General features: G+C 45.6%; 6 protein-coding genes, 1 non-coding gene and 1 pseudogene across 9 annotated transcripts; 3 read left to right on the forward strand and 5 right to left on the reverse strand.

Annotated features, from left to right (window-relative positions):
• Positions 1 to 5,693: 5,693 nt before the first annotated feature.
• On the reverse strand, positions 5,694 to 31,925 carry PGLYRP4 (peptidoglycan recognition protein 4). The gene is made up of 8 exons (XM_021923888.2): positions 29,580 to 31,925; positions 27,745 to 27,834; positions 26,809 to 27,022; positions 24,737 to 24,855; positions 23,276 to 23,428; positions 22,045 to 22,243; positions 18,829 to 18,947; positions 5,694 to 12,369 (listed from the first exon to the last, which is right to left on the reverse strand). Exons 1-8 carry the CDS (start codon positions 29,878 to 29,880, stop codon positions 12,191 to 12,193), a joined length of 1,374 nt encoding a protein of 457 aa, XP_021779580.2. The 5' UTR covers positions 29,881 to 31,925; the 3' UTR covers positions 5,694 to 12,190.
• On the forward strand, positions 13,038 to 13,144 carry LOC116271992. The gene has a single exon (XR_004180728.1). It is a non-coding gene; the product is annotated as a U6 spliceosomal RNA (small nuclear RNA).
• A 7,543-nt stretch (positions 31,926 to 39,468) lies between the features above and the next one.
• S100A9 (S100 calcium binding protein A9) lies at positions 39,469 to 42,732 on the forward strand. Its single transcript, XM_003892657.4, has 3 exons — positions 39,469 to 39,604; positions 39,992 to 40,156; positions 42,373 to 42,732. Exons 2-3 carry the CDS (start codon positions 40,007 to 40,009, stop codon positions 42,565 to 42,567), a joined length of 345 nt encoding a protein of 114 aa, XP_003892706.2. The 5' UTR covers positions 39,469 to 39,604; positions 39,992 to 40,006; the 3' UTR covers positions 42,568 to 42,732.
• Positions 42,733 to 55,103: 12,371 nt separating this feature from the next.
• S100A12 (S100 calcium binding protein A12) lies at positions 55,104 to 55,997 on the reverse strand. The gene is given in 3 exon segments (XM_017947223.3): positions 55,104 to 55,364; positions 55,852 to 55,936; positions 55,938 to 55,997. Coding segments are annotated over 3 exon segments (276 nt in total). The 5' UTR covers positions 55,988 to 55,997; the 3' UTR covers positions 55,104 to 55,223.
• Positions 55,998 to 60,841: 4,844 nt separating this feature from the next.
• LOC108581581 lies at positions 60,842 to 66,944 on the reverse strand (annotated as a pseudogene).
• Positions 66,945 to 70,497: 3,553 nt separating this feature from the next.
• Positions 70,498 to 71,552, reverse strand: S100A8 (S100 calcium binding protein A8). Its single transcript, XM_021923902.1, is given in 3 exon segments — positions 70,498 to 70,709; positions 70,860 to 71,039; positions 71,505 to 71,552. Coding segments are annotated over 3 exon segments (354 nt in total). The 5' UTR covers positions 71,538 to 71,552; the 3' UTR covers positions 70,498 to 70,568.
• Positions 71,553 to 76,905: 5,353 nt separating this feature from the next.
• On the reverse strand, positions 76,906 to 99,384 carry LOC101002876 (protein S100-A15A). 3 transcript variants are annotated; one of them, XM_009181738.3, is made up of 4 exons: positions 98,859 to 99,384; positions 82,983 to 83,138; positions 79,693 to 79,922; positions 76,906 to 77,218 (listed from the first exon to the last, which is right to left on the reverse strand). In XM_009181738.3, the coding sequence occupies exons 2-4, from the start codon at positions 83,134 to 83,136 to the stop codon at positions 77,081 to 77,083; spliced, it is 522 nt and encodes a 173-aa protein (XP_009180002.1). In that variant the 5' UTR covers positions 83,137 to 83,138; positions 98,859 to 99,384; the 3' UTR covers positions 76,906 to 77,080. The 3 variants fall into 3 exon arrangements, with proteins under 3 accessions (XP_009180002.1, XP_009179996.1, XP_003892708.1); XM_009181732.3 differs by having other exon boundaries at positions 76,906 to 77,257; positions 98,859 to 99,343; XM_003892659.4 differs by lacking the exon at positions 82,983 to 83,138 and having other exon boundaries at positions 76,906 to 77,257; positions 98,859 to 99,331.
• On the forward strand, positions 88,663 to 99,571 carry LOC101003205. Its single transcript, XM_021923895.2, has 3 exons — positions 88,663 to 89,300; positions 94,416 to 94,573; positions 95,488 to 99,571. The coding sequence occupies exons 1-3, from the start codon at positions 88,871 to 88,873 to the stop codon at positions 95,650 to 95,652; spliced, it is 753 nt and encodes a 250-aa protein (XP_021779587.2). The 5' UTR covers positions 88,663 to 88,870; the 3' UTR covers positions 95,653 to 99,571.
• The last annotated feature ends 4,818 nt before the right edge of the window (positions 99,572 to 104,389 follow it).

Genomic DNA, 104,389 nt, shown 5'->3' on the forward strand with positions numbered 1-104,389 from the left:
CATCATCCTGATACCAACACCTGGTAGAGACATAACAAAAAAGAGAATTTTAGACCAATCTCCCTGATGAACATCGAAGCAAAAATCCTCAAGAAAATACTGGCAAACCAAATCCAGCAGCACATCAAAAAGCTTATCCACCATGATCAAGTGGGTTACATCCCTGGGATGCAAGGCTGGTTCACCATACGCAAATCAGTAAACGTAATCCAGCATATAAACAGAACCAAAGACAAAAACCACATGATTATCTCAATAGATGCAGAAAAGGCCTTTGAAAAAATTCAACAGCCCTTCATGCCAAAAACTCTCAATAAATTCGGTATTGATGGAACATATCTCAAAATAATAAGAGCTATTTATGACAAACCCACAGCCAATATCATACTGAATGGACAAAAACTGGAAGCATTTCCTTTGAAAACTGGCACAAGACAGGGATGCCCTCTCTCACCACTCCTATTCAACATAGTGTTGGAAGTTCTGTCTAGGGCAATCAGGCAAGAGAAAGAAACAAAGGGTATTCAGTTAGGAAAAGAAGAAGTCTAATTGTCCCTGTTTGCAGATGACATGATTGTATATTTAGAAAACCCCATTGTCTCAGCCCAAAATCTCCCTAAGCTGATAAGCAACTTCAACAAAGTCTCAGGATACAAAATCAATGTGCAAAAATGACAAGCATTCCTACACACCAATAACAGACAGAGAGCCAAATCATGAGAGAACTCCCATTCACAATTGCTTCAAAGAGAATAAAATACCTAGGAATACAACTTACAAGGGATGTGAAGGACCTCTTCAAGGAGAACTACAAACCACTGCTCAACGAAATAAGAGGACACAAACAAATGGAAGAACATTCCATGTTCATGGATGGGAAGAATCAATATCATGACAATGGCCATGCTGCCCAAGATAATTTATAGACTCAATGCCATCCCCATCAAGCTACCAATGACTTTCTTCACAGAATTGGAAAAGTTCATATAGAACCAAAAAAGAACCCACATTGCCAAGACAATCCTAAGCAAAAAGGACAAAGCTGGAGGCATCATGCTACCTGACTTAAAACTATACCACAAGGCTACAGTAACCAAAACAGCATGGTACTGGTACCAAAACGGAGATATAGACCAATGGAACAGAACAGAGACCTCCAAAATAATACCACTCATCTACAAACCATCTGATCTTTGACAAACCTGACAAAAACCAGAAATGGGGAAAGGATTCCCTATTTAAGAAATGGTGCTGGAAAAAGTGACTAGCCATATGTAGAAAGCTGAAACTGGATCCTGTCCTTACACCTTATATGAAAATTAATTCAAGATTGATTAGAGACTTAAATGTTACACCTAAAACCATAAAAACCCTAGAAGAAAACCTAGACAATACCATTCAGGACATAGGCATGAGCAAGGACTTCATGACTAAAACACCAAAAGCAATGGCGACAAAAGCCAAAAAAGACAAATGGTATCTAATTAAACTAAAGAGCTTCTGCACAGCAAAAGAAACTATCATCAGAGTGAACAGGCAACCTACAGAATGGGAGAAAATTTTTGCAATCTACCCATCTGACAAAAGGCTAATATCTAGAATCAACAAAGAACTGAAACAAATTTACAAGAAAAAATCAAACCACCACATCAAAAAGTGGGTGAAGGATATGAACAGACACTTCTCAAAAGAAGACATTTATGCAGCCAACAAACACCTGAAAAAATCCTCATCATCACTGGCCATCAGAGAAATGCAAATCAAAACCACAATGAGATACCATCTCACACCAGTTAGAATGGCAATCATTAAAAAATCAGGAAACAACAGGTGCTGGAGAGGATGTGGAGAAATAGGAACACTTTTACACTGTTGGTGGGAGTGTAAACTAGTTCAACCATTTTGGAAGACAGTGTGGCAATTCTTCAAGAATCTAGAACTAGAAATACCATTTGACCCTGCCATCCCATTACTGGGTATATACCCAAAGGATTATAAATCATGCTGCTATAAAGACATGCACACGTATGTTTATTGTGGCACTATTCACAATAGCAAAGACTTGGAACCAACCCAAATGTCCATCAATGATAGACTGGATTAAGAAAATGTGGCCCATATACACCATGGAATACTATGCAGCCATAAAAAAGGATGAGTCCCTGTCCTTTGCAGGGACATGGATGAAGCTGGAAACCATCATTCTGAGCAAACTATCGCAAGGACAGAAAACCAAACACCGCGTGTTCTCACTCATAGGTGAGAATTAAACAATGAGAACACTTGGACACAGGGTGGGGAACATCACACATCGGGGCCTGTCATGGGTTGGGGATAGGCGAGAGGGATAGCATTAAAAGATATACCTAATGTAAATGACGAGTTAATGGGTGCAGCACCAACATACATTTGATACATATGTAAGAAACCCGCACATTGTGCATCGCAGGCACTCTGTGAAATTTAAAACAGGTCACCACTAATTAATTAAATGTACCAAAGATTAATTTGAGATTTTCTGTTCTATTTTACAATTCTTCCCTTTTCTTTTTTTGATGGAGTCTTGTTGCCCAGGATGGAAAGTGCAGTGGCACGTATCTCAGCTCACTGCAACCTCCACCTCCCAAGGTTCCTGTTTAAGCACTGTGTCAGTCTTCTTCCGGAGCAACTGGGACTACAGTTGCATGCCACCACACCTGGCTAATTTTTTTGTATTTTTAGTAGAGATGGAGTTTCACCGTGTTAGCCAGGATGGTCTTAATCTGTTGACCTCGTGATCTGCCCGCCTCAGCCACCCAAAGTGCTGGGATTACAGGCATGAGCAACTGCGCCCAGCCTATTTCATTAATTTCATCTACCTTCATTATTTCCTTTCTTCCACTATCTTAGGTTGATAGTGATACTTATTTTCTAACTTCTTGTGATAAAATTTTATCTCATTAGTTTTAGTTTCCTCTTTTCCAATGTTTGTGTTGAAGGTTATAGTTTCCTATAAGTACTGCTATAGCTGCATCCCACACATTTTGTGTGGAGTATTTTTATTATTTGATTCAAATATCTTCTTATTTCCATTTTAATTTCTTCTTTGACCCATGAATTCTCCATCCTTTACACGGTCAATTCTTGTATGTCCAAAAGTCATTGCTCACAATTAATTTGATAATTTACTTTATGTATATCTCCCTGGCAGACTTTAAACTTCAGAGGGCTGTGAGTCTTTAATTAACTTTTTATCCATGGTATTATCACCTTTCCTAGCAAGGCACATTATAAAAATATTTTGAAAGAATGACAGAATATATAAATAAAGTCTTCATGTAAATAATCAGCCCAAAAGCTAAAGGCTGTCTCGACTGGATAAGGCCAGGAGAAGGCAGTATAGACTCTTTGGTGACCTTAGAGTTCACATTCCCATCATTAGGAATTTCCCAAGTCTCCCAACTGCTTCAGCTTTTCTCTTAACTGTATATCAAAACCATTATTCTGCACACAACTGTCAGGGGTTTACTCTATGTGAAGTTCATCGTCATCCAAAAATAAATGACACAATAATTAGTTTACTTTCGAAGAGTTAATGATAGGATAGTGTGGGTCACAGGCTCAAACACCAGTAATTTTTTTGACAGCGAGGTCAAATATGGTAACCCGTGTGCTTTCTGTAAAGAGATATCTAAGAAAAGGAATTCTAAGGAAGAATGCAGAAGCCAGGAATGAGTTATTAAGGTGGGAATTGAGGCTATTTAATGGGCTATTAAGTCATAACCCTTTGATTTCATGCTTGGATTCAGCAAGGAGTAAAATGGTGAGAATGGTGAAAATCTTAGAAATATAAGAGACTGGAAATATAAAAGAAATCTCCAGGATTCTCAGTTTGGGAGGGGATATAGTTATGAGTGATGCTGAGCTTGAGCTCTGTGACTAGGAACCTCTGAGATGAAGTCAATGGGGAGCATTTAGAGTTAAGAAGGTTGAAGGAACAAAGATAATTTGTGTTCTTCTTATCAACGCTGAAGCAGCCTGGAGACCAGAGGCATAATCAGGTCTTGGTCTGGATTGAGCCCAGAGGGCAGGGCCATGATCTGAAAATACCTTTGGGCTGTGACCTTGTAATGCACAAGAGACACCAAGGGAGTGGATAGACAGAGAATGTATTAGAAAGTGTCAGCAACTGTGCAGATAATAGTGCCAGATAATAGTATGGTTGCAGAAAGTATTTTGGAAAGGCCGGGCGCGGTGGCTCAAGCCTGTAATCCCAGCACTTTGGGAGGCCGAGACGGGCGGATCACGAGGTCAGGAGATCGAGACCATCCTGGCTAACATGGTGAAACCCCGTCTCTACTAAAAAATACAAAAAACTAGCCGGGCGCGGTGGCGGGCGCTTGTAGTCCCAGCTACTCGGGAAGGCTGAGGCAGGAGAATGGCGTAAACCCGGGAGGCGGAGCTTGCAGTGAGCTGAGATCCGGCCACTGCACTCCAGCCTGGGCGGCAGAGCGAGACTCCGTCTCAAAAAAAAAAAAAAGAAAAGAAAAAAAAAGAAAGTATTTTGGAAGATGACTTGGAATAAAGGGAGGGGATGAAGAGGCAGTGGGTTGGAATATATTCTTGCTGGCTAGGCTCAAAGTTTACCTCTGAGAGTCTGTAATTCTTCCCCAGACCTCAGATCGCTATGTGAGGGGTCAGTGTGCATGGACAGAATAGGGACTTTTTTGCTGGTGGGGCCGCCCAGAAACCTGGATTCAGAAGAGCACCCTGGAGTCTTGTGGCTCATTATAATACAGCAACTGAAAACTCCAGTGGATTCTAGAAATGGTCTAGACTCCTTATTTTAAAGAAAAAAATACTAATGTCCAGAGAGGGAAAGACTTTCTCAAGACCACAGAGGAAGTCAGGCAAAAAAAAGAGCCAAATCTAGAACTCAGCTCTGGTGCCCATGGTCTAGTGGGCACTTTCAGCCAGGACTTTGAAACTTCAGAGCTAAAAGAAGAAAACCTGGGACAATAATTATTTGTGTCTGAAGTGACAATGCCCTATCACCCCCTGGTGACTGACAAAAGCCCACTGATTACTATCTAGAAGGAGTGAAGTTCCCAGAGGCACATCAGGATGTGGAGACGGAAAGAGGCATTGGCTCCCTCACTGTCCTGGGAATGGGAGACAGTGCTGTTTCACTGTACGTATATAAACCTCTGTTTTGCATTGTTTCATTTTGTGTTCAAATAACCCATTTGAAGAAACTTCAATGACTCCCACCCAGTGAGTAAAACACCACACCAAAAACAGTGAGGACAGTTGCCTTATTTCATGCACTAGCAGAGTCGCCTCCTTATTGATAAATAAGACACCTGAAAGAAGAAATTTACCTACTGCGTCCCCTCATTCTTAACTGCGAGCCTTGGTTACAGTGAGAAGTAATTGGGGGTGAGAGCTCCTATATATCAGGCTAAAGGTCAGAGCCTTGAGCCCCTCAGCCCTGCAGAGGTTGGAATAATCATCTGCCTGCTACGTACATTAAGTGGGATTCTTCAGTGACGACTACCCTCTGGGGGGCCTGCAGTGAATGAGGGCTCTTGGCGTCAGTCCACCTGCCCCTGCCAAACTTATCCCAGTCCTGCTTCCTTCTCCTCTCCTCCCCTTATTTTATTTTCCACCTGAACCAGATATATTATATATGGCACATATAATGTATAATAATATACAATATGTGATTATATGAAATTACATGTAATATTATATATACTTATGAATTATATATAATATTTATCATGTGATTATATATCATCACAGCCAGTGACTCTGAGCAAAATTACAGGGCAAAGGTAAACAGATCCAGTGTTTATTCATTTGTTCCTCCACCCATTCATCCCTTTATTATTCAACATGTATTTATTCAGCATAAACTATGGGCCAGGCACTGCCCAGCACTGTGCTAAGCATTGAGGGTAGAACCACAAATAACAGCCTGGCCTCAAGGAGACTGTAATCTAGGGAAGACACAGAGACATGCAAAGTGGTAAAGCAGGGTGCTGGGCAGTCTGATTTAATAGAAGGACGTGCACAGTGTCAAGGTAACTCTGAGGGTCTTCCGTTGATAATGCAGGTTCAGGGTTCAGGCAGGTGAACAGGAGGCCATCAGAAGTGAAATCTTCTCAGAGAGGGAAAAATTTGAAATGGACTCCGGAAATTCAACCTTTTAATGAGCTACCTTGTGCCTGGTGCTTAGAATAAAGAGACAAACAAGACAAGGCCACCAACCTCAAGGAGCTCACTGCCAAAAAAAGGAAGCTAGCCCTGTACACTAACAGCCCTACAGAGCAAAGGTTACAACCCAACTGCTTGAAGATACATTTTATTGGGCCTGCATATTATTTTTAATTTTATGTTTCAATTAAATCAGTGTTCTTTTAAAATCTGGAGATTTAAAATTAAAAATTGAGATGTATTGATACCTTACTCAGTTTGGGTGCCTCAACAAAATATCATAGACTTGGTGACTTAAACAACATTTATTTCTGACAGTTCTGGAAACTGGAAGTCCAAGATCAGGGTGTCTGTATGGTCACGTTCTGGTGAAGGCCCTTTTCCTAGCTTGCAGTTGGCTGCCTTCTCACCACTTGTTCACACGGTCTTTACTTGGGGGAGGGTGTGTGTATTTGTGTGTGTATGTGTGTGTGTGTGTGTGTGTAGACCTCCTGGTGTCTCATGAAGGCACTGATCCCATCATGAAGGTCTTACCCTCATGACCTCATCTAATCCTAATTACCTCCCAAGGGCCCATCTCCAAGTGTCATCACTTTGGGAGTAAGAGCTTCAACATATGAACTGAGGGGGACAGAGTCAGTCTACAGCAACTGGAATATCAGGAGATCCGAAAACACAGCCCACAATCCAGAAATTAAGAACACTCATTCGTTGATTCATACAACAAATATTTATTGAGCTAACAGTATGCTTCAGTGGTCCTCCCATCATGTTAGGAATTGGGAATACAGTGGAGAGCAAAAGACAAGTCAGCCACCACCCAGCAGTGTTCTTTCCATATGCCCCCTCAAAACATAATGCTGAGGCAGACACACACGGTTCAATAACTGGCTGGTGTCTGACATTAATTGAAGGGCCTTACAGGTCATGAAATGCCAGAAACTTCACACTTGAAATGTGAACTAGTGCCCCATATATTTTTTTTACTCAAACAGATAAAGGAAAAATTAAGGACAGAGTTAAAGGAATCACTTACCTAAGTGAAAAAAGAAGGATTGAATAAACCATACGGGCTGACTGAAAATGTTGGACAATTGTGGCAATATGTATACACACACACACACAAATTTCAGCCATTATTTCCTCCCTCTATAGCATTATAAAACAAAATGGGCTACATGGTAGTACTTCTCATTTTGTCATTATGTTTGTGACTGATAAATGAAAGGAAAGGTGTGCGCTTCATGAAGTGGGTGGCCCTGGAGGAGGTCACTGGTGAAATCACACAAGCTATGATGAAATCACCAGAACCTATGATAAAGGAAAGCTGACAGTGAACCCAGAGTCAGGGGCCTGGTTCAAAGCCAGCTTGTACTCTGTCTGCCAGGTTAATTCTTGGGCACCTCTTGGTGCCTTCATCTGCAAACAGACATTATAGTATCTACTTTACGGGGGTTTTATGATGGTTAGGTGGGGCAATTATGCAGAAGTACCTGGCACACGGCATCTAACAAGTGTGGTCTGAATTCCCTACGGGAAGAATGTTGATGAAGGATACAATAAGGCAGAGAAGACATGCTGCTCGTATTTTCAGATGACCCAAAAGCGCTGAGTGCACAGTGAGCTCAAAGCAGATGACAAAATTGAGATTTTGAAATATTTAATGGCTGAAAAACTATGATGCCACTAAATCAGGACAAACTACACTCTTTTAAACACTGGGTATGATTAGGCACATTGGTTGAAATGTGGATTTATATAACTTCTTTATAGAAAACATGGTCGTTTTTCCCATCTGCCAAATCAAGGAAGGTGATCAGAAGAATATAGATATCAAAATAGATCATGCAGTCTTACGCCTTATAATTATTACAACTATCAATTGAGAACTATATCATTCACAAAGCATTTTCATATGTATCACCATATATAATTAGTGTAATAAGAGAAATAATGGCTCCACTCAGCTCCGCCTGAGTCTGGAAACCCTTGGAGTATTGTGTTCACTTCTGGTCACAGCATTTAAGAAGGAATTTGAAATCCAAAAAAGCTTGCCATGGTATAATTCCCAAAAGATATGAGGTCAGATATACCTAGATGCAAGCCCATCTTGGAACTGACACCCATAAGTTATATGACATTAGACAAACTTATTAACCTCTCTGAACCTGTTTCCTCAGCTATCAAGCAGAAATGACAATACCTAGTCCACAAAATTGTTATGAAGATTCATGAATCCCCATAGACTCTGTGCACACAGAAAAGACTCAGTAAAAATTGCCACCTCACATAGGCTACATGTTGACTCTGTGGGTCTGCTCTAATAGGGTTCAATCCTGGATATGTTTCCTTTTGACTCTTCCATCCTCTCACTCCCAACTCCCTACCCTGCAGCCAACACCAATTCCCATGATAAACATGTGGGATCTTAGGAGGGTCAGATCCCATCAAGCCTATACCACTCTGGATCAGCTATTAAAACAATGTCAGATATTAAGGACTATATTCCCTGGAGTCTTGGGATTCTACATTCATCCAACTTAGCTTATGTTTAGTTAGCAACTACTACATGCAGCAGCTAGATAAACGGTGGTGAAAAGACAAGCGTGTTTCCTAAGTCCACAGACCTTTCATCAGCTGGGAGCTGTGTGTGTGATGTTAACAGTCGTTAATGCCTAGGTTTTTTATTAGGGCTTGCAAGGTGATGATATTCCATTTCTACTATTACTTTTTCATTTATTTGTTAGAGTACATCTATTAGGAGAAGTTCTCTATTATTTGGTTATTCAACTGTATTCTTTGTATAGGAAAGGAAGAATAGGTACTTTTCTCTTTCCCTTTTTTTACAAGTTTTAAAGTAAAAAAGTAGATTCAGTGGATGTCCTAGAAGTGACAATTCGGGGGGTTTTTTTGTTATTATTATGAATGTGTTGATTTAAACTTAACAAGCTCAGACACATTGCAATTATTGTTGCTATTGATGCTCACATTGTCATTAGCCGTTAGACACTGGAATTTTCCCTTTAGACAGTAGAAATTTCCCAAGTCCTTTCGACCCAATATGAGAAATATTTAATAGCTTCATTGTTATCTGATATGATAAAATGTTTTAACTTATATGTTTCCCATCCCAGACCTGAAATCAGCCATTTCTCTAAGAACTGTTGATTTCTTTTACTGGGAAGTGGTATTTTAAGATCACAACTTGGGTGCTAGGGATACTTATTGCTACCATATTGATCAGGTTTCTGGGCCCTTTCAGTGAGCAAAGGTAAAGTTATTTAAGATGAAACACCTCATATGTTCATAAATGAGTTCACTCTGTTATTTTTTAATTCACATCCAGGGACACAGTGCATCACTTAACCTCTGCTGTATTCATCTGTATCTCCTTGTCCCACACTGAGAATCCTACTTCAAAAACACTGGGGATGATGGAATTAGTCACATAATTACTCATTTGTTTGATTCAACATCTCATACTAAACTTTCTTCTAATAACAATATTAATATTAGAACTACAATATGATTACTAAAATGGTTTTAAAAATTAACTTGCAGATGCTCTCCTTATTCTCTCCCCAGTTTTTTACAGTTCTACCTTATACTACACTGTCAGAGTTCATAACCATTACATGCAATACTATTTTTCTAATAACCTTCATTTGGTCTTAATTTTACAAGTAAATATATATTAAATGCTTACCACCAGTCATAATGCCAGTGTCTCTCCAGTTATTTTGGTCATTTTTAAAGACATTCTCTTGTAGGTTCTTACAAAGAGTCTCATGAGAATAATATTCACAGAATTCTTCCATGTTTATGAGAGTTTATTTGTGACCTTTATACATAAAAGTCATTTTAGTTGAACATAATCCTCGGATCACATTTTTTCTTATTTTTAAAACATTTTATTATATTTTCTCCTAGTCCAAAATGTTGTTGTCAATAAGTCTGATGATATTTTTCTCTCTTGTTAGTAATTTGTTTTTGTTTTTTTTCCTGAATGCCCAAAGGATATTTTCCACTAAAGAGACTAAGTTCTTAAAAATCCATTAGTTCAGCTAGACCTTATGTTTGCATCCATCATTTTGAGTGCATCTTTTCTGGTATGAAGTGTGCCCTTTAAAAACAAAATTTCAAAATTTTTTATTTCAGGAGGTGTTTCTAGCATAGTAGTTTTGAATATTTGTTCTGTTCCTTTACTTCAATTTTCTTCTTTAGGGACTCCAGTTACACGTGTCTTGTATCTTCTTTGCCTATGCTTTACATTTATCACTTTCTCTCTAATTCTTTTAATCTTACTTTTTAATTTATCTTTTATTTTAGAATTTTCCTTCCTTTTATCTTATTTTTCTTTAAAGGCATTATCCATTATGTGCATCCACTTTTAACATTTTTTAACTGGTTATTTCTGAAATGGATATTTCCTTTATTTCTTATTCTCTTCTAAGCCCCATTACCTTGTTTCTGAGTTTTTATAGTTTCCATTAATTGTTCTTTCATATCTTGTATTATTTTCCTAATTATTTTAGCTCAGTTTGAAATTGCAGTTTATAGTTTTCACCCATAAGCATGTCTTTATGTAATGCTTTTATTTTCTTGATTCTGCTCCTGATTCTATTTTTATCTTAAAATAACTTTATGTGGGTTTGAACCTCAAGTATTTTCTGTTGTTTATTGTCTGTATTAGCTTTCCTCAACTTTAAAGAAGATGTATGGTGTTGAAGAGCTTTTTTAATTCAATCACTCTGGAACACCTTCTTCTATTATTTTTTTCAAGTAAATGTTCAACATTATGATGGCTTATATTCAGAGAGCTTCTTGCTCCACTGCCTTTCCACACTTTCATGTGAGCTTCTTTTCTATTTTTATTTTTTTTATGTCTTATGCCTGGACTGAATTAGATTCTGTTTCCAGCAGTTCTCCCCTGTACTTTGTTCTAGAAGGGAATTTTATCTGGCTAGTTTTGAGAGGCAGAAGACCCAGACCGTTCCAGTTCCCGCAGATCTTACTGCAGAATCCTTTGTGTTTACACACCATTGGGGTGTGCAAAAAGGCCTCTTGATTTTAGATGCTAAGCTGTCAAAAATTTGGGGTAAAATTATCTTGGTTATTTTAGGTTCTTATGTCCACCAGACACTCTGTTGTTTCTCTTTGCTTCCTCTTACACAGATGCTGGTACCATATAGATCTTATGGCTCTTGGACTGGGAGGGAACAGAAATGCAGAAAATGCTGGTGGTATGGGGGCACTGTCCAGAAAGTTCTCCTCCAAATAGGGGATAATGTAGTGAATTGGCAAGGTGAACATGAATTTGGATCTCTTCATTCATTTATTCATCCACTTATCTAATAAATATCAGTAGAACATATTAAATTTCAGACACTGCTGAGAAACAGAGGACATATAGATGAATAAAACACAGTTCTTCTCCCAGAGAAACTCACAACCAAGTAGCAAGGATATAAATAATGACAGCCCTTAAATAAGGGCTGCATCCAAATATATACAAGTTTATGTGTAAGAAAGAAGAGTGGTCACACTGACCTGAGTTATGGGTGAGGGGTGATGGGTGGGAGGTGGCGGCTGCCAGGCAGACACCAGGGGAAGGCTCACCTGGCAGGGGGGCATAGAGAGAGAGAGAGAGAGAAGGGGAGAGAGAGAGAGAAAGAGAGAGAGAGAGAGAAACGAAACAAGAACTGGTTCATTGTCTCACCTGGCTGAGGAGTTGGGTTTCCAGGGGAGAGGAAGGTAAGGAGAGAAGAAGTCTGGACTCAGAGTCAGAGGACTGTGAATGTCCAGCTATGAGGTTTGTAGGCCCTTGGAGGATGTTGGCAGGAGAGGGCATGATCATCCCAACCTCAAAAAGGAAGCCCAGGATGGGCTGGCAGGGGAGGAGGACACAAGGTGTTGAGCCAAGGTGGATGGTGAGGACAAGAGATACCTGACAGGGGAGGGAGAGCAGTCTCAGAAGGACCTGGGGCTTCTCTCAGTGTTTGAAATGAGGCCAGGTGCTGATGATGTTGTACAAAGCCTGCCCAGGAGACAAGGTTTGGGCCACATCACTGTGGCCCACCAGCAGGTAGTTGGGAGTCAGGTACCCCTTGACCGTGGCACACTGGATCAGGTCTTGGGCTGCCTCTAGTGCTGCAGCATTGGGTGGTGTACCTGCAAAACACAGCAGCCCATTGTCCACAGGATTACAGGGCACCCTGCAAGATAGAACATATTCCCAGAACCCACCCTCATCACAAAGCTAATATATTCCACTGTCGACAGCCTCCCTAGAGACAGGCAAAAAACAAGGTCAAGATTTCTTAGTGCCAAAGTTTTCCTGAATCAAAAGAGCCAAGCCTGGGATAATATATTCTTCTGGGGATATACAAAGCTTTTATCCACTACAAAAGTTTAGCCTGGTAGTTCTTTATAAGGATGCAATTTAGCCCCCCAGAGGACATTTGGCAATGTCATGAGATATTTTTGGTTGTGAAAACTGGGATGCAGGGGAATGCTAGTTGGTAGAAGCCAAGGATACTGCTAAACATCCTAGGACAGGACAGCCCCCTACAACAATGAATTATCTGAGCCAAAATGTCACTTGTACTGAGGATGAGAAACTTGATTTAATCACACATGTGCTCCCTGTACCCTTTCATGTCTAACTCAATGCTCAGCCCAGTATCAAGTCACAGTCCTGATTCACCCCATCCCCTGACCCAATGCCCGTTTTAGTATGGGCCATGTCACTGAATCAGCTCCAGTGACATGGCCTCATCTTTTCAGAGGTTCAGTAAAAGATCTTTGAGTCTAAACAAACCGATTAAAAGCTTTGAGTTGTTCTCACTTTGGTAGGACATACATTAAAACTGAAATGATATAGAGAAGATTAGTGTGGCCCCTGAGGTAGGATGGCATGCAAATTCGTGAAGCATTCCATATTTTTAAGGATAAATAAAGTGTTTCCTAAACAAGAAAATGCTAAGGGAATTTGTCACCACTAGGCTGATCCTATAAGAAATGCTCAAAGAAGTTCTACACATGGAAACTAAAGGACAATACACACTATCATAAAAACATATGAAAGTATAAAACTCACAGGACTTATAAAGCAATTACTCAATCCAGACTGCAAAGCAACTGGATAGCCATTAACATTATGACAGGAATAAATCCTCACATATCAATATTAACCTTAAACATAAATGAACTAAATGCTTCACTTAAAAAATATAGGCTGACAGAATGAATAAAAACACAAAATCCAACCATATGCTGCTTACAAGAAACCCCCTAACTGGTAAAGACATTTACAGACTCAAAATCAAGGGTGGAGAAAGATATTCCATTTAAATGGAAACCAAAAAGGAACAGGAGTTGCTACACTATATCAAGTAAAACAGACTTTAAGTCAAAACAGTTAAAAAAAAAAAAAAAGATAAGGAAGTTCATTATGTAATGATACAAGGGTCAATTCAATAAGAAGATATAACAGTCCTAAATATATATGCACCCAACACAAGAGCACCCACATTCATAAAACAAATACTGCTAGACCTAAGAAAAGAGATAAATGGTGATATAATAGTAGTAGGGAACTTCAACACCCCCCCGACAGCACTAGACAGATCATCAAGGCAGAAAATCAACAAAGAAACTCTAGACTTAAATTGGACTCTATGCCAAACAGACCTAGCAGACATTTACAGAACTTTCTAGTCAACAATGGCAGAATATATATTCTTCTCTTCTGCACATGGAACATTCTCAAAAACAGACCATATACTAGGCCACAAAGCAAGCCTCAATAAATTTTTTAAAAATTAAAATCATATCAAGTATCTTGTTGGACTACAGTGGAAGAAAACTAGAAATCAATACCAATTAACTCTCAAAACTATACAAATACATGGAAATTAAACAACCTGCTCCTGAATGGTCATTGGGTAAATGATAAAATTAAGGCCAAAGTTAAAGATTTTTTTGAAATGAATGAAAATAGAGACACAACATACCAAAACCTCTGGGATACAACAAAAAACAGTGATAAGATGGAATGTTATAGCATCAAATGCCTCTGTCAGAAAGATAGAAAAGTCTCAAATTAACAACCTAATGTCACATCCCAAAAAACTAGAAAAGCAAGAACAAACAAAACCCAAAACTAGCAAAAGAAATAACAAAAAACAGCAGAACTAAATGGTATTGAGACCAAAAAAGAAATAGAAAGGATCAATGAAACAAAAAGTTGGTTATTTGAAAAGATAAACAGAACTCACAGACCACTAGCTAGATTAACCAAGAAAAAAAGAGATAAGATTAGAATACCCACAATCAGAAATGATAAAGGTCACATTACAGTTGATATCACAGAAATAACAAAAGATTGTCAGAGATTACTATGAGCATCTCCATGCACACAAACTAAAAAACCTAGAGGAAATGGATAAATTCCTGGAAGCATACAACATCTCAAGACTGAACCAGGAAGAAATAGAAATCATGAATAGACCAATAACAAATAATTCAATTAAATCAGTAATTTAAAAAAGAATCTCTCAACAACAAAAAGCCCAGGACCAGATGGATTCACAGCCGAATTCTACCAGATGTAAAAGGAAGAATACCAACCCTACAAAAACTGTTCCCAAAAACTGAGGAGGAGGGAATCCTCCCCAACTCATCTACAAAGCCACTCTGATACCAGCGCCAGGTAAGGACACAATAACAACCAAAACTACAGGCCAATATCCCTGATGGATATCGATGCAAAAGTTCACAACAAAAAATTAGCAAACTAAATCCAACAACACATCAAAAAGTTAATTCCCACAATCAAGTGGGCTTTATTCCTGGGAAGCAGAGATGGTTCAACATATGCAAATAAATAAATGTGATTCACCACATAAGCAGAATTAAAACAAAAATATATAATAGTTTTGATGCAGAAAAAGCATTCAATTAAATCCAACATTACTTCATGATAAAAACTCTCAACAAACTAGGCATCAAAAGAACATACCTCAGAATAATAAATCTATATATGACAAAATCACAATCAACATCATACTGAATGGTAAAAAGTTAAAAACATTCCCCCTAAGAACTGAAAAAAGACAAGGATGCCCGTTTTCACCACTCGTATTCAACATAGTATTGAATAAAACAATCACGCAAGAGAGAGAAATAAAAGGCACCCAAATTGGAAAAGAGGAAGTCAAAACATCTCAGTTCACTGATGATATAATCTTACACCTACAATACCCTCAAGGCTCCTCCGAAAGACTCCTATATTTAATAAATGGTTTCAGTAGTTTCAAGATACAAAATCAATGTACAAAAATCAGTAGCATTTCTATACACCAATAACAATCAAGCTAAGAACCAAATCAAGAACTCAATTCCATATACAATAGCTACATATAGACAGATATAGATAGATAGATACACCTATAGAGATACACACCTATATGTGTTATATATAGGTGTGTATATGTATGTATATATGTATATGTTTGTATGTATATATATGTATTCCTAGTGTATATATGTATTCCTAGTGTATGTATATATGTATATACACATACACATATGTATTCATATATGTATACACACACACACACACACACATATACTAGGAATGCATTTAACCAAGGAGGTGAAAGAGCTCTACAAGAAGAATTACAAAACACTGATGAAAAAAAATTGTAGGCTGGGTGCAGTGGCTCACGCCTGTAATCCCAGCACTTTGGGAGGCCAAGACGGGCGGATCACGAGGTCAGGAGATTAAGACCATCCTGGCTAACACAGTGAAACCCCGTCTCCACTAAAAAATACAAAAAAAATTAGCTGGGCGTGGTGGCGGGTGCCTGTAGTCCCAGCTACTCAGGAGGCTGAGGCGGGAGCATGGTGTAAACCTTGGAGACGGAGCTTGCAGTGAGCTGAGATTGTACCACTGCACTCCAGCCTGGGCAACAGAGTAAGAGTCCATCTCAAAAAGAAAAAATTGTAAATGGCACAAACAAATGAAAAGACATCCCATGCTCATGGATTTCAAGGATCAATGTCATTAAAATGACCATACTGCCCAAAGCAATCTACAGATTCAGCACAGTTCCTATCAAATTACAAACATCATTTTTCACAGAATTTAGAAAAACTATTCTATAATTCATATGGAACTAAGAAAGAACCCAAATAGCCAAAGCAATTCTAAGTAAAAAGAATAAAGCTGGAGGTATCATATTACCTGACTTCAAATTATACTACAAGACTATAGTAACCAATTAGCATGGTACTGGTATAAAAACAGATACATAGATCAAAGGAACAGAATAGAGAACCCAGAAATAAAGCCACATAGCTACTCAACTGATCTTTGACAAAGTTGACAAAAATATACACCAGGGAAAGGACACCCTATTGAATAAATGGTGCTGAGAAAACTGGATAGTCACATGCAGAAGAATGAAACTAGACCCACATATCTCACTGTATACAAACATTAACTCAAGATGGATTAAGGACTTAAATGTAAGATCCCAAACTATAAAAATCTTAGAAGAAAACCTAGGAAAAAACTCCTATGGAAATTGGCCTAGGCAACGCATTTATGACTAAGTCCTCAAAAGCAAATGCAACAAAAACAAAAAAAAAAGACAAACGGGACACAATTAAACTGAAACTTTTCTTCACAGCAAAAGAAATAATCAACAGAGTAAACAGACAACCTACAGAATGGAAGAAAATGTTGGCAACCTATCCATCTGACAAAGAGCTAATATCCGGAATCTACAAGGAACTCAAACAACTTAGGGGAAAAAATCCCTCATTAAAAAGTGAGCAAAGGACATGGACAGACATTTTTCAAAAGAAGACATGCTAGCAGCCAAAAACCATGAAAAAATACTCAACATTACTAATCATCAGAGAAATGCAAATTAAAATCACAATGAGAAACCATCTTACACCAGTCTGATTGACAGAGATTGAGACCATCCTGGCTAACACGGTGAAACCCCATCTCCACTAAAAAATACAAAAAAATTAGCTGGGCATGGTGGCGTGCACCTGTAGTCCTAGCTACTCGGGAGGCTGAAGCAGGACAATTGCTTGAACCCAGGAGGTGGAGGTTGCAGTGAGCTGCCGAAATCACGCCACTGCACTCCAGCCTGGCCACAGAGCAAGATTCTGTCTTGATAAATAAATAAATAAATCAGTCAAAAAATAACAGATGTTGCTAAGGATGCCGAGAAAAGGGAATGCTTACACACTACTGATGAGAATGTAAATTAGTACAACCTCTATGGAGATTTATCAAAGAGCTAAAAATAAAATAGCCATTTGATTCAGCAATCCAAATAGTGAGTATCACCCCAAAGAAAAAGAAATCATTATATCAAAAAGACATTTGCACTCATATGTTTATCTCAACACTATTCATAATAGCAAAGGCATTGAATCAACTTCAATGTCTGTCAATGGATGAATGAATAAAGAAAATGTGGGGTGTGTTTGTGTGTGTGTGTGCGCGTGTGTGTGTACACCGTGGAATACTATTCAGCCATTAAAAAATGAAATCATGGTGCGATGGCTCACTTTGGGAGGCCGAGATGGACAGATCACGAGGTCAGGAGTTCAAGACCAATCTGGCCAACATGATGAAAGCCTGTCTTTACTAAAAATACAAAAATTAGCCAGATGTGGTGGCATATGACTGTAGTCCTAGCTACTTGGGAGACTGAGGCTGAAGAATCGCTTGAACCCAAGAGGCAGAGGTTGCATTGAGCCAAAACTGCACATTGCATTCCAGCCTGGGCGACAGAGCAAGACTCCATCTCAAAAAAAAAAGAAAAATGAAATCATGTCTTTTACAGCAACATGAGCGGAAATAGAGGCCATATTCCTAAGTGAAATGACTCAAAAACAGAAAATGAAAAACTACATATTCTCACTTATAAGTGAAAGCTAAACAATGGGTACACATTGGCGCACAGAGTACAATAATAGACATCAGAGACTTCAAAAGGTGGGAAGATGAGAGCAGGATTAGGGACAAGATGTTATTTAATGGGTACCATGTACACTACTCAGGTGATGAGTACACTGAAAGCCCAGACTTCACCACTGTGTAATAGATCCATGTAGCACAATATATCCATGTAGCCCCTAAATCTATAAAAATGAAAAAGAAAAGTGAAATAGAGCTCTGAGCCATGACAATTCTCAGTGTGAACTCTCAGTGCAAAGACTGGGGCTTACTGTGGCTTTGGCATATAAGGCAAAGTGTCTCTACATTGTTGTCATGGTAACCAAGAGAGGCTGCATCTGCTGACCAAGATGAGCTAAAAATAAGCACAAAGATCTTTTCTCGTTGCTTTGCATGTTCCTTACATACTGGAAGAAAGAGACATTTGGCTGGGTGCAAAGGAGGGTAGATGTAGGGTAAGCATTATGTCTGGGGATCACCTCTGGTCACACTCAGCTGAGTCAAATGTTGGATTGGAAGCTGGGTCAATCAAGCATATGCAGACACTAAAATGATGCTTGAGACTGAGACTTTGTCTTCCATGTCAGATGCTCTCTTTCAAATACTATGCAATGACCCTACTGCCCAAAGCATCCACTTACCTGTGAAGGTACCCATGAAGGTAATGCCCAGGGCAATGTCTTCGTAGCCAGGAGTGGAGGAGCCTTGGACATTCCAGCCCACGCCTTCATAAATGGCGCCATCCTGGCCCACCAGGAAGCTAGAGGACCACAAGGGGAGATGGAGACCAGCATGAAACTCTGGAATTGCTTCTCTCTTTCATGTATTAATGTATTCATGCCTTAACTGCTTCAGACTTTGATTATCTATTGGATTCTAAGCACTGGGTTACAGAAACAAGACAGAGTCCTTGCCAGTGGAGTGCTGGTAAACTAGCCCAGGGGGAAGGAGGGAGGCAGAGTAAGGAGAGGGAATCCCAGTTTACAGCATATACTGATTTCTGTGGTGTAAACCTCTCACTATAGCAGATTTCAGGTGATCAACAATTTAACAACAACCAGCTCTCAAAATTCCAGAATCTCTAACAATCAGCTCTCATGAGCTGGCATGAGTCCCCTCGACTCCAGCACACCACTGCAGTCCCCAAGTAGCTCACAGTCAATAAAGAAAAAAGAGAATGACAGCTTTCAATCCCTACGCCTTTTCTCCTTTGACCAAGAAAACAGTTTCCCCCAAGGTGACCCAGGATCTCCTTACCATTAAGTACAACTTAACTTCCCCAATCCTTCCTGACTTGATCTCTCTGTAAGTTTGACTCTGCCACCCCTCTTGACTTCTCCAAACATTCTCTTCCCTTAGCTTCCATCACACCACATTCTCTTGGCTTTCTTCTCCAGTTGCTCTCCCTCAACACCTCATCTTCCTGCACCCTTTCCTTAAATGTGGGGTTCCTCAGGATGCTATCCTAAGCCCTCTTCTCCCCTTACTCGACACAGGACTAACCCATCCACTTCCTTGGCTTCAGTTGCCATCCATGAAAGTCCACATGTTCACAACTGGACCCATCTTCTTCCTCACCTGTTCCCCTTTCTGGGATCCCCATCTTGGTGAAAAGCATGGTCACACACCCACTGGCCCCAGCCAGGAATACAGGCATCAGCCCACCCACTTCATCCACTCATTAACTCAGGCTTGACAATGATGTCTCCCAACTACACTCCCTGATCTGCCCTGCGCCCTGGTCACTAACCATTAACCTCCACTGACCTCTGAAATTCCTCCACTTCTCTCTGTGACCTCTGCTACCATCACAGGGATGTCACCACTTAGTCCTGCCTGGATTGCTGCACAGTCCTCAGATCTCACTGCCTCCAGTTCCACCCTTTCCCATCCAATCTATTCCTAAAGGGTAGCCAGACTAGTCTTTCTAAAATACAAATCTTACTGTGTCAAAACCCTGTTTTCAGTCCCTCAGCACTGAGTGCACACACCCCAACTTAATTTACAAGAGCCTTCTGACATGGGCCCTGTCTGCCTCCCCAGCATCAGCTCTCCCACACCCCTCTTTGACATCTGTATTTATCCTGATGAACTTCTCTCAGCTGCCTAAAGGCACCTTTCTCAGGCTGGAATTCAGTCCTTTCCACGGAGCCCTTTCCCTCTTCCTGAATCACTCTTCCTGCTTCCTCCTCCCACTCACCTGTGAGGCCCCAGCTAATCTGATGCTCCCACAGAGATTGCTTCCTTCACTCCGATTTTCCTGGCATCCTAAGCCTCCCATCTACCCTTCATGTGTCCCCTATCATAATGTTAAACCTACCCTACTAGAACTTATTTGTTTGAATTATTTTTTTTCCTCACTAAAGCATTGGCTCCATTCAGGCAAGAACCATATCTGTGAGGCACATCCAATGGCACCCCCAGAGGACAGCCTTGTGCCACGCCGAGTACACATTCAATTACATGTTCTGTGAATTGTAATCTATGAGGCAGGGAGTGTGTCATCCCGACCACAGAGCACCTCAAGGAAAGAAAATGACACTGTCATAATGCTATAATAGAAGAGGATACAATACAAGGTCCAAGTCAAGGGACAGGCAACTACCCTCTGAGACCTGAATGGAAAAAGGGAAAGGACCTCCCCTCAGCCTCCATCACTTTCCAGTTTAGGCTTTCCAAATTTACAGTCAATTTTCAACTATCCACTCTCATTAAAGACAGCTACGCTGCAAGTAATCCTGTACGGCGGGACCTAGCAAAGCACTTGGTAGTTTCTGATACGTCATAGATGTTAGAGGGAAAGTTTTCTCCTGTCTTGAAAAGGGTGTTACTAAAATGGGGACAGAGAACAGGGAGGCCAGAGAGGGGAAAGACAGTCAGCCCAGAATCATGTACCAAGCGATGGTAAATTCATCACTAAGCCATAAATGGCCCTAGAGTTAAGGGCTCCTTCTATGAGTGTGCATGAATATGTCAAATGGGCTAGCAGTAGCCTTTCCTGAGATTTAAAATTCAGTGTGATTGTTCCTGATGGGATATTACATGGGGTCTAACCCCGGATGTCTTATCTGCAAGCTCTGAAAGCATCCTTCAAGAAATTTCTGCTTGTTTTGTGGATTATTTGTTTTGTGGACTATTTGTTTTGTGTGTTTGTGTGGCAGTTTTTAAAATCAGTACTTTTTAATGGAAACATCTTGATCAGAAATGTATCACAGGATTTTGAGACCCTTTAAGATAATGTTTAATGGGGAAAAAAAAGAAATGTTTACTCTTGCACTTAGGTTGGTGTGTTCCTTATTAAAGAATCACAGACTTTAGCACTACAGAAATCAGAAGATAGTATCTGGTCTCTCCCCTGCCTTCAGACAGGAAGGATATTCTTCCCAAGGAGGTTGGTGGTTTCTAGAAACAGAGAAGTAGCACGAGTCTACCCTGAGGAGGAACCGCTTCAGGCTGTGGCAAAGTGAGCAGCAGAGCCCCAGCCTCTGAGTAGCAGGCGGTGGTTACACAAACAAAGCACAATCTTTCAATTATCTTTTCTACAAGTACCACAGTCTTGCATGCGTACTGCTTCCTCCCGTGACTTTTTGGCAGAGTTTTAGCATCCATCATGCCAGTTTACTACCTTTAGTAGGTACACATCTTGAGAACATGTTTGGGTAAATGACTACCCCCTTGGCTATCTCCTAAGTAAGACCCACGCAGGGCCGTGTGATGAATCCATTTGGTTATCCATACAGTGCCTCTCCTATGGTGACTACCCAGTAAATAAATATTAGTTCCCTTTCCTCTTCCTTTCAAAGGTTCAGTTTCTGCCCCCAAGGGAAGAGAAACCCACAGTACCCAGACCCACTTACTTATATCCAATGTCGCACGACTTGAGCCTGTCTATGTAGAAAGACTGGATGTCCCGGACCAGCAAGCGGCACTCATCGGAAATGTTGCAGGTCCTCCCGGCAGTGTGGATAATGATGCCATACTTCGCTGGGAGGGTCATCCTGGGACAGTGGGTCTCCCTGGCCCCCCACGCAGACCGTGGGACAATGCTGGGGCAAGCTGAGGTAGGGCGAGAAACCACAGATGGTTCATCTTCCCCATCCATGCCAGCCACTTCTCCACTGTAGGCTGACATAATGCTCAGGACCCTCAACTTCTCAAACCCTTCTGGGTCTCCCACCCTGACCCAAACAGTGGGACTTGAGAGCAGAGAGTGTCCCACAGTGGGACATGGACATTTTATTCTAAGAATATGTCTTTGAGTCATTTGTAATCCATGAAACTCTCTGTCAGTGTAAGCGATCATTTATATTGACAGATGGCACCAAAGATCAAATTTACTCAAGGCTTTAACATAATAGAGATGAATCTTCTTTCAATCTTGATTAAGCTCAAGAAAAGGCTGAAAGTGCTTATTAAATTTACTGGTTTTGATGTTGCTGCTTGTCAAACCCAAAATAGTATCCAGCTTTTATTATCTGAATTATGTTAAGCTCTTTCTTTAAAGTCTGTGTAAGCGGTGGTCTAAGTTTTCTGCAGCACTTCAGTCTATTAGTGTTGTTTTAGTTTTGTATTCAGAAATGTGTGTCAGTGTGTGTGTGTTCATGTGTAAACATATCAATGTATAAATATGTGTATAAATACATCCAGTCCCTTTCCATTGTTTCCTCCCTTGCACTTTTCTCCATATAACATACCAAATATGTCACTTATTTATTTGCTTTTTGTCTTTCTCTGCCCTCTAGACTGAAACTTCACGAGGCCAGGGACTTTTGCTTTTCATTCTTTCATATGTTTTCAGAGTCTAGAAGCTGTTCAGTAAATGCTTGTTGAGTGACGGAAGAAAGGAGTATGCATATATGACACCAGGGATAATGCTATGGCTCTTTCATATGAGGAATCTGGGGGATAAAGAGATGGCCTGGAGGTTTCTTCTCAAGATTTGCCAGCCCCAAGAGTTCAAAGAGTTGGGTGGCCTGTTGCCTACCAGAAGGAATCTAATGAGCCCTACTGAAAAGGTCACTCCCAATGGTGTTTGCAAGTTAGTTGGGGTGAACCCAGCGGCAGGCCCAGTAGGGTTGAAGGTCTTACCTTTCTTCAGGCTCGCCTTCTGTCGAGGGGCCAGGCAGTTCTCACCTTTCACAAGAAGTGGCTGAACATAGTTGGATGACAGGTGGCCCTTCTGGACAGCATAGGAGATTAGGTTTTCCATGGCTGACAGGGCAGCAGGGCTGGGACTGTGGCCTGGAAGAGAGAAATCTGTGGGAAACCTCCGCCCAGCCTGAGTATTATCAGGGGATCTCTTCAGGGAGGAGGAGATGTTCTGCCAGCCCCTGCACAGCTGATGGAGAGGAAGAAAAGGGAACAGGTTATGCTCCCAGTTGGAGAGGCTAAGAATTAAGGATATGCCTGGAAAGATCTCTCAGAGATTCAAAATGAAGTCATTTTCCATCCCAAATACCTGCCAAACTTCACCCCCTCTCTCCATGAAAGAGCTCAGAAGCAGCACCAAGCTCAGCAGCACCCGCCAGGCCAGGCCAGGTTTCTCATCAGAAGGGGACCCCTCCAGGTATGTGCCAGACTCTTTGCCTACAATAACTCATTTAATCCTCAGCACAAACCTCTGAAAGATGCTGTTATTAACTGCATGATTTGTGAAGAGGAACTTGAGGCTCCAAGAAGTAACATGCTCAAGATCCCAAGTTAGCAACAAATGGAAATGAGTAGTCATGAAAACAAAAGCAAAAACAAGATAAACACAGAGTCCTCTGGAAGGCTGGGGAAACCACCCAGGAGCTGGAGATAAGAGATACGGACCATGTTCTGATTCCTCTCCTTCTAGCTGTGCCACTTGGAGTCATCGATCTCTCTGAATCCCAGGCTGCACCTCTGCACAACAGAGGTTATTAAATCTACCTGGACTATCTCAAAGGGTACTGGGAGAGGAAAATGAGAAACTAGGTATGCAAGATCTCTGTTAACAGCAAAGGGTGCACAAATTCAAAGGAATGGTCCTGGAGTACATATGTTAGGATGCATGTGGCAAGGGGCCTTGGAGCAATAGCCCAGAAAGAAGTGAAAGAGAGTCAGAGATTAGGGGACTCAGAGTTGGGTTTTTTTAGAAATATATAGAAAATCTAGTAGTGAAAGATGAAAGGAAGAGGTGCCTGGCAGGAACTTGGAAAGCATGGCCCACAGTCACAGAATGGTCAGAGCTCAAGAGGAAGATGTGATAGTCATTGACGTAGAGGAGAGAGCTGAAGCCCAGATAAGCTTGCAGAGAGACGACTGGTTAGCCATCGAGATGGCTAGAGGAAGAGGAGCCTGTTTACAGGGGTTGAGAAGGACGCCAGGCTAGTAGGAAGAGACCCTTCACAACATCATTTCCTGGAAATCGAGGAAGAAGAGAATTCCAAGAGAGAGTGGGTCTTCAGAGAAGTATGAGAAGGATAAGAAGACAGCAGAGTAGCAGACAGCTACTTCCCATGAAGTGGCTCCTGAGAAAAAGGATTAGAGAGTTCTTTGGAGAAGGTCAGCTGTGATAACTGTTACCTTTCTGAGTGCCGAAGAAGGCAAAGCCCAGGGAGATGTTATTGTAGCCTTGGGTGTGCACTCCTTGGATGTTCCAGCCAACACCTTCATAGACCCTGCCATCATCCCCAACCAGGAAGCTATGGAGCAAGATAATACTGTTTTCATGGCTGGCACTGTAGGACATTCCTCAGAGGGGAAACCACTTACCCAGGCTCAAAATGGAGAAGGGCTGAAGTCATGTTCACTAAAAGGAATTTGCACAAACTCTTCCCAGACACTGGAAAGAACAAGTCATTTATACTAGTCCTCAGAATTCAGAAGGAACCACTCTCACACTCCCTGCCTCCTTCCCTTTTCAGAGACTGCAGTTTTATCATTCTACATGCTCAGAAGAAGAGGTCCTAGAGGTTCCACATTAACTAACACTGACCTGACCACACAATGGAAGGGTCTTCTGTCTTCCACACTTCCTTAAACGTGGCTCTCCTACCTCCTCCAAAGTGTGTGCTGTCTGTGTGATCCATGCAGAGCTGTTCATTCGATTTCTCCCTGTCAAGTAACTGTCCTACATAGACTTCCCAAGAAGTAGCTCCTGAGACAAGGACAAGGATGCAGCCACTTTATTTGCAAAGGGACCTGACAGAGCAGGAGCACCATCATCTCGGACAAACACCACCACTTTAAGTTCCAGCTCCCTTTCTAGCCTCATGTATTTCAAGGAAATCACTTCTCTTCTAACAACAAGCAGCCAGAAAGAGCAGACAGTAAAACACAGATAAGACAGCTCAGGCACAGAGGGAGGTGGGGGAAAGTCTCTTGGGTAACTGCCAAACTTCACCCTCATACAACTGGCCCCAATAAAACAGTGGGCCTTAATAAGCACGTTCCTTTCCCTTCAGATGCACTAAGATATGGAAGCTAAAAGCAGACTGGGGGGCAGTGGGAGTATGCCTGCAGCTGAAGAAGGATGTATGGGAACAGACACACAACTCTCCCTCCCAGATAAGCACAACAAAGACACAGAAGCAGTCCAAGCCTCTGATAAACTCTCCCACCCTGAATCCTTAAAAACTCTTAGTCTGTAAGAGAGTGGGCTCTGACCTAACTTGGCCAGAAGCCTCTCTCAGTTTCGTTTGCTCTGAAATAAACCTGCCCTTGACTGTCAAGCCACCTTTCATGTTTCTTTCATCTGTCTTCAATTCTTGCAGGATCCCAGAAGCCAGGGTGAGGAGAGTGAGACAGAAGGAAGAAAGCCAGCAAAGTGTGTGAAATTGGGCTGACTCACAAGGGCCACCCGCAGCTCCACCCCACCCTTTGGCCTTCCCAGGAGCTGTGTACATGTGCTTTAGAACTGCCTCTCAGAAGTGCTAGGGTTGAGGAAGCTACACACCAATCACTGTCCCCCACGAAGGCATTTACTCCCTTTTGTCGTCAGGGGCTGGGGGAAGGTCTGAAGCAGGAAAGCAGAGAGATGTGTTGGACACTTGAGGCAGGAAGCCATCACCACACTCAGGAACTGTCCACAGCTAGTCAAAGTCAGAGGTGAGCCAGAAGCATGTGGTATGGACACCAGTAGGAACTACTAGAGAGATCATTACAGCAACTGATGGACAGTTGCCTCACTGAGACCGGAGCCCTTGCGTGTGGTGTGGAGGAACACACCAGGGATGAAGAGAGCCAGTTTAGGCTCCATGAGTCCACAGATGTGTGACCTCAAATTAATCAGCCTCCCTCCCTTGGGCCCCTCTCCCAGGGCAAAGAGATGGTGACACCTGCCTACCAGTCGGGGGAGCTAAAGCCCTCATGTATGTAATCTGTGGTGTGCTGTGTAAGCCAGGGTTGGGGGAGGGTAGAGAATACAGTTATTACTTAACCTTCCTTGCTTCCTTCTGGGAGCTCTCAGAGACAGGCACCTCACAGAAAAATCCAAAGGATTGGGAGTTTCCTGAGGGTTTTAAATATTTTATTCATTATAAAACATATAGGACCACAACCCAGAAAATGAGGAAAAGGGATGAGAAGGGACAGGAGAAGCATCCCAGGGAAGCAACACTGACCATTTGCCTTGGGACCCAGACCCAGCCTCTTACTTGTAGGCCACGTCACACCCGCTGTTGTTGTGGACATGATGGGCCTGCAGTTCCCGCAGTCTCTGGCTGCAGACTCTCTGGTCGTGACACTCCAGTCCAGGGACATGGTGTATAACAAGGACATTCACTGGCGTGGTCAACTGAATACTGCAGCCAACAGCTTCTGCCCCCCATGCCTTGCGAGAGACCGGGGTGGAGACATCTGTGGGGAGGCCTTGGGGACGTCACTCAGCGCACCTGCCCCATCACTACCACATTAGCGGGCCAAGCTGAACATGCAGGCATGGGCTGTGTTGGCCCCATGGTAGTGGAAGAGCCTGAGAAGGAAGCCTTCAACAGGCAGGTACACCTGCCCTGCTCACCTCTGCAACCCCATCTCTCCAACACTCACCCCCAACACAGACTCTGCACCCAGCCAGGGAGCCTAGTGCTTTGCTTCCCCATCCCAGAATGTCCCCTACTCAGCTCCTGCCCTGCTGTGTTCCAGGCCCTGCACTTCAGGAAGCATCACTTGCTTATCCCTGGGGAAAGCCCTGAACAGCCTGGCTTAGTGTCACCTCAGCATTCATTGTGTGCTCTCTGATCATTTCGTCTGTTCCCTGAGGAGACTGCATCTTCTCCCCTCAGCAGGGGCTGTGTCTCCCCATCAGTCTGAGGACTCCCTGAGAGCAAGATTTGAGTCTCCCTCCACAGGGGGTCCCTGTCTGAAGAGGCTGTTTCCCCCCTTCCTGGTTTTCTAGCCCTCCAGCACCAGCCTTCCATTCCACAGACCTAGGGCAATTAATGCAGGTGGTTTACTGGTACTGCTCTCTGCACCTCAACCCCATTTGCCGCCTCCCCAGTCGCATGTGGCTCTGCAGACCTCAGAAACATTTCCGATCACATGAAAAACCCCAGCTGGTCCCCAAACCCCCTTACTATCCAGATCCAGTTTACCTTTTTCAGTGAACTGGGAGATGTTCTCAAATGGGTCCTGAAGCCCCTCTGATACCTGTTTAGCTTGTGTTTTGTTCCAGGAGGAATCACCTGCAAAGGAATATCCCATTTTGCATCAGAGAGCACCAATACCAGCCATGGTGGTGGCACCAGCTCTGAACAGAAACAGCCATCCCCTCTCCACTGCCCCTCTGCCTCCTCAAATCCCAGAGCCCCCTCTAAGAAATCCCTCTGGGCTGACCAGAGGGCCACCTCTAATAGAGCAAGTGGCATAGTTTCTTCCCACGCCAACTCTGGGCAATCCCGTGGGATAGGCAGGGAGTTGGAAATGTTATCGTTTTCTCATGAGCTGTATCTACACACACAATTGGCAAAAAAAAAAAAAAATGTATTCAGACACTTCAAAACCACAAAGTCCTCTCCTGTGTGCGTTATTTTACCGAAGCAATGGGGAAGCGTGTGTGGAGAACGGGTTAGAATTACCTGCATGGGTCAGACCAGTTTCCCCAGGATTGATTTTAGGGACATGTGCTGTGCCCATTCTCCTGTCTGAAGGCCCATGGGGGATGGGCAGGGTGTGTTGATTGAGACCCTTACCGGCAAGGAGCTTTCTCTTATTGACAAGCACAAACCCAAGCCATGGGTTGAACTCTGATTAACGTCATAATAATACAAATGCAATCCTTGCTCCTGCTTATCTTCTTTTACTGCCCACGTATTGCCATATCTTCAGGTGCATTATCTCATTTAATCCTCACAGTGAGTTTAGGAAGTCATAACTTTCTCAATTTTCAGGTGGGAAAATAAAGCATTATAGAGCTGAATCGCTCGTTTAAAGTCATTCCTAGAGGCAGAGCAAGGACTTGAATCCAGGTCTATAGGCTCCAAGTTCTGTGCTCTACCTACGATCTATTCTTTTGCCTTAAGAGACAGTAGGTTTTTATTTTGGTGGGGAGGTTGTTTTGTTTTGTTTTTTGTTTGTTTGTTTGAGACCGAGTCTCACTCTGTCACCAGACTGGAGTGCAGTGGCGCAACCTTGGCTCACTAAAACCTCTGCCTCCTAGGTTCAAGCGATTCTCTCATGCCTCCCTCCTGAGTAGCTGGGACTACAGGTGTGCACCACCATGCCCAGCTAATTTTTGTATTTGTAGTAGAGATGGGGTTTCACCATGTTGGCCAGGATGGTTTCGATCTCTTGACCTCATTATCCATCCACCTCGGCCTCCCAAAGTGCAGGGATTACAGGCATGAGCCACCATGCCTAGCCAAGAGAGAATAGGTTTGTTTTGTTGTTATTGTTGTTGTTGTTTGTTTGTTTGCTTTTGTTTTTGAGACAAGTTCTCGCTCTGTCACCCAGGCTGGAGTGCAGTGGCACAATCTCTGCTCACTACAACCTCCACCTCCCGGCTTCAAGCAATTCTCCCACCTCAGTCTCCCCACCGAATAGCTGGGACTAGAGGCACATGCCACCACACCCAGCTAATTTTTGTATTTTTAGTAGAGACGAGGTTTCACCATGTTGGCTAGGATGGTCTCAATCTCTTGACCTCGTGATCCACCCGCCTCGGCCTCCCAAAGTGCTGGGATTACAAGCGTGAGCCACCACCCCTGGCCAAGAGAGAGTAGGTGTTTGTTTGTTTGTTTGTTTGTTTGTTTGTTTTTGAGACAAGTTCTTGCTCTGCCACCCAGGCTGGAGTGCAGTGGCGGGATCTCGGCTCAATGCAGCCTTGAACTCCTCAGGCTCAGATGGAGAGTAGGTATTTTTTAAATTCCTACTACGAGACTTTAGGATCACCCTTCTTGGTTGCTCTTTGGCCCAGGGAAAGAAAACTTACCCCAGGCCTGGAGACCCAGAGCAGAGAAGACAAGAAGCCACGGCAGCATCCCCACGTGGTCCCAGGACACCAACCCGGAGAGTGTGGATGGCAGCCTGAGACAGATGTTGACAGTTGTTAACAAGACCATGCTCAATCTGCAGAGTGTCCCCCACTCTGACTGCAGGGGGTGCCGTCCGCCTCCTCTACCATCCTGTGGCCTCCTGAGGGCCAGCACCTGGCTCAGGCTTCTCAGGGCCCCCAGCACATAGCAGGTGCTCAGCATCCCTGTCCTATTATTACCCCAGCAACTGAATTTCATCACGTGCCCACTGTGTGCAAGGCCTGTGTACACACTTGCACATGCAGTCTTATTTAATTAGTCCTCACCCTAATCCTGTCATGTAAGACTGTTAACCCCCATTTTTATAGACAAAGGAAGTAAGATCCAAGAATGGTACAACCGAGAAATCCAGACTCATGGATGGGTCTGATGCAGAGAATCCCTTCCCCGCTGGGAATATGTCGGGTGAGGGAGATATAGGAGTAGCAGGGGTTCCTAGTTCTAGGGCAGAGGAAATCCAACCCTTAACACCCTTTCTGGTGGATTCCAGTCCCTTTGCTGGAAGAGGGCTTCTAAAGAAGAAACACACACTCAACTCACAGATACCTGTGGGTCCTGTGCTGTTCCAGCCCAGTAGGTCAGGGTGCAGTCGGTTAGCCCCTCACTGTCCAGCAGCTCCTTCCCTTCCAGACTTGGCCTCCAGGCCCTGCCCTCCTTCACCAGCTGGTGCCTTCTCCTCCAGCCTTAACTCTCTCTGGCCCTAGAGGGCACTCCCTCCCTGGGAATGGAGCAATCGGGCTCCAGCTTCCCAGAGAGAAGAAGAGAGCCCAGGATCCCTAACTAAAGATGGAAGAGAAGGGGAAGACAGAGGGCCAAGGCTCTGAGCCAGCTCCTTTCACAGCACCTGGAGAAATGCAAGTGGGACCAGACTCAGGCTGAGAGCACCTGGGGACCCGCCCTGTGAATAAGCTCAGGTAGCTCCTCCCTGGGAAAGGGCAAGATTGCCCAACACTCCGGAGAGCTCTTGCTCAGCCCCAGCCTGGGAAAACGTGCAGGGCCTGATGGCTGTGTCTGCAATACCTAGAAACTTCCTGCCTGTGAAGATCTGCTCCGGGAGTCTGAAGACTGTGGATTGCCAGGGTCATGAGTAGGGTCAGGATGGACAGAGAGAAACTGGGAGGTACAATCTCAGGAAACAGCTCATGATGCCTAATTCCACCCCAATAGCCTACATGTCTGCCCATCATCCTCCCACCTGCCACTCCCCACCGTCGGCATCAAGCTGCCACCCACCACAGAAAGCCTCCCACAAACCAAGAATCTCCAGCTCCTCGCCATGTTCCAGTTGTCACCTAATCTCATTCCGCATTCTGCAACCTGAACTTCCAGGCCTTGAATATTCACAGAGGAAACTCTGCATGACACTTTCCAAGAACACAGTAGGGTTCAGTCTTCACGGGGACCTGCAGAGCCTCTCATGGGGCAGCCTCCCTAGACACTGAGGAAGTGCCCTGAATCCAGAACAGTTGCTCTCAGTGAGCTGCAGTCTCACTCTCAGCCCCAGCTCCCCAGGAGCGCTCTCTGGATGGGGCCCCTTGCATGCACCAGGTCTACCTGGCATTCACCCCAGTCATGCACCCAGACCCAGGCTGGAGCTGTGTGATGAGCAGGGGCTGCTAAGCTCTGTCCTGGGGCAAGGATTAATGTGAGGCAGAGCCAGAGACAGAGATGAAGGAGACCAAGAACTGGAGCCTGGCACCAGCACTGTAGGGACCCTGGCGATTTCCCCAGCCTGGCAGCATGCTGTTTCTCCATGCCTTTAGCTGGCTGCCCATCCTAACCAAGTAGAACAACTCTCAAAATGAGAAGGTTTCTGGGCTTGCATCCAGGGCACCAAGGACTTGAGGAGACTCGGTTCCCCTTTTTGGAGGGGTTTGGGGAGGGGAAGCCCAAGGAGAGGTTGGGTGGTGGCTGCCTAAGGGGACCACCAGATTCTCTGCCCCATCCAGAGACCAAGAGATTCTTGAGGACTAACAGACTGAAGGCTGTCCGGGACGAGGGCATCACGAGGGAGGAAGAGAGCAGTGTGGGTCATCCCTCTCTGATTCCGTGAACTCAGAATCCCAAGAGGACCTCCTAAGTCCTGAATTATCCGGCCCCCAGCCCCATCTCACTCCACACTGCCAGAGCAGGCTCCCAGTGCTCTCTGCCCTACCTACCACCATCTCAGGACCCTTCCCAAGTGCCCAGCCTCACTCCCCACCTGCGGCCAGAGGCTCCACTTCATCCTGGCATCTTTGGAAAGGCTCAAATGACTGAGTCAGGACAAGTGGAGTCCTGCGATCTCTCCATTCGCCAGATTATGAACAAAGAAGGTTTGGTGCTATCGTTGTCCTCGGTTGGGTTTTCTCGGTCGGTCATGGTCAGGGCTCGTGGTCGTCTTGTCGAAATAAAGTATTGGATCGAGAGAGGGAGGGAGGGAGGGAGGGAGGGAGGGAGGGAGGGAGGAGAAGAAAGGAAGGAAGGAAGAAAAGACAAACAGGACACACCGCACAAAAGATTAATCAAAGAGAAAAATGGAAAGGAAAAACAAATACACACCACAAGCTAAATAATGCATATCTTCAAAATTACCAGGCAGTGGTTCTCGAAGAGAGTGGCCAGGGGCTGGGGACCAAAAGGCAGGGGTCCATGAGATCAAAACAATTCAGAACAATATTCCGAACTGCCACCGGAACTGAGGGAGGGAGGGAGGGAGGGAGGGAGGGAGGGAGGGAAAGAAAGAAAGGAAGGAAGGAAGAAAGAAAGAAAGAAAGACTTAAACAGGACACACTTTTAAAAGGTGTCAAAAGAAGAAATGGAAAGGAAAAGCAAGCCTGCACACCCACCTGCTTCAAATAATGCATATCTTCAAGTACCTAAGGCAGTGGTTCTCGAAGAGTGGCCCAGGGGAAGCTGGGGGACCCCAAGGCCCCTTGGGGGGTCCATGAGATCAAAACTAATTCCAGAACAATATTCCCCGAACTGCCCACCACAGGAAACTGCCCACAAACCAAGACTCCCGGCTCCTCACTTTCCTCGCTGTGCTGATATTTGCACTGATGACACAAAAACAGTAGTCGATAAAACCATTGGAGACATGAACCTATGTGTGGCGTCAAACTGCACTAGCAGTCCTCGTATTGCTCACAATGTATTCTTTCAAGAAAAGGAGCCTCGCTTAGGAATGTTCTTGATAAAGCAGTGAGAATTATTCATTTTATTAAACCTCAACACTGATTCTCTCAAGGAAAAGCATTTGTGTGCTAGAGTTGTGAATTGAACCAGCCACTTTTTCATGAACGCCATGAACAAATAACATAGAACAAATGATGGCCAAACTAAGGATACTTATATTCGGGTATGGGGCATATATTTTCCTAAAAATTAACAAAGTGAGCCTTTCACTTCCAGGAAAACAACTAGAAATTGTTAGCATAATAAAATTGGAACTTTCAGGCAAAAATATGAACTTTGGGAAATTTGTGTCTGCCACCATGACTTTGACAGCTTCCCAATACTTGAAGACTACTGATGAGATCAGTGGTGATATTAACAAATGTGGTGGGGTTTTTTTGCTTTTTTTGTTTTGTTTTGTTTTGTTTTGTTTTTGAGATGGAATCTATCTCTGTCGCCCAGACTGAAGTGCAGTGGCATGATCTCTGGTCACTGCAACCTCTGCCTCCCGGGTTCAAGTGATTCTCCTGCCTCAGCCTCCCAAGTACCTGGGACTACAGGCATGTGCCACCACACATGATTAATTTTTTGTATTTTTAGTAGAGACGGGGTTTCATAGTGTTGGCCAGGATGGTCTCGATCTCCTGACCTCGTGATCTGCCTGCCTCAGCCTCCCAAAGTGCTGGGATTATAGGTGTGAGCCACTGCACCTGGCCAAATGTGGTTATTTATATGTGTGTGTGATACATATAAATATGTATATATATTGAGTAATAAATGATGTCAACATTTAGAAGATGTACATAACTCAGTTAACCAATATTTTCCAAATGATCAATATATGAAGTCACAAAGTGACAAAGTTTGGATAAAAGATCCATTAAATTTTAAGATGGACCAGTTGATTCTAATGTAACAGAGAACAAAGAATTCATTGATATGGTTTCAGACTCTACGTTGCAACTAACCTTTGAGAAACCACCACTTGTTGGGTTTTGATGTAATACAAGAGAAGAATATCCACAATTATATATTTAAAGGCTATTAATGTATTCATCCCCTTTGCAACTACTTATCTGTGAGAGATTGGATTTTCTTCAACTCTTCGACCAAAGCAACATATAGCAATACCTTGTATGCAGAAGTAGATGTGATAATCCAGCTGTCTTCTTTGAAGCCATGCAGTAAATATGTCTGCAAAAATGTAAAAAATAAACACTCTTCTCACTAGCTTTTGATATATATATATATAAAAAATTATTTTTAATCGTTTAAAAATGTGGTAATATGTAATGTGTTTATTAATGGTACTTTAAGTGAGTTAATAAATCATTTTAAACTTTTTAAACTTTTAATGTAAGTAAATATTGATACATATAATCCACAAAAGCTCTTTGGGATACTCAATAACTTCTATGCGTACATATAAAAGGATCCAGAGAGCAAAAAGATTGAAAACCTGGGGCCAAGGGAATCCCACAGCCTGTCCTGATGCAGATAGACCACAAGGTGGCAGCATGCGTCCTCTGATAACTCCAGAGCCCCCTTTACTCACTAGGAGTCTCTGAGCAACCTCTTTTCTCCATCACTCCCCACCACTTCCTTTCTTACCTTCATGCTTCTGTGTTGCACGTCTTTTTTTCTTTTTTTTTTTTTTTTCTAACTAGCTTTATCCACCAACGCCTTCATAATTACAGGAAATAGCAATCTCCTAAGCATAAGTTCTGGCCAAACCAAGCCAGTCATTCATTTTATTCTGCAAACATTTATCAGGTGTCACTCATATGCAAAGCTTATCATCCAGGAATGAGTACATTGAGAACACTGTTCTCAAGTAGTTAATAATCTGATGAGGGAGACAGATCCAAAGGCCAGTGATTATAATACCTGCTGAGTGTGAAAACCCTTTATTCTTTACAAAGGGCTGTGGACTTCAAAGGGAGTCCTGAGAGCAGAGGATGCCAAAAGTCAGATGCTGAGATACTCACCAAAAATGTCTGCAGGGACATAGTGAGGGAGAAAGCCAGGTTCCCAGGAGATTGGGGAGGAGAAAGGATTGGAGCAACAGAAGCCAGGGGACAAAAGGGAATGCCAGCTTTCTCAATTTTGAAAGTAGTTTGTCTGAGAAATTAGGAGAATGATGAGCAGAGACACCCAAGGTGGAGACAGGGGGAGGGGTCCAGACTTGGGGAAGCTTAGGTTGAATGTCTAGGAAGCCAGATCACTGGAAGGTCTTCACTGTGGATGCTGGAGCGGCCCAGCATGGAGGCAGGGAGTGGGGCTGCGGTCAGCAGGGGGCCTCAGAGAACTCAGGATGGCCAGTCAATGGAGGCCACAAGGATGCCAGGGGTGGTCAAAGCTTGGTGTAGACTGAACCCAAATGTGGTAGGAAAATGGTCTGAAGCTACCTGTGGATAGCTTCTCTAAGTCATCCTAATGTACTAGAGTCTAGAATGAGCATTGGGGAAATGGGGGGTGTCAGGGGGCTTGTGGTTAGGAGACCCATATCCAGAGATCTCCAAGGAAGAGCACCTGGGACTCCCAGCAAGGAGGAAGAGAGGGAGCGGAGGAATAGGCAGCAGGCTGGGCACAGCCTGAGTGGGGCTGGGCCTCAGGCATCAGAGTCCCTGTGAGGACAGGGACCTGACTTCACCTGCAGGTGGAGCAATTAAGCCAGGAGACAGTGCCCAGGGGCCACGAGGCTAGTGGTAGTCATGGAGCCCACCAAGAGTCCATCGAAACTTGGAATCTGTGCTAGAAATGACCAAGGGTCAGCTGTCCCAATCTCCTCATGTAATGGATAAGAAAATGAAGGCCCGAACATGGAAATCACTTCAAAAGACCACCAGCAAGTCTGGGAAAGCTAGCACTAAAACCCAGCTCAGTCCCTCAGTCTGGTCCCACTGTGTGCCTGCTCTAACACCCCCATTACAACACAGGAGGGGCAAAGCTCCCCAAAAAGCCACAGTGGGGGCTGCAGAGAAGGGAAAGACAGACCCACAGTGGGTCCCAGGCATCTGGGAAAGAACACAACGATTTGATGGTAGCTACAGGAGCCTCTGCCTGCCTGTTTGTTTGCTTGCTTGTTTGTTTGTTTGTTTGTTTGTTTGAGATGGAGTCTCCCCCTGTCACCCAGGTCAGAGTGCAATGGCACAATCTCAGCTCACTGCAACCTCTGCCTCCCAGGTTCAAGCGGTTCTCCTGCCTCAGCCTCCCAAGTAGCTGGGACTACAGGTGTGCACCACCACACCAGGCAAATTTTTTTATTTTTAGTAAAGATGGGGGTTTCACCGTGTTGGCCAGGCTGGTCTTGAACTCCTGACCTTGTGATCCACCCACCTCACGCTCCCAAAGTCCTGGGATTACAGGCATGAGCCACCACGCCCGGCCACTTATTTGTTTTTTAACCCAAAAAGCCAAGCCCTTTTCTCCCAGTGAAAACCTGGAGTCATTGTACGGAGCCAGGAAAATTGGCCCACCCACTTCATGCCGTAGCAGAAGGCTCTGAATTTCCCTGGAAAATCAGTACCCAGAGGGGAAGACCCCCATCCCACCATCCCTCAATCCAACCTCTGGCCTCGGCTGGCAGCGAGGAGGCCGGTGGGGGGTCGAGCACCTACTGATCATGCCAGGAATTGTCTGCTCCTGTCAGAACCGGAATGGGTCGGCCCTGGTCTCACCTGCGCCTGGGCTAGCCTGGAACCTGGGGGCCTGCGGTGGCCTTCTTAGATGGGAGCCCACTGTCAGCATCGGATCCCCCAAGTGCAGACTCCCGTCTGTTTTGAAACCCTGACTGGCTGCTCACTCCCACCCACTGCTGAGCCTTCTCTCCCCCACTCCCAATTTTACTTTCATTCTGAGTCAGCACTAAATGACCACAGTCAGTGGCTCTGCAGAAAGTCACAGAACAGAGGGCGACAGGCCAGTGTTTATGCCACATTCACTCACTTCATCATTGATTCGTGCACTCCTGCATTTATTCAACCAACAAGCGTTCATCCAGTGCCTACTGAGCCAGCCCTTGCCCGGTGTTAAGACTTCAGAGGTGAGCACGCAGCATCTCTGCCTAGAGGAGCCACAGTGGTGTGGAGGAGTCAGAAAGTCGACCTGACAGTTGAGAGCTCCATGGCAAAGCAGAGGTGCCTGCCGCACACCATCGCTCAGGGTTTGATTAACACACACCCTGCTGCATTGTCATGCTTTTTTTGTTTTTATTTTAAATTAATGGACAAATTATATTAAACAGGAATTTTCACATAAAGATTCACATGTATTGAGTCCTCAGGAGGTACAAGAACATCTGGTCTACTTTCCCATGTGACAGCCCTGGCCTGAGACTGGCTGTCCCTTCAAGTTAGGAACGTTCTCATTCCCCACAGTCGCCACCACTGTCCAGTGTCCCCAGCCCTGAGGCCCCATATTAGTGGCCACAAGTTACCCTACTGCTGATGTTGATGTTCTCTTGCCCCGCCAGCTTCACCTTGGGTCTGGTTCCTGCAAGGCTGAGTTGGAGATCCTTGGTCCAGGGTGAGAAGTGCTTTGACAGAGGCAGCAGAGGGCGCCATGGGAGCACACAGGAAGGGCGCCTGGGGCACGTGCAGGGACTACAGAACAGGCTGCATGGGCACACAGGGTGGGCTGCTGGCTGCTGGCTGGGCTTCCTCCGTTAGCTTAAACAATGGAAAGTGGACTTGGATAGGAACTCTACCTCATGCATTCCTGAGCTGTTCTGCACCATTCATTCATTCATAGACGACTCATATATTCGAGCACTCATTCATTTATTTATTAAATGCTTGCTGTGTGCTTAGCACTGTGCCAAGCCCTGTCCTTAGCTACCAAGAGTTTAAAATGTGATTGGAAGACAGGATATAAGACCATGTCTCCCGTGTGTCGCGACTCACTCATCAAGTTCTCCTGGCGTCTAGCATTCGTGTATGGCACTCAGTAGGTGCTCAACAAATATTTGTTGCATAAATGAAGGAAAAGATTATTAGTAACAATACCTTTTATTTACTGAGCTCTTCCCAACTTTCCATGTATTGTCGCAATCCTCAAGATAAGTCCTGTTATTATCCTATTTTATTGATAAGAAAAGTAAGGCACAGAGAAGTTAAGTAAATTGCCTAAGGTCACACAGACAGCCTGAAGTCTTAACCACTACTCCATGTGCATCTCAGCAGTGCAAGGCAGGCCATGCTCAGGGCCAATGCTTAGCACACACAGAGATTGCCTCAGGATTTCAGAGGACAGAGCAGTCAGGAGGGGCTGGAGCAATAAAGGAAGGCTTCATGGAGACAGAACAAAAGGACCAGCACAGGTAGAAGAGAACCATCTTTCCTGATAGAGAGAGCGGGCAGCAAGCAAGAGGGAGTCCCAGGGTGGATCCTCCACACTGGCTTCCAGGGGTGAGGGACAGGGTGCCAGCAAGGACATCAGCAAGGATCAATCAGCAAATCCGAGGTTGTCCCTCGTGCCAAGCCCTGGGCTGTGTGTGCGTAGGAGAACATGAACCTGAATGAGAACCTACCTTTGAGGATCTACAGTCAATTGTCGGACAGAAGCAAAATATGTAAATAATTTTACTCCAGGAAGGCAAGTGTTGAGAGCCAGAAGTGGTATGAAAATCATTGTCAGGAGGACAGAAACTGTTTCCAAATGGGAAGCACAGAGCAGTCTCCTTGGAAGAGAGTGCATTAGAACTGAGCCGTGAGGGTGGGCAGGATATCACTGTGGAGTAGGGGAAGGGCGCTCCTGAAGTGGCAAAGTGGGAGGTGGGCCCTGTGTTCCCACAGTGGGCAGGGAAGTAGTGAAAGCAAATCTGGCCAGACAGGCAGGGCCATTCCGAGAGGGCTTTGTGTGCAGGGCTAATAAGTCAAGCTTTCTCCATAGGCAATGGGGAGCTACTGGAGGTTTGTAGCAGGGGAAGGACCTGTCTTGCCCACCAGGAGGCTCCGTAAAAACAGTTGTCTCCCAAGTTATAAGTTCCTGGAACCCTTGCTGGGAGCAGGATTTAGAAAAATGATGCTGAGAGACGCTAGAAACATATTCGCCCTGCAGCTCTCTCACTCAGACTCCAAGAGGGAGGTATCATCGGAATCACCCTTAACCGGGAACCAGAGTAGCTGGGTCCACTTCCTGCCAAGTCAGCAACCAGCTATGTGACCTTGCTCAGGTCCATCTCTGGGTGTCAGTTTCTTCATCTACAATGCAAGAGAGTTGCTCACCTCCAAGAACCTGTCTAACCCCAACTCCCACCCTATGAATCTAAGAATCCCACACCAACCCTTCGCCATCCTAAGTATCACAGAGCCAGACAAGCATGGGGGAGGGCTCAGTCCATCCTTGTTGGACTAAAAGGAAGGGGCAGACTGTCCACAGGGGGTGACCGAGGGGGTCAGGCCCCCAAAGGTCCTCAGCCTACTTCAACCTCAAAGGGGACGGGGGGCTGAGTGGTGCCAGAGGAGCAGCAGGCTCACTCGGGGAGAGGAGGGGCTTAGAATAGAAGGGAAATGAACTAAACAACCAGTTTCCTCCCAAACCAGTTTCAGGCCAGGGCTGGGAATTTCACAAAAAAGCAAAAGGCGCTCTGTGAACATTTCCTGCTCCGCCCCAGCCCCCTTCCTGGCAGCATTACCACACTGCTCACCTGTGAGGCAATCTTCCGGAGACAGGGCCAAAGGGCCAAGTGCCCCAGCCAGGAGCTGCCTATAAATGCCGAGCCTGCACAGCTCTGGCAAACGCTCTGTGTGGCTCCTCGGCTTTGGTAAGTGAGCTGCCAGCTTCCCCAGGCAGAAGCCTGCCTGCCAATTCCTTCTTTCCTTCCCTGACCCAACTTCCTTCCAAATCCTCCTCCTGGAAGCCCTCCTTGGTTGGTCCTGCCCAGTTTAAAACTTCTTTCACATTTTCTTAGGTCGTGTTCCCCTGGGGCCTCCTGACCTCAAATGCTTTCCTTTTTGACACTCCCTAGATATTCTAAAAAATCATTTTGTACATGTGTGTGACAGACCATCTCCCAGTTAACTTGCAGCCTGTGCTTTCTTTTTATTTTGCGCTTCCCCCACTATTTCTGTGAGTGCTTAGTAGGAAGTGTCAAAGAAGCTTGACAGCCTTTTCTTCTAGGTGCCCCAACTCTTGTTTTTCCATTACACAGATAGAGCGCAAGGAGATGTCCTGCAAAATGTCGCAGCTGGAACGCAACATAGAGACCATCATCAACACCTTCCACCAGTACTCTGTGAAGCTGGGGCACCCAGACACCCTGAACCGGAGGGAATTCAAACAGCTGGTGGAAAAAGATCTGCAAAACTTTCTCAAGGTAGGACTGGACTCCGGCAGGTCTGACCCAGCCTCACAGTAGTTTGGGTTGACAAAGGAGGATGGGAGTGTGGCCTACAGCAATCAAGGGGAAGATTTGAGCTCCTCGAGCCGAGCCCCCAGACGCAGCGGGTGTCCTGTTATACAGGGTAGATGCTCACAGTTACACAGGATGACAGGGTCAAGAGATTGCTCAATTGAACCCATGCTATTTGTCGGGCCCTGTTCTCGGCAGAGGAACATAGTGGTAAATGGGGAGCCCACCATTCCAGTGGAGGGGGACACACAATAAAATTGTTGGCCAATAAAGAGCACAGATAAAGCCAAATGCCAGTAAGTGTATGGAGGAAAATGAGACAGAGTGCTGTGGGCAGCGTGGGCTAGGTGGAGTGGAGGTGACCAGTTAGGGTACATGAGAAGGTCCTCTTTGAGGAGGTAACATTTGAGCTGAGCCCCAAATGCTGGGGAGGGAAGCCCCTGAGGACCACCCTTGGCACAAAGCTGAGGAGACCCTAAGCCTCAGGTGGGAACTTGGGGTGGAAGACTTGGAGGGTTTTTCTAATCCTAAGGGTCTGCGGTGGAAAATGAATGCATAAATAGCACATGGAGAGCACCTGCATAGCACTTAGGGAAGTGGGAGGTTTTTCCCCTGCTCCAAAAATGATTAAGCAGTTCTAAGAAAAAGGTTGAGCACTTCCAACAGCCTTTATGTTTTCTTTTCAAATCTGGGGAAAGTCGGGAAACAGAGGCCTGCATTAAGAAGGGTGGAACACATGAGTCTCGGTCTCAGTTCCACTCCCGGAGCCAGACATCCTGGGGTGGGTCCCTAGCCCTCCCAGTGCCCCTCTCTCCACCTTGGTAAGGTGGAGAATTGCAGCCTTCAGAGTTAGGGGCCCTGACATCTCCCCATAGGTGGGGGCCTCAGGCAGGCAAGATGCTGGGTGGGGTAGGCAAGAGAGGGCCCAGCAGAGAGGCTGCATGGTGAAGCTCTCCTCCATGTGATCCCCTATGCCTGCTCTCCCCGCCCACCTGACATCTCCTGCCAGAAGCAAAGTGATGCTGTGGGGAAAGAAGCAGAGCCTCATGGATGGGCTGCGCAGGAGAGAGCTCGCATTGGCTGGGTGCCCCACAGGTTCTGGGAGGGGACTTAGCGAAGTGACTCAGCCAGAGGGTGGCAGAGCTGGAACCAGCCAATGCTCTCTTGGATACCACCTGGGTCTTCCACCTCCCCTAATGTCTCCCCTGTTTTTTTGTTTTGTTTTGTTTTGTTTTGTTTTTGAGATGGAGTTTCACTCTTGTTGCCCAGGCTGGAGTGCAATGGCACAATCTCAGCTCACTGCAACCTCCACCTCCCGGGTTTGAGCAATTCTCCTGCTTCAGCCTCCTGAATAGCTGGGATTACAGGCATGCACCACTACACCAGGCTAATTTTGTATTTTTAGTAGAGACGAGGTTTCTCCATGTTGGTCAGGCTGGTCTCGAACTCTCAACCTTAGGTGATCTGCCTGCCTTGGCCTCTCAAAGTGCTAGGATTATAGGCATGAGCCACCCTGCCCAGCTTATGCCTGTAATCTCCCCTTTTATACTTTATCACACTCTTGAAGGTCAACGGAGCACATACTCTGCTCTCTGCCCCTCCATCTCACCTGCGCGCACCTAGTTTTTCTAGGTGTTTCCCCATTGAGTTGGTTGAAATAAGTTTCACTAATTGGTAACCTCCAGAGGGAAGGGAAAGGAGGGCATGAGAGGAAGTGAAGTGCAGAGGGGTAGCGGAGTAGAACTGGCCTCTAAGTCAGATCTGAATTTGCATGCCCTGAGTAGTCAAGCTGTGAAAACCAATGACCCTCTCTAGGACTGGTTTCCTCCAGGAAGATACCATTCCTAGCTGTTAAAATTGTTATGAGGACCAAATGAGGTGACATTTCCAGGCTTACTCATGCCATGACCAGGGCAAGACCCTGGAACTCAGCTTCCTCTTCTATAAATAGAGAATCAGCACCCAAGTGACAGGGTCATGGAGGGAATAAACTGGAGAGCGTTTGGTGCGTGCTCATTGTCTGCTCCATTGTGGGCATTCAACCCATGGTCATTTTTAATTTTTAAATCAAGCTCCAGGGTGAGGCATCCCTGCACATTTGCCAGTTGGTCATTTACTGTGCTCCCAGTCCCCACTTCTGGCCACACCCAGCTCTCACAGCCTTCTCTCCCCACCTGCAGAAGGAGAAAAAGAATGATAAGATCATAGACCACATCATGGAGGACCTGGACACAAATGCAGACAAGCAGCTGAGCTTCGAGGAGTTCATCATGCTGATGGCGAGGCTAACCTGGGCCTCCCACGAGAAGATGCACGAGGATGACGAGGGCCCTGGCCACCACCATAAGCCAGGTCTCGGGGAGGACGCTCGCTAAGACCACAGTGTCCAAGATTGCAGTGGCCATGGCCACGCCACAGCCACTAATCAGGAGGCCAGGCCACCCTGCCTCTACCCAACCAGGGCCCCGGGACCTCTTGTGCCAAACTGTCCTGGCTGTGGTGGTAGGAGCTGGGGCCAAATAAAGTCTTCCTCCAAATCAGTGCTCTGTGTGCTTCTTCCACCTCTTCTCCAACCCTTCCTTCCCAGGGCTCTGGGCATTAGAGAGCCCTGTCCTTATCTGTGACTCAGCCCCCCTCATTCAGTATTAACAAAATGAGAAGCAGCAAAACATGGGTCTGTGCTGAGCCCCTTGGGCTCACCTCCCTGGCCATGTCCTCACCTATGACTTCAGGCCCCACTGCTCAGATCCCAGGCACCCTGCCCCATCTTAGACACCCCGTCCAGCCTGTCCAACCTGACAAGTGGCCCTTGTCACTGTACACTGTAGAAAGCAAAAGGGCATATCCCTACCCCTTGATATGTCAGCTACTTTCCCAACCAGCTCCAACCCTATCTTCACCCATCACTGTCTACGCAGCCCTCTCTCTCCTAATATAATTCTATTCCTCTGAAAGTCTTCCAGAAATGGACCCAGATAGTGCCATGTCTGGGAAGGAATACTGGCACTAAGGCACTGGAAACAAGGACAGATCTGGTGTGTTTACTCTCATAATTTTTCTGGATCCAAGAGAGCAATTGGGTCTTTCTTAACAGACCTGCCATCCTAAGCGACGGGGGTGCTCACACAAGTGGGAGTCTGGGAGCTTAGCTCTATGCCCACCCTGGTCTCAACAGAATGGCAGAGTGAAGAAATGAGCGCCAGTCCTGGCTCTGCAGCTAAAAGACTCAGTGACTACCATAAGGAGTCTGTGCTCTGGGTCCAGAGAGCCTGGGGGTCTAAAGATTCTGATTTTAAGCTTTGAGGGCCAGCTGTCCTTTCTGGTGGGCAGCTGAGAGCTGGGGCCAGCACAAGTATCTGCTTCTCTCCGCAAAGCCTATTACCAGGCCTGGCCCCAGCTGCCTCAGGGCTACTGCTGCTGCTCCCACTTCAAGTTGCCCTAGACCTTAACTTCAGGGACTCCTCTGCCATCTTCCTGCCCTTTGGCTATAAAGTCCCTTTCCTAGGTTATAACCAGTGGGGGTGGGCCTTCCAAAAACCAGAGTTCAGATCAAGGTCTTCTGACCCCTGTCCTTTCAGCAGAAAGAAGACTCACAGAATTAGGATCTGGGGGAGCTGGGAAAAGACTAGCAGTCATCTACTCTCCCTTTTCATAAGTGAAGAAACCAAGGCATAACATGGAGAAGAGACTAGTCCAAAGTCACACAAGCAACAGAGTTGCTCAAAATAGTGCAGTATGAAAAATAGCTTGAATCACATCTGCCCCACTGGCTGCACCTCCCCAGCCCCTTCCCCAGTGCAGAGCAGGAAGATACAGAGCTGCCATGGTTGGATTTCAGCCCTCCCCTCACAGCCTGGCTATGGTTGTGCCCCCAACCTGCCTGTTGCAGACTTCTGCTCTAAGGGCCTGGGGGCTCTGCTCTGGGTGCAGGGTTATAAGGGCTCCCATTCAGGGGTATGAGGATGTTTCCAAGAACTGTCTCAGGCTGAGAGCTCGGGCAGTAGAGTCTAGAAGCCCTCACCAGTCCCTTCTGTGCCTGACTTGGAGACCTGACATCTGGAGACACTCATCTTCTGACAGCCCTTCTGCTCCCATGCTCACATCCAGGGAGGAGTCACTGTCTTCACCCCCTTCTGAACACAGCTTGGTAATGGGGAGAGAGAAGCATCCTGGGGATTGGAGGGCCTTAGACCAGATGCTTCCAGTAGGGTGGTAAGTGCTCCCCCTAGGCCCTATGCTCACCATTACTTATTACAATGTGCCTAAATATGTTTATGACTCTGCCTACCCCTCCAGACTAATAACTCCAAGAGAGCAAAGTCCGTCTTTTTTCTGATTTATTCCCAGCACCTAGAGTAGTGGCTGCTACATAGAAGGTTCTCAACAAATATTACCTGTATAATGGTCTAAAATTTCTCACATATTCTATGCTCTCTTCTCAAGGGATGATGTGGGGGGGAAAAGGCAAGAGGAGATCAAAACCTGCAAATGGAAGGCTTCTGCATTAGCATTACAGAATCTCAAACCTGAAGGTAAGGAGCAGAAAGTTGAGGGAATCTGAGGGCCCCTCTACCCGTCTGTTCAATCAGACCAATTTGATTTGAAGAAAGAGATTTGTCTTGAAAAAAGTGTGAAAACTATGGACTTAATCCAATCTGCCCCACCCACACCCTAGAGTGATTCTTGCCAATGTCCCTGCCAAGTGATTGAACCAACCCTGCCTGAATTCCTCCAGGAAAAGAGAGTTTCCTCCTTTGGGAGTGGCACTTGGAATGTTCCTCATTATACTGAGCCAAAATCCATCTCCTCATGCCCACCCAGCATTAGTCCTACTTTTCCTCCCCTTTGAGGGCACAGAACAAATCTAACCCCTTATCATCCATCCTCCTATCCACATGTTTATTCCTCTGCTTCTTCAAAACGCCCTCCCTAAATTACATCCAGGCTTTCTCCAGCCTCTTCACCTTTGCACCAAAAATGCTGTGCACCATCCTGGTGTCTCTTGTAAGTCCCTTAGGATCCATCAAGTCTCAGAGCCAGTGTTACTGCTTCCTCACCATCCACCCTTCTCAAGAAGATAGGGACTTCCTCCTCTAGGACCACAGAACTCTGATAATTCCACCATTGCACTTCAAATACTGAATTGAAAATATCCATTTGCCAAGACTATGAGCCCCTGAAAGCAGGGACTGTGGCTGATTTTCCCCCACATTCAAGATCCCAGCATAGATTATCCACTTGTTCATCCACAAAGTGAAGATAGGGTGATTCTAGAGCAGAAATGGGTGCTTTGCTTGAATGTGGGTGTGAGGTAGGGGTGGCTCTCAGGAACTGGTGGGGAGTGGGGAGTGGGGAGTTCCAGCTGTCTGGAGACCTGGGGCTGGCAGAGAGAAGAGCAGCTGAGCAGCAGGATGACCCAGAGACCTCCTCAGATACCAAGCATTCTTCCATTTGCCTTGTCGCTAGTAACTCAGTCTGCATGTAGGCAATTGTTTCAGACCCCAGGGATGGTCTAACAGCAAGCCACTTGCACCCTGTTGAATTTTCTTTAAACACAGTTGAACAGAACTCATCAAGGTGACTTAACCTCTTCCTTCCCATTAGCCTCTTTCATTTAAAAAAAAACAAAAACAAAAAAACAAACAAAAAAAAACCTCATTCTGTTGAGTAGAGCAGAGTGGGCTTCTTTGCTCAGAGACAGCAAGCATGTCCAGGTCCATGTCAAGGTTAAGATTCCCACTCCAAGTGAGAATCAGTAACTATCTCTGTGATTAATGAGTCCTTTGGGGAAACATGACCTTTGGGGACTTTCCCAGCATTATGGTGACTAAAGAACCAGAGACAACCTGTCTTTAGATGACTATCCAACAATTCCTGCAACAATGAGTTGCCCTCCAGTCTGGTGTTAGCTGTGGAACCTGAACTGCTAGATGCCTTTCTGGAGGAATGAGGAAGGATTAGTATTGGTCTAAGCTGTTAAACTCTTTCCAGACACTTCGTAGTGCTCTGAATGTGGTCTGGGGCCTGGGTGGTGGTGGGATGACTCCAGAACTTGGGGGAAAAATGAATTCACTTGTCCATTCTCTTGTATTTCCCCTCATTCACTCAACAGACATTAACTGCAGACTTACTATGTGTCAGGCACAGTATAATGCTCTGAGCGGCCTTCATGATAAATAAAGCTTGTCCATGTTGTCAAGGAGCCCTCAGGCCTTTAGGGAAACAAGATAGCTCCTCAAATTATTCTGATGTGGAAAATGAGAGTCCAAGGAGGTCCAGCTAAAAGACTTCGGTGGGATGTAGTTCAGTGGGACTTTGAGGTGAGAATGATGCCCTTCACTGGGGCCATCTCCATGGAGGGGTGAGTATCAGTGTGACATCAAGGCTGGTACCTGTAGGCATCCTGGGATAAACATGAAGGTGCTTCAGGAGGCCATGTGTGCAAAGGCCTGGAAATGGGCAGGAGTGGGGTTTGAGGGTGAATGAGGAGCACTGGGGGTGTGACAGGGAGAGGTAAGAGAGACAGAGAAGAACAGGGTAGGTACCAGGCCAAGGAGCTCACACTCCATTCAACAGAACAGGGGCAGAGCCCCGAAGGCTTCAGGGAGGGCAGTGATATAATCACATTTGCATTTCATAGAAGTTTCTCTATCTGTGTTTTATGGGATGGATTTGGGGTGGGACTGAAACCCCAGGCACACGGCCTGTGGGGAGTCTGTTGCAATAGCACAGGTGAGCACTTAAGAGAGTTGAAGCGGTGCTTCTCAGAAAAAGTAAAGTTAGAGCCTCAAACTACCCCGAGCTTCACCTCAATTAGGAGAGGTGTGACTGCAACATGATAAATAAGCATTTCATGCTATTTGCCAAGACCTTTCCAGGAAGGAAGATCTCAGCTTTCACCAGCCCAGTGAGCCAACCTTACACAACCCTGATGCAGCCCTGCTCTGAAGTAAGCTCCATAATCCAACCCCAACACACTGCCCCCCTCTTCCAGCAGTTGCTTAAAACATATATTTTAGAAAGCCCCGTGTCATGGATTTTGACATTCCAATTACCAAAGTGACAGCAGGACTGAAACATCTGGTTTCTCAAGTCCTGTTGCCTCTTGGGGCTCTGACCTGAAACAGTTTCTCTATCCCAAGACCACAATCAGTCCCTGGATGATTAAACCACCCCTGTCTTCAGAAATCTGCTCCCAGACACAGGAGACAGGGAAAGGGAGCCCCTGAGGGAGAGCCGACTGGTCTCCTTCGTGAGTGTCCCACGGAATGCAGAGTCCCAACTAAACACAGAGCACCGCTATTGGTGCCAGCTCAAAGCAACTACATCCAGGCTTTCCTTTTCTCCATGAATTCTCCCACACTTGCCCACATACCCAAAATTGCCGCATGCAGACTATACAGTGAGGAAGGGGTTTGTTGCCAAGACCTGAGGTGAAGAGGAAGAGGAGGGTGGCCGCCAGCAGGGGTGGCAGGGCCGTCAGGGTTCCAGCATGCAGCCAGCACCTTCAGCAGCCCCCGCCTTGACTTGGAGTCTGATCCTCCCTCCTCTCCCCTGCCTCTCCCCTAACCTTTTCCCTCTTGATTTACCCTGTCTCTTTCTCTCCCTACCTTTTCTACATCCTCTCCCCAAGCTTTTTCTCACTTACTGCCTTCTGCCCTCCTGTTCTCTGTGGTAAAATGCAGTTCTGTGTGGCTGGGTGCTTTCAGAGAAGCAACTAGGAGTCATATCTAATCTTTGTGAAGTAACTAGGGGTCATATCTAACCAGGAATTGCTCCCTCAAAACACAGGATGTCCCACTTTCGAGTCTACTCCTAATAACGAAAGGAGACAATCACAGGGGAAAATTGTTGAAGGTCTTGGGGAATCGAGTCTGGAAAAGGTAAGCAAGGGAGCCATGACAACTGCCTTCAAATATTGCTGAGGTCCAGGGAGAGGAGCCCACGCCAGGGGCAAGGCCTCCAAAACCCACTGTAGTGTGGCTCATTTGCTGCCAGGCCTTCCCACTCTCCCAGCACCGCCTCAAGCATCGCCCTCGCGTTCTACTCCAGGTGTTCATTCCCTCCGGTAGGAAACAGCTCCATGCAAAGAAGCCAACATTCATCAGTTGTTCAGTCTGCAAATATTCACTGAGTAAGAACTAAATGCAGCGCCCTGTTATAGTTGCCGGGTCAACAAAACTGCGTCTAGGGGAGAGTCAGACCAGAGGCAAGTCAAGAAATAGATAGCCCAGATCATTTCAGATGTTGATGAGTTCCACAAAGAAAATAAACGAGACCTGCTAGCAGGACTGCTCCATGGGCCGGCAACCAGGCAAGGAAGCAACGCTGGAAATGAGGCCTGGATGACAAGAAGCCATCTCCACAAATATTTCACCCCAAATACATTGGAGAGCCTTTGGAGGGGTTTAATCAGGCAGGTGATGTGATATGATGTATCTGGAGGAGATCATTTGGTGATTATGTAGAGGGTAGCCTGGGGAACCCCAGAGTAGGAGCATGAGGACCAGTTAGGAGGCTGCTGAGCCTGGTCTTATGTCAAATACTGTGCTAGATTCCCTGCCTTTACAGAGCCCTCAGTCCAGTGGGGACACAATTACCAAACAGATATTTTCTCTACAATACAATGTTCTGGGCAAAAGATAAGCAAAGGCAGATGGTAAGCACAAGATGCCCTGAGAGTACAGAGAGGCACTTTTTGCTGTCCTCTTGGCTGTGGTGGTGGTGGGAGTGGGTGGGGGGAGCCAGGGGGCACGGGTAGAGGGAACGAGGGAGAAGGAAAGTTTGCTTGGACTAATGCCCATGCTAAGTTTCGAAAGGTCAAGAATTGCACTTCCGTGTGCCCAGTCCTGTCTTAGGCAATAAGAGAAATCAGAGAAACATAGGAAGTAGGGGCTCTTGCCCTCCAGATTTTTAGTTTGCTTTATCTTAACTTGAAAGGCTTCTTGTGTTGGCCAAGTCAAAATGACAAGACCTAGCCATTCTCACGTCAGGGGCTTCTGATAGCCACTTTGTTGAGCCCAGATCCTTCTCCTGAGATCCAAGGGCCTGATGCACAGGCTGGCATGGCTTGACTTGTGGTGTACTGGAAGTCTGACAAAGCTGTCTGGGCAAGGCATTACTGAGTGATAAAGGACACCAATGCCACTCTTTTGGGTGCTATATGTGCAATACTTTGCCCTCAGGAGGATATTGGTGTCCTTTATCACTCAGTAATGCCTTTGCCCAGACAGCTTTGTCAGACTCATCATTCCAGCAGGAGCCAGAGAGCAGAAGAGGGAGGTTAGCCCCAAATTGGAAGGGACCTAAAGTCTACTCTTGATGGAAATACATGAGGAAGATACGAACAGGTGAGCTCCCTCGAGGATGTGATGGTTGAGTCGGGTCATGGTATATAAGCAGGTGTTCTAGAGCCAGAGAAGGGCCCAGGTAGCCTAGTGTCTGCAACAGAGCAGACACAAAAAAATGTTTGTGAACGAAGGGATGAAAAGACCCTTTAGACAAAGAGAACAAGGGGACAACAGGAGCAAAACCCAAGAAGTTTGAAAGCCATGGAGAAATTACAGACTGTTCTAGAGTGGCTGGAGAATAGGGCCTCTGGGGGTGGACAGAGGGTGACAATGAGACAAGGCCTCCAGAAACAACAAGGCCAATCCCTGGGCTCAGTGGATCTAACAGTGCTTGTGTTCGTTTGCTTGTTCCACGACACCAACCACAGTCACGTGGTCTAGTCTCTGTGTATTCATGAAGGTACTGGAGATCACTTGTGCAAACAGCACACTATATACCTGAAAAAACTGAGGCTCAGAGAAGGGAAGCCACTCGTCCAAACTCACAGAGCCAAGCAGTTGAGCTGGGAGTCTAACCAAGTTCATTTGATTCCAAGTCAAGGGCCCTTGTCATTGTCCTTAGGTGCCGCTGGCTGATGGATTTTGACCAAGGTTAGCAGCCCTTAAAATTTTTCTAGCCATGATTCAAGTTCAACTTGTGGTTCAGTGGGCTATTTTGAAACAAAATTATAGTTGGTGAGTGTTTTCACAACAGCAAATATGCTTGGCTTTTGTTCTCATCGGTTAGTTGTTGGTTTTTTGGGGTTTTTAAAGAGATTCTAATACTACTATATATATCAGAAGCGGTCCCAAATCAAGATGAGTGCATTAAGGGAGTGGCGTAGTTTGCAGAACAGCTTGGTCTAGTTCAAAGGCCTTTAGAGGAAGATATTGCTTAACTTCCCTTGGTTCCTTATCTTACACTGGTCAACTTTAACTAACCAAGCCACCCCTAAATATAACCTCAAACTGCTTTGGTTTAAAATAATCTATACCTATTGTGCTGTGGCAGAGAGTGGGTCAGCTGCAATCATTACCTCCTGTCTAAATTATGATATTACTGTTATTGCTAATGTTTGCTGAGTGCTTACTCTGCATCAGATATTGTGCCAAGTGCTTTCCATGTGCTATGAGATGACCTAATCCTCTCACCAACTCTGGGAGAGGGGTGCTATGGTTATCCCCATGCTACTGATGGGGAAATTGAGGTTTAAAGATTCTAAGTAACTTGTTCAAGGTCTCACAATTAGTAAATGGCAATGCTAGGATTTGAACACAGAAGTGTAAGTTCTAACCTCACACTCTTGACTGCTACTCTTTAGCACCAAGGGACATCCTCCTTCCTACCCTCTCACTAAGTGATGTTCTCCTTCTAGACCCTGTGCAAAGTTCCTCTCTATCCAACTGAAGTCTCTCAGAGTACTAACACTGGGTGGCACCTGAGTATTCACCTAGTCTAAAACTTTTCAAAACAAATGTTTAAAATACCTTTGAATTCTTCAAAAATAAAGAAAACAAAGACCCAGAGAAGCAAAGTGATTTGGCCAAGGTTGTGCCGTGAGGGAGGGTTTTCCCCAAATGCTCTCACATTCTCATTCACATTTGGTGATGGAAGCCTTCCAGGCTTGGACCATTCCAGGACTCCCTTCCCTGGGTCACACACTCCTTCCTCTTCTGTCAATCCCACTTCACCCCCATCTTTAGCCTCTCCCCTCAGCCCCATCCACAGGCTTCTACTTTCTCGCACACTTTCCATGCAACTGCATCTCACAGATGCAGTTGTTTCCTCTGGTGGGGGTGGTCAGCAAACCTCCACCCCAAGCCTGTGTGCCCAGGAATCATCATTTGTCACTTGTCCTGAATCCCAGCTTCCCATACACTGTCTCCACATAGCTTTACAGTAAATAAGCCAAAAGCCAAATCCACCCTCCTGCAGTAAAAAGCCTCCCTTCCCACTTTTCCTCACATCTGTCATGTCCGACCTCCAGCAGGGTATCTAATCTTTCTAAAATTCTTTAATTTTGCCACCTGGCCTGCCCCTGCTGCTGAAGAAGATCCAGAGGTGGAACAGGAATTCAAAGAAATTAAAGAATGTGTAAGCAGAAACTCAGTTGTATGTAAGAAAACCCATTTCCCCCTGAGAAAGAGAAAGAGCCGGAGTCCTTTAAAAATTAACTGTCTGTTTTCCTGTGGCTAGTAAGCCTTATCTCTCCTCCTTTCCCAGGCATTGTGAAGACCCTGTTTCTCTAGCTGTGCAGCTGCAAGGTCACTAGACAGATAAACTCAAGTTGTAAAACACATTTTTCCTTGAAAAGTAAGAAATGATATAATGCGTGTCTCAATTAATTGAAATCCAGTGTATTACAGTTCTAGCTCATCTCACGCATATGACCATTTTTCAAGCACTCAGTAGTCATGTATAGATCATGGCAACCATATTGGACCCTGAAGCCCTAGATCATTTCAGAGATGGAATGGGGCTGGACTAGGGTGGTGATAATGGTGACGACAAGGGGTGGTCCAATTATCAATACATTTTGAAGGTGGAAATGACTTTCAAGTGACTTCCGCTGATTTCATAGTTCAGGGCTCAGTCCTTTGGATGTTAATCCAACTGGACCAGTGCACCTAAATAATTAATAAATATCCTCCTCAACCCCATTGGTCTCTCCTATTTTTAAAAATATCCTTCTATGGAGGGAGCAGCCACAGGAGGGTCTACCAGACCCCAAGGCTATGCCCCTGCTGCCTCTTCTGTGGGTATCTTGATGGTCCCACTAAACAGAGACTGGGGCTGACTTCTGATTTCATGCTCCCCATCAGTGCCAGACCTGATTTTAGTGGTTGGTTGGAGGAGTCAGGGTTTGGAGGACAGGGAGGTTTCCAGTGACCTGCTGGTCAGATCGAATTGCACTCCTCACCAGGGCACAACACCTGTCCCTGAGGCCATACTTCTTTGTATTTTCCCTGGGGCCAGTTATAGAGAGTTAAGCCTACAGACTTACTGATTTCCACACATTTATTCATTTAAGAAATGTTTCTCAAACATTGTCCTAGTGTCTTCATGCCACTATAACAAAATATCATAGAATGGATAATTTACAAACAACACAAATTTATTTCCCACAGTTCTGGAGGCTGAGAAGTCCAAGATCAAGGTACTGGCAGGTTCAGGTGCCTGGTGAGGGCTGCTCTCTGCTTCCAAAATGGCACCTTGTTGCTGCTTCCTCCAGAGGGGAGGAACACTGTGTCCTCACGTGGTGGAAGGTTTAAAAGGGGAAAACTTGCCTCCTCAAGCCCTTTCATAATGCACCAACTCATTCAAGAGGGTGGAAGCCTCATGACCTAATCGCCCCCTAAACCCCAACCTCTTAATACTAGCATTGGGGATTAAGTTTCAACATGAATCTCAGAAGGAACACAAATATTCAATCCATAACAAACAACCACCTCTTTCCAGGCACTATGCTTGTGCTAGTGATTCATAGTGATTCACCACCTGCTCTTTAACAACCTAGTCCATCAGAGAAGATGAATATTAAACAAATAATCATGGCCATGGATCCAGAACCACAAAAGAAGACAAGAGCACCAAAGGAGAGCAGCTTGGTCCTTTTGGAGTGTTGAACAAAGAACCTGGCCTAGACTAGTGTGGAGAGTCTAGTCAGGGAAGTCTCCCCCGACCCTATGTTGGATAGGACATAATACTCTTCTCCCTGGTCTCTTGCTCCTTGTTCTTCCCAACTCCTTTCCATCCCTTTCCTTCTTTAAGAAGACCAAAGAGAGTGTTTCTTACTATCCCATGCCCACAGACATGCAAATTCTATATCATCTCCCCTGTTTCAAAGTTCTGCCCCAAATTTTATGACCATGTGTCCACTCTTTCAGGTAGCCTAATGGGCCCCAGCCTGCCCCCAAAGCTGGGTCAGTCTCTATTCTCCCACGACATCCTATACTTACTTCTGCCAAAACATAGATGACATGGCATGGGGATTCCTCCTGATTCAGGCCTTCCCCAACCAAAGATGAACATCTAAGGCAAGGACTTGTTCTTTCATCTCTGTATCCCTAGCATCCAGCCCAGTGTCTTAGGGGAAAACCTTTGGAGTAACCCTTGATTTTTCAATTTCCACCTTTGAAATGTATTGATAATCTGACCACCCCTTGTCACTACCATTATCACCACCCTAGTCCAGCCCCATTCCATCTCTGAAACGATCTAGGGCTTCAGGATCCAATATGGTTGCCATGATCTATACATGACTACTGAGCACTTAAAACATGGTCATATGTGAATCTTTGGATTTCAAAGTCTTAAAATGAAAGAAAAGAATGTAAACTATCTCAACAATAGTTTTATATAGCTAAAGAGATAATATTTTGGATCTATTAGGCTAACAAAATATGTTATTAAAATTAATTTCCCCTTTATTTTTACCTTTTTAAATATAGTTTCTAGTAAAGTTTAAGTTACACATATTATATTTCTCTTGAACAGGGTTGCCCTGGGGAGTCTCTTCTTAGCTGCTTAGCTTCCATGCTTGTCTGTGCCCTACAATCTGTTCTCCGCAGAAGCAGCCAAAGTAATCCTTCAAAGCATAAATGGAATCATTTCGCTCCCCTGGTCAAAATCCCTCAGTGTCTCCTTAGCACGTTTAGAATAAAGTCCAAAGTCCTCCCCATGATCTACAAGCTGCTGTTATCTGCTTCCTGATACTTAAAGGCCCATATTCCCCACCACTCCCCATTTCAGTCACTGTACTCCAGGTATACTGGCTTCTGTGCTACTCTTTGAGCAGGTCAGGTATGTGCCCACCAAGGGCCTTGGCTACTCACTGCCAGGAACTCTTGGCCCCTAGACATATGCAAGTCACTCTTCTTCATTTCTTTCAGATTTCTGCTCAGATGTACACCCTGACCACTCCATCTAAACCAACATCCCCTTCCTTCCCTTTCCTCCGCAACTCTACTTCTCTACATTAGTTTTTTTCATATAACTTATCGTTAACTACTATTGTATCATATGATCACATCATGTCATATGATATCATGTCATATTATATTTTTTATATATATATGTGTATATATATATGTATATATGTTTAAAGACAAGATCTTGCTATGTTGCCCAGGCTGGAATTCAATAGCTATTCACAAGCGCAATCATAGCACACTACAGCCTCAAACTCTCGGACTCAAGCAATCCTCTGACTCCAGCCTCCTGAGTACTGGAACTACAGGCACACGCCAGGAGGGCCAGCCATACAATGTATCTTTATTTGCTTGTCTATTCATTTATTTTCTATCCTCTCCCCAATAATATACAAGCTCTAAGAAGACAAGGACTTTGTATCTTTGGTCTCTGATGCTCAGTGAACATTTGTTGAGTGAATGAATAAATGAATGAATGAATAGTGGACATTCAACAAATAATTCAATCAATAAATAATTGGTTATCAAATGAACAAATGGAGCGGGAGTTCTAAGGGATCTAGATTAGGCTGCCAGAAGAGCAGGGGTAAGGTGTGATCAAGTCTGGGAACCACAGGCATGGAAAGAAAAAAGTGCACAGACACTATTCAGAACTTTTCATGAGTGTATTTATTAACTCTCACTCCCCACAGGCAAGGCTGGGTTTTGGTGAGGGAAAAGAAAGAGCCTCATTGACGACATTGCTGGGTAAAAGGCCTTCAGAGAGCTACCTACTCTTTGTGGGTATGGTCATGGGCAGCCTTCAGTGCAATGGCTGACAGGGATATGAATTCCTGAAAGTCGACCTGTTCATCTTGATTAGCATCCAGGCCTTGGAATATTTTGTTAATGACAGCTTTGTCCCTGGTATTCTAGGAAAAAAGGATAACAGAGACCTTGAGTTCAGAACCTCCACACAAGACCCTTTCTTAGGCCTCTTATCCCTCAGAGCTCAAGTTAGGGAGGCCCAGGCGCATTAACTCGTCAGCCAACACTGTGTTGGAGAATCCAATGTAACAAAACAGAGGACACAATGGTCATGAACCACCCGGGAATTAACAAGTCTTGACCTGGAAGGTACTCTTCTGCTCACTCATTCAACCCCCCCCGTGCCCTGCCTCTCTCCATTTTACATATAAGGAAACAGACTCAGAGAGAGGAACTGAGTAGAGCCTTAAGTGAGTTATTGAGAGAGGGAAGCAAAGGCCCTCTCCCACAGCAGTGGGGAAAGCATCCTTTGGGAGCTCAAACTGGGGCCAACTCCACCCCAGTCCTTGTCCCACCATCCTCTGCCAGGCCTTGCCACTCTCCTCAGTGCAGGAGTGTGGGCAAGTTTGCAGTGAGAGGGGCAAAACCTACCTTGATGGTGTTTGCAAGCTCCTTTGGCAGCAGCTGCTTCAGCTCACCCTTAGAGAGGGTGTCAAAATGTCCCGTCCAAACTGAGATTGTGGAAGATATTGACAATTCCCTCCAGGTACTCTTCAAGTTTTGTCATCTTCCCAGCCTAACGTTAACCTTCAAGGAAACAAGAGAGATCTAGCGCCAGTTTCTCCCCCACCCCTCAACATCCACTCTCCCCTTTCTTTCTGAATCAAGGGCCTAAAGAAAACATAACATCCTCCATATCTATTTGTGGTCTCTCTGCTCTGTTTGATCCATGGTGAACTTCTCATGTATGGATAGGATGAGGAGGAGAAAACATATAATACTGTCTAATGTCTAAAAGAATCAGCCTCAGTTGCCCATGTTCCATACCACCTCATCCACCGGAGAGTATAACTTGGAGAGTATTGCTTACTCAAGCGCCCTTGGGAAGGGTTCTGTGATTGGCCAGGCTGTTTGCTTTCCTCAGGTGATAGCACTATGGCCACATGTCCCCTACAAATGGTCCATAGCTCACCCCTGTTTAGCCATTCTTAAGTCATGGGACTGAGTCTACCTAGCACAGGAGCTGATCTACTTGGGTCTAAAATGCAATGTCACCCCAGAGGTGCTCAGGCAAGTGGAGGGTTGTGGCTTCCAACATCTTGTGATTTCACTGCAGTCACTACCCTGTGGACCACCTAAGAACCCATCCAAGGAAAAGGCACTTACCCCTCAATGCACAGGAATGTGGAGCTACAGCAAAAAGCCATCAGTGGTGAAGGGCACTGAGCCAAGGAAGGTTTTATCATCAGTGCAGGCTTCATCTTCCCCCTTGGGTGAAGAAATCTCTGATTCATCTTGAGGCAATTTATGTAAAGTACTCTGTTGCTCAACAGAAGCTTCAAACCTGTGGCTTTGGCTGCCACAGGAGCAGCCCAGATTGTACCTAGCTCGAATTTTACCCTCCTGCTCAGCCTGAAACAAAATCACCCCCACCCCACCCACCCACACATGGGTGCCCTGCACGTTTTTTAGCGCTGAACCAGGGCCCAGCCTTCAGGTTTAGCTCTACTCTGCTTCTCCCTAATTAAAGACCAGGAGAACAAACTTTACAGCATGGGTGTCTTGTTTTAACAGATGAGGTTACCAGCTCCTTTTGGCAAATGGAATATCAACTTAAAGATCTGTATGCAGCTAAGGAGACAGGAAGGGAGATCTCCTCCTAAGTCATTCTGGGATGCAAAGCTCATCACTGGAGCAGAGGATAAATTTTCAAAAAAGATTCCAAGGTTTTCAAAAAAGGAGAGAGCAATACTACTATGCCTTCCCTTTGCGTTCCCAACACACTTTCCAACTTGGCTGTTACAAAGACCTAGAAAGCTGGAGTAGGGTAATCACTGTGTGTGAGGGAAGTTCGCCATGCCTGGGTTACTTTACCATGTTCATGAGTTCAGTAAGACAGAACATTCACGTGAGTTTTAGTAAAGCAACTTTATTATTCACAGAGAGGCAGCAAGGGACAACAGATGCCCAGGATTCATGGAGAGGTGGTCCTTCAAGACTCAGAAACCTGCCCAAAATGGATTAAGTCTCATCTGTACATTACCCATGTCACACCAAAGCTGAGGGACATCCAAAAGCACTCTGCCCTTGGTTTATGCCTAGAGGTCAATAAGATTGCTGAGCAGCCAAGGCCCTGCGAGAACCTATGCTGCCATCTGCCCCACAACCCAGATATCCCCCTTAGCAAAACTAGTTCATTTCATGTGCCCACCGACCTCCCTGGATCTGGAGGCAAAAGTTTGTCTCTCGGATCCGTGTGACACCTTGACTGACACAATCTCTGTGCAACATTGTTGAGCCGCTGACAGTATTTGTTTCACTAGGCCCAGGAGGACACCACCACAGCAGGATGATCAGGCCTGTGTAAATCAATGAAAGTGACCAAGGCGAGTCTCAATTATTTTAGGTTTAATTGGCCAAAGTTAAGGATGCGTGCCCAGGAGGTAGATCTATGCCTTTCTCCAAAGATTATTTTGAGGGCTTCAATATTTGAAGGAGAAACAGTGGATATTGGGAGAAGAGGAAGAAATACTTTTTATATGTGTCAGTAGATAAGAGACAAGTGATTGCATCCTTTTGAGTCTTTGATCGATCTTTCACTGAATACACAATTTTCATGTGGGAGGGGAGTAGAAGAAATAGTCACTTATGCCTTCATCTGGCTCAGTGAATCTGCATTTTTACATAAGATCACAAAAATAGGGCAGAGGAAGCAATCAGATATGGATTTGTCTTGGGTGAGCAGAGGGATGACTTTATGTTCTGTCATTTTTCCCACACCTGTGAAGATAAGCTATCAATTACACTGCCAGGGTGAAATTCAATAGAACTGTTTTAGGGTAAGGATCTTGAGGCTCACAAGGAATTTCCTTGTGGGCAAATTGTGAGGATGGTATATGGCTTTTTATCTTTGTAGCTATCTTATTTAGAAACAAACCTCGGGGGGCAGGTTTGCATGATCCATTTCCCAGCTTGATATTTCCCTCTGGCTTAGTAAGTTAGGGGTCCTGAGATTTCTTTTTTCACATATGCCTGGAGAAGGGACTAGCCCAGGATCCCAATCATCCAGGCAAGAGGTTGCTAAAGGCGGATCACGAGATCAGGAGATCAAGGCCATCCTGGCTAATATGGTGAAACCCATCTCTACTAAAAATTCAAAAAATTAGCCAGGCATGGTGGCAGGTGCCTGTAGTCCCAGCTACTCAGGAGGCTGAGGCAGGAGAATGGCGTGAACCCGGGAGGCGGAGTTTGCAGTGAGGCAAGATCTCGCCACTGCACTCCAGCCTGGGCGACAGAGCAAGACTCAAAAGAAAAAAAGAAATCAAACAAGCAGGAACATAGCCTCACACACAAATATTAACCTCCAATGTAAATGGCCTAAACGCTGCACTTAAAACACAAACAGTGGCAAATTCGATTTAACAAGACCCATCCTTCTGCTGTCTTCAAGACACCTGTCTCACATGTAATGACACTTGTTGGTTCAAAGTAAAGGGATGGAGAAAGATTTATCATGCAAACGGAAAACAAAAAAGAGCAGAAGTTGCTATTCTTGAATCAGATCCAATAGACTTTAAGCCAACAACAGTAGAAAAGGATAAAGAAGGGCATTACGTAGTGATAAAGGGTTCTATTTAACAAGAAAATTTAACCATCTTAAATAAATACACACCCAACATTGGAGCACCCAGATTTATAAAACAAGTACTTCTGGATCTAAGAAAATATTTTGGCAGCCACACAATAATAGCAGGGGACAACACCCCACTGACATCAGTAGACAGATCATCAAGGCAGAAAACTAACAAAGAAATTATGGACTTAAATTTGACAGTTGACCAATTAGACCTAAGAGACATCTATAGAACAATGCACCCAACAACCATAAAATATATTATTTTCATCTGCACATGGAACATACTCTAAGATCAACCACATGCTCGGTCATAAGGTAAATCTCAATCAATTCAAAAAAAAATCAAAATTATACCAAGAATCTTGGACCACAGTGGAATAAAAATAGAAATCAATACCAAGAGGAACTCTCAAAACCACACAAATAAATGGAAACTAAACAACTTGCTCCTGACTTTTGGTTAAACAACAAAATTAAGGCAGAAGTCAAAAAATTCTTTGACACATACAAAAATAGAGACATAACACAACATATCAAAACATTTGGAATGTAGCAAAAGTAGTGTTAAGAGGGATTTTCTTTTTCATCTTGGTTGTGGGCGAATCTCATTTTAATTGCAAAAGACTTCATTCACAGCACATTCAATAATGAACCAACAGGAGAGTTGCCGACTTTTGAACATATGAATATAGAAAAATCCCTTGCAATTTAGGTAGTTAAGATAATAAGCACATAAAAGGAAAGCAATCCTCATTTTTCTGAAGACTTTTACATTTTAAAAGGTGATTAGGCGTACTTGGAGTTCAAAGCAGTAGAATGTACTTTGCAGGGGAAGAAGGAGGAAAACATTTTCCATGTCATCAGGCAAATATACAACAAACATATCCCAATTCCAAAGTCAGTTGGATGACTTCCTTGAACCAGGCTAGGGCCGAACACGCAGTAAAAGTGCGCCCTGAGTGAGGATGTGAATCCAGAAGAGAAGCACCAGATCCCATGCAGCGCCAAACACATCCGTTTCACCCTCTAAGACAGGTGAGGCACACTGCCCCATGACCCTGGACATGGTATGCAGGAGAACAGACGTCAGGTGGTTACTGCTCCCCCTGCCTGGTGCTTTCCAATGGTCTTAAGTCAGGCCATGGAGAAAATCCTTTACCACCAAATGCAAACTGTCAGTGAACTTAAGTCAAAAAGGATGTTATGGGGGAAATTCTTGAAACACATACATAAGGACTTCTATTTACCTAATTAGAACAACGATTACACAATTGGCATTCCTGTTTTCATAAGGTATTGTTCTCTACATTGGAATGGTTTAAGAAAAGTTGTCTATCTTTTTGTTTTATTTTACACTTTCAAAAGAGAGGGAAGGGAGAGAAACGTGTGACTAATTGCCCAACTTTGGGGTCCCGCAGGTAGGAAAGCAGACTTCTCTGACTCTAGGTCCATCCAGATTTGGGGGAAGTTTCAATGCCTAAAGAAGGTTGGTGAAGCCCTTTACACCCCTAATCCTACAGGAAGTATTCTACAGCGAATCTATCACAGTGTTCTAGCAAAGCATATGTTGAGGAAAACTACAGGTTTCAACTTAGCTTCTAAATTTTTTAAAGTAGCATTTCAGTAACAAACAAGCCCAGAGAGCTCACCTCAAGAGTGAAATAACAAAACTACTGCTCAGGTACCTAAAAGTCAAGCTGCTGCCCCCAGCTCCACCCACTCAAAGGCTTAGGCAGACACCTAGGGTGGCGGCGGCTCCTTGGCAGCACCATTCACAGTGGCATCATCATAGGGGGGTGGGAGCACCGTAGTGTCATTGCTGGTAACATAAACCAGGACATAGGAGGAACTCCTGCCATTGATGTATCGGCAGCAGTTCCAAACACAGCTAATCAAGTAACCCTTAATAGTTAAGATAATGCTAATAAACAGAAGAATAATAAGGACCAAACAGGTAGGATTCACTGACATGACATCATCTCTGCAGGGAAAATTAGGAGGCAGTTGTCGTATGTATTCCTACATGGAGTTTGGATAAACAAGCACAGTGATTGCAACCAAGGTGTTCAGAGAAAAATCAAAGATCTGGTAATAGAAGAATGGGATGATCCAGGTTGCGTGTTGCCTGTATGCTTCGTAATTAGCCATAGTGCATATCAGTATCATAAGAAGATAAATCACAATGGCAATGCACATATTGGCATCATCCATGAACTCAAAGTCACCTCCCAGTTCAGAACTTGAAAAGTGATACTGATCCGGATCAGCCGGGCACTCAACAAAATCAACAGTATCATGGCATTGATGATCAGGTACCAGACACCGAGCTGGATGGTGCCGGCGCCGACATGGCGGCACAGGCAGCAGCTGTTGGAGTAGAACCGCATCCAGGGCGTGACCGGGGCGCGACAGTCTTCATCGCTCCTGGCGCGGAGGCGCGCCCAAGTTTCCAGGAGCGTTGACCTCCTTGCCCGGGTCTGCTGCGCTGCTGCTGCAGGCTCTTCGGCCACTCCTGGCCCGCTCGCCTGTGTGCCCGCCGGTCTCTCTAGTCTATCCCCCTAAGAGGTAATTTTATAGTGCTAAATGCCTATATCAAGAAGATATTAATAAAAAGACCTCAAATTACCAACCCAACCTCACACCTAAAGTTAAAATTAAAAAATTAAAAAACAAGAAAATCAAGAACAACTAAACCAAAGCTAGCAGAAGAAAAGAAGTAACTAAAGTAAGAGCAGAACTAAATGAATTGAGACCCAAAAAGCCACACAAAGGATCAGTGAATGAAAACTTGCTTTTTTGAAAGGATAAACAAGATTGATAGACCATTACCTAGATTAACAAAGAAAATGAGAGAAGATCAAAATAAACACAATCAGAAATGACAAAGGTGATATTACAACAGATTCCACAGAAATACAAGAGATCCTCAGAGATATGAACCTCTCTATGCATACAAACTAGAAAATGTAGAGGAAATGGATACATTGGTGGAAGCCAGGAAGAAACAGAATTTCTGAACAGACCAATAACAAGTAATGAAATTGAATCAGTAATAAAAGACTTACCAACAATAACAACAACAACTATGAAAAAAACCTGTATCAGATGGATTCATAGCCAAATTCTACTAGATCTACAAAGAAGAGCTGGTATCAATCCTAAAGAAACTATTGCAAAAAATCAAGCAGGGGCTCTTCCCTAACTCATTCTATGAAACCAGTATCCTCATGACACCAAAATTCAGCAAAGGTACAACAAAAAAAAACAAAACTACAGTCCAATATCCCTGATGAGCATAGATGTAAAACTCTTCAATAAAATACTAGAAAACCAAATACAGCAGCATATCAAAAAGTTAATTTCCCAAATAAGTGGACTTATTCCTGGAATGCAGGGATGGTTCAACATATGCAAATAAATACCTGTGATTCACCACATAAACAGAATTAAAAACAAAAAACTATATGATCATCTCAATCGATGCAGAAAAGCATTCGATTAAAATTCAACATTTCTTCACGATAAAAGCTGTCGATAAACTGGACCTCAAAGAAACATACCTCAAAATAATAAGAGCCATCTATGACAAACCCACAGTTGACATCATACTGAATAAGTATATTTTGGGTGCATTCTGCCTAAGAACTAGAACAAGATAAGGATGTCTACTCTCACTACTCCTATTCAACATAGTACTAAAAGCCCTAACCAGAGCAATTAGACATGAGAAAGATATAAAAGGAACCCAAATTGAAAAGAGGAAATCAAATTATCTTCCTTCACTGACAATATGATTCCATGTCCAGAAAACTCTAAAGATTCTGCCAAAAGACTCCTAGACCTGATAAACAACTTCAGCAAATCTCAAAAAACGAAATCAACATAGAAAAATCAGTAGCATTGCTATACACCAATAATATTCAAGCTGAGAACCGAATCAAAGATGCAATTCCGTTTACAACAGTCACACACACACAAAAAAAAATACCTAAGAAAACATCTAACCAGTGAGGTGAAAGACCTCTACAAGAAGAACGATAAAACACTGCTACAAGAAATCATAGATGACACAAACCAATGAAAAAGCATTTCATGCTCATGGATTGGAAGAATTGTTATAGTTAATTTAATACGTCCACATTGCCCAAAGCAATCTATAGATTCAATGCTATTCCCATCAAATTACCAAGGTCATTTTTCAGACAACTTTACAAAACTAGTCTAAAATTCATATAGAACCAAAAAGAGCACAAATAGCCAAAGCAATCTTAAGCAAAAAGAATATAACCAGAGGTACCACATTACCCAATTTCAAACTATACTACAAGACTATAGTAACCAAAACAGTATGGTATTTGTACAAAAACAGACACATAGACCAATGGAACAGCATGGAGACCACTGAAATAAAGCCACATACTTACAACCGATTGACCTTGAACAGGACTGGCAAAAATAAACAATGGGGAAAGGAAATCTTATTCAATAAATGGTGCTGGGGAAACTGGCTAACCATATGCAGAAGAATGAAACTGAACCCCTACCTCTCATCATATACAAAAATTAACTCAAGATTGATTAAAGACTTAAATGTTAAGACCTTAAACTATTAAAATCCTGGAAGAAAACCTAGGAAATACTCTTCTAGACATGTTCTAGGCAAAGAATTTATGATTAAGTCCTCGAAAGCAATGCAACAAAAATGAAAATTGATATGGGACCTAATATTAAACTAAAAAGCTTCCACACAGTGAAAGAAACTAATAACAGAGTAAACAGATAATCTACATAATGGGAGAAAATATTCACAAACTATGCATCTGACAAAAGGCTAATACCCAGAATCTACAAGGAACTCAAACAACTTAACAAGAAAAAAACAAATAACCCCATTAAAAAGTGGGCACAGGACATGAACAGACATTTCTCAAAAAAGAAACACAAGTAGCCAACAAATGTATGCAAAAACTAATCATCAGGGAGATGTGAATCAAAACCACAATGAAATATCATCTCACAAGTCAGGATGACTATGATTTAAAAGTCAAAAAATAACAGATGTTGGCAAGGTTGGAGAAAAAAAAGGAATGGTTATACACTGTTAGTAGAAATGCAAATTAGTTCAGCAGTTTGAAGATTTCTCAAAGAACTAAAAATAGAATTGCCATTCAACCCATCAATCCCATTAGTGAGTATATACCCAAAAGAAAAGACACCTGCACTCGTATGTTTATCAAAGCACTATTCACATTAGCAAAGACATGGAATCTACCCAGGTACCTATCAATGGCAGTTGGATAAAGAAAAGGTAGTACATATATGTCATATACGTCAATACTATGAAGCCATAAAAAAGGCCATGATCATGCCCTTTGTAGCAACATGGATGCAGCTGGAGGCCATTATGCTAAGTGAATTAATGTAGAAACAGAAAACCAAGTACCAGAAGTTTTCACTTATAAGTGAGAGCTAAACACTGAGTATACACCAACATCAAGATGGGAGCGGTAGACGCTGGGGATTCCAAAAGGAGGGAGGGCAGGAGGGGCACCAGGTTGAAAAGCGACCTAACAGGTACTATGTTCACTATTTGGGCAATGAGATCATTGGCAGCCCAAGCCTCAGCATCATGCAATATACCCATGTAACAAACCTGCACATGTATACCCTGAATTTAAATAATTTTTTTTTGCAAAGAGACCAAAGAAGGATCCTTCAGATGTCCTCACTGTTTGAAACCAAAGGGCTGGGTCTGCCTCTGGATCCCTTCCCCTGTCTGTACAATCCCTGAGGTGTTTACTCAGGTGTAGCAGGAGGTGTTGGCAACAACCGAAGGCCACTCTGCTCTGCCAGCAGATGATCAGAGGCTGTTCAGGTGTTCATCACCAGCTTAGCTAATGAATTCAGTGAGTTTCATTGGTCCTAAATAGCCCAGGTGGTAGCACTAGTTATCACTGACATAGTCAATGACAAGCTGGGTGCCATTTTTCCCAGGGTATGTACACCTATGCCAGGTAGGGGGATGCAGACAGCAAAATGGAATCAGCTATCAGAATGCCTTCCTGGAAGAGTATCTCAGGCAACCCTACAATGTCCGAAGCCTTTCCAGCTTTTGCACGAACACTTGAGGACCCCAAATTCCAAAACAGCATGCTCTATCTGAGGGTGACAGGTATTCTGCAGTATACCCCACAAAGGAATATTTTAGCCAGGGGAGCACATGTAACTCCGGTCAGGGAGCTGTCATTATAAAAGTCTCTTGTTCAAGTGTACAAAGCCCATGTCAGATTTAGCCATGAGTTAGGTGGCAAGGTAAGTTGTATGATGTGCCTAAATTCCGATACTATTGACAATGTTTAAACTCTGTCTGATTTTATGTCTGTGTTCTAGGTAACCTGCACTGAGGCCGTCACTCTCCAATTAGAAACACTGATGGCTGTTGGGGCCCCAGTCAAATTGGTAACAGGCCACAGATGGACTATTCCAGCACGGAGGTGCCCTGGGTACATGGGTGGCTGATTCAGCAATGTTTTAGATCACAGGGGAATTTCCCAATCTCCTAAGACTGGAAGGAAAGCTCCTCCGCCCAGGGAAGAAGACAGAATTGTTACCGGGGCAACCCCTAATAGTTTAGGGCAATCAAAATGCCCATCCTCTTGCTCTATACATAGGGAGATTTTCCTTGCCTAGAGGATTGCTCACACCAGGAAAAAACTACCAATCCTTCAGGCCCTGACGTGTGCCAGGTAAAGTTCTGGGCAAGGGAGAGTGGCCCAAGAGAGAAGTTCATCTGGTACCTTCTCTCCCTGCTCCTCACTCTGGACCGCAGAGACCCTACGGGGGATGAGGAGAAAGAGGCCAGGTAGTCAGGTGAGGAAGGGCTATCCCATCCACACCCAGGGTGGAAAACAGCTAGAAGAGAGCACCTTCATGTTTTAATTAGGGTCTCTTGCTTGGAGACATGAGTTTCTGAGTCTCCTCATGTACAAAATGGAAATAGCAATTACCTCTCTCATAGGGTTGTTATGAGAAATGAGATAAGTTACCACAATGTCTTGAGCTAAAAAGCAAAATCATCAACAAAATCATGGGCCTGTGTCAAAATTTTTGTTTCAGTTCATTAATGAGAGAACAAGCAAGGAAGACTTTTTGAACTGGTTTGAAGGATATTAAGAATATGAAAGACAGTTAGAAAGTAATGTCTAAGATTCTTAATTTAGACACAAGACAAGATACAAGTCTTTTGACTTTTCATAGGGTGACAAAAACCATAACAGTTTTGGGTTTAATGTCTTGACCAGCCCTTAAAGCCATATTGCCCTAGCCAGCAGAGGTAAACTGTCTACTTCATCTGTTATGGATTACTATCAAACATACTTTGCCGATTAGTTTTCTCGAAAGTGTCAGATGAGGACTAGTAGCAAGGACCTGCTTTTATTCAGACAGACTCTAGCATGAGGTCAAAAATATAAGCAATCACCAGTTTGCCTTTTTCCAGGTTTGAGATGATGGTTTTTTTCTTTCACACTGACACACAGCTGGAGCCCAGTAAGTGTTGGTAGGATTTCCCTTCCCTTTTCAGCCCATTTGAGTTTAGACTGAATTCCCCCCCTCCGGCAGGAGGGCAGAAAATGGGCTGGATTCTGGACCCAATCAAAATTGTTCTGGTTCCCAAGGGGAAGGATAAACAGGAAAATCTTTTCCTTTGGAATCAGGCCTTTTACTCAGCCACTGTAGACGGACTGCCCAAGTCCAGATCCTCTCCATGCCTTTTAAGACTTTTGTCACAACCACTAGGAACACACCTGAAGTCAGGACCCTTGGGCAAAGAACTTGGAAGGAGAAGCAAGATTTCAGAGAGGTCATCCTTATAGGAACCAGAAATCATAGTGGCCGGATCTGCTTCAATTGGTGAGCCAAGCTCTCCTTTGTGGGCTCAAATGTTACATGCGATTTCCTGCTAAACTACTTATTTCTAAACTTCCCACTCCCTTGTTCTTCTTTTGCAGCTGGGGAAACAGGAAACAAAATCACCTTGCTCTGGGCCGCGAGTCCTGTCTGATTCTGCCCAGTCAGTGGTTTCGGTAATGGGCACAGTCTTGTTTGTAAATCATCATCTCCAAGCCTGCGTCCTGCAGGAAGCTTCCAAGGCCTGCCTCTCTCACTTCTCTTCTCCAGATGGCCAGTGACAGCTGTGCCACCTCCCCTGCCCCACTGTGCACTCAAGAAGCAACTGTTGACCCAATTCTTCACAACCAGTACCCATCACTTATGGTGAAACTCCAAAGGGCACTGTGGGCCACCTTCCTCTTCTGGTGGGCTCAAAAAAAGAAGACTTATTGGACTTTCAAGTGATGGCAGACAACTGAGAATGGTAACTCTCCCCAAAAGAATCCACTGACAACAAGTCCAATAGTGCACTTTCAAGGCAAATCAAAGGCACTGAGATAGGTTGCCCCTCACCACCCTGACACACACACACACACACACACACACCCCCCACCACCACCACCAATGTGGATAGCTGAGAGGCAGAATCGGGGTGCTCGCTCCTTTTGTGTACTCCTTTTACTATCTTTTCTCTTGTGAGGTCCCCTAAATGTTGAGTTGATCTGAGATGTGGCTTGGTGAACCCTGAGACCTTTTGTACCTTTTTCAGCCTGGGCCACATTCGGGTCAGCTGCTCACCTTTAGACTATGTATTGGAGAAAATTATAGCAAGATCACTGGGGTGTCTCTCAGAGCTCCATAATCTCCGTTTCTGCAATGCTGAGTGTATTCCACACTCCTGACTTAAGTAGAGGCACTGGCGTGGGGGGATGCATAGATATCCTTCAGCAAAACTGAGAAGAAAGCAATTTAATGCCTAGGCTTTCCTCCTTGCCCCAGGAGAAGCCCATCTCCATATTCTGATGACTAGATTTTCTCATCCCATCTTAGATCCCAATCTTAACTTTCAGCTGGCTGCCAGCCATTTTCACTAATATGTTAGCTGATAACAAATAAAATTGGCTGGTAATTAAAACATCCGTGAATAAGGGCTTAAACTGTTACCTTTCCCTGCTCATTCACATTTTATATGATTAAGGTACACTACAAGAAAAAGCTCAGTGACCTGAGCTGTGTAATCTTCAGCACTAGAAACCAGTTAATCTGAGTGGCATTTTGCTAGTGATAGGAAAATGTTTGGCTCCTCCTGAAATCCTAGGGAATTGGTCACCTCCTCTTCTCCTCTTGGGCATGAAGCATGTCTATCTTCTCCAAAGAACCTCTCCCCTCCACTACCCCAGAGTTAGCTTCCTCTCTTCAGCCCGTGATCCTGGGGTTCCAAGCACAATAATTATCCCAGAGAGGGTAGAAGGCTCCCTGCTGTATTTAGTAACTCTTCCTGCAAAGAATCAATTGACAGCAAGTCCAACAGTGTACTTCCAAGGGGGAATCAAAAGCACTGAGATAGATTGCACTCCCACCCTGACACACACACACACACACACACACACACACACACACACACACAGAGAGACCCCACCATACCCCACCATAAGTGTTGGTAGCTTTTTCTTCCCTCTTCAGCCCATTTGAATTTAGACTGAATTCTGCCAGGCAGGAGGGCAGAAAATGGTCTGGGTTCTGGACCCAACCAAAATTGTTCTGGTTCCCAAGTGGAGGAATAAACAGGAAAACCTTTTCCATTGAAATAAGGTCTTTTGTTCAGCCACTGTAGCCTGTGCTTCGGCAATGGCTGGGGCCCTTGTGTGGTGCAGAGGGACACCAAGCAGCCTCCATCTTCCAGGCCAGGGCGTATCCTCAGCTTCACAGAGCAGGAGAGCTGTGGAGGACTGTGGGCAGCAGGATAGGAACTGGTTTAACCCTTGGCAACAACAAATGTCCCCACAAAGCATCCACCCACCCACCCAACATAACAATAGCAATAAAAGTACTCCACCTTTTGGCCAGGTGTGGTGTGGATCACACCTGTAATCTCAGCACTTTGGGAGGCCAAGGTAGGAGGATCGCTTGAGTCCAGGAGTTTGACACTAACCTGGGCAACATAGCAAGTCTCCATCTCTACAAAAAAATAATTTAAAAATTAGCCAAGGGCAGTGGCTCATGCCAGTAGTCCCAGCTACCAAAGAGACTGAGCTGGGAGGATTACTTGAGCCCAAGTGTTCGAGGCTACGGTGAACCATGATCATGCCATTGTACTCTAGTGCAAGTGACAGAGCAAGACCCTGTGTCTCAAAAAAAAAAAAAAGAGAGAGAGAGAGACAAAGAGAAATACTCTGCCTTTTATTACTAAAAGCCAGTAAGCAGGACAAGCGTTCTTAACCTTTTTGAGGTGTTGGGCCTTTTTGAGACTCTGATGGAAGCCGTGGAGGAATGTTCTCAGTACATGCACTCAAAATGATGCACTCAACTTCAACGCAATTTCAGAGATGTATAGACAGACAAGTTAAGAACCCTGGTTTAGTGATTCTGGTGACAGCTTCCTACCTCTTCACCCATCGCTAACATCATTGCCCCAGCACCTAAGTGAGGACAACAGAAAATTCCCCACACCACAGCATGGAAATCCAGTTTGGGGTGACGTTCTTGTCAAAAGGTTCCCCTTCATTTTCTTCTTTTTTTGATGCATATCTCAGAGAATAACTATTCATCTTCGGGCCTTCCCCTTGTACCAGGCCTTGGGAAGTTTTTTTTTAAGATAATTCTCTGATCACCAAACTATAGAATCCCGTAGGGCAGCATTTGAATAACCTATTCTTTGACTTAAGTTTTACTAATTTATTTTCCTACTTGTCTATTCCTTTATCATTTAATTGAGTTGGGAGCTTGGGAGTGGAGAGGGAGGAAAAATTTTCAAAATTCCCGAGGACAAACTACAGGTATGGGGACAGGTGTGGGGATTATCCTATTAATGGAGGACTCTAAACATTGTCCACCTACATCACACCACACACAGAATCAGCCTTTCCCTTTCTCGCTCTCTCTTTCTGTCTGTCTCTCTCACACACACACACACACACAGACACACACACACACACACACACACATACACACACTTCTATGTAGCTATCAACCTAATTTCCCAAGAGTCACATCTAAGACATTTAACTGGAAACTAAAATTTAGCTTAGAGAACAGTATCAGTTGTTCTTATACCACCCTGTTCCCAAATCCCCGATCCATTTCAGAACTACTAGTAAAATCATCAGCTATAGTGTCATGGACTTTTTGGAATCCTTAAGCCTCAAATCCAATGGCTCAATATGGTGGAGCTGGAAGGGAGTGTGGGGTAGAGGCCAGATGAGGGGTAAAGCAGGAAAGGCTTGTGAGAGGTGGGATTGGGTAATATAGATTACTTTTTCTTCCTTTGGGTTTTCCAACCCTCCCTCCACACCGAGGAACCTCATCCCACAAAAGCACGAATGAGAGATGCCTGAGGTATTGATGACTTTATTATTCTGCAGGTACATGTCCAGGGGCCCAGCCCCTGGGCCCAGTAACTCAGCTACTCTTTGTGGTCTTCTTTGTGGCTTTCTTTGTGGGCTGCCACGCCCATCTTTATCACAAGTATGAGGAATTCCTGGAAGTTAATTGCGCCATCGGTGTTGATGTCCAACTCTTTGAACCAGGCATCTGCACCCTTTTTCTGTCAAGATTGAGGAGAAGAAGCCAGAGTTTAAAGATCTGAGAGACAACCAAGGCATGGCCATCTACAAAGGGCAGCAGGGAGGACCGCTGGCCCAGGGCAGCCCCAGGACCAGGTAGAGAGCCCCCACCACACCCAGCCCCTCCTCACCCTGATATACTGAGGACACTCGGTCTCTAGCAATTTCTTCAGGTCATCCTTGTAAATAGCATGGTAATTCCCCTTTATCAGGGAGTACTTGTGGTAGACGTCGATGATAGAGTTCAAGGCTTTCTCCAGATCGGTCAACATGATGCCCACGGACTTGCCTCACCTGAAAAACAGAACCCTCTTGGGAATCCCATAGCAGGGAGTTTGCATCTGCCCAGGCAGTAATCAGAAGGTTCATGCCCCAAGCGATGGCCTTGTCCTGGCCTGCACTCTCCAAATAACCAAACCAGCAGATAGTTATGGCTCTGGTGGCAAGGAGGGGATGATAGGGATACAGGTGTGGGAAGGGGAAGGGTCCGTTCACACAGAGGCATATGCACACACACGGGACCTGTTGACTTTCCTTACCACCCCACCTGCTGCCCAAGAAAGGTCCAGCCTAGGAGACAGTGTGCCCTTACCCACTGGAAGGTGCTGGAGGATGCACTCCTTCCTTATCCCTGCTTCGCTCCCCACCTCCAGGAGTATCTTTGCTCCAGACCTCCCTGAGCTTTCTCTCTCCTCTCTCAGGAAGGCCGCTCCTCTTCCCTGACCCTCCCCAAGGGAAGCCCAAAGTGTAGGGCCAACCCAGACAGTCCCACTTACCAGGTCTTCTGAAAGACAGCAGACAACAGACATGCAGAGCTGAGAGGCAGCTCCCTTTTATAGCGGTTAGGCTTGGCCAGCTGCCCACAGCTTCAGGCCATCAGAGACAGCTGCTCCCTGCCAGAGTTGCTACAGTCTCTGGTTTCTCAACCAGGTGAATGTGGCAATCACTGTGCAGAATGAAAATTTTGGGTGGGGAGGTAGGAGAAGCGGAAAGAGGAAGGCATTTGCTAGGCAATAGTGCCCAGAAGGAAAAAGCAGGAAGTGAGGCTCTTTTTCTGGGCTACTGACATCCACTTGCTTGATCCACCAGATTCCCACTCCCATTCCCTCTCCACTATTGGGACTGCTAATCCCCTTCTTTGTTGGTCAGGCTGTACATCCCTGAAATTGAATTGAAGTTGAATGCATCATTTTGAGTGCATGCACTCAATGAGAACATTCCTTCATGGCTTCCATCAGAGTTTCCAAGGGTCCAAAGACCGCAAAAGGGTTGAGAACACTTGTCTTGGCTGATGCCTTTTAGTAATGAAAACTATTGTTCTCATTACTAAAAACTAAAACTATTGTTGTTGTTCTTCTTGGTGGGTGGGTGCTTTGTGAGGAAATGTGTTGTTGCCAAGGGCTATATCCATTCCTACCCTACTACCTACACTCCTCCACAGCTCTCCTGTTCTGTGAAGCTGGGGATGGACCATGCCATGGGAGATGGAGGCTGCTTGGGGTCCCTCTGCACTGCACAAGGGCCTGAGCCTTTGCATAAACACAGCAGGGAGCCTCTCACCCTCTCTCGGTTAATTACTGTGTCTGGGACCCCAGGATCACAGGCTGAAGAGAGGAAGCTAACTCTGAGGTAGTGGAGGGGAGGGGTTCTTTGGAGAAGCTAGACATGCTTCATGCCTAAGAGGAGAAGAGGAGGTGGCCAATTCCCCAGGATTTCAGGAGAAACAAATCCTCTCCCCACCACTAACAAAATGCCACTAAGATTAACTGGCTTCCAACCCTGAAGACTGTGGTGTGTTTCTGTTGTTACAAAGAAAATATTTGTAAAACAAATATCTGATAATGGATTAATATCCAGAATATAAAAGAATCCCTACAACTCAACAACAAAAGACAAACAAACCAATCAAAAAATGGGGAAAAGACTCAAAATTAAGACATACAAATGGCCAATAAGCACATGAAAATTACTAATCATTAGGAAAACATGGAGCAGAACGACAATGAGATACCACCTGACACCCACCAGGATGACTGCTACTTCTTTTAAAACCCAGAAAATAACAAGTGTTGGTGAGGGCATAGAGAATTGGAAGCCGAATGCACTGTTGGTGGGAATGTAAAATAGTGCAGCTGCAATGGAAAACTGCAAGTTTGTTCCTCAAATAAATAAACACAGAATTACCACATGATCCAGTAATTCTGCTCCTGGTATATATGCAAAAGAATTGAATGCAGGGAGATTCAAACAGGTGCTTATACATTCATGTTCATAGCAGCATTATTCACAAGAGCCAAAAGGTGGAAGCGACCCAAGTGTCCCTCAACAGATGAATGGATGAAGAAAATGTTTTGTGGGGACGTGTGTTGTTGCCAAGGGCTAAATCCATTCCTACCCTGCTGCCCACACTCCTCCACAGCTCTCCTGTTCTGTGAAGCTGGGGATGCACCATGCCCTGGGAGATGGAGGCTTCTTGGGGTCCCTCTGCACTGCACAAGGGCCTGAGCCATTGTATAAACACACAGGGAGCCTTTCACCCTCCAAAATAAATCCAGCTCTCTCTGGATGTGAGCCACTGGAGATCCAGCACAGAGCCCAGCACACACGATAACAGCAGCCACAATCACTGATCAGAGCAAATCATGGCAAAATACTAGTTAACACTCACTGGGCTTTTCCCACGTCCAGGAACTATTCTAAGTGCTTACTTAGATTAGTTGCATTATTTGCATTGATCATTTAATTCTCACACTAACCCAATGATGTATGTACTATTATAATGCCTATTGTACAGATGAGGAAACTGAGTCCCACAGGGAGACTTAGTAATTCAGCGTATCAAATGATTGAGTGACTCATGATGTGATGTGACAGCATCCACTTCCTATTCCCGCCTGTAATGTCTTTTGTCCCGGTCATGTCCTCCTCACCCTTCCTGATCCAGCTCAGGCATCATCCGCTCCAAGTCCATCCCTGATCTGCCTGCCTTCACGCCATCAATGCAGAGTTAATTCTTCTCTCCTCCACACTACCCAAATCCTTACCAATCACAGCATTTGCCCTGCTATGTTATGATTCATTTGTTTATTGTCTGTCTTTTCTTTGGGACCAGGAGACCATTTAGAAAAGAAATCACATTTCTTTTCACAACCCTAGGGCCTGGCACCTACTAAGTGTTCAATTAATACTTATTGAGGGGATAAATGAATACAAAATTAAGTTTGGCCTTTCCCTTATCCAAGGCGGAAATTCTCTTTATCACACTTAGCCATCTTAAATCATTTCTGGAAGAAGGCAGGGTATAAATTCATCAACCAAATGCAGTCTAACTTCCTTGACAAAAGGTGAATCAAGCTCTTATAGGAAAACAACGCCATATCTGACATGACAAGTTGTCAACCAAGGATCCACCCTTGGTTAATACCTATTATTCACCACGTACTGTCCTATGTGACCTGGCCTAACAGGACCTGCCTCAAAGCACCGCATCATATTTTCAAAGTATTTTGCATCCACTGACTCATTTGATATTCCCAGAAACCTTGTGATGTGGACATTACAAGCATAATTATCCCTATTTGGCAGATGGGGAAACTGAGGCATAGGGCGTTACTCCAGGTCCTTTCCCAGGTCCAGTGAGGGAGTCCCGAGTGGTGACCTCCTCCCCACACCGTGTACAGGCTGACTGGCAAGATCATGAAATGTCGCCCCCTCCCCAGAAACTGTGCCCCTGGACAGACAGCCTTGGGTGCTTTTGGGACAGCAGGAGCCAGGCTGAACTGACCTTGCAGCAAAAGGTATCAGGACTTGGGTAAGCATATGGGGGGAAAGGCAGAGGCTGTAAGCAGCCTGGCGGACATGGGGCAACCTAGAGGGAGCAGAACCTGGTCATGTTTACAGGAAAGGGCTCAGTCCCTGGGTGTGTCCCAACAGACCTGACAGGCCCAATCCTGAGGCCAAGGAAATGAGGACAGAGCAGGCAGAGCTGGTGAAGAAACCCCCAGAAGGGGGCAGGAGAGGGGCAGGGAAGGCTCAGGCTGGGTGCCTCTGCTTCGTACTCAATGCCTGTGGAGCCCAGCACCTCTCAGGTGAGACAGACATTTCTTCCCTGGGCCTGGAAGAAGAGTGGCCTAAGTAACTCAGGCAATGGTCTTCATGCCTCTAGACACAGCCAGGGGCCTGCGGGAAGGAGCACAGATCCAGGTCATCAATTCCAGTCCCACGGGCTCCAATTCTGCATTCCTTCCCCAAGCACCTGCTGAGCGTTTATGGGGACGCTGAGATCCTGTCTCGGTGGAGAGTACGAAACAAGCACAGTGCAGCAGAAGAGGCCCCTCCACAGGAGAGAATGAAAAGGGGAATGGGGTGCAGACATCTCCCAAGGAGGGTCCTGAAAGGCAAACTAAGCTGATGGCAAGTGTGGGAGGGACAGCAGACCAGGTCTGGAGCAAACGGGGGCAAATTCTGCCCCAGAGCCTGACTGATGAGAAAAAAGGTCTCCAGCTCAGCTCCAGGGACAACCCACCACGTTTGGCGCAAAGGACCAGATGGAGAGGGAACCAGACCAAGTTTCTTAAGTGACCCTGCAGTCCTGTGCGCAGGTGGTGTATCACCTTCCATCACTCTTCCAAAATCCATGATTTCTATCTCAGTAAGCTCAGGACACCGGTTCCCAGACCAACCCTCAGAAGAAAACAACCCATTAAAATGGGCTCTGGCAGTTCCTGAAGGCAGAGGAGACCCTCCCTAAGAGATTCTGCATTAATTTCCTGATGTCCCAGGAGAGAGGAAGAGGAAAAAGAAACAGAGCAAGCGCAGGGGCAGGTCTCAGGTGGGTGGTGTCAGGGACACCGGAGGACTTGGATCAGTGGGTCATGAATAGCCCTCGGTCAGAAGTAAGCCTCACATCCATCATCATGTTGTAGAAAAAAACAGACCCAACCCTTCTCTCCTCCAGGAAGCCTTCCTGGGTTGACTGTCGCCCAGGTTCTACTCATTGCTGTTCCCTTAACAGGTGTCTGTGGTTCTGCCAGGCTGGATTGTTGGCTCAGCTCCTGTCCGTGTCTGACTCAGCATGTGCAAACCCAGCACACAATTTTCCCTGCAGACTGGCTCCCACCCAGGCACCGAAGTCCCATGCCAATCGCCAGCGCCTGAAACCTCCACCTCATTCTGGATCCTCCTCTCCCTCAGTCTGTGCCCAGGTCTGGGCTTTGACATTCTGCCTTTTCTGATGCCTCCTCGCTTCCGTCCCCATGAAGCTGTTTACCTCCTCTTCACAGCCTCCAGCTAGTCTCTGCAGGTCTGCTCTGTCTTCCTCCACCCCAAACCCCCACCACTAGTTTCCTAAAGCAGAGCTGGTCCCAGGGCCCTCACCCCTTCCCCACACCTAACAACTCAGGATCCCTTACCAAAAGGATACAGTCCAAATTCCAATGCTCAGTTTTCAGGGACTTCCAGACTCTGGTCCTAACCCACCCATTCAAGCTGACTTTCTACTCTTTTCTCCATGAACGCTAATTTCTGAGCAAACTTTCTGTTTCTCCCGGACATACTTTATGATTTTCTACTGTTGTTCCCTCTGCTAGAAATGCACCTGCCTCCTTGTCCTGGTCTCGTCCCAGGCTCAGCCCCACCCTTGCTCGCCGATTCTTGAGGCTCTCTTTCAGAGTAGGGATGCTGTCAGAGGGGCATGTTAGTTCACCCCTACCCTCACCCCATGCTACCACCTGCGTGGTGGGTGAGTGAGTGACCATGGATGAGGCCTCACTGTCTATCTCCCCAGGAAAGGAGACTCTTCCTTCTCAGGCTGAACACTGCAGGTGGGGACTGTCTCCCCATCAGATAGGGCCCCCTGGAATCAGACGTGGTGTCTCCCCCATCAGATATAAACTCCCTAGAGGAATAAGCTGTGTCTCCCCCTCAGACAGGGTCTCCCTGGAGATATAAGCTGTGTCTCCCCTTCAGACAGGGGCTCCCTGGGGATAGGAGCATGTCTCCCCCCTCAGACAGGGTCTCCCTGGAGATATAAGCTGTTTCTTCCGCTCAAACAGGAGCTTCCTGGAGGCAAGGGCTATTTCATTCATCTAAAATAGATCTTTCCCAGGTTGGGACTGAAACTTCTTTTTCTGGATTGTAGGTGAAGCCCAGAACCACACACTGACAAATCCTTGGAAATATGTATGAAATTGCTTTATTCTCTCTCACACTGCTCTCCTTTCCACAGACAGGTACAGACATGTGCACACACACAGAGACACACACAGCTGGGTTCTCCTTTCAGTTCCTGATAGCCAGGCCACACCTCCTCCTGGGTCAGGCTCCGGTGGGCAGGAGGCTGCCTGAGCTCCCTCTAGTAGAGGCTGTGTTGAGCACAGTGGTGAGCGCACAGCTGCCGGTGGTACTGCAGGTGGTAGTCCTTCACCAGCTTTCCCAAGATGTAGAGGAACTCATCGAAGCAGATCTGGTTGTCCTTGTTCTTGTCTGCAGCCTGGAACAGTTCTGTGATATAGTACGGCTCCTTCCGGCCCTGAGAAGCGGGCAGAGTGTCAACCACCCACCCAGGCATGCAGCCCACCTGCCAGGCTCCCCACAGCCCACTGGGAGGGGATGGGGTAACTGTGGCCTGGCCTTGCCTGCAAGGGCTTACAGGAAATGACTCCTCACTCCAATAGTCAGTGACTAGGACTCTGAATGCTGCAAAATCAGGCTCAAGAGACAGGGGCATGGTGGGTGCCCCCATAACCAAGCCTGGAGCCAGCTGCATGTGTGCAGACAAAGGAGGTAAACTGGGCACCACTGATGGTTAACTGTCTTCAGTGCCCAGGCAGCCCTGGCATCCCAGACGATTTTGCATCCACCGGCAGCAGCTGTTTATACCTCTCTTCACAGCTGGGCTGGAGGCTCCTCTGGAGGGACACCCCAGCCAGGGCTTCCTCAAGGCAGGACGGTGCCTTCCTCCTCCACACTGGGAGCTCCCCAGGAGCAGAGTCGACCTGGCCCTCAAGTCTGCATCCCCAGCGCTGCTGCAAGGCTAGTGCCCAGGGGGTCAGAGGTTTGCATGCCTGTGCATTTGCCTGCTTCCGGAGCAATCCCAGGCAGAGGCACAGCATGCGAACCTCTGACCCCCGGGCGCTGGGCCCACATAGAGCGCAGAACGAGGGAAAGGACAAAGCCAGGAGCCCTGGAGCTGTCCAGGTTGTTCCGAGGCAGGTGGCCCAGATATGGCCCTGAGGGCTGAGAAATGGGGATCGTAGAGGAGAGGAAAGACGCATTTGAGCTGGAAGGAACAGCATGAAGAAAGTCACAGGCCAGAGCACAGCACAGGGACAGAGCGGGAAGACACGAGGTGGACATCGGGAGCACTGGGCAGGGCAGATGAGGCAGCTTTCAGCAAGATTTGGCTGGTGGGCATAAGGAGCCAGTGTGAAGCCCTAGAAACCATTTGGGGGAAGCAGCTGTGGGCAGGTTTGCAGCCTCTGTCTCCTCAGGGCCCACCCCCACCACCTGTTCCTGTGATCTTAACTGTTCCACAAAGCTGGTCACCCAGAGAGGAGCTGGAGGCTTCCCTCCTGGGACAGACTCTCCCAGCTTCCCTCACCTCCGCCCACCTTCCCCAGGGCTGCCCTGTGTTCAGGGTCTGTCCCCAAGGGCCCTGTACCCGGGTGGGGCTTTGAGTCCCATGAATGCAGGGTCCGGGCTGTCCTGGTACAGTTTGCCCTAGAAAGGACAAGGTTTCCTGGAAACAGGACCACCCACAATCACTTCCCCCTCGCTCCGTCCCTCTCTACAACCCTCAGAGTAACACTCCAGTAAGCAAAGGCAAGGCTGGGGAGACGGGAAGTGACCAAAGAAGAGCGTTTTCCTGGATGGAGTGGCCTTGAGTCAGGATGGACCAGAAGTCCTCTGGAGATGACAGTCCAGACACCCCGGGGCATGGCTAGACAGGAGCACCCCACAGACACCCTTGCAGGCCTTACAGGTCCCAAGAAGCCCAGTAATCATGGGTCTGGGTCTGATGACAAAGAAGATGGGCAGGGCCTGAGGGCTGTCTAAGCCTGGATTTGGGAACTGGGCCTGTCCAGGTCTGAGAGATTCTGGGGACAGGAGGTGGAAGGGGAAGTAATGTTTCCTAACCCCACCCCACCCTACTCCTACTCTGGTTAGGGCGGCCACCGCAGCTCCTGCTATCCCTCCCCCATGCATGGGAGCAGGAGGGCCAGGCTTGTGCAGCCCAGGAGAAGGGGCTAAATTCAAAGGGCTTGGAAGGTGGCATGGGGTGAGGGGCAGAGGCACTGCCTCGATGGGCCTGTGGGCAGAGGGGAGGTGGAGGGCCTGTACTCAGGAAGTAGATGGGCAGAGGCATAAATAGGTTTGGGGTTAGGACTGAGTTCCAGGAAATCAGCTAAGTTTGGGCTGGAGGGAGGCCAGGCAGGGAGTTCTGGGAGAGGGAAGGACAAGAAACACAGCTGTGCTGGGGCCACCCCACTGTGGCCACAGATCCCGCTGTCCCATGAATTAAAGATTCTCAGGGCCAGGCACGGTTGCTCACACCTGTAATCCCAGCACTTTGGGAGGCTAAGGCGGGTGGATTGCTTGAGGCCAGGAGTTCAAGACCAGCTTTGCCAACATGGTGAAACCCCATCTCTACTAAAAATACAAAAATTAGCCAGGCGTGATAGTGGCTGCCTATAATCCCAGCTACTCAGGAGGCTAAGGCACGAGAATCACTTGAACCTGGGAAGCGGAGGTTGCAGTGAGCAGAGATTGCACCACTGCACTCCAGCCTGGGCGACAGAGTCAGGTTCCATCTCCAGAAAAAAAAAAAAGATTCTCATGAGAGACAGCGCCCTCTGTAATAACCTCAGCATTTGCTTTCAACACTCACTTGCCACCCCAGAATCCACCCTGTATTGGTGCCCAGGCCCCACTTCAACCACCACCCTGATCCCAGACCCTGCGTACCAAGCTGTCCATGAAGCGGGGCACGTTGTCCACGAGCAGGGCCTGCAACTCCTGCAGGGACAGGGTCTCCACATCGCCTTGCCGGGCTGCATACTGGTGGAAGCAGTGGATGATTTGGAAGAGGGATTCCTCCACTGGGGTGTCTGTCATGACTGCTGGGCCCTGGCCCCGGGCAGGGGGCAGATGTGGAGGTGCAGGGGTGCAGCAGCCGGGGACAGTGGGTGGAGAATCTGGGAGGAGAGAGCAGCACCTTGTCCCAGCCAGTCCACAGCAGATGGTGCTTCCTCCAAGAGCCTTCTCCCTCTTGTACCTGCCCACATTCCCACACCCAGTCTCAGGCCACCAGGACCCCTGCACTCATCCGACCCCGTGCAAACGTGACTCAAAGTCGCTGCCCTGCAAGACGCTTCCCTGAAAATTCTCAAGACAGGACTCTGTTTGCTGGGACTGAGGGCTTCCTGGACACAGGAGCTGCATCCTCCCTCCAACCTACCCCAATTTAGCAGATGCCTCAAGTCAAGAATGGGGAGAAACTAAAGACTCTGAAGCAAGTCAGTGTTTGTGTTGCTTTCCAATAGAAACACTTTTAAACCCTTGAAAAGGCAGAATCCGCACTACCATAAGCTGTCTTGTGCGACAAACAACATTAGAATAACCACACTATGTGGAAAACTGGGCCCTGCTCCTGAGCGATTGTTTTCTTTCCCAGTTGAATGTACAGGCAGCAAGTGGATCCCACCTGTCTTCCTGCTGCCACCACACTGTGTCACCCTCTCCAAAGGGAGTCCCCATGCCATCAGCACCATCCCTTCAGCCCTTACATCCCACGCCCCCCCCCCCCCGGAGCCTCTGTGCCGCTCCTCTCTGGTGCTCTGATGCCTGTGACCTTCCACTCCCCACTTCCTGTGGAGATGAGACCCCAGTTTTCGGGCGACAAGATCTCCTTGTCAAGTCAGCGGTGCTCCCTCGACTCTGCAGATAGGAATCAGGACAACTGCTGCTTCCACCGCTCGTGGAACCAGCCTGGCACCAGGTGAACACTTTATACAAATTATCCCATATCCCACGTAACCCTCACGCGGGCCATAGGAAGCAGGCATCATTACTCCCATTTTCCTAAGGGAAAAATGAAACCCAGAAAGGAGGAGCAATTTCCCCAAGATCACACAACCGATCTACCTGGAGCTTTGCTCAAACCCATGTCTTTGGGAACAAGCCCAAAGGCTTGCTTTCAGTTCGGGTCCTACACCCCGCTTGGGCCACAATTGTACTGTTAGCATGTCCATCCACACTGTACATGTTCTCTAAAACAAGTAAGCTGTACCCACCTCTGCTTTTTAGAACCTGCACAGACCCAACACAGACCCTCACCCCACAATTCTCTTGGAAGAGGCACTGACCTGTCACTGTTGAGGTGAGGATCCAAAACCACAGATCCAGCCTGTAGTTGATCCCAGAGATTCCCCAGCGCTCAGGCAGGAGGCAGCTGTGTAAGCCGGGAACCCACCACCAAGCCCCACATCCCACCCATCCTCAGCGCCTCCAGTTATGGCAGCCAGTGTTGTGATGCTTCACAGGTCCTTCAGCAGCAGGACTGAGCCTTAATTGCATTCCTCAGGTGACATCACAACACTTAACTTGCTAAGATTAACTCAACCAGTTTCAGGAGCTCACATCCCTCGGAGCAGGATCTGAAGCATCTAAGAATCACAAAAGGTCCCATTACCGTCTCCCTGCCTCAGAGCTTGTCCTCCCACCTCCAGGGCTTGGGTGGGGTCAGACACACACTTAACTACATCTCCCTGGGGTGTCCTCCCTCAATTAGCGAACCCCCAAACTCCACCGTCATGAAGCACATTCATTCCTTCATTCATTCAAAAAACATTCTTGAGTGCCTACAGTGTGCCAGGCCTTCTGCTAGGCAATATGCATCAGACACAGGGCCAGCTCACAGGGTGGGGATGTGTGAGGGGACAGTCACACACTGTCACTAGGCACGTGGAAGCCAACTGAGTGACACAGACAGGTGCTCCAGGCACCCAGAAAGGAGCACCTTCTGCCTGGGGAGTTGAGGGGGACTTCCTTAGGGAGGTCATATTTCAGCTGCGACTGGAAGAGACATTTTGAGTTGCACGGAGGAAAGGAGGACCAGGCGCTCCAGACAGAGGACACGGCACAGGCAAAGGCCTGGGGTTGCAAAAGAGACAGTGTGGCGATTCCTCAAGGATCTAGAACTAGAAATACCATTTGACCCAGCCATCCCATTACTGGGTATATACCCAGAGGATTATAAATCTTGCCACTATAAAGACACATGCACACGTATGTTTATTGCGGCACTATTCACAACAGCAAAGACTTGGAACCAACCCAAATGTCCATCAGTGACAGACTGGATTAAGAAAATGTGGCACATATACACCATGGAATACTATGCAGCCATAAAAAAGGATGAGTTCATGTCCTTTGTAGGGACACGGATGCAGCTGGAAACCATCATTCTCAGCAAACTATCACAAGAACAGAAAACCAGACACCACATGTTCTCACTCATAGGTGGGAACTGAACAATGAGAACACTTGGACACAGGAAGGGGAACATCACACACTGGGGGCTGTCAAGGGGTGGGGGGAGCAGGGAGGAGTAGCATTAGGAGATAAACCTAATGTAAATGACGAGTTAATGGGTGCAGCACACCAACATGGCACATGTATACATATGTAACAAACCTGCACATTGTGCACATATACCCTAGAACTTAAAGTATAAATAAAAATAAAATAAAATAAAAAAGAGTGCGGCCTGCTCAGGGGATGGAGTCCACAGGGTGCACCATAAGAAGTTAGAAGAAACAAGGCTGGAGAGGCAGGAGGGAGACAAGACCGGAAGACTCTGTGCCAAGCTGTAGCTGGGACTTTATCCTATCCAGCTCATAGTCTGTCAGTGGAGGCAGACATCTAGTCAAAACTCTGAGGTACTGTACTTAGAAAAGCACTACAGACTTGGTGCCAAACATGCACTCCCCACCTCACAACCCCCACCACCCACGGCCAGGGCAAGACTGTGATACACAAACAAGAGAGGAAGCTAATAGAGGATTTTTTAAATCAGTTGAGTGATGGATGGGAAGTGAAAGAGAAGTGGTAGAACCAGATTTGTTCATTAGTAAATCACCAACTGCAATGTGGAAGTCACCCTACTCTTAGGGGGCCAGACCTTCAGGCTCGACATCCTTACAGATGCTACCTGGGCCCTTGTGTGAGTGATGAGTGGTGGGGTGCCAACTCACCCCAACACAAGACTTCTCCCAGCCGGCCCCTTCTACTTGGCCCCATTTCACCCCACACAGCTCTCTTGGGAGGGCTCGCACAGGCTGATGACTGAGTCTTCCAGAAGGGGGCGCCAAAGGACAGGTCATCTAACCAGAGACTCCATCTATGCATCCCTGAAGGTTGGAGAGAAAATCATAGGTAGATACTGAAGCCAACAGCTTTTCCAGTTTGCTGAGTGAGCCTTTATCTACTCAACATAGTGATTTCTCCAGCAAACAAGTGCTTCATCAATACACTTTGTTTCTAAACTAAAAACATGACTTGAATTTCTCAGCATTGCCAAGCTAAAGCCACAAAAGATTGCACTGAATTTTTTGGTTCAGCCAGCATTACCCTGGCAATTTATCCCGCAACAGTTAATTAAGCAGATGTTAAAAACAATAATCAGAAAAATGTCCACCATGGCAATGTCTATAACCAAGAAACAAAAATAAAAACAAAACCTTAAGACTATCTAATTAACAAATTTGGTATACCCATGTGGTTCACCATTGGACAATTGCTGGATAATAGCTTGTTGTTCAGCAGAAACTTCATTTCTGACCTATGGCTGGGGATGGGGGGCAGACTGCACTCCTTTTCTCCCTACCCTCTGTCCACTCTGGGACAAAACAACCCCCTACACCATGCCAATACCCAGTGATGATCCCTTGCACAGCTGCGCTGTAACTGCACTTTTTGCTTGATGTTATGCTGTGAACATCTCACATGCTTAATCAATGCTAGCCTGATTTTTAGCGAGTACATTGTGATCATCTGTTTGCATTTATCAGAATTTGTCTTATGAATCCATTATTGTTAGACATTAAATTACTTTTATTTATATATTTTAATGTCAACTCTTCCTTAATGTTTATCAGAATTTTGCCACGTGTTAGGTGCTAGGTGCCCCTGTGCTAGGTGCTGTGGAGAAAGGGGGTGGAAATGAATTGAATAACTCATAGTCTATAGGTGGAGACAGACATCTAGCCAAAACTTCAGGGTACTGTACTTAGAAAACAGCCATAAACATGGTGCCAAACATGCATCTCCCATGTCATAACCCAACCACCCATGGCCAGGGCAAGATTGTGATCTTGACAGACACAATCTTCATGTCTTTCCAGTGTGCAGACCAGTCACTGAAAGCAATGTCCTGTGACATCCAGAAGCCAGTACAGCAAAGGAGTAGCGCTTTCTGGTGAAACTGAGAAAGGAGGTTATCTGAAACTGGCCCTGAAGCACCCCCACCCCCGCTCCTGCTGCAACCAGGGTTTTAGACACCTCAAAGATTGGAAATACTTCAAGAAGGATAATATTCAATTTCTGACTAAGACAGCGGTGAGGTGGTGGTGGAAAGGATCAAGTAATTACCTTAAAAAGTAAAGAAATGTCGTATGGTACTTGACGATGAAGCGGGTTATACTAATGGCATATTGAGGGGTTTTTGCCAGTTCTCACCAGCATATACCTATTTGCTTCTCTCCAGACCTGTATTATCTTTAGGATTGGAGCAACTTGATATCCCAGTCAACAGCCTCAAGAGTATCTGAAATGTGTGTTAGATGGGCTATGCTTGAAGGGGGAGCTGCTAGATGCATTAGAACCCTCACAGAGAATGTGATAAAGAGAAAGAAAGGGTGCGTTATTGCCGTGTAGAGAATAAGAGTAAGATTCGAGCATAGGGAGTCCCTAGGCTGCTTCTGTAGGACCAGGAGGCTGCTGGAGAGTGAGAAGATGATTAACAGTATTAAGTTCTTCTTCTTTGCTGAGCACTGCTCCATTACATCCACCCATTCATCTTGTCTTCTTAACAATTGCTGAAGAAGCCCAAGGAATGACAATTACAGGAGCATGATGGGGACGCAGCTAGTAATGCAGAGGCACGTTTCAAACCCAGGCCCATGGGCCCCACATACCCGTTCTCATCCACTACATTACCTTGTCCCCGAATAACAGGGAATCCAACTTTGGGGAGAGCAGGAGAAGGGCCCCATGGTTAGAGGAAAGAGCTGGAACAGAGGTGCTCAGGTGGGAGCCAGCCTGGGCTGATGGACGGGCAGAAAGAAGGGCTGGAGTGGTGTAAATGGAGCCCAGAGAGACAGGAGATGAGGTCTGAGGGGCAGGCAGAGGACAAGCCAATGAGGACTTTGCAAAATTTGGACTTTAAGCAGGATAGGAAGCCACTAAAAGATTTTTAGTAAGGCATATGCCATGTTCATAGTAGCTTTATATGCTATTGTAAAGCTGGCAGTTTTCACAAATGTAACATAGATTCAGTGCAATCCCAATCCCAAAGCTCTTACTGAAATTATAGAAATTGACAAGTTAACTCTAAAAAGTATATAGCCAGGCCAAGAGTAGCCAAGAGAATCATGAAAAAGAAAAGACATGGGAGGATCCACAGTACTAGACATTAAGATTTATCATAATAACTCCGGTAACTAAGATACTGCCCGGCAGGGTCAAGGACAAACAGATCAACAGAACTAAATAGAGGCCTGGGAAAAAGACACACACGTGTAGTATATTTATTCTGTGACAAAAGTGGCACTGCTGAACACAAGCTTTTCGATACATTTTATGGGATCAATTGGATGCTCATTCTCATGAAACTAGACCTCACAAGCAGACAAAACGACAATTCCAAGTGGATTGTAGGTCTAACTGTGGAAAGTAAAGTCATAAACCTCAATAGCATATGCAAAGACATTCAAGCCCTCCATCTTGAACATTTACTTCTATATTTTCTTCTAAGAGTTTTAGTTGTAGCTCTTATGTGTAGGGCTGTGACCCATTTTGAGTTAATTTGTGTGTACGAAGGAAGGAAGGGATCCAGCTTCATTATTTTGCATGTGGCTGCCCACTTGTCTCGGCACCGTTTATTGAAGACTATTCTTTCTCCATTGATTGGGCTTGGGCTTGTTGAAAATTAATTGACTGTGAACGTGAAGGCGGAGAACACTTTATCACGAACTCTAAGCTTCACCTATGTAAAGATATCTTCTCTCTGCTCTGCCTCCTGTCAAAATCTGACATGACTCTTGCTCAAAACAAGCTTTGTTTCCCGAGTTCCGTGGCCTTGTCTCACGCAGAGCAATCATGTCCCATTAACCCACTCCCCACCCCCACTCCAAGTCCACCCTGTGGGCCACGGCCTTGTCCTTTCCCAGCTGCTTTATCATCTGCTTTTTCAATTAGGGCTATGTTTAAAACATTTCCCCAATTCTTAAATATTTTTGAGTGATTGATTCCAAACGGCTACATTATATGGAATTCCTGAACCATTCTGCCTAACAACACTTCTGACTCCAAATGTGTGGGAGTTATATTTCCTTTTTTTAAAAATCCCCACACCAACCAATTCTCCAACTCTCTGAACACCACCGGGGTATCCTGCAATTCCATTCTGACCCTAACTACCTAGAGTTAGCACAGACCCCACAAGGTGAAGGCTCAGCCCCACAACACTGCCCCCAATTCAGATGCCAATCGCAGCACCTGACCTCCCATACTTCTGACTGACTGGCTAAAATTGGAGGTTTCTAAAAAACCCTCTTCAGGTTGGATAATCTGCTACAAGGGGTCACGGGACTCAAGGAGGCACTTTACGCATAAGGCACTTTACAAATAATACAACATAGGAAATGCCACGTGGAAGAGACACCGAGGGTATGAGGGGCAGCACGGAGCTCCCAGGCCCACCCCAGGCGCCCACTCTTCCGGCACCCCACCTGCTCAGCAGCCCGACAGCTCTCTGAGCCCCATTGTTTGGGGTTTCTATGGCAGTCACTTTATTTCGGCATGGTTGATTAAATAATTGGCCACTGGTCATTGAAGTCCTGCCCCAGCCGCTCTCTGGAGGCTGGGCCTGGGGCTGAAAGCTCCAGCCCTCCAATCACATGGTTGCTTCCTCTGGCAACCAGCCCCATCCTGAAGCTGTCTAGGGGTCCACCAAGAGTCACCTCATTAGCACACACTCAGTATGGCTGGAAGGGGATTGTTATGAGTAACAAAAGACGCTCCCTCACCCCTGTCATTCAGGAGATTCCAGAGGTTTCAGACGCTCAGCGTCAGGAACAGGGACAAAGACCAAATGTCCATTTCGTATCATCACAGGGATTCCATGTGTACAGGCATCAAGATTTACTTAACCCGCCATTACTAAAAATTTAATTATCTTAATTTGTTCCTGTTTCTACCAACTCGATTAACAATTGCATCCCCAGTATATGATTTTGTGCAGTGCCCTCTGGTAGGCATTGGAGAGAGAAAAGCATACAAATTAATTAAGAAAAGCCCTCTGCCTTTCAGAAGCTTTTGGTGAAGATCTCTTTTTTTTAAAGGTGCAAGATTGGTGCCCGACATGGGACTCACAACTCGAAGAAGGGCGGAAATCGCGAAGGACCCAGCTACGTGGTACTGCCTCCCTCAGCAACCAGGGCGAGGTGGGTGCTCGGTGGCGCCACCATGTGGAAGTTTGGGAAACAGAAAACCAAGTCTCTGCACTCAGGGCCAGAGTTTCATCCTGGGCCTCTGACTGGGGCCAACTGTAACAGGAACAGCCCTGACTGTAAGTCAAAATTGTAAAGTCCCCCTTGGCCAGAGAACTTTCCTGCAGTGGCCTCCACCGCTTTCTCCACCTTGCCAGTTTTAACCTACAGGGCTCAGCCTCCTCTTAAACTTGGGTGAGGTGAGGAATGATCATGGCCAACGTGAAATTTGGTTGAACAGATACATTTCTCGGGGTACGCATGGGTCACTTCCCAGCACTATCTGTGTGTGTGTGGGCCTCCGAGAAAGCAACTTCCTTTATCTGGCGAACAGAATTGACACTAAATCCTCCCAGCAAACCCATTCTAGACGGGATGGTGGGTGTTAGTCCAAACTGCACCATTTTGTAAGCCCCCTGCCATTTTGCAGAGCCTCGTCAGAGTGAAACATTCCACGTGGATTCGGGCCGTGAGAACCATCCTGCCTAACCACCTGACCACAAGGCACAAGAGCACCCTTATCATACCCTGCCGGGCAAAGGCCCAACTGAGGGAACATCCCTATCGTATCCTGCGGGGCAAAGGTCCAAGGAACAGCCTATCACATCCGCCGGAAAAAGGTCCAAACCACCCGATGGTGTGAACATCTTATCAATATCCTCCCGGCGAGCAAGCCATACTGCCCAGACCCCCACCTAGACCTATAAATTACCCCAGCCTGTAAGCGGCAGGGGGTCTAGCATTCAGCTTGTCCCCCACCTCCTCAGGTCTTGTACTGGACAGAAAACCTGCGTTGCCATAGAGCCGCCGACTCTCTCTGTGTCTTTCTTTAACCCTTGACTTCCCTTCAAAACCTAACAGTGGGGCCACAGGCTCTGGGCTGCAGCTGGGTGTCCTCTTCCTCCAGTGTGGATGGATCCTCCAGTGTGGGTGGCTCACAGCAGAACTGAGTCCGAATAATCTCTTCTGAGCACCATGGAACTCTCTCTGTCCCGCTCTCCCAACTGCTGCTCGAGTCCAGAGATGCAGCCGGCCAACACCACCCAGAAGGACCCCAAACAGAACAGCTGGCTGTCTCGGAACATTCCTGTGGCTCCCTCTACCCTGTCCCTCTCACCATGGCTCCTGAAAGTGCTCTATGGCCTATTGAAAGGGCGACCCGACAAAATTCCCCTGGCTCCCCCACCTGAAAAGTGATTTCCCCTGTTCTGAATTCCCACACACTTTATCTGAACCTTTCTGAAGACACCTGCCTCACTTGCTAGTTCGGCCAATGTTTATGGAGTTCTCTGCACTGAAGGCTGGGGGCACAATATAAGACACGGCCAGGTGGCAGCAAACATAGTGTATGTGCAGCCAGGGCTGTCACTGAGATGCGCAGGGACATGGGGATGATGGCTCTGCCTGGAGAAGGCTTCACAGAGCAAGTGACCACTGAACTGCCTGGGGACCTGGGGCTTCCTGGCTCTGTCCCGCTCCACTCTCTCAACACCCAGTGGTTTATTGGAGTTCTCTCCTGGGACCAGAGCATTGCTCAAAGCACGGTCCACATCCATTCCATCTCCCTGCCACCCCAACATCCGCACACCCAGAACAGAGTCAGCACTCATAGCATAAGTGAATGGATAAAATACAGCAAAAAGAACAAATTGTTTTCTGTCCTCTTCCCTCAGCAACTTGAGATCTTCAATAGATCCAGAAGGATGTTGCCCCTACCTCAGACTCGGGAGAGGGGAGCTCCCCCAAAAGAAGGAGGAGATGAAGATATCAACCAGCCAGATTCCTGTTCAGGACCAGCCTGTTGTGAGCTCTCCTGGGGGATCAGCAGTGGCTGGGAGGTTGGATGTGTGATGGGGCGGGGCAGGTTTATGGAGAGTGTTTGTTCCAGACATGACACAGGGGAAGGGCTCACAGGGTTCAACCTGATCAGCAAGTGCAAAAGATAAGGCCCCTATTAAAGCTAATTTGCTGAGATTTTCATTTTAGCAAAAACAAATGATCAGTTTTTTGGATGTCTCAAGTATGTTTGAAATTTATGTGTATTCTCTATGGTTGGGCACGAATTTATGAATGTATGTGTGTGTAAATAAATTTAAGTGTGTTGTTCAAATAGTAGGAATCATGAAATTATGGTCTTCAAGCCAGATACAGCTGGCCACCTGTTTCTGGAGGTTAGCGTTTATTGGACACATCTGCAGGGCCTTGTGTCCGGGGCTGCTTCTGGGCCGTGGCAGTATCTGCCGGTCCTGCTCTGTACCATTACTGGTGTTTTGTTATCTGACGACTCTGTTGAGTTTCTGGGCAGAATCTGCCAAAACCTGCCAAGTGATATAAGTTTGTCAGTTTCCATTAATTTCTTTCAGTGTTTGCTTTATATTATTCAAAATTATGTTCTTGTGTGTATAAGGATAGGACTATTATTGCTGGGCCTGGTAGCTCACACCTGTAATCCCAGAACTTTGGGAGGCCGAGGCAGGTGGATCAACTGAGGTCAGGAGTTCGAGACTAGCCTGGCCAACATGATGACACTCCCGTCTTTACCAAAAATACAAAAATTAGCTGGGTGTGGTGGCGTGGGCCTGTAATCCCAGCTACTCTGGAGGCTGAGGCAGGAGAATCCTTGAACCCAGGAGGAGGTTGCAGTGAGCCAAGATGATACCATAGCACTCTAGCCTGGGTAACAAGAGTGAAAATCTGTCTCAAAAAAAAAAAAAAAAAAAAAAAGAAAGAAAGAAAGAAAGAAAAAAAGGATAAGACTATTATATCTTGGTCACTTGCACACTAATCAATAAGAAATATTCTTCTTTTTCTTTTAATCCATTTTCTTAGAATTCTTTGTTGTCTTGTATTAATATTGTTGTCCCTCATTCCTTTTGTATTGCTTTTCCTCTGGTCCTTTTTTCTAAACAGTGATGATACGTAACTCAAAATGAATCATAGACCTAAATGCAAAACACAATATTACAAAACTCCTAGATGGTAGCATAAGAGGAAATTTGGTCATCTTGGTTTTGGTGATGACTTTTTAGATGCAACACCAAAGCACAATCCATAAAAAAAGAATTTGTAAGCTGGACTTCTTGAAAATTAAACATTTCTGCTTTGTGAAAGATACTGTCAAGAGAATGAAAAGACAAGCTAAAGACTGGGAGAAAATGTTTACAAAAGAAATATCAGACAAAGGAGTGTTATCCAAAACATACACAGAACTCTTAAAACTCAACAATAAGAACACAAACCAACCAATTAGAAAATGGGCCAAAGACCTGAACAGACATCTCATCAAAGAAGACACAGCAGGTGACAAATAAGCGTATCAGAAGATGCTCCACATCGTAAGTCCTCAAGAAAATGCAAATTAAAACAACAATGAGATACCAGTAAACACTTATGAGAATGGCCAAAATCTGGAACACCGACAACACCACATGCTGAAGAAGGATGTGGAGCAACTGGAACTCTCATTCACTGATGGCAGGAACACAAAATAGTACAGCCACTTTGGAAGACAGTTTTTGGTGCTTTCTTAAAAAACTAAACATGCTCTTACCATAGGATCCAGAAATCACACTCCTTGGGATTTACCCAAAAGAATTGCAAACTTATGTCCACACAAAAACCTGCATACAAATGTATATGAATATATTGCACAGTGGTGAAGTCCAGTTTTTAACATAGCCATCCTAAATAGCAAGCATTGTACCCACCAAGAAATGTCTCATCCTTCACCCACCGCCTGACCTCCTGCAATTCGCAGTCTCCAGTGTCTATGATTCTACTCTCTACCTCCATCTGTATGCGTGATGTAGCTCCCACTCACACGTGGAGGTGCACAGTATTTGACTTTCCGTTTCTGAGTAATTTCATTTAAAATAATAGCCTCCAGTTCCATCCATGTTGCTGTGAAAGGCATGATTTCATTCTTTATTCATAGCTGAGTAGTATTCCACTGTGTGTGTGTGTGTGTGTGTGTGTGTGTGTGTCTGTGTGTGTGTATCTTTTGCCACTAAAAGTAATATTGCCATCATATGGGGAAGTGGGAGAGGGAGAAACAGGCCCCCCTGGTTACATAAGTACTGATGGAGAAGGAAGTTGAAGAAATATGATGGGTGGAGAAAATAGGTCCCACCTAGGGAGACATCACATCAGCTCTACAGAGCCCCAGAGTGCTTAAGGGGCTGGCACTAAATGAACCTGGAGCTCTCTTGTACCCTAAAAGGAACATTGGAAGGGGTTAGCAGAAAATGTCCATGTCAGTGATTCATCATCTCCCTTTCCTCACCATGCCCCAGAGACTCCCAGGCCTTCCCAATCCTCTTGCCCCTACCTGGGTCAGGCTTTCCACAGCAAGGTAGGGCACATTATAGCCAAGGGCACAGCTCCCAACTCCTACACAGGCTGTATTGCATAGGAGGAGGAAAAACGCTGAAGACTTTCTGGGAAGTTAGTGCCATGGGGCAGGAAAGAACTTTTCCCACTCCCTGCCTCCAGGCTCATTCCACGGGGGGTCACTCCGCCACCCAATTTAGATAGTGGGACCTTGACCCCAGTCCCCCCACCTGAGTCCAGGGCTTCTGTGAGGGGCTGACCAATGGTTAGCAATGAAGTAACCCTGCTTCCCTCCCTGGACTCTGAGTTCCCGTAGGGCAGACCCTGATGTGATCCAAGACCTATAGCACAGGGCACATGAGTAAGGATTTGATTTTGCCTCTTCCGTGTTTGTATGATGATTTGCTGTGTTTACCAGCTGAGTAAACTTGGGAACATCTCAACTTCTCCTTTCCTAAAATAGAGATTGCAGCACCTGCCTCTTAGGACTATGAGGGTTGAGGAGGATACAGGAGTAGCAGGTATCTTGATGTCTGGACATTAGAATGCTCAGTACGCGGTGGGGTCGTAGAACAGGCTGTCACAACAATTGTGTGGAAGGACTGAGAGAGGGAACAAACAAGACCATGCTACCTTCAGGAGTCTGAAACTCCATCCTCTTTGGGTCCAGAGGCCCAGTGCTCTTTTCTCCCATTTCCTGACTTGCTACTACACATGCACTGGCTGCCTTACCCTCAAATCAAGGTTGAGCCAGGGAAGTCCCCAGGTGAGGTCTCTGGGGTGGGGTGGGACCTGGTGACCTGGCTCCCTGGTCAGAAACCCTGAGCACAGCCTACTGGGTGTGTCCCACCCACCTGATGTGGGGCAAGGCTCCAAGAAACAGATGACAGAGGTGGCCCGAGGCCTCCCAGCCCCTGGGAAGAGCCAGGCTGAGCCTTATAAAGGGACCGCTCTTTTTCCAAACACACACATCTCACTCACCCTGCTCCTCGTGTCGCTTCCCAGCTCCAGCAAGTCTCACCTACCTCTTTGCGTTTTCTAGAAGTGCCCAGTGCCCAGTCTGCTGTGCTGCCTCTAGGAAGGGAAAGGGCTGTGGACGAAGACTCAGGAGCCTGGGTCTAGGCCAGCTCTGCCATTAGCTGGACTGTGTGACCTTCACTTGACACCAAAAGCCCACATCTGTACAACCAGGTCGCTGAACTAGACCTGTCCGTTGCTCCTTTGGGATCTCCTGAGACAACTCCTGTGGAAATGTCCCCAGTGGGACCTGAGCACAGGACCTTCCCTGTCTTCTTCCTCCCTGGATTCATCCGCGTGTTGGGGTCCCAGTTGTTGAATCCCCTCCCCAGCTCTGCTCCCACAGAGGGTGGAGTGCTAAGGATCCCCTGTGAATGCTTTGGAGGCTCTCCAAACCCCAAGGCCTGGGACCCCAACACAGCAGAGCCCTGGCCAGATGGCTTGCCCTTACCTGGGTAAGGTATTGAGCAGCCAAAGCTCCCTCACTCCCTACCACAACCTGCAAATTCTCAGGCACCCTCTGGGCACAGGGCTTGGCGTCTAGCCTTGGCCTCAGAATCAAAAAAGCTTTGGGTGGCTCCTCTTAGTCAGTTGCCAGCATGGAGCTTTCTCCTGTGTTGAGAGGAGTTGGGGGTTTATTGTCAGACACCCACACGCGTTAGCCAAGGTCCTTTTCTGGTTCTTTGGAAAGTGTGGGAAGTGAGAGCTGCACTGTCCTATTTTTCAGGCTTGGGGTGCAGGCCAGCCCAGACTGACCACCGGCTGGACAATTTGCTTTGGGAAGTCAGACCTTCTTATTTAAACAGGGTCAAGCCTTGGTGATTCCGAGGGTGCAGATAATTCCCAAGAGCAGACATGAAGCGACAACCACCTCACTCCCATCCCATCCAGCAGCTTAAGAACCAGGGGGTTATGTCTGTTCCTTGTAACAGAGGCCATTCCCGTTTCTCATTCCCAGGGGAATGCAGGAAGGGCCCCCCTGTGCTCGGGACAGGGCTGTGTTTCCTGTTCACACTCACGTCCATCCTCACATGTGCACCTGGAGCCTGCATGCACCGTGTCATGCAGGGCTTGCACTTGAGTCAAGGTGGGGCCCACGGTGTCTGGTTCCTGAAGCAGCCCAGGAGGGTCAGAGACCAGATCACCAAGGCTATTGTCCTGCCCCCATGACTCTCACCCCAGCTGTGAAGCTGGAGGAGATGGATTTGGTGCTGTTTTAGGAGTGGGGTCTGCCATGTGCTGGCCGAGACTGGAGGGGTCCCAGCTCAGTTCTTCCATGTGTTGCTGGCCCCCGACTCTCTCTGCTTCTCCCTCTCCAAAGCTCTGCCCACAGCTGGACTTCCGCCATCCACCTGCATCTCCTCTTGGCCCTGGCCAGGGTGGGCCAGGTCTCAGACTTGGTCCTACCCTCTCATTTTTGAGCAACTTATCCCATCACATTTTTAAAAATCGAGTTCCTTCTGTTCCATCTTAGGGCTGTTTTTCCTCTGTCCTCAGCCCTCCTTCCAACACCCCCACATAGAGACCCTAACTTAAATGAAGGGAAAAAAAGATTGTCTTTATTTCCTGAAGCCTTTCTGAAAGCCAAGATGAGCAACACTCAAGCTGAGACGTCCATAATAGGCATGATCGACATGTTTCACAAATACACCAGACGTGATGACAAGATTGACAAGCCAAGCCTGCTGACGATGATGAAGGAGAACTTCCCCAACTTCCTCAGTGCCTGTGTGAGTCGGGGTTTAGCTTCTCAATGTTGGTTGGACGCTGGCATGGCTGAGGATATATTTTACTATGTGTCTTTGGACGGGTCACCCTCATCCTCTGATTAAAACATTTCCCATTTGCAAATTTATTGCTTGGATCATATGGGAATCTAAGGATGATAGGCGAAAAAGTATGAAAATGGGAAAGAGTTATACAGATATAAATGAGGTTATGAGATGGTCAGCAAAGTGTGCAGCTTGAGGGCGGTGCACAGTCCCCTCCCAGTGCTCACTGACCCCCTCTCTGTGAGACTGAAACTCACATGCTCAGGTCCTGCTTCCCAAAGGCCCCACATCAACATCCTTGAGATTAATGGGAAAGCACTGGAAGTTCCATTGCTAGTAGAAATCAATAGCCCTCTTTGCAATAAACAAGACTTATTAGCAAATCTGAAAAAAATTGTGGGCTGCTAGGTACCAAAGGGTCTAGATGACCAAGAGTAGGGAACCCAGAAGATGAGTTTGGTGGAAAAAGAGAAGAAAGGAGAGGAGGTCAGAGAAAGAAGAGAACAAAGCATGAGGGCCAATTTGGGGGTCCTGGGGTAGAACTAAGGTAGCCAGTGCCCTTAAAGGCTGGGGACAGGTGAGAGTGAGGCTGGAACAGGGGACTGCTCTCCCCAAGGTCACTAAACAGAGCACCTTGCGACAGGACCTGCCTCCCATCTGAGGTTTGAGACAAAAAGTCTCCCTAGAGAACTCCAGGGATAACATTCACATCCTCACCCCAACTTCACCCACTCGCCGGGCACTCCCAGCCCCGCCACGACGCCTATGCAGATCTAGGCATTTGTCTCTGTCTCTGCCTCCTCCTCTCCCCTCCCAGCCCAAAACTTGTTTGTGATTGAATTTTTCTTGTTTGTACGTTTTTCTCTTCACAGGACAAAAAGGGCATACATTACCTGACCAGTGTCTTTGAGAGAAAGGACAAGAATGAGGATAAGAAGATTGATTTTTCTGAGTTTCTGTCCTTGCTGGGAGACATAGCCACAGACTACCACAAGCAAAGCCACGGAGGGGCGCCCTGTTCCGGGGGAAGCCAGTGATCCAGCCCCACCCAGGGGCCTTCAGAGACCCCAGGAACAATAAAGTGTCTCCTCCCACCAGACACTTGCCTTATTTCCTTCTTCTCTTTGGTGACCTACATTGTCAAAACTGCCAATTCCAGGCTAACTTTGTTGGAGAATCCCCACCACCCCCATCCAGTGGGTCACCCAGGAGTAATGTCCCACCACCAATGTTCTCCCTGTGGCCTCTCACACAGGGAGAGCTGCTTCTCACACAGGTCCTGGTGTCGGCCTCTGCCCCACTCCCTAAATGCAGCCACCACAGCAGGTTACAGGTGGAAGCTGGTAGAAGGCCTTTGCCAGGTCACAGCAATGCCCCTCCTTGTCAAGGCATGGACCAGGTCATTCGGATGTACTTAGATACTGCACTGAGAAGGAGCTGGCATCTCTCAGTGTGCTCCTGCCCTCCCGCTCCCGCCCCAGCTGTTCTCCAGGGCTTGGGGAAACAGAAACCACTCACATAGGGATTCCTGGGTGGGATCAGGCTCAGGGCCCATGTGACTATGAATGGGAGGCTCAGTAGTTCCCCGAGGATGGGCTCCCTTGTCCTGTGATCTGGGCTTCAGGGGCTGTGTCCTCTCCCTGTGCTGTGTGCTTGTGTGCATGTGCCTATGTGGGTGGCCCTGTGGAAGTGAGAGGGAGTCACTCTGATGCTTAGCTGTCCTCCATGATGGTTTGCTCAATGCCAGGACTGGGTTTCTGATGATGAATGAATACTCTAGATTTTGAACAGCTCTAAGTGGTCCAGAAGCCCTAGTAAGGAGGCTGGCCTGAATAAGGCAACATCACAGAAATGCCCTAAGGACTGACACAGAAAGCTTATGCTGACTGTGATGAGAAATTGCAGCACCTCTATCTGGTGGGTAATGGAGCGGTTTGTTATTGGTAGTCTACTCCAGGCCAGGCACTGTGCTATGGGCTGAGGATGCAGAAACAAGCAGGACACAGTGCTGTCCTAGCAGAGCACTGACGGGTCTCTCCATACAGGCCACAACACAGGGTTAATGTTCACCCAGTGTCACTTCAAGGCCATGTTCCATGCAGCTGCTCTTAGTATTCCTCCTTGAGGCTCACATCATCTGTCCATATCACGCATACCACCCTGGTCAGTCTCCAGCTAACCTCTCAATGAGGCAAACATTCTTCTTGGAGAAATCAGGCAACAATCTCAAAAATTCTCTTTCCATCCAACCAGCAGAAGTGTGTAGGATGGGTTATTTGCTCTTGTGAATGACTGCTGCACTCCACACTCACACCTCTCTTCACAGACCAGCATCTCCTCTCCTCATCAGGAATCTTCCTTCCTGAACATACTCTGCACCTCACCAGCATTCAGGACTGATCTGCAGTTTTCACCTCCAAATCCCAATGTCTGACCATTAGGTTTCTTCTCTCTCCTTCTCCCCCTTTCTCATTCTTATTCCACCTGTTCTTGGAACTCACAGAGACCTGCAGTCCCTGAGATTTCATTTTCTCTTCCCAGTCCCCTGCTGCCTTCTCTGTGCAGCCTGCCCCCCATCATCCACCCCAGAATTGCTCTCTTTCCTCTCTTAGCTCTGTTGCCCCCTTTCCTTGGGCCATACCTTCCCTGCAGATCTCCAGCCTAGAACCATCTTCCCCATTTTCCTCCTCTCTCCTCCACCAGGACTGCTGGTCACTGCCCAGAACCATCATGCCAGGGTCCCAAGGGTGGGTGCCTGACTTCCTGACTGCCCAGCACTCTCTGAATCCCTCCTGTTCACCCAGCTGCTGTTATTCCAAGTATGCGCAACACACCCCTCATCAGTATATCTCAGTATTTCATGCCTCTATACCAATCTTCCAAACTACTGCCTCTGCCAGAAATGTCTTTTAATATTTCATCTGTCTCATTCACATTACATTTTAAGACTGACCTTAATGTCAACGTCTCTTAGACATTTAGAGGGTGAACTACCATCTCTTCACCCCAAAGAAATGATCTCTGCCTCATTTGTGCCTCCCTCACCCTCACCCCACTCCTACCATAGTGGCTACATTACCTCAGATTCCCCTCGTGTCTTTTCATCCAGACTTGGAATCATGGGGGGAAAACACTATTACCTCAGATCTCCTGGTTACCCAGCACATAGCAGTACTGGATCCCAGCTCATAATGAGTACTCTATATCATTTTTTATTATAAAATACATTTGTGCAAATTCTAATCAATACCACCTCATGTAAACAGCAGTGCAAAATCTAAAAACTTCCAGTCCTGGAGGAAGGTTGTGCAGCTTAGGAGAGGACCTCAGAATCTGGACCCCAGAATCTGGAACTAGGCCAAAAGGAATAATGCAAATGACTGAAGAGCTTCCCTAAGGACTCACATCCTGATCTCCCAAAAGAAGAGAGGGTCTCCCTGGGGTGGGGTTCCTGGACTTTCAAGTCCATCGGTAGAGTCCAGAAGGCAACTGACTACCCCTAATGTTGCCATGCCCTCCCTTTATTTTTCCAGTTCATATTTCTCCTGATAATATTCCGTGAATTGGCAATGGCACATACTAATTAGGATGGAGTGTGTGGACAAATACTTCTTGATTTTCTTGTCCAGGATTAAAAATCACCTTCTCAAGGGAGTCTTGTCTAATGTTCCTGAGACTATTTCACACTCTCCATGCTTATGCCAATGCAGAACTCATCACATCTATTAGGATATTCTGTTTATACATCCATGTCATCCCAAGAGGTGATAACAGGACAGGGACCCCATGTCTAGCATGCAGTTCCTAGTTAAGATCCCAAATCCTGAGATATTGCTGATTTGCTATGGCAGGTCGTCAAGAGAACTGTCATTCCAAACTCACCAAGGTGGCTTATAGAACAGAAGCAAATGGATATAAAGAGGAGAGGGGATCAGGCCATCTCCACAACCACATCCCAGAGCTCCAGTCACCAGATAGAAAATTGATTTGATTTCACCCAATATTCCTTCAAAATAGTTTCAAGGAATAGGGTGTGGGCAATGTGTCATTCCACATTGGAAGGAGAACATTTTAGAGCAAGGCCTAAGGACACAGGTATTAGTGTCATATTGATCAGAATTCAACCTTTGTTCTAACACATACTAGAGCAAGAATTGACTTGATTTGGAATAAGTAATAGCTACTGTACATTATATTGGTACTAAAGAGAAAGAATAATTGACAGCTCTATGCCCACACTCACATGACAGTTGATGTGAAAGAGATTCTGGAAATCCAAACGGTCCCAAGAAATTCTGATATCAAAACATTCCAATAACTTTTTTTTTTCCGACAAAGTCTCACTCTGTTGCCTGGGCTGGAGTGTCGTGAGCTGTCCGTGGTGCTGAATTCACTGTGACGTCACTCTTGTCTCTCTTTGCTTTCTTCTGACTGACATTTATTCAACCTTCTCTACAGGAATCTCTTATGTTACCCCACATGCAGGTGGTTTTTGAGTAGGCTCCTGAAGAGTGATCTCAACTTTCCAGGAAGAAAAGAGGGCAAAGGGAACAATGCGAAAGGAGCAGAAAATCATAAAAGACCATGTGTTTGATAAACAACCAGATTGTTTCCAGTACTCTGTCACTATAACCACACCATGACAGCATATTCACACGTGTCCCCTTATAAATCTGTGAGATAGTTTTTTGGTATTCTTGCCCAGGAAAGGGATTGATGCATCATAGATTTTATATATATATAACTAAGTGTGAGATAATATCTTATTGTTTTTGTAACTTGCATTTTACAAGAGTTATGACCAGCACCAGATAAGTTTCAGTGCTCTCCTTTCTTTGGCCTCAATATTATTGGATTAAAGAATTAATGATGCTCACTAGAATAAATGATGCTCACTAGGAGCATCATTTATTTACCATTATTTTCAATTTTATATTAAAACTGAATTTCTAGTAGGACCTTTGGTTTCCTAGGTTTATTTTTCTATTTCAGCATTTTTTATCTTTTATTATTCTTTAACCATGTTTCGATCTAAATTAAAGCAGTTAATGTGAACCAATCAGCTTCTTTGGGAATTGTATAGAAGAGCATGAGAGCCTTTATTTCATACAATCCAGCAATGTAACTTTAAATAACTTTACAGTGGAACTCCAACTCATATCCACATTGCTCTATGCACAGTTAGCATTATTACCTCTGAGTTGCATTTACTTTATAATGTGCTACCACAGTATTTGTCTACCCACTTCTCCACGAATACCTTCCCCACCCTCATATTGCCTCCCACTCCTTACCACCACAAACAATACTATGAGGAACATGATTATATATATTTCCTTATGTATCTGTGTGAATATTTTTGGAACACATATATATATGTATATATATGTATATATATATGTGTGTTCCAAAAGGTAGACTACCTGGGATACAGATTCTATGTGCTCTTGGTTTGACTATTGTTTTCTTACCAACAGTACCAAGAGTTCCTGTAGTTCAGCATTACTGCCAATATGTCTGCTTCTGGTTATGGAATTATCCCAATAAAACATAGAAATAGACCAATTATCCCAATAAAACATAGAAAATGTGGACAAAATCATAAAATTATCTGCCTCAAAGCATCAAAAAGCTACCAAAGTAACCAGGACTTGAAGGCTCTGGTTATCCAAGAGAAAGACGACTCAATCAATGTACTCAACATTAAAGCTGCTTCTCTTCCTGAGAAATTAATTCTTAAGTAGTTTGAACAAAGAAGTTAACAAACCAAACAGAAAGTAACTTCTAAGAGACAAGGAAGATTATTTGCAATTTTAATAGTCATTCAGGACTGGTGAGATTGAAATTAGTGTTCAGGACTTCCAACACAGCCAGAACTTGAAAAGACAAAAATTTACATAAAAGAGAAGCAACAAATGGTGAGCTGATCACTCGAATTTTCTCCCTTTTAGGCATGTGTCTTTTCACAAGTTGTACAGGACAAGAGGTACAGCCCATCAGAAAATCTTTGTTAAAAACCTAAATAGCTAGTAAGAGCCTTTAGGAGATAAAAATCAAAGCTCAGAGGATTTCCAAGATAGAGGTACCCTTCTAAACATTCCAGGATTTCAGTTAGAAACCCTCAATTGCTACTCCTGGGAATAAGTATATGGATCAGAAATATAAATCCTAGAATTCAGTTTTGAATCAATAAACCCAGATCGGATTTAAATGATCTGCTACTCTAATTCCTTTCCAGAAGCTAAAGAAAATTCTCTGGAGGGAGAGAAAAATCATCCATAGCCTGAAATAAAAAAATTTTCATTCTTAATGTTCAGCATTCAAAAAATACAAGTACACCAAGAGAGAAGATAAAAATAGGAAATGGAAACAAGAGAAGATAAAAATAGAAAATGTAAACAAACCCAGAGATGATAAGCCAGGCACAGAAAGACAAATATCACATGTTCTCCCTCATCTGTGGGAGCTAAAAAAAAAAAAAAAAAAAGTTCGTCTCATGGAGGTATAGGGAGAATGATGGTTACTGAGGCTGGGAAAGGTGAATGGGTGGGGTGAAGGGAGATTGGTTAAATGAGTAGAAACACCTAGCTATATAGAAGGAATATGATCTAATGTTTTATGGCAGAATAGGGCAACTATAGTTAACCAGATTGTATTGTATATTTCAAAAGATCCAGAAGAGAGGACTTCAAATGTTCCCACCACATAAAAATGATAAATACTTGAGGTGATAGATGTCCTAAATACCATGACTTGATCATTATACATTCTGTGCATGTAACAAAATATCACACATGAACCCCTTAAGTATGTACAAATATTATACATCCACAAAATTTTTAAAATGCTGTAAATGGAAGCAGAGAATAGAGAAGATCACAGAGGAGAATGAAGTCAAAATTATTATTTAAGGTCAGACAAATAACAGCGTATTTGTATAGAATCAGAAGACCAGAAAACAGAAAAACTGATGGTGCATAAGAAAAAGGGGAGAATTTCTGTAGCGGGTGTTTGAAAAAAGCAAGGGGGATGGGATGTAGTGAAAGAGGACGGATGGACCTTTGCTGGGAACATAAAAAGTTCATGGTAGTTGGGGGAAGGCAGAGTGTATGGCCACTGATTCTGATAAGAGAGTAGATGGGGTAATTGAAATATGCAAATACTCTCTTATTTGTATTGAATGCGCAGTTGGATTAGTGGTCATGAATTTGAAGTGTGACCAGTCAACAAGGTAAGCACATTTTTCTCCAGACTTGTTTATCTGCAGAAGTGTAGGCAGAATTGGATTTACCCAGTGTTGGCAATGATCATTCGTAGCTGATACATAAGAAAAAGACACTGAGACATGTACTCTTGATAGACAACTCCACATATGAAGCAATCTACTTTAAAAAACCTGAAACCTGAATATGCTTAAGACTCTAGATCTACCAGGTTACCAAGGGAAGAGAGAGGCTGAGGAATCTGTTACAATTAGGAACTCCAGACTGCAGGAAATTCTACAGGACAAATGACCCAATTTCTACAACAACAACAGCAAAATGAAAGGAGAAAAAGAAGAAATGGAGAGTGAAGTTGTACATTTAAAAAGTCTTGGGTGAGTGCGGAGGCTCACGCCTGTCATCCCAGCACTTTGGGAGTCTGAGGCAGTGGATCAAGTGGGTAATCCTAACGAAATATTTGTTAAATCAAAAATAATAATTTCTGGCCCTGCATAGTGGCTCACACCTCTAATCCTAGCACTTTGGGAGGCCAAGATGGAGGATCGCTTCAGCCCAGGAGCTCAAGACTAACCCGGGCAACGTAGTGAGACCTCCATCTCTACAAAAAATAAAAAATTAACCAGGCGTGTTGGCACGTGCCTGGAATCCCAGTTACATAAGAGGCTGAATCAAAAGGATTACTTGAGCTAAGAAGGTGGAGGCTGCAGTGAGCCATGATCCTGCTGCTGCACTCCAGCCTGAGCAACAGAGCCGACCCTGTCTCAAATAATAATAATCATTCCAAAATAAGGGACATAATTTTTAAGGAGAGTTAAAAGGCTGGAAAAAAATAGCATATAAGCTGGAAGGGGAGTCTCTGAATTTAAAATGAATTATTTACATTGTTTAGGAGGAGAGTAGAGATATTGATTAGCTCTAGTCTAGTATGTATTGCAAGTTAAAATTTCAAAGGTAACCACAAAAATTGTGTGCCTGTGTGTGTTTGTGTGTGTATGTCCAAACCTATGATAGATGGGGATAACCACATAAAAAAGAACAAAATATGGCTCACGTCTGTAATCCCAGCTCTTTGGGGGACCGAGGTGGGCACATCACTTGAAGTCAGGATCCAGGCAGATCAGTTGGAGACCAGCCTGGACAACACAGCAAAACATTGTCTTTCCTAAAAATACAAAAATTAGCTGGGCATGGTCGCAACAACCTGTAATCCCAGCTACTTGAGAGGCTGAGGCAGGAGAATCATCTGAACCCAAGAGGCAGGGGTTATAATGAGCCAAGATCATACCACTGCATTCCAGCCTGGGCAACAGAACAAGACTTTGTCTCAAAAAAGAAAAAAAAAGAAAGAAAGAACAAAGCAGCTAATCAAGAATCCACTGCGTTGCCAACATGTATGACCAAAGAGAAAGAGGAAAAGAGCCTAGCAACCAGAGCAGGGGACCAGTTTACTGGCTCTTGGTGTCTGCTAAGCCAGGGCCTGGGTGGAGAGCCCACGGGCTGGGCTGGGCTGAGATGGGGTTGGGTCATCCATAACCTTCAGAACAGGACTTCTGGCCATGGGACTGATGGTGTGATTCCTTAGCAACTGCAGGAACACTGGAGAAAAACTCAGAAAAATTGATCTTCTCATCATGATTCCTGTCCTTCTTGAACAACTTTTCTAAGAAATCCGGGCTCTTTCTTTTCCTGTTGGGAGAAGATATCAAACAAAAGGAAGGTTACAACCTGGGGCTGGACTGGGAGGGTGAGAAGGAGATGGCAGAGGCTAAGGGGAAATACGTAGGGGGTGAGGTGGAGGTTGTAGAAGGGTGGGGTTGGGACAGCCGTAATGGATGCAATGGGGAGCCCTGACTCTGATGTTTTAACTGGTGACTCTTGGCTCAAATGAGAGCATGCATAGGAGATCCCAAAATTCTGAGGCAAGGTCTGCCTGCGCCCCTTGGAATGTCCGATATTCATTCTGCCCGGGCCAACACGCTTTGGACCCTAGTCTCAAAACTACCTCCACTCCTCATCATTCCATCAAAATACACCAATTCTGAATCCCTTCCTTGTCGGAGTTCACTCTCTCTGATTCAGTCTGTTGCATTATTTGTGCCAGTGAGTTCAGTGGGTGTTAATGGTTTAATGGTGAAGTTAGATGTCATAGTGATTGGGAATCAAAAACTCTCCAGGGTTTTAGGGCTGTCCCGTTTCACTTGGCATTATGATTCTGTGTTGTTAACTGCTGATCCGAGGGGTACATGAAAAGAAGCTTCCAGAAGGAGCAGATGAACCCAGAGTTGAATTTAAAGGGGGAAATTTTTTTGCAGACAGAAGAGAGATAGTTTAAGCCAGGAGACCTTCTCCCGACCCACAAGTCACGTAGCCTGCTGTCTAATAACACTCGTTAACATCACGGTCCCTCTTCCCATCTTACAAAGCATCGCACATGTTTTACCTCATTTAAGTGTTCGTGACAACCCCAGGAAATAAGTGATATTGTCCCCATTTTTACATCTAACGTAACTAAGGCTCCCTGAGTTGGTGTTTACGTATTTGTACCAATGAA

This window comes from Papio anubis, chromosome 1 (genome assembly GCF_008728515.1).
Source record: "Papio anubis isolate 15944 chromosome 1, Panubis1.0, whole genome shotgun sequence".
Lineage (NCBI taxonomy): Eukaryota > Metazoa > Chordata > Mammalia > Primates > Cercopithecidae > Papio > Papio anubis.

What these genes read in the sequence shown, in the direction of transcription:
- LOC101002876 (XM_009181732.3), bottom strand. Translation starts at nt 83,136, where the DNA reads ATGCATAGATGGAGTCTCTGGTTAGATGACCTGTCCTTTGGCGCCCCC. An exon ending in GGGAGAAGTCTTGTGTTGGG is followed by an intron (nt 79,923 to 82,982) that starts GTGAGTTGGCAC and finishes CTCTCCTCCCAG; the next exon opens with ATTCTCCACCCACTGTCCCC. An exon ending in CCCGCTTCATGGACAGCTTG is followed by an intron (nt 77,258 to 79,692) that starts GTACGCAGGGTC and finishes CCCGCTTCTCAG; the next exon opens with GGCCGGAAGGAGCCGTACTA.
- PGLYRP4 (XM_021923888.2), bottom strand. Translation starts at nt 29,880, where the DNA reads ATGAAATTCAGTTGCTGGGGTAATAATAGGACAGGGATGCTGAGCACC. An exon ending in TCTGGGTCTCCAGGCCTGGG is followed by an intron (nt 27,835 to 29,579) that starts GTAAGTTTTCTT and finishes ATTCCTTTGCAG; the next exon opens with GTGATTCCTCCTGGAACAAA. An exon ending in CTTCATGGGTACCTTCACAG is followed by an intron (nt 12,370 to 18,828) that starts GTAAGTGGATGC and finishes TGTGTTTTGCAG; the next exon opens with GTACACCACCCAATGCTGCA.
- LOC101003205 (XM_021923895.2), top strand. Translation starts at nt 88,871, where the DNA reads ATGCGCAGGGACATGGGGATGATGGCTCTGCCTGGAGAAGGCTTCACA. An exon ending in CTGTTCAGGACCAGCCTGTT is followed by an intron (nt 89,301 to 94,415) that starts GTGAGCTCTCCT and finishes TATTTCCTGAAG; the next exon opens with CCTTTCTGAAAGCCAAGATG. An exon ending in CCAACTTCCTCAGTGCCTGT is followed by an intron (nt 94,574 to 95,487) that starts GTGAGTCGGGGT and finishes TTCTCTTCACAG; the next exon opens with GACAAAAAGGGCATACATTA.
- S100A9 (XM_003892657.4), top strand. Translation starts at nt 40,007, where the DNA reads ATGTCCTGCAAAATGTCGCAGCTGGAACGCAACATAGAGACCATCATC. An exon ending in ATCTGCAAAACTTTCTCAAG is followed by an intron (nt 40,157 to 42,372) that starts GTAGGACTGGAC and finishes CCCCACCTGCAG; the next exon opens with AAGGAGAAAAAGAATGATAA.